Genomic DNA, 144,179 nt, shown 5'->3' with positions numbered 1-144,179 from the left:
TTCAATTGGATTTTTGAATTTGGATTTTGGAGCAAGCAAGGAATGGATTTAAGACCATGAGACCATAAGTCATAGGAGCAGAATTAGGCCACTCGACCCATCGAGTCGGCTCTGCCATTCAATCATGGCTGATATTTTTCTCATCCCCATTCTCCTGCCTTTTCCCCATAAGCCCTGATCCCCTTATTAATCAAGAACCTATCTATCTCTGTCTTAAAAACACTCAATGATCTGGCCTCCACAGCCTTCTGTGGCAAAGAGTTCCACAGATTCACCACTCTCTGGCTGAAGAAGTTCCTCCTCATCTCTGTTTTAAAGGATCGTCCCTTTAGTCTGAGGTTGTGCCCTCTGGTTCTAGTTTTTCCTACTAGTAGAAACATCCTCTCCATGTCCACTCTATCCAAGCCTCGCAGTATCCTGTAAGGTTCAAGAAGATCCCCCTTCATCCTTCTAAACTCCAACAAGTACAGACCCAGAGTCCTCAACCGTTCCTCATACGACAAGCTCTTCATTCCAGGGATCATTCTTGTGAACCTCCTCTGAACCCTTTCCAAGGCCAGCACATCCTTCCTTAGATATCGTGCCAAAACTGCTCACAATACTCCAAATGGGGTCTGACCAGAGCCTTATACAGCCTCCGAAGTACATCCCTGCTCTTGTATTCTAGTCCTCTCGACATGAATGCTAACGTTGTTAACATTTGGGTTTGCCTGATTCACTCTGGAGTAAAAATTTTTTTTAAAACCCGGTCTGGACTACATGTGACTCCAGACCCACAGCAATGTGGTCGGTACTTAAATGCCCCTCTGAAATGGCCGAGCCAGACACTCAGTTTTAAGGGCAATTAGGGATGGGCAACGAATGGTGGCCCAGCCAATAACGCCCACATCCCATGTTGGAATTTAAAAAATAATTCCTTGATTCTCTCTGAAACTGTATGAAAATGCACACTACCTTACCTTCTGCCTTACACTTTGCAAAATGCTGGCTATCTCCCACATTCCAAATCAATGGTTAGCACTGCTGCCTCACAGCGCCAGGGACCTGGGTTCGATTCCCGGCTTGGGTCACTGTCTGTGTGGATCTGCACGTTCTCCCCGCGTCTACGTGGGTTTCCTCCGGGTGCTCCGGCTCCCACAGCCCAAAGATGTGCAGGTTAGGTTATAGAGTCATTGAGATTTACAGCATGGAAACGGGCCCTTTGGCCCAACTTGTCCATGCCGCCATTTTTTTAAAACCCCGAAGCTAGTCCCAATTGCCCGCATTTGGCCCGTATCTCTCTACACCCACCTTACCCATGTAACTGTCCAAATGCTTTTTAAAAGACAACATTGTACCCGCCTCTACTACTAATTCTGGCAGCTTGTTCCAGCCACTCACCACCCTCTGTGTGCATTTTGTATCTCTCCCCTCTCACCTTAAACCTATGCCCTCTAGTTTTAGATTCCCCTACCTTTGGGAAAAGATATTGACTATCTAGCTGATCTATGCCCCTCATTATTTTATAGACCTCGATAAAATCACCCCTCAGACTCCTACGCTCCAGAGAAAAAAGTCCCAGTCTATCCAGCCTCTTCTCAAACCATCAAATCCCAGTAGCATTTTAGTAAATCTTTGCTGCATTCTTTCTAGTTTAATACTATCCTTTCTATAATAGGTGACCAGAACTGTACACAGTACACAGTACACAGTATTCCAAGTGTGGCCTTACCACACTTATTAGGTTGATTGGCCATGCTACACTAACAGTTCCCGCGTAAACACAAGCATTGGACTGGATCTAGGCTTCGTGAATTAGAGAATCTGCAACCTGGCAACCCTTTTCCGGAAAAGTATCATATTGCAGAAAGGTTTTTGCTCCATCATTAAAATATACTGCTATATAATATACAGATTTTCCAGGAGGCTCCTAGCCATAACTCTGGATTTTGTGTGGAAAAATGCTCATTATTCAAGGAACTGATAAACCCCAAAATGTTTGCCGGTGCATTGTTAGTTTATGGCTGGAAAAGTTTAAAACCATCTGGGACAATAAATGAAGTAAATGTTTCATGTCTTGGATCTATGTAGGATGACCGTTCTGCCTCACCAATCAGTGAGAGAGGCAGTTTTTCTTTTAGGTTCATTCTCGGGAGTCTATTAAAAACAGAAAAAAAGGATCATAGAATTCCTACAGTGCAGAAAGAGACCATTCAGCCCATCAAATCTGCACCGACCACAATCCCACCCAGACCCTATCCCCATAACCCCATGCATTTACCCTAGTTGGTCCCCCTGACACTAAAGGGAAATTTAGCATGGCCAATGCAGCTTGGTTACACAATGGTTAGCACTGCTGCTTCACAGCGCGATCTGGGTTCAATTCCTGACCTGGGTCATTGTCTGTGTGGAGTTTGCACGTTCTCCCCACGTCTGTGTGAGTTTCCTCCGGGTGCTCCGGTTTCCTCCCACAGTCAGAAAGATGTGCTGGTTAGGGTGCATTGGCCCAAACAGGCGCCGGACTGTGGCGACTAGAGGAATTTCACAGTAACTTCATTGCAGTGTTAACGTAAGCCTTACTTGTGACTGATAAATAAACTTCACTTTCCTTTTACCGAACCAGCACGTCTTTCAGACTGTGGGAGGAATCAAATCTGGGTCCCTGGCGCTGTGAGGCAGCAGTGCTAACAACTGTGCCACCAGTTGCCCCCTACTTAAGACAACAAAGTCTAATAATAACAACAAACTAGATCTACTTACTTCAGACTCCTTCAATGTTTCAGTACAGACTGCAGACCCTCACTACCAAAGCATTCTCAGAAAATTGCCACCAATGAATATGATTTCTCTTACTTGGCGTCCTGTCCTTTATAACACCACAGCCAGTTTAAATGGGCAGCTAAGTCTTGGATTCTAAACTGAAGGGGCAAACAATGAAAGTCCTGATCTTTTATAGTTGGATTTTTTTCTGATAGTGTCCATGTACCGCACTTCTCCATAGAGGCTTGTCCATTCTCAGGATATGGTTTAAAGTTTAAAGTTTATTTATTAGTGTCACAAGTAGGCTTAACACTGCAATGAAGTTACTGCGAAAATCCCCTAGGTACCACACTCCGGCTACACTGAGGGAGAATTTAGCATGGCTCAGTGTGCCTAACCAGCATGTCTTTAGGACTATAGAAACATAGAAACATAGAAAAACTACAGCACAAACAGGCTCTTCGGCCCACAAGTTGTGCCGAACACATCCCTACCTTCTAGACCTACCTATAACCCTCCATCCTATTAAGTTCCATGTACTCATCCAGGAGTTTCTTAAAAGACCCTATTGAGTTCGCCTCCACCACCCCTGATGGCAGCTGATTCCACTCGCCCACCACCCTCTGTGTGAAAAACTTCCCCCTAACATCTCCCCTGTACCTACCCCCCCAGCACCTTAAACCTGTGTCCTCTCGTAGCAGACATTTCCACCCTGGGAAAAAGCCTCTGAGAGTCCACCCGATCTATGCCTCTCAACATCTTATACACCTCTATTAGGTCTCCTCTCATCCTTCGTCTCTCCAAGGAGAAAAGACCGAGCTCCCTCAGCCTATCCTCATAAGGCATGCCACTCAATCCAGGCAACATCCTTGTAAATCTCCTCTGCATCCTTTCAATCTTTTCCACATCCTTCCTATAGTGAGGCAACCAGAACTGAGCACAATACTCCAAGTGGGGTCTGACGAGGGTCTTATATAGCTGCATCATTATCCCTGGACTCCTAAACTCAATCCCTCGATTGATAAAGGCCAGCACACCATACGCCTTCTTAACCACCTCCTCCACCTGCGGGGCCGATTTCAGAGTCCTATGGACCCGGACCCCAAGGTCCTTCTGATCCTCTACCGTACTAAGAGTCTTTCCCTTTATATTGTATTCCTTCATCCCATTTGACCTACCAAAATGGACCACGACGCATTTATCTGGGTTGAAGTCCATCTGCCACTTCTCCGCCCAGTCTTGCATCCTATCTATGTCCCTCTGTAACTTCTGACATCCCTCCAGACTATCCACAACCCCACCAACTTTCGTGTCGTCGGCAAACTTACCAACCCATCCCTCCGCTTCCTCATCCAGGTCATTTATGAAAATGACAAACAGCAAGGGTCCCAGAACAGATCCCTGGGGCACACCACTGGTGACCGACCTCCATTTAGAAAAAGACCCATCTATACACACTCTCTGCCTCCTTTGGGCAAGCCAGTTCTGGATCCGCTGGGCAGCAGCCCCTTGGATCCCATGCCCTCTCACTTTTTCTAGAAGCCTTGCATGGGGACCTTATCGAACGCCTTGCTAAAATCCATATAAACCACATCTACCGCCTTCCCTTCGTCAATGTGTTTAGTCACATTTTCGAAGAACTCCACCAGGCTCGTAAGGCACGATCTGCCCTTGACAAAGCCATGCTGAGTATTCTTGAGCATACTAAACTTCTCTAAATGCTCATATATCCTGTCCCTCAGGATCTTCTCCATCAGTTTACCAACCACTGAGGTTAGACTCACCGGTCGGTAATTACCTGGGCTATCCCTATTCCCCTTCTTGAAAATAGGAACCACATCCGCAATCCTCCAATCCTCCGGCACCTCTCCCGTCTCCATCGACGACGCAAAGATCATCGCCAGAGGCTCTGCAATCTCCTTCCTCGCCTCCCACAGTAACCTGGGGTACATCCCATCCGGACCCGGCGACTTATCCATCTTGATGCCATTCAAAGATTCCAGTACAACCTCTTTCTTAAAGTCCACATACTCAATCTTTTCAGTCCACCGCACGCCCGCAGTACATCCACCCAGGTCCTTCTCCTCTGTGAAAACCGAGGCAAAATACTCATTGAACACCTCTGCCATTTCTACTGGTTCCGTACAGACTTTCCCGCCTTCACCTTTTATAGGCCCTATTCTGTCACATCTCATCCTTTTACTCTTCACATATTTATAGAATGCCTTAGAGTTCTCCTTAATCCTACCTGCCAGGGCCTTCTCGTGACCCCTTCTGGCTCTCCTAATTTCCTTCTTTAGTCCCTTCCTACAAGCCGTATACTCTTCTAAATCCCTATCTTCGCCAAGCTCTCTGAGCCTTTTGTACACTTTCCTTTTCTTCTCGACTAGGTCCCACACAGCTTTCATGCACCACGGTTCCTTTCACCTACCAACTCCTCCCTGTCTGCTCGGAATGTTGTCCTGTAGAACTCTAGACAGACATTCCTTGAAAAATTGCCACCTCTCTTCAGTACATTTCCCCGAGAATACCTCCTTCCAATTTACTCCTCTAATTTGCTGTCTAATGTCTTCATATTTCCCCTTACTCCATATAAACACTTTCCTACCTTGCCTGATCCTCTCTTTTTCCAATGCAAGCTGAAAGGAGATAGAAATATGATCGCTATCCCCAAGATGCTCTCCCACTGAGAGAACTGACACGTGTCCAGGTTTATTGGTCAGTATCAGATCAAGTACAGCCTCTCCTCTTGTAGGCTTGTCCACATGCTGTGTCAGAAAACCCTCCTGAACACACCTAACGAATTCTTCCCCATCCAATCCCCTTACCCGAGGGATATTCCAATCTATGTGTGGGAAATTAAAGTCTCCCATCACAACAACTCTGCTATTACTGCATCTCTCCAGGATCTGTTTCCCTATCTGCTCCTCCACCTCCCTGTTACTATTGGGCGGCCTATAGAAAACTCCCAGCAAAGTGACCGGCCCCTTCCCACTCTGAACTTCCACCCACAGAGACTCGGTGGACAATCCCTCCACAGCATACACCTTCTCTACAGCTGTGACACTATCCCTGATCAGCAGTGCCACTCCACCCCCTCTCTTGCCTCCCTCCCTGTCCTTCCTGAAACATCTGAATCCCGGCACCTGGAGTATCCAGTCCTGTCCCTGAGACATCCAAGTCTCCGTAATGGCCACCACATCATACTTCCAGGCATCGATCTACGCTCTGAGCTAATCCCCTTTATTCACTATACTCCTGGCATTAAAGTAAACACATCTCAGTCCTTTGGTCTGAGCTCTCCCCTTCTCTATTCCCTGTCCATCCGCCCTCTTGCACCACCTATAACCCTTCTCTGTTTGCGAGCTACCTTCCTCACTCTCAGTCACCTCATTTTGATCCCCTCCCCCCAACCTATCTAGTTTAAACTCTCCCCAGTAGCCTGAGCCAACCTTCCTGCCAGGATATTGGTCCCCGTGGGATTCAAGTGCCACCCGTTTTTTGTGTACAGGTCTCACCTGCCCCTGAAGAGGTCCCAATGGTCCAGGAACCTGAATCCCTGCCCCCTGCACCAGTCCCTCAGCCACACATTCATCCTCCACCTCACTCCATTCCTGTCCTCACCTTCCCGTGGCACAGGCAGCAATCCTGAGATTACTACCTTTGCTTTCCTCCTTCTCAGCCGTCTCCCTAATTCCCTATACTCTCTTTTCATGACCCCTTCCCCCTTCCTACCCACATCAGCGGTACCAATATGTACCGCTACCTCCGGCTCCTCTCCCTCCCACCTCAGGATTTCCGGGAGCCGACCAGTGACATCCTGGATCCCGGCCCCAGGGAGGCAGACCACCATGCGAGACTCCCGCCTGCCTCCGCAAAATCGCCTGTCCGTCACCATAACTGTCGAGTCCCCGATTAATACTGCCTTCCTCCTCCTTTCCTTAGCCCTCTGAGTTACAGGGCCGGACTCCACTCCGGAGACACGGCCACTGCTGCTTCCCCCAGATGGGCTGTCCCCCCCAACAGTACTCAGGCAGGAGTACTTGTTGTGCAGGGGCACACCCACCGGGGTGCTCTCAATCACCCGAGCTTTACCCTTTATCCTGGCCGTCACCCACTTGGCCTCCTCCCGTGGCCCTGGTGTGACCACCTGATGATAGCTCTTGTCTATCACCTCCTCATTCTCCCTCATCAGCCTAAGATCCTCGAGCTGCTGTTCCAGCTCCCTAACACGGTCCCTCAGGAACCACAGCTCGACACACCCCTCACAGATGTGGATGTCCAGGAGGCCAGGTGCCTCCAGGACCTCCCACATACTGCACTGCAAACAATACACTGGCTTAACACTCATATTTCACCCTTTCTACCAAGGCACACAGAGAAAAGTAAATTAGAAAAGGAAAAAAAACTAACCCCTGCTCGCCCTTTCCCCCGAAGCCCTGTGAGCCAAAGCCCTTACAGCTCACACTCTACTCCCTGCTCACTCTGCTGCCTGCTCCCGACGCTGCCCGCTCAAAAGTGTGGCCTGCTTTTAATCCCTCCAAAAACCTTCCCAGGCTTCTCCTGGGCCTACTTCCTGTTTTGGATTTTAAAAAAACCTCCGATTTTTTTACACAAATTTAACTGAAAAATAAATAAATAATTCACATGTACAAACACACTGCCTTACCCTCAGCCTGCTCCTGTGGAACAATGAGCTATGGGAGGAAACCGGGGCACCCAGAGGAAACCCATTTGATTTGATTTATTATTGTCACATGTATTAACATACAGTGAAAAGTATTGTTTCTTGCGCGCTATACAGACAAAACATACCGTTCATAGAGAAGGAAATGAGAGAGTGCAGAATGTAGTGTTACAGTCATAGAAAAGAGTTAGAATGAAGTTTTAGAAGCATAGAACGAGAATAAAAAATAGAATTAGAAGGTATGCTGGGCACAGCTCGCAAGAAGTTACCTCGCTCCGGTGCCATCTTGGAGTCATGACCCAAGCAGAGAGAATGTGCAAACTCCACACAGGCAGTGACCCAAGCCAGGAACCAAACCCAGGTCCCTGGCATTGTGAGGCAGCAGTGCTAACCACTGTGCCACCGTGCCGCCCACATTGGAAACTGGATACATATTCCAGTTGAGATCCAAACAGTGTTTTATGAAGGTGAATTGTAACTTCCTTGTTGTTGTGGGGGAATGTTTCGCCACTCCCCCTCTCCCCACGGCATGCTTCCCGGCAGCGGAGGCAGCTCGCTATTGGCCGCCGGCAGGATCTTCCGGTCCCACCAGTGTCTATGCCATTTTGTGTGGCTCGCCAGTCCCACCGCCGGTGGAATGCACCGTGAGAGGTTGACTTCAGCGGGGCCGGAAAATCCCACCGGCGGGAACGGCTGGAAAATCCCACCCTATTCCCATCCCAACCTCCACGAGATTCGTAACAGGCAGGACTGGACCATTCAAAGGTCCATTGACCTTGGGTGGGATTTTCTGGTCTTGGGGTGAGCACGGCTGGAAAATCCCATCTTAAGTCTCTATTTATAAAGCCCAGAATTCCACATAGCTCGGTAACCATTTTCTAATCTGCCTCTTTCAATGATTTGTGCACATGTAGGTTTCCCTACTCGTTTTAGAATTGCCCTTTATTTTATATTGCCTCCCCAAAACGTAGTACTTCAAACTTCTCCCCATTAAGCTTAATCTACCACATGTCCAGCCACTCCACCAATCTGCCTCATTATCCTCCCCTCAGTTCACTGATGTGGTGGAATAAAGGGTTTATATGAGTTATAAGGTTATATTCTTGAAAGCTGTCTCCCTCAATGTATTTTATGATATTGTACCTTTGGCCTATAAATCTGCTATTGTTTTCCTCGGGAGATGGAGTCACTGTAGCCGATAATCCCGAGCTGTTTTCCAGTCGGATCTTGTTTTCCTGACGTCCTGTATTTTCCACTGAACAAAACTGCCTGGCCAACTGCGACTACTGCATATAAATGTATGTTCTTGTAACTGCTCTCATGGATGCTTTGGCTTCCTGTAACATCATCCTGCATGCACGTAATAAAGCCTCCCTATCCACTAATAACGCTGGACTCAAAGTGGCTCTTGTCCCACAGTATTCGCAATACTGTAGAGTCTTGTGTCATCTGCAAGTTTTGATATTGTGCCCTGTGCATCCAAGTCTAGATTATTAATATGTATCTGTACTAAAGCATTGAAGGAGTCTGTGGTAAATATGATAAGGCAGTGGTCTTATACAGACTGTTGGGCAGCCCCGATCCCAGGGAACGCTACTGTATAACTACCTCCAAACAAACAAGCATTCACCCCTCCTCTGTTTCCCTGTCCCTCAGCCAACATTGTATCCATGCTGCCACAGTCCCTTTTATTTCATGGGCTCTAACTTTGCTGACAAGCCTGTTATGTAATGCGGAGGCGATGGCCTAGTGGTATTATCGTGAGACTATTAATCCAACAAAATGTTCTGGTGACCTGGGTTCGAATCCCGCCGCGGCAGATGGTGGAATTTGAATTCACTAACAAATATCTAGAAGTAAGAGTTCTACTGATGACCATGAAACCATTGTCAATTGTTGTAAAAACTCATCTGGCTCGCTAATGCCCTTTAGGGAAGGAAATCTGCCGTCCTTACCTGGTCTGACCTACATGTGACTCCAGAGCCACAGCAATGTGGTTGACTTTTAACTGCCCTTGGGCAACGAGGGATAGAACAAAGGAAAGTACAGAACAGGAACCTCCAAGCCTATGCCGAACATGATGCCCTAACTAAACTAAAAAAAAAACCTTCTGCCCCTCACTCAGTCCATATCCCTCTATTCCCTCCCTATTCATGTACCCATCCAGATGCCTCTTAAATGTTGCTAAGGTGCCTGCTTCCACCACCTCCTCTGGCAGTGCGTTCCAGTCACCCATCACTCTCTGCATGAAAAACTTCCCCGCACATCTCCCTTAAACTTTCCCCCTCTCATCTTGAACCTGTGCCCCCTTGTAATTGACACTTCCACGCTGGGAAAAAGCCTCTGACTATCCACCCTGTCTATGCCTCTCATAATCGTGTAGACCTTTATCAAGCCTCCCCTCAGCCTCCGTCTTTCCAATGAAAACAATCCTAGTTTATGCAACCAGATTGTTTTCACTGTGATGGGCAATAAATGCTGGCCAACTAGTGATGCCCATGTCCCACGAATGAATAATAAAAAAGGAGGAAACCAGAGCACCCGGAGGAAATTCACACAGACACGGGGAGAACATGTAAACTCCTCACAGACAGTGACCCAAGCTGGGAATCGAACTCGGGTCCCTGGCGCTGTGAGGCAGCAGTGCTAACCACTGTGCCACCCTATTTTAAGGTTGACAGTTGTGCATTGAGATGGATTCACTGGGGGGGGTCTATCTACCATGACGATAATGATAATGCATGAAGCTGACTATGAGATCTCTTGCCCTTTGCTGTGTGACGTTATATTCACACATGTGAACCCCATCATTCTCAATGCTTTCTCACACAAAGCTAAGCGTTCATGCTAATGGAGTGAGAAGTGGCATCTGGAGGAGGTAAGAGTTTAATTTGCCAACATTATCCGTGTCTGAGATGATGTTGGGGTGAGGTTTCTTATGTGTATAGCAGGCAGTAAGTTGATGAATATCACATGTCTATTCTCAGTAAAGCTCTTGCGGAGCTGTTATTAAATGGATTGCAAAAAAAAAAATGACTGGATTCAAAAGTGGTGAACTCTCTGTTCAATAAAGAGGGATGAAGTAATGAGGAAAAAGTGAGAGCTTCCCAGTAAGAGAGGTGAAACCTCACAAAGAGCCCAGTGATCCCTCATGGGAAATATGCTGAAATCCCATCCTGGAAAATACGGCATCACAAAGGTGAGATCTCCCGGGAAGATGGGGATGAGATCTTCTGGAAAATGGGGTGAAATGACCCAGAAAATGGGGACAATGTACTGACTTCAATCAGGCCATTAAGGTTGGCCCATTGGAGTTTTGGTTGGACACAAAAAGACAAAAGGATGTCCCTGATTAAGGATCCAATTGATGGGTCAACCAGGGAGTCTTTGCCTTGTACTTAACCAGAAGTGTCAGTTCCTCTGTTAGAGTTGTAAACAAAGGAATTTTGGTGAACTTCTGCCTCCGGAAGACTTATTGCAGACAAGATTACCCAGAAAGTGGAGGTGAAATTATGCAGAAAATGGGGGTAGAATCACCCAGAAAATAGGGGTAAAATCACCCAGGAAATTGGGGGTGAAATGACCCAGAAAGGATGGGTTGGTGCCATTTTCCAGTCTCTTTCTGCTCATCACAAGCTGTGAGAACATGGGTGTTTGTATCCAGCCTGTTCTGCTCAATGGTGCACTGATGATGGTGGCCTGGTATTGCACACCATACGACCATAATAAATAGCAACAGGAGAAGGCCATTCTGCCCCTCGAGCCTGGCCCGCTATTCAATAGAATCACGGATGATCCAACATTCTTCACATCCACTTTCTAGCCATTTCCCCATAACCCTTGATTCCCTTACTGGTCAGAAATCTATCCACCTGAGTCTGAAAGACAGTAGCAATCGTTAGCGTCACTGGCAGTCATTGACAGCTTGGAGAAAACTGCCACCTTGTCAGTCGAGTGGTCAGATGCAGTTGGGTCGTTCAGAGACTGGGGAAGGCTGCGTTAGGCGGCCTGTAGTGTGTGCAGCAACCCTCACCCTCCCACTCCCATCCCACACATGAACTACGCACAGGTTTAGATGGAGAAATTAGCCTAAAAACTTTGGAGTTACTGTGAAAATCCCTCAGTCACCACGCTCCGGTGCCTGTTCGGGGACACTGAGGGAGAATTTAGCATGGTCAATGCACCACCTGTTGTTGCAATTATAGGAGCATGAAGGAGGCGGAAAGCATCATAGGTAGGAGCTTTAGAGATGTGGTCACACCGAAGGTGCAGGCAGATAGATGGGTGACCGCCAGAAGGGGCAGGCAGTCAGTGCAGGAATCCCCTATGGGCATCCCCCTCTCTAACAAGTATGCCGTTTTGGATACTGTTAGGGGAAATGGGCTATCAGGGGATACCAGCAGCAGCAGCCAAAGCAGTGGTACCATGGCTGGCTCTGTTGTTAAGCAGGGAGGGACAAAGAGGACTAGAGCAATAGTTATAGGGGATTCTATAGTTAGGGGTGAATTGGCATTTCTGTGGATGTGAAAGAGACTCCAGGATGGTCTGTTGCCTCCCTGGTGCCAGGGTCCAGGATGTCCCTGAACAGGCAGAAAGCATTCTGAAGGGAGAGGGTGAACAGCCAGAGGTCGTGGTACATATTGGTACTAACGACATAGGCAGGAAGAGTGATGAGGTCCTGCAGCAGCAGTTTAGGGAGTTAGGTAGAAAGTTAAAAAGCAGGACCTCTAGGGTTGTAATCTCAGGATTACTCCCTGTGCCACGTGCCAGTGAGGCTAGAAATAGGAAGATAATACAGCTCAACACGTAGCTAAACAGCTGGTGTAGGAGGGAGGGTTTCAGATATCTGGACCATTGGGATCTCTTCCAGGGCAGATGGGGTCTGTACAAGAAGGACGGGTTGCATCTAAACTGGAAGGGCACAAATATTCTGGCCGGGAGGTTTGCTAATGTCACATGGGAGGATTTAAATTAGTTTGGCAGGGGTTTGGCAGCAAAGGTGAATTAGCTGAAGGGGAACCAGAGTGGGGCCAGTAAGACTCAGAGAAAGAGCAGGCAGGGTGGGGTTGCTAATCAAAGAGGGTCTGGTGGACTGGAGTGCATTTGTTTCAATGCAAGAAGTGTAACAGGTAAGGCAGATGAACTTAGAGCTTGGATTAGTACTAGGAACTACGATGTGGTTGCCATTACAGAGACTTGGTTAAGGGAAGGACAGGATTGGCAGCTTAACATTCCAGGATACAGATGGTTCAGGCGGCATAGAGGGGGATGTAAAAGGGGTGGGGGAGTTGCACTACTGAAGGAGGTGGTGAAAGCAGGCACATTAGCAACATTTAAGAGGCATCTGGATGGGTACCTGAATAGGGAGGGAATAGAGGGATACGGAACAAGTAAGGGCAGAAGTTTTTTTTTAGTTTAGTTGGGGCATCATGGTTGGCAGAGGCTTGGAGGGCCGAAGGGCCTGTACCTGTGCTGTACTTAGTTCTTTGTTCTTTGTAGCAGACCGCTATTTCTGTTCTCAGCTGAATTTGAAGCCTCTGGGCACAGATGATGGAAAGTGAGTCTTAATTATTAATCAGCTACATACCACTGTTAATGGTGCAACAGGCATGTCAGACACTCCAGCAAGTAACACCATGTGTAATTGTTTGCTTACAGACAGTGACTATTACTGTTTCCAAGTGACTGCTCACAGGTTCAGGTGAAGGTCATGCACCAAGGAAAGCTCCAGCTGCCTTGGCCTCTTGCATATGGGCTCCGAGAGTAGCCTTGGTCACATCCCAGTGAACGGCCATCTCAAATGGCATGCTGGGAGGGCGGCATTGCAGTTGTGCCAATTCCCCACACCTTCAGCAACTTGCTTTCATAGAGCTCCTTTAGAAACCACCCATGGTGACTCACAGGAACGCTGAAAAAGATTTTTTAAAGTTTATTTATTAGTGTCACAAGTAGGCTTACACTAACACTGCAATGAAGTTACTGTGAAACTCCCCTAGTCGCCACACTCCGGCGTCTGTTCGGGTACACCCAGGGAGAATTTAGCATGGACAATGCACCTAACTAGCACGTCTTTCAGACTGTGGAAGGAAACCGGAGCACCCGGAGGAAACCCACGCAGACACGGGTAGAATGTGCAGACTCCGCAAAGGCAGTCACCCAAGCCGGGAATCAAACCCAGGATCTAAAACTAGTGGGCATAGGGGGTTTAAGGTGAGAGGGGAGAGATACAAAAGGGGCAATTTTTTCACACAGAGGGTAGTGAGTGTCTGGAACAAGCTGCCAGAGGCAGTGTAGAGGTGGATACAATTTTGTCCTTTAAAAAGTGTTTAGACAGTTACATGGGTAAGAAGGGTATTGAGGGATATGGGCTAAATGTGGGCAATTGGGACTAGCTTAGGGGTTAAAAAAGGGGTGGCATGGACAAGTTGGGCCAAAGGGCCTGTTTCCATGCTGTAAACCTCTATGACATAGAGTCATAGAGGTTTACAGCATGACTATGACTCTAACCCCGGGTCCCTGGCAGTGAGGCAGCAGTGCTAAAGAGGTATTAAGATAGGCAACCAAAAATGACTTAAAGGAAGAGGGAGGGGCAGAGAGGCTGAGGGGGGGAATTCCAAGGAAGCTAATTGTCGGGTGAGGCAGTGGTAAAGCTCTAGCCATGAACGAGGCTGACACATTCCACTGCAAACCTGTCCAGGGGCGAAACAGAGAATCATGTCCGTATCAAATGAGGGGCACTGAGGGACACAGTTCTAAAAGGGTTATACTCTCCGTCAGGCAATATAGGAATGAGATGAGGGGCTCTTTCTTCATTCCGAGGGTTGGAAATATTTGGAACTCTCTACTGCAGAGAGCTGGGGGTGTTTCTATTTTGAGCTTATAATCTTGTAAAAAATGATCTACTTCACTGATTAATGACCACCTCGTATGAGAACCAGATTGAATGAATCATTGCTTACCTTTACAGAGAGGGAACATTTCAGAACTGTCGAGGCAAACTGCTTCAATGCCCCAACAGGTTTGAAGCCACAAGGCTTTTAGGTTCAGCTGTTTATTCAGAATTCTCTGATTCAGCCGGGAGGAGTTTATATTTATTAAGTAGCTCTTACGACCTGAAATGTCCTGCATATTGACAATGGGGTGCGTTTGCAGTCGCTTTTATAATGTAGGATGGTCAATCCACGCACAGCAAGATCCCACAAACCGCAAAGCGGTAATAACCAGAGAGTCTGTTTCGGAGATGTTAATTGAGAACATTAGAACTCGAGATGCTGGAGCAGCAATAGGTCACTTAGTCCCTCAAGAACAAGAACAAAGAACAAGAACAAAGAACAATACAGCACAGGAACAGGCCCTTCGGCCCTCCAAGCCCGCGCCGCTCCCCGGTCCAGGATTGAATCCTGAATCCAGGATCCCCGCCCAATTTTCCAGCCTATCTACATCCTAATATCCTATCCACCGAGCTGTCCCTCACAGCTACGATGCTTTGTTCATCACAACCTATTAACTCACCCCCACCCCCCCAATCCAGACCATGTGATCTCCAGGGAGAGGCGAAAACCCAGAGTGAAAACCCCAGGGCCAATATGGGGAAAAGAAAATCTGGGAAATTCCTCTCCGACCCCCTGAGGCGATCGAAACGAGTCCAGGAGATCACACTGGCCCTGATCAGAAAATGCATCCCAACCCTATTCATTTCCACTTCTGCTTTACGAACACCATCTGAATTCCCTGCCCCCGAGACAGGTTCCCAACTATCCGCAGTCTCGCTCTGTACTGGCACCAGCAAGATGATCATAGAATGAAGCCTTGAAACGAGAAACAAGGAACAATTAGCCCGCGCCGCTCCCTGGTCCAAACTAGACCACTCTTTTGTATCCCTCCATTCCCACTCCGTTCATATAGCTGTCTAGATAAGTCTTAAACGTTCCCAGTGTGTCCGCCTCCACCACCTTGCCCGGCAACACATTCCAGGCCCCCACGACCCTCTGTGTAAAATATGTCCTTCTGATATCTGTGTTAAACCTCCCCCCCCTGCTCTGCCGACGAATCGGATCCTGGCTGAGTAAACTCCATTAACCAATGTCCTTGTTAAAGTTCTACGAGCTCGGTCTTGAGCAAACACAATGGCCGAAAGCCCCCCACCTCGCCTGTCCCGGAATCAGCGCAGGGCGAGGTTCCCAGGACAGAAATCTCCGCTGGCCCTGGGCGGGATTTTACGATCTCGCCCAACGACTGAGCTTCCAAAACCTTTCATGGTTCAGGATCCCAAAGAGTGAAGAAGTTACTTCTCCGGGGCCAATCTTTAGCCCGCGTTCTCTGAATGCAGGAGTGGCGGTGCGCACTCCAAATCCGGAGAGACTCGGAAAGCGCGACTCATGCCAGCGAGCTTCCGAGTTCCCACCTGCCATTTCCCTCGCTGACGGAATAGAGTGAAACACACTGCGGGACCCCAGGAAGCTCATTTTAATACATTAGCGTGTCATTAGCGAGCACTCTTTCTGGGATTCATCCCCTCACCAGATATTCAGCAGGCGCCGGTGTGACAACATGCCAGCGCCATTTACAACAAGCTCACCTGGACGTAAACCTGCCATGGGGTCTCCCCGGTGTGCAAGGCTGAGCATAGGACCTGGCAGAGAGGGACATGGCCATGCAACGGCCTGTCAACGTCCCCTGGCACTGCCCCTTGGCACAGATTTGGCTGTGGGCTGGGAGAGGATGGAGGGATCTAATTGAATCTTACAGAATACTGAGAGGCCTAGATAGAGTGGATGTGGAGAGGATGTTTCCACGATTGGGAGAGACTAGAACTCGAGGGCACAACCTCAGAGGGAAGGGGCGCTCCTTTAAAACTGAGATGAGGAGGAATTTCTTCAACAAGAGAGTAATGATTCTGTGGATCTCTTTGCCACAGAAGGCTGTGGAGGCCAGGTCACTGAGTATCTTTAAACAGAGATAGATAGGTTCTTGATCAATAAGGGGATCGAGGGTTATGGGGAGAAAGCAGGAGAATGGAGATGAGAAAAATATCAGCCATGATTGAATGACGGAGCAGACCCGATGGGCCGAATGGCCTAATCCTGCTCCGATATCTTATGGTCTCAGGAGCAGGGGACGTGGTGATGGCTTTGGGGGGGATGGTTGCATAGAGGCCCAATGGTCAGTGGAAAGGGGGGAAGGGGCCTATGATCGGGTGAGTAGTGTTGGGGAGAGAAGTGCCAACTCCAATCAAGGGTGGAGGGAGGAGCCCCTGAGACCTCCGTGATGGACTGGGGGAGGGGGGAGGTTTACTCAGGTTCTGATCATGGCACCCTATAAAGATAGCGCCCCGATCTCTGAGCAGTCGGGTTTTGCTGGCATGTTGAGGTCCCGCCGCTCTGTATGACGGTGTGAGACACGCCCCCTGGATTTTTCTAGGCTGAGTTTGGCAAGATCTGGAGAGAAAACTGGTGAGTTTCTCCAGAACAACATTTTGTGATAAGATTTCCCTCCCACCCCTCCGTGATCTAAATGGCCGACTGCTCATCCTGAGACTACTCTAAACTCCACAAACACAAGCCCCATTTGATCACGAAGGAAAACCCTCTCAACCCAGGAATCAACCCAGTGAACCTTCATTGCATCCTCTCTGAGGCAAGTGTATCCTTCCTCAAGTAAGGAGACCAAGTATGTTCACTTTGAGGGATAAGTGTTGGCCAGGGCAGCAGGGAGTATTATTCTGGGGATTTGGCAATGTAGGAGTAGGCCATTTGGCCCCTCAAATCTGCTCCAGATTCAATCAAAGCAGAGCCATTCATCTACCTCAATGCCATTTTCCCGTACTATCCACATCTCCCTCGATATCTATAATATCGGTAAACACCTCCAAGTCTGGATTTGAATCCAGTGATGAAGGTGCTCTGACATTTGGCACCACCCAATGACTTGCATCTGAGATTTTTGATTCACACCCACTCGACGTGAATCATTGCCCAAGCATCATTTCCAAACAGCTGCGTGTCTGACCTTTCACATGTGACAGCACCAGTTTTCTGTTCTGCTTTTCGACAGGTGTAAACAGCAACCACGCCCAGGATGAGGGAAGATCCATGTTTCGCTTTTGCTGTTTCTGGGCTGGTGCTGAGGGAAGGCCCGAGAACTTCCCCAAGTGCAATGAAGGAGACATTATATTTATATAACACTTCATCCTATCTGATTTGATTTGATTTATTATTGTCACATGTATTTGCATACAGTGAAAAGTATTGTTTCTTGCGCGCTATGCAGACAAAGCATACCGTTCATAGAGAAGGAAAGGAGAGAGTGCAGAATGTAGTGTTACAGTCATAGCTAGGGTGTAGAGAAAGATCAACTTAATGCAAGTTAAGTCCATTCAAAAGTCTGACAGCAGCAGGGAAGAAGCTGTTCTTGAGTCGGTTGTTACATGTCCTCAGACTTTTATATCTCTTTCCCGATGGAAGAAGGTGGAAGAGAGAATGTCCGGGGTGCTTGTGTCCTTAATTCTGCTGCTGCTTTTCCGAGGCACCAGGAAGTGTAGACAGAGTCAATGGATGGGAGGCTGGTTTAAGTGACTGGGGACTGGGCTTTGTTCACGACCCTTTGTAGTGTCTTGCGATCTTGGACAGAGCAGGAGCCATACCAAGCTGTGATACAACCAGAAAGAATGCTTTCTATGGTGCATCCGTGAAAGTTGGTGAGAGTCGTAGCGGGCATGCCAAATTTCCTTAGTCTTCTGAGAAAGTAGAGGTTGTCAGAGCCTCACAAATATGCTTAGTGCTTGTTGCAATGTGATCTAAGCAAGATACTTAGAATGAAAAAGTAATTTGCTGGGGTTGAGAGGGAGGATTTTAGCAGCTCTCGAAGGACAGGCGAGGAAGTGGGCAGTGGCCTGTGGGACGGTGAGGGAAGGTTCCGGCCAGACAATCCACTCTCCTCCTGATGTTTTGGCAGCTGGAAAATGTAACCGAGGACCCCACAATGATCGGGAATGGGAACATCCCAACCTCCAGGCCAGTTATTGGGATGTCAATACGTCAGTAGCATTTCAGCCACTCTTTCCTCTGCTGGGATATAAGGGAATTTGAACTGGGCCAGTCAAGTGTGAAATCTGGAAATGCTTTTGCCATTCCAAAGGGGAGTGAAATTCCGGAATTCTGGGCCTTCGGATTGTCATGCCATTCCTTTTCTCCTACCTCAGTCGGGAGCCGCACCTTTCCTACCTAGAGGTCTGACCGGGGCATCCTAGGAATTGTGCAGGAGGCCTTCCTGGACTTGGGAGCAGCTTCCGGGGGAAGTGAAGCCACAACCCCATTTTTTTATTTGCCGCACTAACTGCCGTAAAGTGGTATGATTGAAAGTCCCTGTCACTTGGAAAGAAGATAAGATGCTCTAACTGAACGATGGAAGAGATTCAAGGGGCTGAATGGCCTCCTCCTTTTCTGGTGTTGTTATGTCTCTATGTAGATGTGTCAAGGTAGGCCAGATGCCAGTGGTATTATAGACATGGAGGCAACCAATCTTTCCAGTGGAAAGGTTATGAGGGCAGCTGCTCACAGACAAACGTGAAAATAGTTACTAAATGGTGGCACAGTGGTTAGCACTGCTGCCTCACAGCGCCAGGGACCCGGGTTCGATTCCGGCCGCAGGTCGCTGTCTATGAGGAGTTTGCACATTCTCCCCGTGTCTGCATGGGTTTCCTTCCACACTCCAAAGATGTGCAGGTTAGGTTGACTGGCCATGCTAAGTTGACCCTAGTGTCAGGGGGATTAGCAGGGTAAGTAAGTGGATTACGGGAATAGGGCCTGGGTAGGATTGTGGTTGGTGCAGATCTGATGGGCCGAATGGCCTCCTTCTGCACTGTAGGGGTTCTATGATCCCAGGAGCACATTCTCCCCGTGTCTGCGTGGGTTTCCTCCGGGTGCTCCGGTTTCCTCCCAAGTAGACAGAAAAATGAGCCCTTAAGAGACAACAGTTCTGCTCTTTGGCATTCCTGTATCTGTTATTTGAAGAATGATTGGAACGATAGCAATGTTGACTGGGACAAGTCGGTACTACTGTAAAAATATTTATCTTCTTTGTACTGTAAATTCAAATAAAGAAATGAAAGTTTAGGGACTATGTTTACTCTACAAACAGCTCCCAATGAGATTCTTAATAACAGGTTACAGCACGGCCTTTGCCAGAGATGTAAAGTATTCAATTACTAATATATTTTTATGTTTCCAATTACTTACTCATGTTTCAAAACACGGCACATTCACACACACACACGTACACGCACATATGCATGCACACACACACACACACGTACACGCACATATGCATGCACACACACACACGTGAACATATACACGCGCACATATGCACATACATAAACACAAATACATGCACATACACAAACGCCCACACCCACCCACACACACACACGCACACACACACACATGCACATACACACACACATGCACATACACACGCATATGCACGCACACACACGTGAACATATACATGCGCACATATGCACACACACACAAATACATGCACACACGCCCACACCCACCCACACACACGCACACATGCACATACACACATGCACATACATACACACACATGCACATACACACATGCACACACACACGCTGCGCGCATACACATACACACACTGATAGTCACATAGACATTCTCATCCACACAGATATACTTACACAGAAACTGACGCTTCAACACACATCAACGCACCTATACATTCAGGCACGCACTGACACACATACTCTCACACTGACAGGCTGACACACACACGAACAAACACACATGCACACGCTCACACGCATGGACACATGCAACACTGGTGCACACAAGTATTGGCACACACACATGCACACTCACATACTGACAAACTAACATACAGATATTCATACACACACACAGACATACACATGCACTCTTGAACATATATGCTGACATACTGACACACATATTCACACATACAGACACTCATGACCACAATGAACATCCAAGAATGAAGTGATTGAAAGATTTGATTACACCCATCTCATATCCGGAAAGTCTTGGAAGAGAAACAAAAAATGCTGGAGATATTTGGAGTTCTGATGGAAGACCATCGACCTGAAACGTTAACTGTTTCTCTCGCTACAGACGCTGCCAAACCGGCTGAGTATTTCCAGCACTTTCTGTTTTTATTTCTGATTTCCAGAATCCACAGTATTTTGGATGAGTCCATAATGTCTGGAGTACTTTGAGATTAATCCAAAAGCCAAAATATTGCCGGTGCAAGGTTCGGGTTTATTTAATCCAGAATTGGAGTAAAGGAAAAGAAATGGAGTCAGGAGATGAGAACAAGGTGTGGTGAATTAAATATTGTCATGTGCTTGTGAAGCAGGAAGCAACTGATACAGCCCAGGGATTTGGGAATAGAAATCTGGAAGATTGGGTTTATTGGGTGGGATCGGATGGAGACATAGGGCGGAATTTTACTGGCACATCGTCCAAGGATCGTACGATCCCACCCGAGGCCAATGGAGAATGTCGTCCTCCGAGCCTTGCCCATCCCTGGAATCAGGGCAGGCGTGTTGGTAAAATTCCAGCCATTTGATTTGATTTGGTTTGATTTATTATTGTCACATGTATTAACATACAGTGAAAAGTATTGTTTCTTGCACGCTATACAGACAAAGCATATCGTTCATAGAGAAGGAAGGAGAGAGTGCAGAATGTAGTGTTACAGTCAAAGCTAGGGTGTAGAGAAAGATCAACTTAATGCAAGGTAAGTCCATTCAAAAGTCTGACAGCAGCAGGGAAGAAGCTGTTCTTGAGTCGGTTGGTACGTGACCTCAGACTTTTTTATCTTTTTCCCGGCGGAAGAAGGTGGAAGAGAGAATATCCGGGGTGCGTGGGGTCCTTAATTATGCTGGCTGCTTTGCCGAGGCAGCGGGAAGTGTAGACAGAGTCAATGGATGGGAGGCTGGTTTGCTTGATGGATTGGGCTGCATTCACGACCTTTTGTAGTTCCTTGCGGTCTTGGGCAGAGCAGGAGCCATACCAAGCTGTGATACAACCAGAAACAATGCTTTCTATGGTGCATCTGTATAGCCTCCCTCTTGGACACGGTATCAGAGGGAGGGCGTTGAAGGGATATCAATCGATTGGATCAGGGTGAAGCCAAGTGACTGATAGTTGAGAACAAGGTTCTCAGTCGCTCTGCCAGGACACACAGGATAACAGGAATATAAATTAACGTGGGCATGATATCATCATCGCGTTAAGAAATTCATTTGAGGCCAGTTTCTCCGGGCACTGAGTGCGAAGAGAGAATAGCCAAGTCCTGTCACTGAGGCAGTACCACTTCAGGCCATTAACTCTGCTTCCTCCCCCGTCTGATGATCGTTAAACAGATGATTTTTAAAATTCCTTCATAGGACATGGGCGTCACTGGCTGGCCAGCATTTATTGCCCATCCCTAGTTGCCCTTGTTCAGAGGGTGCTTGAGAGTCAACAACAGTGTTGTGGCTCTGGAGTCACATGTAGGCCAGACCAGGTAAGGACAGCAGATTTCCTTCCCTAAAGGACACTGGTGAACCAGATGGGTTTTTCCGACAATCGACAATGGTTTCGTGGTCATCAGTAGATTCTTAATTCCAGATATTTTTTATTGAATTCAAATTCCACCATCTGCCATGGCGGGATTTGAGAAATACGCAAGGCTTTTAAGTGTTATTCAGTAAGGTGGCCACAAACCAGCTTTGAGCATTGAATGTTCCCCGCCAGCCCCACCAATACCCACTGCTGCCCACACTCACGATAACCTAAAACCATTAGCTTTAACATTTGCTGTTCTCCCTGAGCTGACAGTCCTCTAGCTCAGCACACATGGTTCCGATATTCTCACCATGGATCAAAAATGCCTTCGCAAGGCACGGTGGCACAGAGGCAGCACGTTGGCACAGTGGTTAGCACTGCTGCCTCACAGTGCCAGGGGCCCGGATTCAATTCCGGCCTTGGGTGACTGTCTGTGTGGAGCTTGCACGTTCTCCCCGTGTCTGCATGGGTTTCCTCCGGGTGCTCCGGTTTCCTCCCACACTCCAAAGATGTGTGTGCGGGTTAGATGAATTGGCCACGCTAAATTGCCCCCTGGTGTCAGGGGGACTAGCTAGGGTAAATACGTGGGCTTATGGGATAGTGTGAAATTGCTGTCGGTGCAGGCTCGATGGGCAGAATGGCCTCCTCTGCATGGTAGGGTTTCCTTGATTCTAATATCTGTGTGCTTTGTGTTGACCTGGGTCACACTGAGTCAGGCCGTGGTACTACCAGCCCAATCTTTGGAGGAAAAACTAATTTCCTAAGGACATGTCACTCTGTTACAACAAACAGAAACCAAACAGTGGAATTGATTGATTCAATTCTTTTAAATAATTGTTCATTTTTTAAATTCTCTCATGGGATGTGGACATCGCTGGCAAGGCCAGCATTTATTGCCCATCCCTAATTGCCCTTGAACTGAGTGGCTTGGTCGGCCGTTTCAGAAAGCAATTAAGAGTTAACCCCTGCTGGGTGCCACATATCGGCCAGGTAAGTACAATAGGTTTCCTTCCCTAAAGGGCCCTTGGTGAACCAGATGAGTTTTTATGGAGATTGATGATAATTTTATGGTCGCCATTACCGAGACTAGCTTTCAATTCCAGGTCTACTGATTGAATTTAAATTCCACCAGTTGCCGTGCTGGGATTTGAACTCGTGTCCCCCAGAACATTAGTCTGGGCTTCCAGATTTTTAGCCCAGTGACATTACCAAGGCCTGGGAAAACTATTCAAAGAAGTGAAGGCTGTTCTTCTGGTGTTCTGACTATCACCCATCCAAAGAGTTCACAAAGTTCAAAGAACAGTATAGCACAGAAGCAGGCCCTTCGGCCCACCAAGTCTGTGCTGACACAGATGCCTCTCGAATCTCATATTTTCTTGCCTCTACATGGTCCATATCCCTCTATTCTCTGCCTATTCATGTATCTATCCAGATGCCTCTTGAACATTGTTATAGAATCCGCTTCCACCACCTCCTCCAGCAGCGCGTTCCAGGCATTCACCACCCTCTGTGTGAAAAACTTGCCCCTTACATCTCTTTTAAACTTTCCCCCTCTCATTTTCAACCCCGGGTAATTGACCCTTTGACCCTGGGAAAATGACTCTGACTGTCCACTCTATCTAAGCCTGTCATAATCTTGTAAACCTCTATCAGGTCCCCCCTCATCCTCCGACACTCCAATGAAAACAATCCAAGTTTGTTCAAATCCTTCAAACATCTCTGCAGTAAATTATTATTTGGCTATTATGTTGTCACACAGTGTGATAGCGCTGGAGTGCGACGACTAGGGGATTTTCACAGTAACGTCTTTGCAGTGTTAATGTAAGCCTACTCGTGATACTAATAAATAAACAAAAATGAGTCTCTTTGCAGCCATTTAGCACCATCATTCATATTGTAAAGACCCTGTAGGTGGGCTTCTTTATGGCCCTGACCCAAACTTGGAGGCTCTGAAAGAAAATAGTTGAAGCCTCATCTCCATTGAAGGTTCCTGCAGGTCATGGAGTTTTTTTCAAATTTGAAACTTTTTCTTTCTTCTGCTTTTCTTTCACTTGCTCTTCACCTTCCATTCACCTCATCATTCCAACTGACACACCAGTGCAGCACTGAGGGAGCACTGAGGGAGTGCTGCACTATCAGAGGTCAGATGTTAAATGTAGGCCTTGGCTGACTGCTCGGTGAATGTGAAAGATCCCAGGGTGGATTACGCAGGAGAAATGCATAAATAGTCGCTTGGTGGAGTGGAAGATGAGCATTGCTGAAAAGAGGGACTTCTTTTGATCAGGGCTTTTTCATCTGGACATTTACAAGAAAAATGTAAGGGAGACCCACATTTTATTCTTATACTGTATTCATACGAATGTCCTGCTGCGTGGAAAAAAGTATTTTTCAATGATAATCAAGAAATTGCCCAATTATCCTTGATGTCTTGGCCAACATTCATTCATCAAGCAACATCATAAAAACAGATTTGGTCACTATCACATGACTGTTTATTGGAGTTTCTATTCTGTTTTTATTCATTCATAGGACATGGGCTGGCCAGCATTTATTACCCATCCCCAGTTACCCGAGGGCAGTTGAGAGTCAACCGCATTGCTGTGGCCCTGGAGTCACATGTAGGCCAGACCAGGTAAGGACGGTAGATTTCTTTCCCTAAAGGACATCAGTGAATCAGATGGATTTCTCCAAAATAGCTTTATGATCATCAGTAGATTCTTAATTCCAGGTATTTTTTATTGAATTCAAATTTCACCATCTGCCGTGACGGGATTCGAACCCGGGTCCTCAGAACATTAGCTGAGTTTTTGGCTCAATAGACTAGCGATAGCACCACTGGGCCATCATCTCCCCATTGGCCGCTGTGTTTACTACATTGCAACTGAGAATACATTTCAAGAGTACTTCAGCAGCTATAAAGCATTTTGAGCTGGTCAGTAGTTATGGAGCACATTATATTCCTCTCTTTATTTCTCCATCTGTCTATAATTTGATCTTATTTCCTGCCTTTTCACTGGCTCTGTTTCTTTTTCTATCCTTGGAGCCCATGTGGGGAGGAGCTGGACTGTTTGGTCTTACCATTCTTCAGGGTCTCAGATGTCCTGCTGTGCTCGCTGGGTTAGTATCAGCTCACAACCCCAGGAAAGCTCACCGCAAAAGTAATTGGAGCTGGAAGATGAAGAACGACAATCAAATTCACAGACCTCACTTGTACCCGGTGAAGTTTAGAAGGATGAGGGGGGATCTGATTGACGTATATAAAATTTTTAAAGGGATTGATAAAATAAATGCAGACCAAGTGTTTTTCCCTTATGGGGCAATCTCGAACAAGCGGTCACAGGTATAGGTTGAGAGGCTATAGATTTAAAACTGAGATGAGGAGGAACTACTTCTCACAGAAGGTGGTGAATTTGTGGAACTTGCTGCCCCGTAGCGCGGTGGAGTCTGAATCATTGAATGGTTTCAAGAAGGAAATAGATATATTTCTAATTAAAAAAAGGAATAAGGGGATATGGGGAACAGGTGGGAAGGTGGATTTGAGACCAGGGAGAGATCAGCCATGATCTCATTGAATGGGGCGGCATGGTGGCACAGTGGTTAGCACTGTTGCTTCACAGCGCCAGGAACCCGGGTTCAATTCCCGGCTTGGGTCACTGTCTGTGTGGAGTTTGCATGTTCTCCCTATGTCTGCGTGGGTTTCCTCCGGGTGCTCCGGCTTCCTCCCACAATCCAAAGATGTGTGTGTTAGGTGGATTGGCCATGCTAAATTGCCCCTTAGTGTCTGGGGGGTTAGCTAGGGTAAATGCATGGGGTTATGGGGATAGGGCCTGGATGGGATTGTCGGTGCAGATCCAATGGGCCGAATGGCCTCCTTCTGCACTGTAGGATTTTATGAAACAAGTATCTATGAATGGCGGAGGATGCTGGAAGGGCTGAATTTGCCTACTTCTGCTCCTAATTCCTATGTTCCAATGAGAATCGTCACCCCAGCAAATTCCAGGTCACAGTGTCTGTGGGAACACCTGTAAACTCAGGTCCCAAGTATATAATTTGCGAAATATTCCAATTAAACTGTGAATTGTAATTGCGCATTTAATTCTCCCTTAAGAAACAGGAGGTTAAAATATTGAATCAACGCACGCACAAATTAAGAAAGCATTTTGACTTTTGCCAATAACAATCGCATTGTTACTTTGATTCAACCTCATTGACACAACGGCATTTTCTTGTTGCTAATTTAAATGGGTGCTTTGAATTCTTCAGATGAAATGAAATTATTGTTTTAATGTCTTGCCTCTTTCGCATTTGAGAGAGAGCTGCATTGCCAAGTGCGCACCTTGGAAATATTCATTAAATCTAACATTCCACCATCTCTTTGACCAGGGCCTGTCAAGGCACACCCACAGCGAAAACATTCTTAATTCAAACTAATTAATAATGCCGCATTTCTTTTGGCAAGCTAACAATCAAGCGGTGTCGTTTAAGTTCATATTAAAACCAATGTGGTTGTAGGAAGTCGTCTTTAAGGCTGCGTTGCTGCGGTAATGCCACCCACACTTGCCACCCATGGCACTGCACCTGACCCACAAGGCTGAAGGAAGTTATCTGTCCCATTTCTGGAACATCAAAAATCAATTTGGACTGCTGCTAATATTCTCATTTTTTGGAACTCTCCACAATCCAGGGCAGCACGGTGGCACAGTGGTTAGCACTGCTGCCTCACAACGCCAGGGACCCGGATTCGATTCCCAGCTGGGGTCACTGTCTGTGTGGAGTTTGCACGTTCTCCCCATGTGGGTTTCCTCCGGGTGCTCCGGTTTCCTCTCACAGTCCAAAAGATTTACTGGTTAGATGCATTGACCATGCTAAATTCTCCCTCAGTGTACAAAGAACAATACAGCACAGGAACAGGCCCTTCGGCCCTCCAAGCCCGCGCCACTCCCTGGTCCAAACTAGACCATTCTTTTGTATCCCTCCATTCCCACTCCGTTCATGTGGCTATCTAGATAAGTCTTAAACGTTCCCAGTGTGTCCGCCTCCACCACCTTGCTTGGCAGCGCATTCCAGGCCCCCACCACCCTCTGTGTAAAATATGTCCTTCTGATATCCGTGTTAAACCTCCCCCACCTCACCATGAACCTATGACCCCTCGTGAACGTCACCACCGACCTGGGGAAAAAGCTTCCCATCGTTCACCCTATCTATGCCTTTCATAATTTTATACACCTCTATTAGGTCACCCCTCATCCTCCGTCTTTCCAGTGAGAACAACCCCAGTTTACCCAATCTCTCCTCATAACTAAGCCCTTCCATACCAGGCAACATCCTGGTAAACCTCCTCTGCACTCTCTCTAAAGCCTCCACGTCCTTCTGGTAGTGTGGCGACCAGAACTGGGCGCAGTATTCCAAATGCGGCCGAACCAACGTTCTATACAACCGCAACATCAGACCCCAACTTTTATACTCTATGCCCCATCCTATAAAGGCAAGCACGCCATATGCCTTCTTCACTACCTTCTCCACCTGTGACGTCACCTTCAAGGATCTGTGGACTTGCACACCCAGGTCCCTCTGCCTATCTACACCCTTTATGGTTCTGCCATTTATCGTATAGCTCCCCCCTATGCACCTGTGTACCGAACAGGCGCCAGAGTGTGGCGACTTGGGGGATTTTCACAGTAACTTCATTGCAGTGTTAATGTAAGCCTACTTGTGACACTAATAATTGAACTTAAATTTTAATCTCGGCTCACTCCCTACACCTGTTTAACCCCCTTCAGCCCAGCAACCCCCCGAGGGCGGCACGGTGTCACAGTGGTGAGCACTGCTGCCAGGGACCCGGGTTTGATTCTGGCCTCGGTGACCGTCTGTGTGGAGTCTGTACATTCTCACCGTGTTTGTGTGGGTTTCATCTGGGTGCTCCAGTTTCCTCCCATAGTCCAAAGATGGGCAGATTAGGTGAATTGGCCATGGTAAATTGTCCCTTAGTGTCCCAAGATGCGTAGATTAGGGTGATTAGTGGGGTAAATATGTGGGTTGCAGGGAGAGGGCGTGGATAAGATAAAAAAAAGGTGCATTGGTGCAGACTCAATGGAGAAAATGTCCTCCTTCTGCACTGTAGGGATTCTATGAGATCTCTGTACTCCATCTAATTCTGGCCTCTGGCACATCCTATTGTTCCTTGTCTTCCTACAGTTGGTGAGTGTGCCTTTAATTCCTGGACCTACAACTCTGAAATTCTCTCACTAAATTTATCTACATCTCTCCCATAAGATGCTTCACACAATCGATTTTTAAAATTCTTGCAGGTGTCACTGGCTAGGCCAGCATTTATTGCCTATCCTTAATTTTGATTTGAATTCATTTGATTTGATTTGATTTATTATTGCCACATGTATTAACATACAGTGAAAAGTATTGTTTCTCGCGCCCTGTACAGACAAAACATACCGTTCATAGAGAAGGGAACGAGAGAGTGCAGAATGTAATGTTACAGTCATAGCCAGGGTGTAGAGAAAGATCAACTAAATGCGAGGTAGGTCCATTCAAAAGTCTGATGGCAGCAGGGAAGAAGCTGTTCTTGAGTCGGTTGGTACATGACCTCAGACTTTTGTATCCTTTTCCCGACGGAAGAAGGTGGAAGAGAGAATGTCCGGGGTGCGTGGGGTCTTAATTATGCTGGCTGCTTTGCCGAGGCAGCGGGAAGTGTAGACAGAGTCAATGGATGGGAGGCTGGTTTGTATGATGGATTGGGCTACATTCACAAACTTTTGTAGTTCTTTGCGGTCTTGGGCAGAGCAGGAGTCATACCAAGCTGTGATACAATCAGAAAGAATGCTTTCTATGGTGCATCTGTAAAAGTTGGTGAGAGTCGTAGCTGACATGCCAAATTTCTTTAGTCTTCTGAGAAAGTAGAGGTGTTGGTGGGCTTTCTTAACTATGGCGTCGGCATGGGGGACCAGGACAGATTGTTGGTGATCTGGACACCTAAAAACTTGAAACTCTCGACCCTTTCTACTTCATCCAGATTGATGTGGACAGGGGCATGTTCTCCATTACGTTTCCTGAAGTCGATGACAATCTCCTTCATTTTATTGACATTGAGGGAGAGATTATTGTTGCTGCACCAGTTCACCAGATTCTCTATCTCATTCCTGTACTCTGTCTCGTCATGGCAGATGGTAACCATCCAGATGGTGACCATAGCTCACCGTGTTCTCATGTTTGAGAACATGGTGAGCTACCTGGAGCCAATCTCATGAATCTTTTCAGAGCTCCCTTCTTTGCCTTCATGCCTTTCGGAACCCCAGAACTGGACACAATGTTCCAGTGAAGGCCCAACTAATGTTTCATAACCTCCTTGCTCTTGTACGCTATTATCGTGCCCTACCTGCCTGAGGGCAGCTAGCGTAGCTTATAGACCAAGCATCGAGAATGGGCCTACCACATCTGTACAACTCTTTATTACTTAACAACTGCAATTGGCAAACAAAATAGATGACTGGAAAATAAGCTGTCAATCCAATTTGACTATTTTAACATTATTATTCAAAAAGGAAAAAGATTATAATTCCACTATTGGAATTTTAAAAAAATTCTTTCATGGGATGTGGTCATCATTGGCTGGGCCAGAATTTATTGCCCATCCCTCATTGCCCTACTAGGCCATTCTTAATCAACCATGTTAAGCGGATTGGCCAATGCTAAATGGACTATAGTTGCAGAGGATTAGCAGGGTAAATATGTGGGGTTACGGGAAAAGGGCCTGCGTGGGATTGTGGTCGGTGCAGACTCGATGGGCCAAATGGCCTCCTTCTGCACTGTAGGGATTCTATGATTCTATGTTGCTGGAGTTACATGTGGGCCAGACTAGGTAAGGATGGCAGATTTATTTCGCGAAAGGGCTTTAGGCAACCAGCAATGATTTCATGTTCATCATTAGATTTTTAAAGCCAGATTTCTTTAGAATGAATTCAAATTTCCCCATCTGCCATGGTGGGATTTGAACTCCGGTTCCCCAGAGCACACAACCAGGGTTTCTGGATTACTTGCTGAGTGACAATACCACGCCACCACCTCCTCCAGGGAAGGAACTTTGTGTTTGTTGAGTTAGGGGAGCCACAGAAGGTGGTTGGGATTGTAGGTGAGTGGGGCTGGGCTGGGAGGTGGGGAGGAGGTGAGAGTGCGGTAGTGGAGGAGGGGTTGGTGGGAAAGGAGGGCAGGGGGGTGGGAGGTTGCAGGGGGACGGGCATGTGTTCCAGGGTAGGACAGTCAGTCATGGACTCTGGATGGACCGAGCATGATGGACAGGGTTACCAACACTGTTTGTGTATATTCCTGAAGCTTTCTTCCAATTCAACTCAACCAGCCTTCCCCCACCAACCCCAACCCCACCCACCCATCCACCCACCCCCACCCCCCCAACCGCCCCGGCCCCCAACTATTTGACTAATATCATTATGAAGTGCTTTGAAAAGTTAGTTATGGCACAATTAGTTCCAGCCTCCCCAGATTGCCTGGATCCACGACAGTTCATCTATTGCCGCAACAGGTCCACAGCAGCCACCATCTCCCTGGCCCTGCACCCAAACCTGGAACACCTAGACAACAAAGACACCTATGTCCGACTCCTATTTATTGACCACAGCTCAGCCTTCAACACCATTATTCCTACAAAACTCATCTCCAAACTCCATGGCCTGGGGCTCGGCTCCCACCTCTGTGACTGAATCCTAGACTTCCTAACTCACAGACCACCATCAATAAGGATAGGCAACAACACCTCCTCCACGATCATCCTCAACACTGGTGCCCCATACGGCTGTGTCCTCAGTCCCCTACTATACTTCTTATACACTTATGACTGTGTGGCCAAATTCCCCTCCAACTCGATTTTCAAGTTTGCTGATGACACCACCTTAGTGGGTCAGATCTCAAACAATGATGAGACAGAGTACAGGAAAGAGACAGAGAATCTGGTGACCTGGTGTGATGAGAATCATCTCTCCCTCAATGTCAACAAAACTAAGGAGATTGTCATCGACTTCAGGAAGCGTAGTGGAGAACATGTCCCTGTCTACATCAACAAGGATGAAGTGGAAATGGTCGAGAGCTTCAAGTTTTTTGGTGTCCAGATCACCGACAACCTGTCCTGGTCCCTCCATGCCGACACTATAGTTAAGAAAGCCCACCAACGCCTCTACTTTCTCAGGAGGCTAAAGAAATTTCACATGTCCGCTACGACTCTCACCAACTTTTACAGATGCACCATAGAAAGCATTCTTTCTGGTTGTATCACAGTTTGGTATGGCTCCTGCTCTGCCCAAGGCCACAAGAAACTAAAAAGATGCTTCCTGAGGGTTATGCATTGGCCAGAGCACCAGGAGAACTCCCAGTTCCTCTCTGAAATAGTGCTATCAGATATCCTACAATCACCTTCGGCAGCAGATAGATCTCAGCTGCAGGACAGCACCCCTGGCTGTGATATGCTCTGTCAATATCAATTGTAGTGGGGTGGGGTGGGGTGGAATCTTGTGCCCTGACAGGGTTGGTGATGGGGGAACATTATTCAGACAGGGATTAATAGCTGAGCACCTGACTATCTTCCTGCCTCCACCTCAATTATATCCACAATGAGGAGGCCTGTGGACAGCCTTCCCATTCTGCTGCCAATAGAAGCTTCTATTGGTTGAAGCACTGCAGAGCTGAAGGGGGCCATTCAGCCCATTGAGCCTGTACCGACCCTCCAACAGAGTATCTTCCCCAAGCCTACAACCCCGCCCTTTCCATGTAACCTCACACATTTACCCTGCTAATCCCCTAACCTACACATATTTGGATGTTCAGGAGCAATTTAGCATGGTCAGTCCGCCTAACCTGCACATCTTTGGGCTGTGGGAGGAAACCGGAGCACCCGGAGGAAACCCATGCAGACACAAAGAACAAAGAACAAAGAAACTTGCAGCACAGAAACAGGCCCTTCGACCCTCCAAGTCTGCACCGACCATGCTGCCTCACTGAACTAAAACCCCCTTTCCTTCCGGGGACCATGTCCCTCGATTCCCATCCTATTCATGTATTTGTCCAGACGCCCATTAAAACTCACGGGGAGAATGTACAAACTCCACACAGGCAAGCCGGATTTGAACCCGGGTCCCTGGTGCTGTGAGGCGGCAGTGTTAACCACTGTGCCACCCCGATGCCCTTCCTGAAAAAGGGGCTGTCGTTGGGAGATCCTCCCTCAACCACCTCCTTAGGATTCCATACCCGGAGTGGTACCTGAATCCAGAGTTATCCGACTCGATGTCAAAGGTGATCCACACTGATCCACAACGCCAATATTGGTAACCCGAGTAATGGGACCACAATGGTCTGGAGTGTCTTATCTTACCACACAGGACAGCCCACTCACAGGCTTCAACCATCAGAAAACATCCTCAGAGTTTGACCTGAATTGGTTGAGGGGGAAGAAAGCAAATTCAAGTGGAGTCTAACTGGGGAATTCCAACTCAAGTGGCAGGAATTTGACTGAGCCAAACGGAAAGGCTGTGGGAATAACACACAAACCTTTCAAAGCAAACGCACTTTGAAGTGAGGGCTTTCATCTCGTCACCTTAATATATTTCAAACCAAAAATTTCAAAGCAATTTTTGAAACATTTTTCGCTTCATCACCAAGAGGGGAAAAGCTTCCACCAACAAGAGCTAACAATAATGCAATAAAAGTGGCTTATTAGCAGCGGGAAAATTTGTCGAAAATCAGAGGTAAAGATTAAAGAAATCCTGCAGATCAGATGGATATATCTGTTCCTTGTCCCCGGGTATCAATTATTCATGCTGCGGTTTGAAGATCTGATAATGAGTTTTTTAGGAAGTGGGGAATTTAATATTGTACTTAGTTTCTTTCAGAACAAAATTCTGCTTGGCAACTGCTGCCAACGCTTGTGGCTGCCCTGTCGTGGGCGTTGCCAGGAATCAAATAGGGTCTGATTCTTCCCCGCGATTCCTTACTTGGCAGAGAGGAAGATACAGTAAGAAGTCTCACAACACCAGGTTAAAGTCCAACAGGTTTATTTGGTAGCAAATACCATAAGCTTTCGGAGCAATGTTCCTTCGTCAGATGGAGTGGTCTCTGTTCTCAAACAGGGCACAGACACAGAAATCAAATTACAGAATACTGATTAGAATGCAAATCTCCACAGCCAGCCAGGTCTCTTAACCTTGTCTTAACCTTGTCTTAACCTTAATTGCCCCTCAACTGGCTGGCTGTAGAGATTTGCATTCTAATCAGTATTCTGTAATTTGATTTCTGTGTCTGTGCCCTGTTTGAGAACAGAGACCACTCCATCTGATGAAGGAGCAATGCTCCGAAAGCTTATGGTATTTGCTACCAAATAAACCTGTTGGACTTTAACCTGGTGTTGTGAGACTTCTTACTGTGCTTACCCTAGTCCAACGCCGGCATCTCCACATCGAGAGGAAGATAGTCAGGATACGTCTGGTCATCGTTGTGGTCTGGAAGCTGCTGCCTGAAAGGGGCGGTGAAAGCAGGTTCACACGATGGTACAATGGTTAGCACTGCTGCCTCACAGCACCAGGTGCCCAGGTTCGATTATAGAGTCGTAGAGTCATAAAGGTTTACAGCATGGAAACAGGCCCTTTGGCCCAACTTGTCCATGCCACCCCTTTTTTTAACACCTAAGCTAGTCCCAATTGTCCGCATTTGGCCCATATCCCTCTATACCCATCTTACCCGTGTAACTGTCTAAACGCTTTTTAAAAGACAAAATTGTACCCACCTCTACAAATACCTCTGGCAGCTCGTTCCAGACACTCACCACTCTCTGTGTGAAAAAATTGCCCCTCTGGACCCTTTCATATTTCTCCCCTCTCACCTTAAACACACACCCTCTTCCCAGCTTGGGTCACTGTGCAGAGTGTGCACGTTCTCCCCGTGTCTGCATGGGTTTCCTCCGCGTGCTCCAGTTTCCTCCCACAGTCTGAAAGACTTGTTGGCTAAGTGCATTGGCCATACTAAATTCTCCCTCAGTGAACCCAAACAGGCGCCGGAGTGTGGCGACTAGGGGATTTTCACAGTAACTTCATTGCAGTGTTAATGTAAGCCTATTTGTGACACTAATAAATAAACTAAACAGCAAGAGGAACTTTCAGATGAGCAATGGGATGGATGAGCACTGCTTACAGCCGACAAGGTTAAGAGATTCCGCAGAAGTATTCCACATTATGAAAGGTTTTGATAGAGAAAATAGGGAGAATCTGTTTCCCAGGGGCAGGTCGGCAACAAGAGGGGCACAGATTTCAGATAATTGATGAAAGAATCAGGGAGGCGAAGGTGCATAGGTGAGTTGTTGTGATCCCTGATGCATTTCTTGAAAGGATGGTGGAAGCAGATTAAATTGGAACATGCTAAAGAGAATTCTAATAAGGTAAAAATTCTCCTTAACATCCTAGAATCATAGAATTCCTGGTTTGATTTGATTTGATTTATTATTGTCACATGTATTAACATACAGTGAAAATTATTGTTCCTTGCGCGCTATACAGACAAAACATACCGTTCATCGAGAAGGAAAGGAGAGAGTGCAGAATGTAGTGTTACAGTCACAGCTAGGGTGTAGAGAAAGATCAACTTAATGCGAGATAGATCCATTCACAAGTTTGATGGCAGCAGGGAAGAAGTTGTTCTTGAGTCGGTTGGTACGTGACCTCAGACTTTTGTATCTTTTTCCCGAAGGAAGAGAGAATGTCCTGGGTGCGTGGGGTCCTTAATTATGCTGGCTGCTTTGCTGAGGCAGTGGGAAGTGCAGACAGAGTCAATGGATGGGAGGCTGGTTTGCGTGATGGATTAGGCTACATTCATGACCTTTTGTAGTTCCTTGCGGTCCTGGGCAGAGCAGGAGCCATACCAAGCTGTGATACAACCAGAAGGAGTGTTTTCTATGGTGCATCTATAAAAGTTGGTGAGAGTCGTAGCTGACATGCCAAATTTCCTTAGTCTTCTGAGAAAGTAGAGACGTTGGTGGGCTTTCTTCATAGAATCATAGAATCCCTACAGTGCAGAAGGAGGCCATTCGGCCCATCGAGTCTGCACCGACCACAATCCCACCCAGGCCCTACCCCCACATATTTTACCCACTAATCCCTCTAACCTACGCATCTCAGGACTCTAAGGGGCAATTTTTAACCTGGCCAATCAACCTAACCCGCACATCTTTGGACTGTGGGAGGAAACCGGAGCACCCGGAGGAAACCCACGCAGACACGAGGAGAATGTGCAAACTCCACACAGACAGTGACCCGAGCCGGGAATCGAACCCGGGACCCTGGAGCTGTGAAGCTGCAGTGCTAACCACTGTGCTACCGTGTTCTTAACTCGAGTGTCAACATGATGGGGACCAGGGCAGGTTGTTGGTGATCTGGGTACCTAAAAACCTGAAGCTCTTGACCCTTTCTACTACATCCCCATTGATGTAGACAGACTGCAGAGAGAAGCCACTCGGCCCATCAAGTCTGCACTGACCACAATCCCACCCAGACCCTATCCCCATCTATTTACCCTGCTAGTCCCCCCTAACACTAAGGGGCAATTTAGCATGGTCAATGAACCTAAACTGCACATCTTCAGAATGTGGGAGGAAACTGCAACACCCGGAGTAAACCTGTGCAAGTACAGGGAGAACGTGCAGACTCCACACAGGCAGTGACCCAAGGCCGGAATTGAACCCGGGTCCCCTTTAACCCTCTGTTAAAATGGATTATCCATCTGCTCATCATCAAATTGCTGGTTATGGAATCTTGCTGTGTAAGTGTTGATGGTCACATGTTGGCAATGTCATTGGAGATTAGTAATCTAGAGGCGCAGGCGAATGCTCTGAGGACAGGGGTTCAAATCCCACCACGGCAGCTGGTGCAATTGAAATTCAAATCATAAATCTGGAATTGAAAACTCGTCTCAATAATGGTGACCATGAAACTATCATTGATTATTGTAAAAACCCACCTGGTTCACTAATGTCCTTTAGGGAAGGAAATCTGCCGTCCTTACCCAGTCTGGCCTACGTGGGACTCTAGAATCGCATCAATCTGATGAAAGGTCATCCAGACTCGAAATGGGAATTCAGCCAGTCACGCCTCTGCAAATGAGGTGCACAGTGGTTAGCGCTGCTGCCTCACAGCGCCAGGGACCCGGGTTCGATTCCCGGCTTGGGTCACTGTCTGTGTGGAGTTTGCACATTCTCCCCATGTCTGCGTGGGTTTCTTCCGGGTGCTCCGGTTTCCTCCCACAGTCCGAAAGACGTGCTGGTTAGGTGCATTGACCCGAAAAGGTGCCGGAGTGTGGTGACTAGGGGAATTTCACAGTAACTTCATTGCAGTGTTAATGTAAACCTTACTTGTGACTAATAAATACACTTTATTTTAAACACGGCCTCAGGGTGGCTTCCTCACCATTTTCTAGCATCTATTGCCCACAGTTTTCAGACCATTTAAACGTGTTGGACTGGTTTCACATGTAGCGCTGGCAATTCTGTGTTTTTGTGATTTATTCATGGGGTAAGGATGTCGCAGGCATTTGCTATCCACCCCAGTTGACCTTGAGAAGGTGGTGGTGAGCCACCCTTTAAGACTACAGGCCATGTGGTGGAGGTACACCCACGGTGGGGAGTCCCAGGGTTGTGTCCCAGTGAAGGAACAGCTACATTTATCTCCAACCGCATGTGCGGACTCTCTACGTTAGAAAGGTCGGGTCATTGTCTGGAGCCATGTCTTTCAGGTCAGATGTTCAGATGTTGTTTCGCTGGGCATTAAGGATTCTACAGCACAATTCTGAATGAACCGACCTTACATTAAACTGATCTTTCTCTACACCCGAGCTATGACTGTAACACTTCATTCTGCACCCTCTCCTTTCCTTCTCTCCTATGTACTTTCTCCTCCCACAGATGTGCTAGTTTGGGTGCATCAGCCGCGCTAAATTCTCCCTCAGAGTAACCGAGCAGGTGCCAGAGTGCGGCGATTAGGGGATTTTCACAGTAACTTAACGATCACGAGGGGTCACGGGCTCAAGCTGAGAGGGGCGAAGTATAACTCAGACATCAGAGGGATGTTTTTTACACAGAGGGTGGTGGGGGCCTGGAATGCGCTGCCAAGTAGGGTGGTGGAGGCAGGCACGCTGACATCGTTTAAGACTTACCTGGATAGTCACATGAGCAGCCTGGGAATGGAGGGATACAAACAATTGGTCTAGTTGGACCAAGGAGCGGCACAGGCTTGGAGGGCCAAAGGGCCTGTTTCCTGTGCTGTACTGTTCTTTGTTCTTTGTTTGTTCATTGCAGTGTTAATGTAAGCCTGCTTGTGATACTAATAAATAAACTTGAGATCTTAAAAAGTTAAAAGCTTATGAACAGTAAGTTTGGTCTGTATAGAGTGCAAGAAACAATACTTTCCACTGTATACCAATCCATGTGACAATAATAAATCAAATCAAATCAAAATTTGAAGGAACACACGAGGTTCTCGTCATAGCTTGGTCAGCCAACCACCTTCTAACAAACACAACCACGAGACAAAAGGCAGTAACTGGCTACTCATATCACTTGCTGTTGGGGGGATGGTGTTTTGATGTGGTGATGCCACAATCTGCAGATATTTAATATTCACAGCCACTTTTTCCTTTATGTATTCCCAGCACGATTGTCTGGCAAGTAAATGACATGATTTACCAGCAGCTGACAGTAAGCTGACACAGAGTTTGGGGCTGGTCGGCGTGGGCGTGGGCTTCTGAAATGTCTCACATCCTGGCCACAGAGTTTTGAGGGTGGCAATGACAGGAGAAATTGACAAGAAAGGACAGTGAATGGTTTGGTGCGACCACCCCAAGAGTTACCTTAGTCATGACAGACTGAGAGCAGCTGGTTAGGAATCGGTCACGTAAAAATAGAGGACTGCAGAAGTCGGAAACCTGAAATAAACCAGGAAACGCTGGCTAAACTCTGCAGGTCTGGCAGCACCTGTGGAGAGAGAAACAGAGTTAACAGGCAGGATTTTCCAACCGTCCTCGCCCCAAGGCCAGAAATTCCCGCCCGAGGTCAGCAGACCTTTGATTGGTCTTTTGCTTTTATGTAACAAATGTTGAATCCCGGACTTGTCAAATGGCCAATGATGATTGGCTGATTGAATCAAACAGCACAATCCTTCAGTTGTTCTCAAACAGCTCACGCTGGCGTAATCCAAAACAAAATGTCTACTGTTCAATGTGATACTGCAATCAGGCAGCACTTGTTGAATAATCTTAAGTGCATTAATAGCTACACTAACGACCAGGTTCAGATCATCAGTTGACTTGTAACGTGGCTCATTTACACTTGCTCACAGTGACATAGATTCATACACCTGTTCTCAGCCAGCAAAAGGAATATGTTCAAGGCTTGTGGCTTTTTTCAATTAACCCGAGGGCTTGGGAAGTCTTCAGCTAATTTGACAGCTGCCACAGACAACAAACTGACCATGTTGTCATGTTAGTTACCCGATAAATAGTATCCAGGACACTTCCCTTCTTCAGAGTAGTAGTTTGGGTTATTTTGTGTGCACCTGAGAGAGCAGGAAAGGTCTCACTACAACTATTCTTTCAAAAGGTAGCATGTCTGACAATGCAGCACTCCCTCAGGATAGACATTGACATGTACCACTCACACTATGCCCATTGCAACGAGGCAATGCAGTCAAAAGTTTTATCAAACTTTCCAAACATCAGAAATGTGCCACACATAGAGGCCAGAATTCTCCAACCTCGCCCGCGGCTGGGATTTTCCAGTCCCGCTGCAGTGAATGGAGATTCGGCTGAGTGTTCTCGCTGGCTATGGCAGCGGGGCGTGTGAGACTGGAGAATTCTGGCCGTAATTCGTTGATGTCTGCTATCTTCATAGTTTAATTAAAACACATGAAAGATATTGTTCGCTTTTAATTTTCAATAATGTTATTATTAACAATCTTTTCCTCTTCTCCTGAAGGTGCAGACTCTGACTGATTCTGGTTTTCCTCATCCTTGAACTTACCATGTCTTCATTCTTCATAAGTCGAGCTTAACAGCGAGAACCTATCTGTATTTGGGTGCCTGTTTACTGATGCCAACTTCAGCCCATCAAGAAAATGTTTTGAAAGATCAAAGGTTGCTAGGAGTCCTTCTTTTCTATGGCACCCCCTGTGTTCCAAGGTAGGCTGAGTTTATGACATGTGAGATTGATCCCCAACCAATTTTTCCAGATGGTGTAGACATCCTGGCCATGAATTGGCAGAGTTCCCTTCGATCTTGCGTGAGATTCAGGATCAATCAATGGGAGGGAGTTGTGGAAATAAAAATCGGAAATGGTTGGAGGGAGAGAGGGTTGCTGCCAAAACCAACATCTAATGAAAAGAGAAAACCCCCTCCAACTTCACACAAGCACAAGCATGAACCTTTGTCAATATCCAACCCCTGAACACTTAGATAACGCTGGTTTACAGACCCATGCAGGGTATAAAAGCCAGCAGAGACAAGTTGGGACAAAAGATCTGTTTCTGTGCTCTTTATTCCACGTCATTGGAAATTTGAGGTGAGAGTTTACAGCCTCACTCGTCCCGAATCCATAAAATCCCGCCCAAGGTCAACAGACTTTCCCATTGTCCACCCCTCGCCCGCTCCGATTCCCATGGTGGGCAGGGTGGTAAAATTCCGGCTTTGGTCTCGAGAACATCCAAACAGTTGGCTCATTGAAAGCTCTCCTGTCCGGTTAGAATTTAATGTCCTCTCCAATGGTGGGTTTTGTGGCAGGGTGCGCTTAATCGGGCGGGAGGGTGGCAGGTGGGGGCCTTTCCCCCTTCCTGCCTCCGCCTTCATTGCTTCTGGCAACTTCCTGCCCCACTGCCAATTAAGGCCCTTTTAATGGTCTTACCTCCCCTCTGCTGGTATTGGCCCAGGGAGTGGGCAGGGGGCTTTGCATGCAAGAATCATGACGATCAAACCCTGACATGTTTGTTGGCGGGGGGAGGGGGGGAAGGTCTCTCGTTCAAAGGCACGATGTGCCTGACCAAGTGGGTGACCTGGCAGTGGGGCAAACCCTGCCCTTGCTGCTGATACTCTGCCTCTCTCTCCCCTGTGGCCTCCACCCCATGGCACTCTCCCTCCCCCCCCACCACACCACAACTATCCGGTTAACCAGCAACGATACTAGACCTCGGTTCATACCAACAGCAGCCTGATTTGATTTGATTTGATTTGATTTATTATTGTCACATGTATTGGGATACAGTGAAAAGTATTGTTTCTTGCTCGCTATACAGACAAAGCATACCGTTCATAGAGAAGGAAAGGAGAGAGTGCAGAATGTAGTGTTACAGTCATAGCTAGGGTGTAGAGAAAGATCAACTTAATGCAAGGTAGGTCCGTTCAAAAGTCTGACAGCAGCAGGGAAGAAGCTGTTCTTGAGTCGCTGCCGTTCTGTGGAGCCGAGGCCTCAGGTGGACCAGCAGCTCTCAGTGGCTGGTCTTCCACCCCTCAGCCCCTCAACCCCGGAGCAGTTGCCTGGCTGTCCAGGAGAGAGTCTGAATGCCACAATATGCAGCGGGCCCGCATGTAAAGAGGCAGCACAGCCTCTCCGGCCAGTGGATTAGATCCCCACTGCCCAGCCAACACAACTAGTGCCTGATGAGGAAGCCTGGAGACTTTGAAAGGCTGCTGTCAGTAAGTGTAACCTGAAGGCCCAGAGAAGAGAGAAGAAGCTCTCCTATCATTGGGGTATAATGTGAGTTGGAGCAGTGCTCAGCAGGATGGTCAGAGTGCTGTTACGCCTGGTGAGGACATGGTCTTACTTCCTCAAAGGTATTAAATCAATCCCCATATTTACCCGTTTACATGCTGATTGCAAGGAACTCAGTCTAACAGGCTTTCTTGAGTTTAAACACAAAGGGATTAGTTTTTATTGAGCTAATAATCCACCCAGATAAAGTTTGAAAAGATAACACACCCCAACCTTCGTAACGTAGGCACACGCAGAAGCATTAAGAATGGCGAGTTTGTCATTTTTAAATGCACAAGGTGGCACGGTGGCACAGTGGTTAGCACTGTGGTCTCACAGTGCCAGGGACCCGGGCTTGATTCCGGCCTTGGGTCACTGTCTGTGTGGAATTTGCACGTTCTCCCTGTGTCTGTGTGGGTTTCCTTCGGGTGCTCCGGTTTCCTCCCACACTCCAAAGATGTGCGAGTCAGGTGGATTGATGCGTTAAATCGCCCCTTGGTGTCAGGGGGATTCACAGGGTAAATATGTGGGGTCACGGGGATAGGGCCTGGGTGGGATTGTTGTCGACGCAGGCTTGAGGGGCCGAATGGCCTCTTTCTGCATTGTAGAGATTCTATGACAAGTTGCACTGTGGGAGGTTATGTCTTACCCAACTTATGGTTCAATGACGAAGGGTCAAAAATAGGAAATTCACTGTTTATGAGGTATTCACCGATATTCACAGATGAGGCGGATTTTTTCCATGGTGATTTTGCGATTCCAGTAACGTTGAAGCTGATGTAAACTGTAATTTCTGAAAACATTTAAAATCGTGATTTACCTTTTCCAAAGAGTCGATGCAATTGTACCTGAGGTTCTTTTTGACTGAAATTCTCTATCACTGTGGTGGTTTCCAAAATGTATCATAGATAGGGTATTGAACTTGAAAGAGAAGGTGGGAGAGGGAGATGGTATGACTGTTTTATTGGCAGATTTCTTCCACACTATCTCTTTGCATTTGGGTACAGTAATAAAAGACATTTCAAAATGGTTTTTCTGTTCACATGATCTCTCACTCCATAATGATGAGTATTCCACAAAAGGTAATCGATTAGCTAATGTCTGGCCACTGTGCTAAGTAAGAGTTTTAACAACACCAGGTTAAAGTCCAACAGGTTTATTTGGTAACAAATACCATTAGCCTTCGGAGCGCTGCTCCTTCGTCAGATGGAGTGGAAATGTGCTCTCAAACAGGGCACAGAGACACAAAATCAAGTTACAGAATACAGAATTTCTCTTCCTGTGGGGGAGCATTTCAGCGGTCACGGGCATTCAGCCTTGGATCTTCAGGTAAGCGTTCTCCAAGGCGGCCTTCACGACACACGACAGTGCAGAGTCGCTGAGCAGAAACTGATAGCCAAGTTCCGCACACATGAGGACGGCCTAAACCGGGATGTTGGATTTATGTCACATTATCAGTAACCCCCACAGCTTGCCTCCTGGACTTGCGGGCTATTCTATCTGGAGACAATACACATCTCTTTAACCTGTGCTTAATGCTCCCTCCACCCACATTGTCTGTATCTTTAAGATCTGGTTGGCTGTAGGGATTCGCATTCTAATCAGTATTCTGTAACTTGATTTTGTGTCTCTGTGCCCTGTTTGAGAGCAGATATCCACTCCATCTGACGAAGGAGCAGCGCTCCGAAAGCTAATGGTATTTGCTACCAAATAAACCTGTTGGACTTTAACCTGGTGTTGTTAAAACTCTTACTGTATTTACCCCAGTCCAATGCCGGCATCTCCACATCACTGTGCTAAGGCCCAGCTGATTAGTTTCTGTAATAATCCAGAATCACTTCTGAATGGACCATTCATCCTTGTGATGGGTTCGGAAAGACGCCTTCCATATAACCATTATCCCAGTAGACTTTCTGTCTCTGTCTGAAAGATAGATTTATAGAAATGCAAATGGTGAGAGCCAGTACAATTTCAATCCATCTTTGAAATACTTTTACTACTAGAGGAATTTCACAGTAACTTCATTGCAGCATTAATGTAAGCCTTACTTGTGACTAGTGAATAAACGTTACTTTTACTTTACATTTGACATCAGCAAGTGCCAAGTTCCATAAAATGTTTGCCTTGGCTTGTCCTAATTGTAATTTACATTGGAAATGTCCAGACACTAGCCAAATTGGACTACCAGACATGCCATGTGACCTGTGGCAACCATCACAAGTCTGTGTCTTTGCTTGTTTTTAAAAAAAAAGTCCTTTTAAAGCAAGTCAATATATACTTGAGTAGCCGATGCATTAAAGACTAAGATTACGTATACACATATCACATCACATTGTTAACCAGGAATCTCTCCCACTCAACCTTAGCAGGTATTGGAAGGATTTTCAGGTTGATACTCAACCTGTTTGGTCACATTATGAACGCACCTTCCTTGGCCATCAAGTACAAGGGTGGGACTTGAACCCAGATCTCCTGGCTCAAAGGCCAGGACACTACCCACTACGCCACAAGACCTCCTAGACAAGGGGCAGAATTCTCCTGCCACACTGGTCTAAAAGCCGGAAATTTCCACCCGACTGTCAATGGGGTTTCACATTGTCCACAACCCGCCTGCTAAGATTCCAGTGGCGGGTGGGATAGGAGAATTCCAGCCAAGGTGTCCACCACCTCAAACAAAGAAACTCTACCACTTGTGGATTTCCCAATAGATTGGTTAGGATGCTCTTAAACATGAGGCTGGGTTTCTACTTGCCTCCACCTGGCAGTCTGCTGCTGTGCAGAGGGACCTGGGTGTCCTTGTGCATGAATCACAAAAAGTTGGTTTACAAGTGCAGCAGGTAATTAAGAAGGCGAATGAAATTTTGTCCTTCATTGCTAGAGGGATGGAGTTTAAAAACAGCAGTTGCATAAGATGCTGGTGAGGCCACACCTGGAGTACTGTGTACAGTTTTGGTCTCCTTACTTGAGAAAGGATATACTGGCACTGGAGGGCGTGCAGAGGAGATTCACTAGGTTGATTCCAGAGTTGAGAGGCCTGGCATATGAGGAGAGTCTGAATAGTCTGGGACTATACCCATTGGAATTTAAAAGAATGAGGCAAGATCTAATAGAAACATATAAGATTATGAAAGGAATAGATAAGATTCCTTATAGACAAGAAGTTGTTTCCACTGGCAGGTGAAACTAGAACTAGGCATGTCTTCAAAATAAGGGGAAGCAGATTTAGGACTGAGTTGAGGAAGAACTTCTTCACCCAAAGGGTTGTGAATCTGTGGAATTCCCTGCCCAGTGAAGCAATTGAGACTACCTCATTGAATGTTTTTAAGGCAAGGATAGGTAAATTTTTGAACAGTAAAGAAATTAAGGGTTATGGTGAGTGGGCGGGTAAGTGGAGCTGAGTCCACAAAAAGATCAACCATGATCTTATTCAATGACGGAGCAGGCTCGAGGGGCCAGATGGCCTACTCCTGCTCCTAGTTCTTATATTAAAGTAACAGGTTCTGAGGAAATTGGAACTGAGACCAATCCAATCCTTCTCCAATGTCTAGCCGGCCATGCTTTCAACCGGGAATCACCAAGAACCCTAACAGGAAGCGGGATAGAAATTTTATCCTTTCTAAACCATGGAAGTCAAGCCACTATCCATCACCTCAGGTACAAGTGCATCACCAACAAAACAACACATCAGGAAGGGCGTGGAAGGAGATAAGTAAAGAATGGAAAACACGGGAATATTATGATTTCTGTAAAGAAACCAGGCATTTACAATTTGCAATAAACAGGTCAATTTTGTGTCCTGTTCTTACAAGTTCAGGAAACAAATCTCCTCAGTTTCATGTTCAGGCAGTTTCAGTTCAGATGTCACTGCCAGGGAAGCTAAAGACAGGGACTGTAATTAGCAACCATTCTGCTGTCTGATCTCCCATGCGGGAAGGAGCAGGAGAGAACGAGCGAGAGAAAGAGTAAAAGAGTGGGTGGGACAGGCGGAGGTGGAAGGTTTCGAGCAGACTCCATCACAGCTTTCACGTCTTTCTGATCTGACGCCATGTGAAAGTTGCGGGGTTGTCAGAAGTCGCTCTTGTTTAGACTGCTGGTGTTCCTGCCCCTGGAGCTCGCCAGCCAGGTCTGATTAGTCAGAATCCCCGTTCCACTGACTCCTTGCTCACATGAAGACAATGGGTGGTCTAACAAACAAAACGAGGAACTCCACATCTCCTAACAAGCAGCTAATAGAGGTAGAATTAGAAGCCTTTCCTAATTAATTACAGCATTCCTCAAATTCTACACGGAGTTGGCTACATATGTAACACACCCAGTCCTAAAATACCAATTAACACACACCGACAGCTCACCCGTGTGCCTGATAGGCTAATAAACAACAACCTAAAGTATTTCTATTTGGAAAGGGAGGTGCATTATTGTGCTCGCATTTTCTCACCCCTGAGTTCCCAGTCTCTACAAGGGTTTAGAAAGACACTGAGAGAGGAAACACTGCTTTGCTCATGTTACATGGGCTAGTTTAATTGAGGCAAAGAGCTTTGCAGCGTAGAATGAGGCCATTTGGCCCATCCTGTCTGTTCCGGCCATCAAACACCGATCTATTCTAATCCCATTTTCCAGCACTTGGTCTGTATCCTTGTGTACTATCAGCCACCTAACAATATATGTCACCTTTTCCCCAGGTCGGTGGTGATGTTCACGAGGGGTCATAGGTTCAAGGTGAAGGACATATTTTACACAGTGGGTGGTGGGGGCCTGGAATGCGCTGCCAGGCAAGGTGGTGGAGGCGGACACACTGAGAACGTTTAAGACTTATCTAGATAGCCATATGAACGGAGTGGGAATGGAGGGATACAAAAGAATGGTCTAGTTTGGGCCAGGGAGCGGCACGGGCTTGGAGGGCCGAAGGGCCTGTTCCTGTGCTGTATTGTTCTTTGTTCTTTGTTTTTAAGCCTTCCCTTCCATCCCATTCTGAGGTTATGGTGCAGTGGCTTAGATCGCCACCAAAGTTCAAAGTTGACTGTACCTGTCCACCAGCCGATACCACACCCCTCATACTCCCTACCCTCCCCCCTCCCACCTACTTCTCCTGAAAGCCTCAGCTCATGCCCCCACTTCACTCGAATGCAATCCCACACTCAAGCAATGGTTGTCCATCAGTAAGCCTTGGATTTGTCAATCCTATCACACTGAGCTTCAGCCTCCAAGAACTGAATTTTGAACTCTAGGTCACTGCTAATCCCTCCCTAACAGCACTGGGGGCGTACCTTGATGCACTATCAATCGAGCCGAGACTAGTTGTGAGCAAGACAAATAGGCTTTTATTGACAAGAACTTGGAGCCATCCCTGTCGGTGATCGGGTCTGAACTGAGAGCAAGGGGAGAGGAGCCACCGCCTTTATACCCAGACCAGGGGAAGGAGACTTGGGCGGAACCGACAGGGATGTACCACATATACAGGTACTGAGAAATATTAACTACGGTGGTTAACCACTACAGATAACATATAACAGTGGTATACCACATACCTACTGCTGAGTAATGCAAATAATGTATCAACGGAAGTTACTTGCGGGAGATGCAAGACAGAATTCTCCGATCTCGTCCATGGCCACACTACTGAAGTGAGAATGGAGAATTTGACATTCCAGTCAAAATGCTGTTCACTTTTCCCAGAGAATCCCAGTCACAAAAGAGGTCGGAGATTTTCTGTGGTAGAATAAAGGGTTAATGTTAAATCTACGTCTTCAGTGATGTAAGGTCACAAGAACAGAGCATGGAGAAAGATCATAGAATCCCAATAGCACAGAAGGCCAATCAAGCCTGCACCAACAACAATCCCACCCAGGCCCTATCCCCGTGACCCCACATATTTACCCTGCTAATCCCCCTGACACTAAGGGACAATTTAGCATGGCCAATCCACCTAACCCGCACATCTTTGGAGTGTGGGAGGGAACCGGAGCAGCCGGAGGAAATCCACACAGACATGAGGGGAACGTGCAGACTCCGCACAGACAGTGACCCAAGGCTGGAATCGAACCTGGGTCTATGTAGATCCTCATGCTAAGTCTGTATTGTTGATATTGTTCAATAAAAAGTAGAAGTTACCAAAACCGTTGCCTCCAGCAGTTACTATAAGCCAAGATCATCAACAACCCCATACAAAACCCATAATCGGCACAGTAAGAAGCCTCACAACACCAGGTTAAAGTCTAATAGGTTTATTTGGAATCATGAGCTTTCAGAGTGCTGTTCCTTTATCAGATGAGTGGCATGGTGACTCTTCACTCACCTGATGAAGGAGCAGTGCTCTGAAAGCTCGTGATTGCAAATAAACCTGTTGGACTTTAACCTGGTGTTGTGAGACTTCTAACTGTGCCCACCCCAGTCCAACGCCGGCATCTCCACAGAAGAATGATGGTAACAGACCCACAGCACATGGACAGCAGTGAGTCAAGAAAGCAACTCACCACCACCTTCTCAAGGGCAATTAGAGTTGGGCACTGATACTCACATCCGAAGAACAAAAGCAATTTTTAAAAGCAGAAAAATGGGGGATTAAAAATAAATGGGCTTTTCATTAAAAAATAAACATGTTGGAGACGGAAAGCAGATTAATTCACTCAGGTATCAGAGATATTAGACTGAATTTTCCCTCAATTTGGCAATGGCCGGTGGTGGAAGGAAAAAGTGGTGCTGCAATGGCGGCTTCCTCCATTTTATAGTTCAGGACATAGAAACAAATCAGCAAGGCATAGCCAACAACTTAGAGTTTCAAGGATCGGGGCGCCACTTTTAAAGACCACCCCAGTGCACAATAGTTCACCAGGCAACCGTTTCCCCGCACACACCCTATCCCCCCATGTAACCCCCCTCCCCATGACAGGGGGCAATGCCCAAGTAGTGCCCGAAAAGTACCGATCTAGTGCCCAGGCGATGCCATGACTCTCGCCCACTTGAGTGATGCACTCACCTGAGCCCCTCTGGGATATCCGCTCATCAGGTGTACACCATAGAATTCAACATAGAAACGCTACAGTACAGAAAGAGGCCATTCGGCCCATCGAGTCTGCACCGACCACAATCCCACCCAGACCCTACCCCCATATCCCTACATATTTTACCTGCTAATCCCTCTAATCAACGCATCCCAGGACACTAAGGGGCAATTTTAGCATGGCCAATCAACCTAACCTGCACATCTTTGGACTGTGGGTGGAAACCGGAGCACCCGGAGGAAACCCACGCAGACACGAGGAGAATGTGCAAACTCCACACAGACAATGACCCGAGCCGGGAATCGAACCCAGGTCCCTGGAGCTGTGAAGCAGCAGTGCTAACCACTGAGCTACCGTGCCTCCCGATACACCTTGAGAAACCAGTCGGGTTTCCCGCTGGCCTGCCTTCACGCTGACTTTGAATGGGCTTTCTTACTGGTGTGGGTGGAGGGACTGATTCAGGCATAGAGGCCTGATAATTCTTTGTAAATATAGGGAAATAATGCTCCCAATGTTCAACATCGAGAAATGCGCTAAGTCACTGGAGGTTGCCAGGGACAATCATGTCATGCCTTTAAGTATCTTTGGGTCAGCATGGGCCAGATGGGCCAAATGGCCCCATTCTGTACTCATTCATTTCCGTGGTTCTATATGAGCATGAAACATGATTTGGGCTCCTCGCGAGATTTTTCCACTCCCGCCGCCGAACCCGCCCGGCGAAAGCGGGAGTGGAAAATCCTGGCCATTGTTCGCTCTTCAGTTGGTCATCGGAGACCATAGCTGGGATTCTTCGGTCTCATGCGAAAGGGAGGGACCCATTGCGAGGGAGAACGTCCAGCGACACCGGAAAATCCCAGCCACGACCGTGGACGGAAGATTTCAACCCACGTAACCGTACCTCCAGAAACAGTCTCAGGCAGAGGTGGCAACCCTCATGAAGTTTGGTATGTACCACTCGCCAGCAAACCGACTGGGTCAGAGGCAAAGATGGCAGCTTCAGACAAACATAAATAAATTCCATCACAACAGTGCCAAGGGACTGAGAGAAAGCTGCCAATGCCACATTTGTTACCCATCTGAGTGCTTGCAAGGTCACGGCAGAAGTCCAAAGATGTATGGGTTAGGTTGATTGGCCATGCTAAATTGACCCTAGTGTCAGGGGATTAGCAGGGTAAATAAGTGGGGTTACAGGAAGAGGGCCTGGGTGGGATTATGGTCAGTGCAGGCTCGGTGGGCCAAATGGCCTCCTTCTGCACTGTAGGGATTCAATGATTCTATGATAAGGCAAAAGTTTTTTTAAAAGTTTGTTTATTAATTAGTCACAAATAGGCTTACATTAACACTGCACTGAAGTTACTGTGAAAATCCCCTAGTTGCCACACTCCGGCGCCTGTTTGGATACACTGAGGGAGAATTTAGCACGGCCAATACACCTAACCATTACATGTTTCAGACTGTGGGAGGAAACCGGAGAACCCGGAGGAAACCCACGCAGACATGGGGAGAACATGCCGACTCCGCACAGACAGTGACCCAAGCCTGGAATTGAACCCAGGTCCCTGGCGCTTTGAGGCAGCAGCGCTTGCCGGTGTGAAGGAGTCGATGACAAAGTGTGAGACTGGGGTTACGTGTCACACTGATCAGGGAGGCACACCTTCTGAAGGAATTGTAATCCTTCCGTGTTTTCAAAGGCATTCCGGCAGCTTTCCTTACGGCTTTCAGGTGCTAGATATTTATTTTCAATTCCGTTTCATAACTTGCCATAAAAAGAATGAGTTACATTAATACAGAACCTTTAACAACCTCGCAACATGCAAAAACCTTTCACTGCTGATATAATATCTTCTGAGGTAGTCATCGGTTTAATATAGAAATGGCAGCAGCCAGTTTACACACAGCAAGATCCCACAAAAAAACCCACGCAGAAAGTGGTGGAGGTTTGGAACTCTCTTCCTTAAGCAACACTGGATGCTGGTTCAATTGTTGGGTTTAAGTCTGAGATAGACAAACTCTTACTGAGCAGGGGTTTCATGGGATATGGGCCTAGAGCAGCTACATGGAGTTAGGTAGGCCACAGATCAACCTTGATCTTACTGAATGGCAGAGTGGGCTTGAGGGGCTGAATGGCCCACTCCTGTTCCTACATTCCTATGATAATGACCAGGCTACCTGCTTTTTCTTTCGCAATTCTGGGGTTACTCCCCTGCTCTTGTTGAAGATGGTTCCATGATCAATTGGAGATGGCAAAGAGGGCGTCAGTTTAACATCTCCCTCAAACATCACCTCGGGCACTGCAGAGCTCCCTCAGTGCTGCATTTGAAAGTCAGTTTAGGTGACGTCATCGAGTCTTTACAGTGAATCATAGAATCCCTACAGTGCAGAAAGAGGCTATTCGGCCCAACGAGCCTGCACCGACTCTCTGACAGAGCATCATACCCAGATACACACCCCGTCCATGCATTTACCCCACTAATCTCCCTAACCTACACATCTTGGGACACTAACGAGCAATTTACCATGGTTAATCCCTAACCTGCACATCTTGGGACACAAAGGGGCAATTTAGCATGGCAAATCCACCTAACCTATACATCTTTGGACTGTGGGAGGAAATCGGAGCACCCGGAGGAAACCCGTGCAGACATGGGTAGAACATGCAAACTTCACACAGACAGTGACCCAAGCCAGGAATCGAACCCGGGTCCCTGGCGCTGTGAGATAGCAGTGTTAACCATTGTGCCACCGTGCTGCCCCTTGTGGGGCTTTGAACTTTGCAACTCAAGAGGCAACTCACTGATACTGCAGTAAGATACGAATTCACAACCTCTGGGTTGTTAATCGAGTCCTGTGACCTCTGCACGACCCTTTGTTAATAATTCACAGAATCATAGGAATGTTACAGCGCAGAAGAGGGCCATTCAGCCCATCGTGTCCACCCCAGCTCCCTGACAGAGCAATGCACCCCGTGCCATCCCCCCACCTTCTACCCGTAATCCTGCACATTCTTCCTTTTCAGGTGACAGGCTAATTCTCTTTTGAATGCTTCAGTTCTGCGGCTTACTCTTATTCCTATGACTTCTCGCCATCTAGTTTTGTATAAAGCATTCAAGCATGCAGGTGTAAAAGAGGGAATAGAGAATAACCAAATGTATAGCTGAACCAGTTGAAGCAATACTAATGATGTCAACAGTCAATTAGACCTTGGTAACAACTGCTCTGTTGTTGCCCAAAGCCATGTTGACAATGCCACACATCATCGCCAGTGTCAACATAATCCCATTTACAGACAATTATGGTTTAATAATCATTCCGCAGTGATCAAAACTATAATTAGGCAATATTTGCGTGTAAATTAGTTTTTGTAGACATGAGTGATGATGTCTCAAATTGTCAAAATGACTGTGGTTAGCACATTGTTCTATTGAAGGAACGCAACCTGAAATGAGTGAATGTCTTGTACTTGAGGCTTCTTTCTCTTTGACCCAGTTCACTCCTCTTTTTTCCCTCTTTCACTCTTTTCTCTGGTCTGTTGTCTCCAGGGTTGACCTGGCACAGTGGGTGTCCCAGAGGCCTCCGCTGCTTACCCACAGGAACAGTGACGGAGGAACCACAGAAGCCTCTGAGAGAAAAGGCTTACACAAATGAAAACGTTTAAAGACCACTCACGATTCTTCCCAGTTTAACTCATCAGCTGAAGGTGGGAAGGGAGAACGCTCAAGGTTCATCTAATTCCTCTTCTGCCCCCCCTGATTTGATTTGATTTATTATTGCCACATGTATTAACATACAGTGAAAAGTATTGTTTCTTGTGCGCTATATAGACAAAGCATGCCATTCATAGGGAAGGAAAGGGGAGGATGCAGAATGTAGTGTTACAGTCATAGCTAGGGTGTAGAGAAAGATCAACTTAGTGCGAGATAGGTCCATTTGAAAGTCTGATGGCAGCAGGGAAGAAGTTGTTCTTGAGTCGGTTGGTACGTGACCTCAGACTTTTGTATCTTTTTCCCAATGGAAGATGGAGGGTGGCACGGTGGCGCAATGGTTAACACTGCTGCCTCACAGCGCCAGGGACCCGGGTTCAATTCCAGGCTTGGGTCACTGTCTGTGAGGAGTCGGCACATTCTCCCCATGTCTGCGTGGGTTTCCTCCGGATGCTCCAGTTTCCTCCCACACTCCAAAGATGTGCGCATTAGGTGGATTGGCCATGCTAAATTCTCTCTCAGTGTACCCGAACAGGAGCCGGAGTGTGGCGGTTAGGGGATTTTCACAGTAACTTCATTGCAGTGTTAATGTAAGCTTACTTGTGACTAATAAACTTTACTTTGATGGTGGAAGAGAGAATGTCCAGAGTGCGTGGGGTCCTTAATTATGCTGGCTGCTCTTCTGAAGCAGCGGGAAGTGTAGTCAGTGTCAATGGATGGGAGGCTGGTTCAAGGACTGGGCTTCGTTCATGACCCTTTGTAGTTTCTTGGGGGCAGAACAGGAGCCATACCAAGCTTTGATACAACCAGAAAGAATGCTTTCTATGGGGCATCTGTAAAAGTTGGTGAGAGTAGTCACATGATATAATGACAATGAGAGTTTTTGACTAATCACAGTAACCAATCTCTATCGATTAATCTACAGACATGAGACAGCTTGTGGAGAGTTTTGGGAACTATCGGGTTCTAACTCCCTGTAATAAAAATCAAGGCGTTATTTTCTGAAAGAAATTGATCACATTTTCATTTGATTGAATACAAGGATGCTTCCGTCAGCTGGGATGCCCCTGCCCACCCCGCACCAACCCACCTCCCCCCACCTTTCAACCGCGGTGTGTCCTCCAGTGATAGAGGTGCCTTGCCATTGGCTGCCAGCAGGATCTTACAGTCCCGCCGATGTTGCAGCATTTTAGATAGCTTGCCTGCCCCACCGATGGGGAACTCGCTGCAGTGTGGGGGGGGCTGAAACCTATGGCGGGTCCAGAAGATCCTGCCGGTGGGAAGGGCCAGAAAACCCCACTCATCATCTCTCAGAAGGCCAACATCTTGCTCACTGAGTTCCGGAGAGGGAACACCCCTCTGGGATTCCTTGCATCTTACGCCCCCAGTCTTAGAAAGGTTCCCCCGACTCCACAATCATTTCATTTCCCTCAGCCGCTACTCTTGGGATCTACCTCAAAATGCGATCACCAATTTAGCTCCAATTCGTGACAAACTATCAGCATGGATTTCCTCTGGGTGCTCCACTTTCTTCCCATAGTCCAAAGATGTGCATTGGCCAAGCTAAATTGCCCTTTAGTGTCCCAGGATGTGCGGGTTAGAGGGATTAGTGGGATAAATACATGGGGTTACGGAGATAGAGCCTGGGTAAGATACCCTGTCGGAAGGTCAGTGCAGACTCGATGGGCCAAATGGCCTCCTTCTGCACTGTCAGGAGTCTGTGAAGTTGGCTCAAGGGAGTTAACTTCCCAAGTAAACTTCTCCAGTGCCTCAACTGAGGGAATATTGGGTGTGTTGTTCATCTGTTGATATTAGAAACCAAATCAGCGGCTTCAAGCCCCAAAGGGAACTGAGACACCCTGTGCAGTGCTGAGGGTGTACTGCAGGATTGTAGGCCCCATCCTGCAGACGATATGTTAAACTGAGGCCATGCCTCCTATTTCAGAGAAGTGTTCATGACCCAAGGTCACAACTAAAAGAAATGATATTTTATATTAATTTTTCCCACACTCGAATTAAAAAGTTTTAAAAGTTTTATTCATCACAAGTAGGCTTATATTAACACTGCAATGAAGTTACTGTGAAAATCCCCTGGTCGTCACACTCCGGAGCCTGTTTGGGTCAATGGACCTAATCAGCACATTTTGGAGACTGTGGGAGGAAACCCACGCAGACACGGGGAGAACGTGCAGACTCCACACAGACAGTGACCCAAACCAAGAATCGAACCCGGGTCCCTGGTGCTCTGAGGCAACAGTGCCAACCACTCTGCCACCGTTTCGTCCATTGCAGTGTCAATGTAGCCGACTTGAAACACTAATAAATAAACTTTAACAATTTTTAATGAAAAACTACAAACCGCAACACCATACCTACATTACTGATTCTCTTTATCTGGTATTAAGTGACTGTGAAAGAAGTTCTTATTCCTGATAGGTTCCTGTGCCATTTGTTTGACCTCAGTAAATGAATACAATCGTGCCAGTATTATCAGGATTAAACTTGTCGACATGGATACATTCGCACGCTTAAGCCGAGATTTGTTGTTTGTGAAAAAGTGCTTACACAATTTTTAAATTCAGTTTACATTCAGACTTGGAAACTGCTTTTCATAGAATCCTACAATGCAGAATGAGGCCATTCGGCCCATCGAGTCGACACCGGCCACAATCCCATCCAGGCCCTATCTCCATAGCTCCATGCATTTACTCCAGCTAGTCCCCCTGACACTAGGGGGCAATTTTAGCATTGCCAATCCACCCAACCCGCACATCTTTGGAATGTGGGAGGAAACCGGAGCACCGGAAGGAAACCCACGCAGACATGGGGGGAACATGCAAACTCCGCACAGACAGTGACCCAAGCCGGGAATCGACTTTTCTGACACCCACATGATGCAGTTAAAGTTTTATCCCTCAGGCAGGATGGCTCCTTATTTTTGACATTGAGAATAGAATAGAATCATAGAAACCCTACAGTGCAGAAGGAGGCCATTCAGCCCATCGAGTCTGTACCACACAGACACGGGGATACCACACAGACACGGGGAGAACATGCAAACTCCAGACAGAAAGTGACCCGAGGCTGGAATCGAACCTGGATCCCTGGCGCTGTGAGGCAGCAGTGCTCATCACTGTGCCACTGTGCCACCCACTTGTCCATGCTCATTTTTAAGCGCAATTTTACATTTCCCTCCTAGCTTCACGCATCAAGTATCCCACCAGCAACTCACTGTGGGTAACCTTCCTGCAACGGCCTGTTCCGATGGCCAGAAGGCTGGTGCCTGGATGAGTGTGGGTCTTCAGAGCATCAGAACATGTCGACTGCTTGGTGCCATCTTCTGGCAACCTGGCAACCTGCCTCTTTTTTGATATGTCATTCATCCGTTTGAGTTCTTTAATGTGTATTTAGGATCAGGACTTAGGGCCATTCAGCCACTTGAGCCTGTTCCCCCATTCCTGATTGGATAATGACTGATCAATACAGTGGGAGTCCGCCATTAGCAGGTGGGAGGTGTGGGTCTGCTTGACCAGGATAAGTATCGAAACCCCCTTCTGGGTGCAGTTTGTGGTTAGGGAGGATAAGGATGCTTACTGAACGTTGCGTGCTAAAATGTCAAGGACTCTATACATCTACGTGTAACATAGAAACATAGAAGATAGGAGCAGGAGGAGGCCATTTGGCCCTTTGAACCTGCTCCACCATTCACCACGATCATGGCTGATCATCCAACTCAATAGCCTAATCCTGCTTTCTCCCCATAACCTTTGATCCCATTATATTCAGCTGCCTCTTGAATACATTCAATGTTTTGGCATCAACTACTTCCTGTGGTAATGAATTCCACAGGCTCACCACTCTTTGGGTGAAGAAATGTCTCCTCACCTCCATCTGAAATGGTCCAACCTGAATCCCCAGACTGTGACCCCTGGTTCTGGACACCCCCACCATTGGGAACATCCTTCCTGCAGCTACCCTGTCTAGTCCTGTTAGAATTTTATCAATCTCTATGAGATCTCCCCTCATTCGTCTGAACTCCAGCAAAAACAATCCTAACCTGGTCAATCTCTCCTCATGCATCAGCCCCGCCATCCCTGGAATCAGCCTGGTAAATCTTCGCTGCACTCCCTCGAGAACAAGGGATATACATAGCAATAAATATGCAAACCAAGGATTGAAAAGATGTTGAACTGTATTTGTTGAAAGTGCACACCACGCTGTGATGCTATTGGTGTTTTAACTGACGTGCATTGGCTGCAAAATGTTATAATGGAAACTGTTTCACTGAATCTGGTCAGAACATCATAGTGAGACCCACTGTGTTGTTCTCCTTGTGCACAAGCAATAAAGATGTATTTTTTGAGTACTCACTGTGCATCGTCTGGTTAATTCTTGACACTAGGGCGGCACGGTGGCGCAGTGGCTAGTGCTGCTGCCTCATAGTGCCAGAGACCCGGGTTCGATTCCCGGCTTGGGTCACTGTCTGTGTGGAGTTTGCACGTTCTCCCCGTGTCTGCATGAGTTTACTCCGGGTGTTCCGGTTTCCTCCCACAATCCCAAGATGTGTGGGTTAGGTGGATTGGCCATGCTAAATTGTCCCGTAATGTCAGGGGGACTAGCAAAGGTAAATGCATGGGGTTATGGTGAAAGGGCCTGGGTGGGATTGTGGTTGGTGCAGACTCGATGGGCCGAATGGCCTCCTTCTGCACTGTAGGGATTCTATGATACTACCATGCCTCTATTAACCCATCATGATGTGGAACATGATGACAAAGAGGATTGGGCCAGGCTAGACTCAGGTTTCCTTCTCATTTTAGTTTCAGCACCTTGAAGGTTTGAGACTCAAGCATCAAGTTGATGTTCTCATCAATCCACACTCACAAACCTCAGAATGCAGATACCAGCAGCGTTTGATGCTGTGATTGCAGTGGAACAGAAAGTATGATGAATAGCCCTCTCCCAATCTCTCGGCTCATAAATTCCAACATGGTCGGTTGCCTAAAGGTCAAAGGGCAGATTGCTCAGGCCTCCACTCTGTGCTTTGGATATTTTCGGCTTCGATTCCTTTCTCCAGTCTGGCCAGGTGGGCGGAAATGTATCTGTGACCACAAGAGCTGTGCATGAAATCGCAACCATTTTCTAGCGGTTAAACCACATAATTGAAGCAATGGCGCCCACTCGAATGGATGGGGTATGGTCGGGTGTTATTAGGGATGGGAATTAGGGAAGTTCCTGCAGCTCTTCGCAACAGACTTTTTTTTCGTTTTCCACTGTACGTTCTCCTGATTGATAAGCTGAATGCTGATTGGGTAGGAAAGCACAAGGTCATAGCCTACCTGACAGCAGCAAGGTACAGCGAGGCATTGTGGGCGATGGAGGTACTTGGTAGTCAAGGGTCATTCGATTGTGAGTGGGGTTGAGGAGCAGGCAGATCATGGTGGGGGAGGCATTTAATCCTAAACTTTTAAGGATCTGGAAGAAACATCCTGTTCCTCCCAGCCCACAAGCAATGCTGGAAAAACAGTGGCCTCAGATATGCAGGCCTTCTTGTCAGGAGGACATGGACAACTGCAGACATTGGAAAGGTTTGAAAAGCAAGAAGAGAACTTTTAAATTGAGGCATTGGCAGGTTGGGAGCCAATGGAGGTATTTTCTTTTTAAAATTAATTCGTGGGACATGGGCGTCACTGGCTGGCCAGCATTTATTGCCCATCTGTGTTCAGCGAATGTTCATTTGCTTTATTCCTTCAAGCAAGAGGTGACTGTCTCTGACTTATTCACAAGGAAAGTAACCGTTGTATAACAGGAGAAGCGATGGCCTGGTGGCATTATCGCTGGACTATTAATCCAGAAACTCACTAATAGAGTCATAGAGTCAGAGAGTCATAGAGGTTTACAGCATGGAAACAGGCCCTTCGGCCCAACTTGTCCATGTTGCCCTTTTTCTTTAAAACCCGTAAGCTAATCCCAATTGCCCGCATTTGGCCCAGATCCCTCTATACCCATCGTACCCATGTAATGCTTTTTAAAAGACAAAATTGTATCCACCTTTACTCCTACCTCTGGCAGCTTGTTCCAGACACTCACCACCCTTTGTGTGAAAGAATTGCCCCTCTGAACACTTTTGTATCTCTCCCCTCCCACCTTAAACCTATGCCCTCTAGTTTTAGACTCCCCTACCTTTGGGAAAAGATATTGACTATCTAGCTGATTTGTGCCCCTCATTATTTTATAGACCTCTATAAGATCACCCCTCAGCCTTCTACGCTCCAGAGAAAAAAGTCCCAGTCTATCCAGCCTCTCCTTATAACTCAATCCATCAAGTCCCGGTAACATCCTAGTAAATCTTTTCTGCACTCTTTCCAGTTTAATAATATCCTTTCTGTAATAGGGTGACCAGAATTGCACACAGTATTCCAAGTGTGGCCTTACCAATGTCTTGTACAACTTCAACAAGACATTCCAACTCCTATGTTCAATGTTCTGACCGATGAAACCAAGCATGCCGAATGCCTTCTTCACCACTCTGTCCACCTGTGACTCCACCTTCAAGGAGCTATGAACATGTACCCCTAGATCTCTTTGTTCTGTAACTGTCCCCAACACCCTACCATTAACTGAGTAAGTCCTGCCCTGGTTCAATCTAGTAAAATGCATCACCTTGCATTTGTCTAAATTAAACTCCATCTGCCATTCGTCAGCCCACTGGGCCAATTGATCAATGTCCCGTTGCAATTGGAGATAACTTTCTTCACTGTCTACTATGCCACCAATCTTTGTGTCATCTGCAAACTTACTAACCATGCCCCCTATATTCTCATCCAAGTCATTAATATAAATGACAAATAACAGTGGACCCAGCACTGATCCCTGAGGCACACCGCTGGTCACAGGCCTCCAGTTTGAAAAACAACTCTCTACAACCACCCGCTGGCTTCTGTCAAGAAGCCAATTTTGTATCCATTTAGGTACCTCACCATGAATCCCGTGAGATTTAACCATATGCAACAACCTACCATGCGGTACCTTATCAAAGGCCTTGCTAAAGTCCAAGTAGACAACATCAACTGCACTGCCCTCATCTACCTTCTTGGTTATCCCTTCAAAAAACTCAATCAAATTTGTGAGACATGATTTTCCACTCACAAAGCCATGCTGACTGTCCCTAATCAGTCCTTGCGTCTCTAAATGCCTGTAAATCCTATCTCTCAAAATACCTTCCAACAATTTACCCACCACAGATGCGAGGCTCATTGGCCTGTAGTTCCCAGGCTTTTCCCTGCAGCCCTTTTTAAACAAAGGCACAACATTTGCCACTCTCCAATCTTCAGGCACCTCACCCATGACCATCGATGATTCAAATATCTCGGCTAGAGGACCCGCAATTTCCTCCCTAGCCTCCCACAATGTCCTGGGATACACTTCATCAGGTCCCAGGGATTTATCTATCTTGATGCGCTTTAAGACTTCCAGCACCTCCTTCTCTGTATGATGTACACTCCTCAAGACATCACTATTTATTTCCCCAAGTTCCCTAACATCCATGCTTTTCTCAACAGTAAATTCTGATGAGAAATATTCATTTAGGATCTCACCGATCTCTTGTTGATCCTTAAGAGGCCCTGCTCTCTCCCTTGTTGCTCTTTTGCCCTTTATGTATTTATGAACATAGAACATTACAGCGCAGTACAGGCCCTTCGGCCCTCGATGTTGCGCTGACCAGTGAAACCAATCTAAAGCCCATCTAACCTACACTATTCCAATATCATCCATATGTTTATCCAATGACCATTTAAATGCCCTTAATGTTGGCGAGTCCACTACTGCTGCAGGCAGGGCATTCCACGCCCTTACTACTCTCTGAGTGAAGAACCTACCTCTGACATCTGTCCTATATCTATCAGAAGCCCTTTGGTTCTCCTTTACCTCATCTGCCAAAACAATCTCATGTCCCCTTTTTGCCCTCCTGATTTCTCTCTTAACTCTACTCCTTCATCCTCAATACTCTTCAAAGGATTCGCTTGATCCCAGCTGCCTATGCATGTCATGTACCTCTTCCTTCTTGACCAGGGCCTCAATATCCTGAGTCATCCAGGGTTCCCTATTTCTGCCAGCCTTGCCCTTCACTCGAAGACGAATGTGTTTACCTTGAACCCTGGTTAACACACTTTTTTAATGTTCTCGGGACCTGTGTTCGAATCCCGCCACGGCAGCTGTTGGAATTTGAATTCAATTTTTAAAAATCAGGAATTGAGAACCTACTGATGACCAAGAAACCATTGTCAATTGTCAGAAAAATCCACCTGGTTCACTAATGTCCTTCAGGGAAGGAAATCTGCCATCCATACCTGGTCTGGCCGACATGTGACTCCACAGCCACAGCAATGTGGTTGACTCTCAGCTGCCCTCCGAGGACAACTAGGGATGGGCAATAAATGCTGGCCCAGCCAGCGACGCCCATGTCCCACAAATCAATGAAAAAATACTAGGACCCGTGAGATCCCTTAGACTAGTTTCAACTGCCTAAGGGAATCAGAGAGAATTATATTTTAGCTCCATTTTCCTCCCTAATCTGTTTTTTCACTTTTCCTTGGAGATTTGTATGGGTGGGAACTGGGAAGTGTATGCATCATGATGTGAGTTACTCTGGGCAGCACGGTGGCACAGTGGTTAGCACTTCTGCCTCACAGTGCCAGAGACCCGGATTCGATTCCCTGCTTGGGTCACTGTCTGTGTGGAGTCTGCACGTTCTCCCCGTGTCTGCGTGGATTTCCTCCGGGTGCTCCGGTTTCCTCCCACAGTCTGAAAGACGTGCTGGTTAGGGTGCATTGACCCGAACAAGCGCTGGAGTGTGGCAACTGGGGAAATTTCACAGTAACTTCGTTGCACTGATGACCATGAAACCATTGTCAATTGTCAAAAAAACCCATCTGGTTCACTAATATCCTTCAGGGAAGGAAGTCTGCCGTCCTTACCTGGTCTGGTCTACACAGTAAGCCTTACTTGTGACTAATAAATAAACTTTACTTTTTTTTACCTGTCTACGCTGAGAGGTGAATGGGTGATTTTGCAAAGTCATTGGGATATCCGACCCTTCAACCGCTTGCAATGTATAACTGTGCTCAACCAGCCTGCGCTTGCAAAACTCCAAACAGTGAGATTTTCCAGCCCTTCTTGCCAGTGGGATATTCCAGCCCAGCTGAAGGTGACCCCCGCGGTGGGTCTTCCGTCGCGCAGCCAGCGAGCCTGGAAAATGCCAGTGACTTTGGCAGAACCAGAATGCACTCCATGGGTGGAGGGAACGGAAAATCCCGGCCATTGTGTCCAACATTAGACGTGATTCTGCAATTGGACAGCACTTACTAAGTAATCCCAATTGCACTAAGAGTTACGCTAACAACCAATTCAAGATTATCAGCCAGGCTTGCAATGTGACTTACTTACGAATGCTAGAAACTGCATAGGTTCACACAGAGGCCTACCCTTTGCAAACAAAAAGATCACACCCATGCATTATGGCTTTTTTCAAATAAACAAAAGCTTGAGAGAAAGCCATTGCCCGGTTCATTTCCCATGCCAATTTGTTGACCAAACTTGTCTGGTTTGAATTTAAACTAAACCTTGGCAGTTAACTATTCCCTGGTGCATCTCCATGGCAATGTCTCTGCCAATCTGAATCCACTTGCCAATCAATCAATCAACACTCTATTCTCATGGGGTATAAATTTTAAAGTTTTAAAGTTTGTTTATTAGTGTCACAAGTAGGCTTATATTAACACTGCAATGATGTTACTGTGAAAATCCTCCAGTCACCACACTCTGGCGCCTGTTCAGGTACACTGAGGAAGAATTTAGCATGGCCAATGCACCTGACCAGCATGTCTTTCGGACCCTGGGAGAAAACCAGAGCACCCGGAGGGAGCCCACACAGACAGTGTTGCTCTCATTAAGATTTGGCATTGTTGTGAATCTGTCCTGATGAGTGCAAGACCAAAGCTTCAGCAGCATGTTTCTTTTTCAGCAGTAGACAAGTCTTACTCTTGTTTCTTTCTGCCTGGAGGAGTTAGAGATGAGAACATCAGAAACCCCTCAAAACTCTCAAAGATAAATTAACAAGCAATATACTGGTTAACACTGCTGTCACAGAGCGCTCGGGTTCAATTCCGGCCTTGGGTGACTGTCTGTGTTGAGTCTGCACATTCTACCCGTGTCTGTGTGTGTTTCCAATTTCCTTCCAAAGTCCAAAGATGTGCAGGTTAGGTGGATTGGCCATGCTAAATTGCCCCTTAGTGTCCAAAATGTCTAGGTTAGGGGGATTAGTGGAGTAAGTGGGTGGGGTTACAAGGATAGGGCATGGGTAACATGCTCTTTTGGAGGGTCTGTACAGACCTGATGGGCCGAATCGCCTCCTTCTGCACTGTAGTGATTCTATGGTTCTGTAAAGTCTACCCATTAAGCTTTATACCATTGGATAAAACCACTCAGCTGGTGAGGAATCCTAAGTTATTGAGGACCGGTCAGTACTGGTCTTTATAACTAATTGTGTCTGACTTTATCAAATTGAAAATAAAAATGAAGAAGTTAAATCAATGAAATTGCACAGAACTTACAGCACAGAAACAGGCCATTCGGCCCAGTACTTCCATACGGCTGTTAATGGCCCACATGAACCTCTCATAAAAGCCTTGATGGATATGCCTTTCCAAGAGTTAGCACTGGTGTAATGGGTAATGACGTCCTTCTGTAATCTTTTTCCAGAACATGGAATAAAGGACAATTGGGACAGATAGATACAGAAAGCCACAGGGAGCAGAAGTTATAATGAAATGAAAACTATGATCCAGATTGAACAACAGCAGGATGGGCGGTAGATGCAGTTCAGTTTCGGAACAACTTTGGAAGTAAGGGGAGAGAAAGCAAACCAACTTTAAAGAGGATTGAGGAGTTCAAGGGTTCCAATGGGCGCAGACACAGTTTATGACATCGAACACCTCCTCCACCTACTGTGAGAGAATTAGTGACCGTTGGATAGTTCCATGAGTCTGCTTGCCTTCCGGATTGAAGGAAACTCTCCGAGGAAGCTCCCCTCACTGCCAGCAGGTATATTGGAGGGATGTACAGAGTGGGACTTGAATCTGGAGATTCTGACCCAAAGGTAAGGGCATTACCCACTGCACCGTGAGACCTCCTCACGGTGGCACAGTGGTACAGTGGTTAGCGCTGCTGCCTCACAGCGCCGGTGACCTGGGTTCGATTCCCGGCTTGGGTCACTGTCTATGTGGAGTCTGCATGTTGTCCCTGTGTCTGCCTGGGTTTCCTCCGGGTGCTGCGGTTTCCTCCCATTGTCCGATAGACGCGTTGGTTAGGTGGATTGGCCATGCTAAATTCTCCCTCAGTGTACCCGATCAGGCGCCAGAGTGTGGCGACTAGGGGATTTTCAAAGTAACTTCATTGCGGTGTTAATGTAAGACTATTTGTGACACTAATAAATAAACTTAAATGCAGAACGCCACCATGTTAAAAATGGCCTCTCATTAAAGTTGCTAACCCTGCAGCATTGTGTTAGCATCTCTGTGAAATAATGAGTAATCTGCAGGGCCTCCTCTAAGCAATATGGGATAAAAACCAGAAAAAAATTAGTTTTGTTTAGAATTTTCCTTGTAAAATTTTCATTTTAGTGATAAAATATTGGAGATGTGAAAAAGAGCGATTTGATTAAGAGTCAAGAATCATTCAATCAATTTGATTGGAAAGTCTGTTCACCTAAAATTCGATGTACGGTGCCAGTTAATCACGCCAGAGTCACCATTTTGCATTCCTTATTTCTAAGGGGCAGCACGGTAGCACAGTGGTTAGCACTGCTGCCTCACAGCACCAAGGACCCGGGTTCGATTCCCAGCTTGGGTCACTGTCTGTGTGGAGTTTGCACATTCTCCCCGTGTCTGCGTGGGTTTTTCTCCGGGTGGTCCTGGTTCCTCCCACAGTCTTAAAGACCTGCTGGCTAGGTACATTTATCTGAACAGGCGTCAGAATGTGGCGACGAGGGGAATTTCACAGTAACTCCATTGCAGTGTTAATGTAAGCCTTACTTGTGGCTAATAAATAAACTTTAAACTTTGATTGCCTGAAAGGAAAGGAGTGAACTTGCTTTGTTTGACAGTCACTTAGTTGAGCTCTGTAGATAGTTTGCAGGAGCTGGAATTGTTCTCCTTATACAAGTGAAGGCTCCAGAGGAGATTTGATCGAGGTGTTCAAAATCTCGGGGGAGGCCTGAGCAAAGTAGAGAGGGAGGCCGGAATTTTACCAGCCCGCCCGCCCGGAAACGGAGCGAGTGAGGGGCAGACAATGGAATGGTCCGTTAACCAGGGACCTGAGTTCAATTCCAGCCTTGGGTCACTGTCTGTGCGGAGTTTTCACGTTCTCCCCGTGTCTGCGTGGGTTTCCTCCGGGTGCTCTGGTTTCCTCCCACACTTAAAAGATGTGCAGGTTCTGCACGTTAGATACATTGGCCATGCTAAATTGCCCCTTAATGACCTAAGGTGCGTAATATAGGGGTATTAGTGGGGTAAATGCATGGGGTTACGGAGATAGGGTAGGGAGCGGGCTTGGTGAGGATACTCTGTCATCAGTGCAGACTTGGTGGGCTGTAGTGATTCTATGATTCTATGTTGGCTGAATTGAGAACTGGAGGACACAGATTTAAGGTGATTGCAAAAGAAGCAAATACAACATAAAAATACTTTGATGCAGTGAGTAGTTAGGATCTGGAATGTACTGTCTGAGAGTGTGTTGGAGACAGATTCACACAGCGAGTGGTTAGGATCTGGAACGCACTGTCTGAGAGTGTGGTGGAGACAGATTCACACAGCGAGTGGTTAGGATGTGGAACGCGCTGTCTGGGAGTGTGTTGGAGACAGATTCACACAGCGAGTGGTTAGGATCTGGAATGCACTGTCTGAGAGTGTGGTGGAGACAGATTCACACAGCGAGTGGTTAGGATGTGGAACGCGCTGTCTGGGAGTGTGTTGGAGACAGATTCACACAGCGAGTGGTTAGGATCTGGAATGTACTGTCTGAGAGTGTGGTGGAGACAGATTCACACAGCGAGTGGTTAGGATGTGGAACGCGCTGTCTGGGAGTGTGTTGGAGACAGATTCACACAGCGAGTGGTTAGGATCTGGAACGCACTGTCTGAGAGCATGGTGGAGACAGATTCACTCAGCGAGTGGTTAGGATCTGGAATGTACTGTCTGAGAGTGTGGTGGGGGCTGAACATTGACTTCAAAAGGGAATTGGTGAACACTTGAAGAGAATAAAAATATTGCAGATCTGCGGGGAAATGGTGAGGGAGCAGGAATGGTTAAATTGCTCTTTCAGGGAACATGAAGGCACTGTGGTATAGTGGTTAGCACAGCTGCCTCACCACTCCAGGGACCTGGGTTCCAATCCGGGCTTGGGTCACTGTCTGTGTGGAGTCTACACATTCTCCCCATGTCTGAGTGGGTTTCCTCCGAGTGCTCCGGTTTCCTCCCACTATCCAAAGATATGTGAGTTAGCTGGATTGGTCATGTTAAATTGCCCCTTAGTCTCAGGGGGATTAGTAGGGTAAATGCATGGGGTTATGGGGATAGGGCCTAGGTGGGGTTGTGGTCGGTGCAGACGCGATATTCTACAACTCAAGAAGCTGTATGGCCTCCTGTGCTGTGACCATTCCGTGATTCTAACCTGGTGTCTTCAGCTGCCTAGGTCCTGGAATCCCATTCCCAAATCTATCTCTCCCTTTCCTCCTTTAAGACACTCCTTAAAATTTATCTCTGCCTGACTGAATAACGCTTTTGTCAAATTCTTGGGATAGTTTACTACATTAATGGTGCTATATAAATACAAGTTGTTGTTGTCCCTTTAGTGAACCAAGAGACGGCACGGTGGCACGGTGCCTGGCACTGCTACCTCACAGCGCCAAGGATCCAGGTACAGAGATAAGGAGGAATTTCTTCAGCCAGAGGGTGGTGAATCTGTGGAACGTTTTGCTGCAGAGGCCTGTGGAGGGCAGGTCCTTGAGTGTCTTTAAGACAGAGATAGATAGGTTCTTGATTAATAAGGAGATCAGCGGTTATGGGGCGAAGGCAGGAGAATGGGGATGAGAAAAATATCAGCCATGATTGAATGGTGGAGCAGACTCGATGGGCCAAGTGGCCTAATTCTGCTCCTATGTCTTACGGTCTTATGAGTTCAATTCTGACCTTGGGTCACTGTCTGTGCAGAGTCTGCACGATCTCTCCGTGTCTGCTTGGGTTTCCTCTGGGTGTTCCGGTTTCCTCCCATGCTCATAGATGTGCGGGTCAGGTGGAATAGCCGTGGTAAATTGTGCTTTGGTGTCCCAAAATGTACACATTAGATGGACTAGTCATGGATTAGTCATGTCTGGGTTTACAGGAACAAAGCAGGAAAAAGAGCTAGGTAATATACTCTGTCAGAGAGTCGGTGCAGACTCGATGGGCCGAATGGCTGCCTTCTGCACTGCAGGGATTCTATTCCATGGGATTCTATGATCCCGTAAAAGGAAACGCAGGGAAAAGTAATTATCTCACCCTCCAGTCAGAGACCCCAGGATGATTCTATTATTAACACCTCCTGCTATTTTGCTTTCAGACAGTGCTGACCTTTATTCTGCTATTAACACCAGTGCTGACCAAGCCTTGTGTTTTAATGCTGTCATTACTATTCCTCTTCTCTGTCTTCCATGACATCTTTCTCATTTTATCTCCTCACTCCCTAAACTATCTCTGACTTCTCTTGCTCCATCTGCCTGACTCCCGCCCACTTTAACAGCATAAAACCCATCACAAATACTGCCTCTATTCTTAGTTTAGTTTAAGTTTATTTATTAGTGTCACAAGTCGGCTCACATTAACACTGCAATGAAGTTACTGTGAAAACCCCCTGTTCGAATTTAGGGAGAATTTAGCACGGCCAATGCACCCTAACCAGCACATTTTTCGGACTGTGGGAGGAAACCGGAGCACCCGGAGGAAACCCACGCAGACACGGGGAGGATGTGCAGACTCCGCACAGACAGTGACCCAAGCCGGGGAATTGAACCCGAGTCCCTGGCGCTGTGAGGCAGCAGTGCTAACCACTGTGCCACCGTTCCAAAGCAGAATTTTATTGTACTCGAAAGGTGGGTTATCATAGAGTGCAGAAGGAGGCCATTCGGCCCATCGAGTCTGTACTGACAGCAATCCCACCAGGCCTGCTGAGTTTTTCCAGAACTTTCTGCTTTTCCCAGGATAGATCGGACCCCCTTGTGCTCTTAAACCCACCGTAGGTGCAGTTCCGTCCCTGATACTGACACACAGGCAATGATTGCAATAGCTCGTCACTTTGAGGTTCTGTTTAATATTAACACTAAACACAGCATTAACCGAATACTTTCCAAATGTACAAGTATCCGTTATATTAAAATAACTTATAATACATTAAACACCAGCAATAAGAAAAAAAAGTGAACACGCTATTACAGATAATTACACATTTCTTTTTTTTTGACCTCCCCTGTCTTTCTCTGGGTTGTTAAAAGTCTTTAAGGTAATTCCTGAGTCTCTAAGTTTTGCTGTGGCAGAGTGCGTCCTGTGAAATGTTCAAACCTCTTCCGTTGTAAAGGTGCAAAGAGAAAGGAAGCCGGGGTGGGGGTAGGTGGGGAAATCAATTCATTTGGCAGAAGTTTGCGGCCCTCATTCCAGAGAGTTCTGAGGAACGATTCAGCCTGGTTCGAGGAAAGGAAGGGGTGAGGTGGGGGTGGGTGGAAGTTTGTTCTGCCAGTCCTCCAAAGGCATGCTTCCAAATACAGCAGTGCAGAAATATAGGGCCCAACGTCTCTTTGGCTGAACTGTGTCCTTTTCCTTGGTTTGTGTTGGTCCCCAGCTTGATTTCCGTTCTTTCTGTTCTTTTTTACACTCCGCCGCTCCTTATTTACACACGCTGACCCACTCGGTCACTCTGCACTCCTCACACGCCACGTAGCAGCACCAGTGGAACTTGCAGTTGCACCTCTCTTGGCGCGTCTGCCGCAAGATGTTGTGGCCCCTGCCGCAGCACAGGCTCTCGCAGTTGTCCAGGCCGGGGCTGGTCTTGTTGCAGATCCGGCCCCGGGTCCCCGCCGAGTCCAGCTTGGGCTCGCTCTCGCAGAAGTTGGGCGACTCCTCGAAGAAGACCAGCTCGCCAGCGCTGGATTTCCTGCGGTGCGGGTGGTGGTGCGTGTGCTCCACCTGGCCCGTGTTGCGGTTGTGGGCCTTGATCAGCGTGGCGTTGTAGAACTTGTGCTTCAGCAGGGTGCCCACCATCCTGAAGTCCGGCGTCACCTGCCAGCAGGTCTTCAGCTGGCAGCTCCCAGACGTGCCATGGCACTTGCATTTCCTCTTCATGTGCTCTGCTATCATCTACAGAGAAAACGGGAGAAAAAAGGGAGAGTATTTAAAGTTTTAATCTTATTTATTAGTGGCACAAGTAGGCTTACATTAACACTGCAATGAAGTTACTGTGAAAGTCCCCTAGTCACCACACTCTGGTGCCTGTTCGGGTACACTGAGGGAGAATTTAGCATGGCCAATGCACCTAACCAGCACGTCTTTCGGACTGTGCGAGGAAACTAGAGCATCCAGAGGAAACCCACGCAGACACGGGGAGAATGTGCAGACTCTCCAATGCACCTAACCAGCATGGCTGCCTCGGCAAAACAGCTCGCATAATTAAAGACCCCACGCACCCCGGACATTCCCTCTTCCACCTTCTTCCATCGGGAAAAAGGTACAAAAGTCTGAGGTCACGTACCAACCGACTCAAGAACAGCTTCTTCCCTGTTGCTGTCAGACTATTGAATGGACCTACCTTGCATTAAGTTGATCTTTCTCTACACCCTAGCTATGACTGTAACACTACATTCTGCACTCTCTCGTTTCCTTCTCTATGAACGGTATGTTTTGGCTGTATAGCGCGCAAGAAACAATACTTTTCACTGTGTGTTAATACATGTGACAATAATAAATCAAATCAAATCAAAAGTCTTTCAGACTTTGGGAGGAAACCGGAGTGCCCGGAGGAAACCCACGCAGACATGGGGAGAATGTGCAGACTCCGCACAGACAGTGACCCAAGCTAGGAATCGAACCCTGGTCCCTGGTGCTGTGAGGCAGCAGCGCTGACCACTGTGCCACCGTGTTGTCCTACTAAGAAAGTATTAGATCAGGCACCATCCAACATCCCGGGATAAGTATCCAAATATCTCTTTAGATGTCAGAATTTGAATTTTTATTTATTCTCTCATGAGCTGTGGGTGTCACTGGCAAGGCCAGCATTTATTGCCCATCCCTAATTGCCTCTGAACTGAGTGTCTTGCTTGGCTATTTCAGAGGGCAGTTAAGAGTCAACCTCATTGTTGTGGCTCTGGAGTCACATGTAGGTCTGATTGGGGAAGGACGCAGATTTCCTCCCCTAAAGGGGACATCAATGAACCAGGTGGGTTTTTACAACAATCAATGATATTCCAGATTTGATTAATTGAATTTCAATTCCACCAGCTGCCATTGTGGGATTTGAACCCAGGTCCTCAGAACATTAGCCTGAGCCTCTGGATTACGAACCCAGTGATATTACCAATATGCTACTGTTCTCTCATTAAAGAACAAAGAGAGAACAAAGAAAAGTACAGCATAGGAACAGGCCCTTCGGCCCTCCAAACCTGTGCCAATCATGATGCCCTAACTAAACTAAAAACCTCCTACCCTTATTCAGTCCATATCCCTCTATTCCCTCCCTATTCACGTACCCATCCAGATGCCTCTTAAATGTTGCTAATGTGCCTGCTTCTACCACCTCCTCTGGCAGCACGTACCAGGCACCCACCATTCTCTGCGTGGAAAACTTCCCCGCACATCTCCCTTAACCTTACCCGCTCTCACCTTGAACCTGTGCCCCCTTGTGGATGTTTCTCTCTTGAGTGCTTTGACTGTGCTTTGAGACATTTTTGAATAGCTGTTTTGCATTTGTTATAAAGCTTTTCATAATCTCCAGATATCCCAAATTGCATCCAATTAAGTATTTGAGGTATGGTCATCATTGTGTGTTTTCCTATACAAAATGCATGAGTTAAATGAAAGTTTGCAGAGTGGATACAGCACAGAAGGAGACCATTAGGCCCATCATGTCTGTACCAGCTCTCTGAATGCCATTCAACTACCTTCTCCCCAGAACCATTCCTCTTCAGCTAATTATCAAATTCCCTCCTGAAAGCCTCGATTGAATCTGTCTCCACCACACTCTCAGACAGTGCATTCCAGATCCTAACCACTCACTGTGTGAATCTGTCTCCACCACACTCTCAGACAGTGCATTCCAGATCCTAACCACTCGCTGTGTGAATCTGTCTCCACCACACTCTCAGACAGTGCATTCCAGATCCTAACCACTCACGGTGTGAATCTGTCTCACATGGTAGGTGTTGAACTCATGTCTGGTTTACTCTGTCAGTAACTGTAATGACTTTAATGAGGCCCATGATGTGGATCTCTTAGAATACGAGCTCCCTGAGTAAGGAGTATAACGTTGACAAATGCGAGGTTATTCACTTTGGAGGAAATAATAGCAAATTGGATTATTATCTAAATGGAAAAAAATTACAACATGTTACTGTGCAAAGGGACCTGGGGGTCCTTGTGCATGAGACGCAAAAGACCAGTCTGCAGGTGCAACAGGTGATCAAGAAGGCAAATGGGATGTTGGCCTATATCGCAAGGGGGATAGAATATAAAAGCAGAGATGTCTTGCTGCATCTGTACAGGGCATTGGTGAGGCCGCAGCTGGAATACTGTGTGCAGTATTGGTCCTCTTATTTGCGGAAGGATATATTGGCCTTGGAGGGAGTGCAGAGAAGGTTCACCAGGTTGATACCAGAGATGAGGGGTGTTGATTATGAGGAGAGACTGAGCAGATTGGGTTTGTACTCGTTGGAATTTCGAAGGCTGAGGGGGGGTCTTATAGAGACCTATAAGATAATGAAGGGGCTGGATAGGGTAGAGGTGGAGAGATTCTTTCCACTTAGAAAGGAAACCAGAACTAGAGGGCACAGCCTCAAAATAAAGGGGGGGTGAGTTTAGGACAGAATTGAGGGGGAACTTCTTCTCTCAGAGGGTGGTGAATCTCTGGAATTCTCTGCCTACTGAAGTGGTGGAGGCTACCTCGTTGAATATGTTTAAATCACGGATAGATGGATTCCTGATCAGTAAGGGAATTAGGGGTTATATGGATCAGGCGGGTGAGTGGAACTGATCCACTTCAGATCAGCCATGATCTTATTGAATGGCGGGGCAGGCTCGAGGGGCTAGATGGCCTACTCCTGCTCCTATTTCTTATGTTCTTATGTTCTTATGTAAGGCAGTATTGGCTTGTCCAATCAGGGAGCCCTACATGTGTACATGATGTGGAGTGTCAGGGTTACTGGCACTCGGGGATTATACTCTGTACGAGGAAGTATCTGTCTGAGTGTTGCTGACTATGTAAATGTATCTACATTTGGTGAAGGGACATTGACCTCGGTGGAGTTATTTCAGTAACAACTCCAATGCTACCGTTCTGTCAAAGGCCACTCTATCCATTCAGATGCTATTTCAGGCTCTGGCAAACTGGAGTTGTCAGGGTCCCTAGATATTCTTAATACAAGTTACATCAGTAAAACTAAGTCATATGTGTGTGTGTCAGAAGGAGGAGGCAGTATCTTCAAAACGTTTTTCCTCATGTCGCTTTTGCTTCTTTCACCAATCACCTCAAATCCATGCCCTCTCATTCTCAATCCTTCCACCATTGGTGATAGTTTCTCCCTATCGTCTCTCTCCAGACTCCTCTATCAAACCCTCTCTCAGCCTTCTGTCCTCCAAGGTCCCCACTTCTCCAATCTATCCACGTAACTGAAGTCTCTCATTCCTGGAACCATTCACATCAATCCTTTCTGAACTCTCTCTCTCTCTCTCTCTCATTGCCCTCACATCTTCTTTCCTCAAGTGTAGCGCCCAGAGCGGGAAGCAATACTCCAAAGTTGTTGACAAGACGTTGAGAATGGGGAGTTCGTGGTGGATATTGTACAAGAGCCAAGTCCCATTGGCACTAGGCCACACACAAGAATGGAAGGGATAATGCAAAGCTCACACAAGGTTTGGCCGATTGTTGGGGAATATAAATTTGAATGCTTTGCTAATTATACCTTACGTCAATTTGGAAGCATGAGCTTGTCTACTAAATTACAGATGCCTTAATGAAGTAATGGTGTGGAATGCAAGAGGCAGGAATTGAGGGCAGTCACCAAAGAATGGATCGCAAACACCTGTGGTCAATTATAACTTGTGCTGTGGCTGCAAGTTCATCAAAGGCATTTTATTGGAACCAAGTATTTTTCCGGCATTCGTTTCAGTTTGTCTGGGGGTATCTCTGTGTGGGTAAAATGTAGCCACAGAGGATAGACCCCATCATCAAACGATGCATTGCGGCTTACTTGGGTTCCTGGGCTCACCACGTGAGTCCCTGAGGTCGAATGTAGTTCAGCTGGATTAAAGGTGGCCCAGTGGGGGACAGATTCTCGCAAACCAGCCTCCCATCCATTGACTCCGTCTACACTTCCCGCTGTCTCGGCAAAGCAGCCAGCATAATTAAGGACCCCACGCACCCCGGACATCTCTTCCACCTTCTTCCGTCGGGAAAAAATACAAAAGTCTGAGGTTACGTACCAACCGACTCAAGAACAGCTTCTTCCCTGCTGCTGTCAGACTTTTGAATGGACTTACCTTGCATTAAGTTGATCTTTCGCTACACCCTAGCTATGACTGTAACACTACATTTTTCACTCTCTCCTTTCCTTCTCCCCTACGTGCTCGATGAACGGTATGCTTTGTCTGTATAGCGCGCAAGAAACAATACTTTTCATTGTATACGAATACATATGACAATAATAAATCAAAATCAAATCAAAGACATAGCCCAGCTGGGGAGGTGGTGGGTGGGGAGAGAAAGTCAGAGTCAGAGGGGTCAGGATAAGTTCAGCAAGATTGAAGATAGTTCAGAATGGCGGTCAGTTGGTCAATAAGGTCAGAGGTGATGCCAATAGTTCAGAAACTGCTCTGTGAAGACAGTGGCAGCTCAGCTTGGTTTGAAACCTGGAGAAGCCACGGAGTAAATTGAGAGAAGTGTCATGTGAGCAAATCAAGGCCTGGTGAAAGATGTCAAAAACACCTTCCTAAAGTTTGAAGTAATTCTGTCAACTAATGTCCATTCTTTAGTACACACGTTTGGATAGAAAATCTGGCATGTAATAGCCATGCCACACAACTGACCAATGAGAAAGAGCCTAAGCACCACCCTATCACATTCTTGACATTACCAACGTCCAATCCCACTCTGGCATCATCATTGACTAGAAACTTAAACTGTAGCAGCCACAGAAATACTGGGGTTAAAAGGGCAGGTCAGAGGTTGGGAATTCCGCAATGAGTAACTCATGTCCTGACTCCCAAAACCTGTCTATCACCTCCAAGGCACAAGTCAGGAGTGTGAAGGAATACTCTCCATTCGCCTGGATGACTGCAGCTCCCACAATTCTCAATGTTCAACACCATCCAGGATAAAGTAGCCCACTTTAAAATAACAATATTCTATAAAGACTGCCAATGTTTGTAGCTTTAAATACATCTTGCTTCATCTTTCCACTCAAACGCCACTGACTTTTTGTTTCCATTTATGTGACTGCCTCTTAACTGCGTCACTCTAGCTCACAGTCTGGCACATTCCCCCAGCCCCACTCAGTCCCATAGCTGTAGACAGTATGATGGGACCATCACAAACAGCATCATGCAACTGGTATCTCGCCTCTCCAAATGCCAATCTGATCCAACCTCATTGTAGACAAAATGGAGGTCATAAAATAGTTTGAGTTTGTTACTAATCGTGTTTACTTCTGCATAGTATCAGATTATATATTGAAGGGGGAAAAGGGAACATCCAGTCCTTCTTGGTGACTGAGTGACTTTTCTCTCCAGTCCGTCCTCTCAGTGGCACGGTGGCACGGTGGCACGGTGGTTAGCACACTGCTGTCAGGGACTCAGGTTCGATACCCAGCTTGAGACACTGTGTGGAGTCTGTACATTCTCCCCGTGTCTGCGTGGGTTTCCTGCGGGCGCTCCGGTTTCCTCCCACACTCCAAAGATGTGCAGGTTAGGTTGATTGGCCATGCTAAATTGAGCCTAGTATCAGGGGGATTAGCAGGTTAAATATGTGGGATTACGGGAGTGGGGCCTGGGTGGGATTGTGGTCGGTGCAGACTCGATGGGCTGAATGACCTCCTTCTGTAGTGTAGGGATTTTATGATTCTATGATACATACCCCTTGTCCTGCCCCTTCTGAACACACTGACCTCTGCGAGAGATCAGCCTCATTGATGCTGAGAAAGTCTCCCTGCATCCTGTTGTTACAGAGTCATAGAGGTTCACTCCACAGACAGAGGCCCTTCGGCCCATCGTATCTGTGTCAGCTATCAAGCACCTATCTATTCTAATCCCATTTTGCAGCACTTGGTCTATAGCCTTGAATACTACGGTGTTTCAAGTGTTCATGGAAATGCTTCTTAAATGTTGTGAGGGTTCCTGCCTCTATCTCCCTTTCAAGTTTAAAGTGTATTTATTAATGTCACAAGTATGCTTACATTAACACTGCAATGAAGTTACTGTGAAAATCCCCCTAGTCGCCACACCCTGGTGCCTGTTCCGGTACACGGAGAGAGAATTTAGCATGGTCAGTGCACCTAACCAGCACATCTTTCAGACTGTGGGAGGAAACCGGAGCACCTGGAGGAAACCCACACAGGGGAACTTGCAAACTCCACACCGACAGTGACCCAAGCCAGGGATCGAAGCCAGGGATCGAACCCAGGCCCCTGGCACTGTGAGGCAGCAGTGCTAACCACTGTGCCACTGTGCTGCCCACACACTCTCTCTGGGCGAAAGGATTTCTCCTCAAATCCCCCTTAAATCTCTGCCCCCTGTTTATTGGCCCCTCGACTGAGGGTAAAAAATGCTTCCTACCTGCTCTATCTGTGCCCTTCATAATTTTGTACACCAAAGCCTTTTCTGCTCCGAGGAAAACAACCTCAGCCTCTCTTCATAGCCGGTTAGTGTTACAGCTCACTCAGGGAAAGTTTGAAAGTTTATTTATTAGTCACAAGTAAGGCTTACATTAACACTGCAATGAAATTCCCTTAGTCGCCACACTCTGGCGCCTGTTCGGGTCAATGCACCTAACCAGCAAGTCTTTCAGAATGTGGGAGGAAACTGGAGCCCCGGAGGAAACCCACGCAGACACGGGGAGAATGTGCAAACTCTACACAGACAGTGGCCCAAGCCAGGAATCAAACCCGGGTCCCTGGCGCTGTGAAGCAGCAGCGCTAACCACTGCGCCACCGTGCTGCCCCACTGTTTGAGTTGCTGCGGTAAAATGCCCTTTGACACACATGTCGCAGTCTGGAGCTCTGGGGGTTGACAGTAGAGGCTCCAACTTTCTCTCCGTTACTGAGCTCTCTTTGGAGTGAATCTGTGCTGTCCACCTCCATCCTGAATGGAGCGAGCTCCACATCCTAATCTCTCTGGGGGGGAAACAAGTGCTGACTCTGAAAATCATGACAGTTTCCAAGCAACTTGACCAGGGCTCCAATCTCTCCGTGTGCCATCACTCAGTGTTCCTCTGCCCTGCCCTGTCCCCCTCCTCCCCACCCCCTGTAATAGCAAGCATCTGTCAGCGACAGAACAAACGCTGCGTAACCAATTAATGCACAGGAACAAACAATGCCGAGGAGAACAGTCAGCTCTGAGCAAACAACAGCAGTCTATAAAACATTTCTAATCTGTCCACAAAGCCTGAGCACTCCAACCACTTTCATTTATATAGCTCCCCCTTTTGAGGCAGGAAATCAGCCCCAAAACACACAGGAGCTTAAGCGGACAAATAAATTGCCAACAGAAGCAAGAGTAAGGGGAGATGGTCTAAAACTTTGGTCAGGGAGGTGGGTTTTAGGGAATGTCTGAAAGGAAGTAAGTCAGGTGGAGAGGCCGAGAGATTTAGGGAGGGAATTCCGGAGCTTAGGATCCAGGTAACCGATGGCACGGCCGCCAACAGTGGAGCCAGAATTGGAGGTCTGCAGAGATTGCGATGAATTTAAAGCATAAAGTTTGTTTAGTGTCACAAGTAGGCTTACAGTAGCACTGCAATGAAGTTACTGTGAAAATCCCCCAGTTGCCACACTCCAGCGCCTGTTCGGGTACACTGAGGGAGAATTTAGCACGGCCAATGCACCTAACCAGCACATCTTTCAGACTGTGGGAGGAAACCGGAGCACCCGGAGGAAACCCACGCAGACACGGGGAGAACGTACAGACGCCGCACAGAAAGTGACCCAAGTCGGGAATCGAACCCGGTGGATGCACGTCAATTGAACTCAAGACACGAGGCTTCGGTAACTGAAGGCTTTTATTGCCTAACAATGGAACTACTAGAATGTAAGTACACCATCCCAGACTGACGAGGTCCCACCCGAGCAGGGGGTCTTATACCTCTCCCAGGAGGCGGAGCCCGACTGGGATGTGCCACAACAGTAACAACCACAGGTGTATTAATCCCACCCTAGCCCAACAACAACATTAGAACAATCCCACAGTGTGAACACCCTAGCCCAACAACAACATTAGAACAATCCCACAGTGTGAACACCCTAGCCCAACAACAACATTAGAACAACCCCACAGTGGGAACCAACGATGGTTCACCACACCCGGATCCCTGGCGCTGTGAGGCAGCAGTGCTAACCACTGTGCCACCATGCCGGCTGGTGGAGGCTCTCGCGGCAGAGGTGACAGGCCACGGAGGGAAGTGAAACATGAGGATGAGAATGTTTAAATCGACGCATTGCCGACCTTTGGGTAGGCAATCACAGGGAATGATGTGTAAAAGGGTACCCGGTTATCTTGCTTTTGTATAATTAATTGCTTATATATATGCAAAAATATCTAAGACGATTACAATTGGATTCAAAATTCCACTCATAAATGGTTTAACAACCATGCAATGTATATTAATCCCCGAGCCTTCGCATGCTGTGCCTGAATCTGTGTGTCTGCCTCACTGGTTCTGTCAGGCCAATCCTGCACACTCACAATGCCAGTGCGATGCTGACTGCAGCGGAGTCAGGGGGGAGAGTGTCGGAATCCGCTCTTTGAATTGCACAGGAACATGGCAGAGCAGGAGGAGGACACTTGGCCCTTCGAGACTGCTCCATCACTCAACAAAATCGTGGCTGATCTGGTTCTGGCCTCAACTCCACTTTACCCCTCATAACCCCGACTCCCTCACTCTGTCAAAAGCCTGCCTAACTCACCTTGAATAAATTCAACGAGCCAGCTTTGTGGGGTAGAGGATTCTGCACACCAACCACCCTTTGGGGGGGATAATATTTCTCCTCATCTCTGTCTTAAAAGGGAGACTTCTCACATTTAAACGATGGTCTCTCCCACATTCTCCCATTATCCACCCCATCAAGAACCCCTCAGGGTCTTAAGTGTTTCAATAAGACTTACACTCACACTGACTGAAACTCTGTTCATAGGATCATGGCATTACATCTTCGAGTTAGGTGTCACTTAGGCAGCACGGTGGCACAGTGGTTAGCACTGCCGCCTCACAGTGCCAAGGACTCAGTTCAAATCCAGCCTCAGATGACGGTTTGTCTGGTGTTTACACATTCTCCCCATGTCTGCGTGGGTTTCCTCTGGGTGCTCCAGTTTCCTCCCACAGTCCAAAGATGTGCAGGTTAGGTAGATTGACCATGCTAAATTGCCCCTTAGTGTCAGGGAGATGAGCAGAGTGGATACGTAAGATTATGGGGATAGGACCTGGGTGGGATTGTTGTCGGTGCAGGCTCGATGGGCTGAATGGCCGCTTTCTGGACTGCGGGAATTCTATGATTTCTGACTCGAGGGGTAACCCTCCCCCCTCCCAGTCAGAGGCACATGGGTTCAAGTCCCACTCCAGATACAAGCAAAATATCCAGGCAGATAATGCAGTGCTGAGGGAGTGCCACACTGTCAGAGGTGCCGTCTTTCAGATTAGACATTGACCCTAAGAATCGCCTGCCCTGTCAGCTGGATGTAAAAGATCCCTTGATGCTTTTCAAAAATGAGCAGGGCAGTTCACTCCTCATGGTGCCCTGGGCAGGATTTATCCTTCAACAAATTCACCAGAATGGATAATCAGGTGGTTATCACACAGCAGCTCGTGGGAGCTTGCTGTGCACAGGTGCATTCCCTGCACTTCGAAATCATTTCATTGGCTGTGAAGGCACCTGGGGATGTTGTAGGAATGAAAGCATTTTCTTTCTCTTCGGGCTAGTTTAAAACAATCACCTTTTACATCCACCTCAGAGGACAGGTGGGGCCTTGGTTGTAACAATTTACCTGGTTGGCAGTTCCTCAGACAGTGCAGCACTCCCTCAACGCTGGTCTGCAGTGCCAGCCTAGAATGAGGTACTTCAATTGGACTCAGCATCATGAGATCATTGACTCAGAGGCGTGGGTGCGGATTCTGTCAACTGAGTCGGGCTAGAGTGGGACTCGGCGAGTCAAGCAAGTTCCAGCCACTTCCTATTCTCTATACTTACCTGAGTTGTGAGGGAATGGGCAAACAATTGCTTCAAATCAAAGGGTCATAACTTGACCATCTTAGTCTGCCTTAATAGACTGTAAAACCATGCATTAATGTGGGCAGCGCTGCTTCTAAAAGCCTCGTCCCTACACTGTGATTTCTAACAAGCCGCAGATATAATTATAACCCAGAAGACTTCAAAGAGATCCGAGTACAAATGTTTACAGAATGAGTGCTTTATAGGGAAGGGAGGGAGGGAGGGAATGAGCAGGAGAGCATCTTGGAGTGAAATTACCCCTTTAAACCTGCTATCATCCTTCATTGTTGAATGTATATACCTGTGGAGCAACTGTCAGCTGGGATTAGTCCAATTACCGAAAGAAAATGGCAAGCTAGGACTAACTGGTAGTTGGGAGAGATGGCAGGAGGAAGTGTAGGTGTTAATAATTAGAAAGAAGTGCATTCTTTAAACATGCACTTAAACACATGATAGCGTGTTTGCTGTTTGTCAAAGATTCAAAAATGTAAAACAGTAAAGAATACACGGACATTTAACACCTTTCATGACCTTGGAATGTTCCCAAAGTACTTGGCATGGGTGGCACGGTGGCACGGTGGTTAGCACTGCTGCCTCACAGCACCAGGGACCCGGGTTCAATTCCCAGCTTGCGTCACTGTCTGTGTGGAGTCTGCACGTTCTCCCTGTGTCTGCGTGGGTTTCCCCTGGGTGCCCTGGTTTCCTCCCACAGTACGAAAGTGTGCTGGTTAGGTGCACTGGCCATGCTAAATTCTCTCTCAGTGTACCCGAACAGGCGCCGGAGTAGGGGATTTTCACAGTAACTTCACTGCAGTGTTAATGTAAGCCTACTTGTGACACTAATGCTAAAGTGCAAAGGGACTTGGGAGTCCTAGTCCAGGATTCTCTAAAGGTAAACTTGCAGGTTGAGTCCGTAATTAAGAAAGCAAATGTAATGTTGTCATTTATCTCAAGAGGCTTGGAATACAAAAGCAGGGATGTACTTCTGAGGCTTTATAAAGCACTGGTTAGGCCCCATTTGGAGTACTGTGAGCAATTTTGGGCCCCACACCTCAGGAAGGACATACTGGCACTGGAGCGGGTCCAGCGGAGATTCACACGGATGATCCCAGGAATGGTAGGCCTGACATACGATGAACGTCTGAGGATCGTGGGATTATATTCATTGGAGTTTAGGAGGTTGAGGGGAGATCTGATAGAAACTTACAAGATAATGAACGGCTTAGATAGGATGGACGTAGGGAAGTTGTTTCCATTAACAGGGGAGACTAGGACGCGGGGGCACAGCCTTAGAATAAAAGGGAGTCACTTTAGAACAGAGATGAGGAGAAATTTCTTCAGCCAGAGAGTGGTGGGTCTGTGGAATTCATTGCCACAGAGGGCTGTGGAGGCCGAGACGTTGAGCGTCTTCAAGACAGAAATTGATAAATTCTTGATTTCTCGAGGAATTAAGGGCTATGGGGAGAGAGCGGGTAAATGGAGTTGAAATCAACCATGATTGAATGGTGGAGTGGACTCGATGGGCCGAATGGCCTTACTTCCGCTCCTATGTCTTATGGTCTTAATAAATAAACTTAAATTGCTCTTTAGTGGCTGTTTAGGCAGATTGGTAAATACACTGGGCTACAGGGATAAGAAGGGAAAATGGGCCTGGGTAGAATGCTCTTTTGGAGTCGATGGAGACTCAATGGGTCGAATGGCCTCCCTCTGCACTGTAGGGATTCAATGACAGCCAATGACGTGTTTTTGATATGTGGTCACTGTTGTCGTGTCGGGACGGAATACATTATTTCCAATTCTGAAAAGTAACATAATTCCAGATTACCTGACAGAGTATCATTAAAAACAGGTCACTTTGATGTGCTAGTTGTTCTCTACACCTGTGTACAACAAACACTGTGTTTATTCAGGGGATGTGAGACGTGGTGAGAAAGGAGGGAGATGGTGCATGAACTGTGTATGTTTGAGGGAGGGCGGGGGGGGGGGGGGGCAGGAGATTCTGGGCTTCATTTTCTCTCTCTCTCTCTCTATATCACTCTCAGAGAAATCCACTGGGATCAAAATAGGAATGGAGAAAGAGGAAAAATGCAATTAAGAGAGAGAAAGAGAGAAAGAATAGAAACAAAGAAGGAAAGAAAGAGGGAAAGAAATAGGGAAAGAAAGAAAAGAGAGAGAGAAAAAGAAAGAGAGAAAGGGAGAGAGAGAGAGAGAAAGAGAGAGAGAAAGAAAAAGAGAAAGAAAGAAAGAAAGAAAGAATGAATGAATGATTGAATGAACAAAAGAACAAAGAACAAAGGACAATACAGCACAGGAACAGGCCCTTCGGCCCTCCAAGCCCGCGCCGCTCCCTGGTCCAAACTAGACCATTCTTTTGTATCCCTCCATTCCCACTCCGTTCATGTGGCTATCTAGGTAAGTCTTAAACGTTCCCAGCGTGTCCGCCTCCACCACCTTGCCCGGCAGCGCATTCCAGGCCCCCACCACCCTCTGTGTAAAATGCATCCTTCTGATATCCGTGTTAAAGCTCCCCCCCTCACCTTGAACCTATGACCCCTCGTAAACGTCACCACCAACCTGGGAAAAAGCTTCCCACCGTTCACCCTATCTATGCCTTTCATAATTTTATACACCTCTATGAATGAATGAATGAGTGATTTGGATTCCACTGGTTTCTGCCGGGTCTCCAGTGCAAAATGACGGCTTTATATCTGCCTGGAGGCCTTCTTGATCATTTCCTCCCTCCCTGATGCTCCCCCCTCCCCTCCCCTCCCAACCCCATACTACACTATCCCATAGCTCTACCGATGTACATCGCCATTTTGAGATGTTGCAGTGAGACCAGGCGCTCCCCCCACTTCTCACGATCCACTTTAACCCTTGAGTCAAATGTCCTGAGGATTGACAATTAGTGCCTCTCATCAGAGGATGGAGATTGGCTGACAAGAATGAACCTTCCACTGGGACCAGCGTAAAGTGTTTCTGGAAGGAGAAGTCTGTAATCATAGAATAATTTGGCATACATGGAGATCCTTCAGCCCATCATGACTATCCTGGTTCTTTCCCCATCAATCCATTCAAGTATGTATCTAATTCCCAGTTTAGTTAGTTACTATCGAATAACAGGCAATTATCCATCACCAGGTGTCAATGGCGTGTTAATGATATTGTTCGGATACACAGGTGAAAAACATTGGTCAATTAAGTGCTTGGAATACCGGTCTTACCTACCAACCCAGTGGCACTGGGTTGGTAGGTAAGAAGCAGACAGATGTAATGCTGCTTTCTGTCAAGTGGTTTCGATTGAAGCACAGAAACTTGAAACAGGAGTAGGCCATTCGGTCCTTCGAGCCTGCTCTGCCATTCATTTTGATCATGGCCGATCATCGAATTCAATATCCTGATCCCCCTCTTCCCCCCATATCCCTTGATCCCTTTAACCCCCAAGAGCTATATCTATTCCTTCTTGAAATCACACATTGTGGCCTCAACTACATTCTGTGATATTGAATTCCACGCATTCACCACCTTCTGGGTGAAGAAACTTCTCCTCACCTCAGTTCTAAAAGGTTTACTCCTTACCCTCAAACTGTGACCCCCTAGTTCTGGTCTCTCCCACCATTGGGAACATTCTTTCTGAATCTATCTGTCTAATCCTGTTAGAATTTTATAAGTTTCTATGAGATCCCCTCTCACTCTTCTAAACTCCAATGAATACAATCCTAACCAAATTAATCTCTCCTCATATGTCAATCCTGCCATCCCAGGAATCAGCCTGGTAAATCTTCGCTGCACTCCCTCTAGAACAAGAACATCCTCCCTTACATTGAATTAACATTAATATCCTGTCAAAGTGCCTCCGCCATGGGATGATACAGCAGGATGTCAGATATATGCTATGTACTCATTTTCGTTCTGTGATTGTGATTCTGTGATAAGGATGGCACAGTGACACAGTGGTTAGCACTGCTGCCTCACAGCACCAGAGACCTGGGTTTGATTCCCGGCTTGAGTCACTGTCTGTGTGGAGTTTGCACATTCTCCTCATCTCTGCGTGGGTTTCCTCCCGGTGCTCCGGTTTCCTCCTACAGTCCAAAGATTTGCGGGTTAGGTTGATTGGCTATGCTAAATTGACCCTAATGTCAGGGGGATTAGCAGGGTAAATGAGGGCTATGGGAATAGGGCCTGGATGGGATTGTGGTCGGTACAGACTTGATGGGCCAAATGGCCTCCTTCTGCACTGTAGGATTCTATGATTCTATGATCATGCTGAGGGGCTGCCTTTCTGAGGTTGCAAAATGGCCTTTCTTTGTCTCTTCTTTAAACAGATCCTTCATGTCCCCCTGAACAGGTGGATGGATAACACAGCACTCTGCAATTTCAGCACATTCACATGATCACAAACCAGAGAGCGGGGATTAAACCCACAAACCTCTGATTCAGCAGGTGAGAGACTGACCTCCGCTGACACATTATAAATTTGAATATTGATTTTCTGAAATGATCACTTCTTGAATGATCTCTGTTCATAATGATGCCTTGAGCTAGCTCTTTGGTGAGTCACAGAGGCAATACAACACAGAAGGAGGCCATGCAGCCCAACAAGTCCATGTCAGCTCTTTGTCAGGATCCCTTGATCTAGCCCCACGATCCAGCCAGCTTATTTCCTCCAAGCACCCCTTAGATTTTGTGAAATCATTCATTATCTCCACTCTAACAGGGAGGTGATGGCCCAGTGGTATTATCGCTAGATTATTAATCCAGAAACTCAGCTAATGTTCTGGGGACCCGGGTTCGAATCCCGCCACGGCAGGTGGTGGGATTTGTATACAATTAAAAATATCTGGCATTAAGAATCTACTGATGTACATGAAACCATTGTCGATTGTCGGAGTAACCCATCTGGTTCACTAACGTCCTTTAGGGAAGGAAATCTGCCATCCATACCTGGTCTGACCTACATATGACTCCAGAGCCGCAGCAATGTGGTTGACTCTCAACTGCCCTCCAAAGGGCAACTAGGGATGGGCAATAAATGCTGGCCAGCCAGTGACAACTATGTCCCACAAATGAATAAAAAAAGCTTCCACCACCCAGGTCCTTACCACTCACTGTGTAAAAAACTTCTCTCTCACATCCCTAGGGATCTCTTACCCAAAACTTAAACCTGTATCCCCAAGAACTTGTATAATCAGTGAATGGGAACTGCTTTTCTTTGTCTACCTTTTAATCTTGTATATCTCTATCAAATCTCCCCTCAACCTCCTTCACTCCAAGGTTCTCCAGCCTAATCTTGTAGCTAAAACCCCCTGATCCCTGGAACCATTCTGGTCAATCTCTCTGCGCACCCTCTCGAGGTCCCTCACATCCTTCCTAAAGTGTGGTGACCGAAACTGGACACAACTACAACACACTGGGGTCTAACCAGAGCTTTATGCAGGCTCAGCATAACTTCTCTGCCCTTGTACTGAATACCACTAGCCCTGGCCGGATGCATTGTTGGAGATCTGTTTTCGTGACCTCTGTCAGACAGTCCAGCGCTCTCTCGGTACCACACTGGGCCTAGGTTTTGCACTCATTTCCCTGAAATTGGGACTTGGGTTCACCATCCTCCGACTCAGGGGTGAGAGTGTTAGTTGACGGCCGACTAACAAAGAATAGCAGCATACCGACACAGAAATAGGATGGAGGCCATTCAGCCCCTTGAGCCTGTTCTAACATTCCATGAGGTCATAAGTGATTTGTATCCTTTCCCTGCTTTCCACATTTCTTGATGACAAAAGTCTGTCAAGTTTAGTGTTGAAAACTTTGATAGGTCCCCGGCATCCTCAGCCTTCTTTTCTTTAAAAAAGTAGAGAAATTAAACACCTCACTTTTTATTTTCTGGAGTAAGTATGTGTCTGGTCTACATACGACTCCAGATCCACAGCAATCTTAACCGCACTTAACTCCTGCCTGCCCTCTCAGCTCGAAGTAAAAACAAATACAAATACCATGGAGCTCTGTGAAGAATGAATTCTTCTTCAATGGTATTGCTGAATGTAGTGTTCAATTGTCCTGTGATTGATTGTGTGCGTCTGGTAACTGATCTATGTTCACTGTGCTCAATTGATTACGCCTGAACATTGACTCAGAGCTAAGGAAACAGAAGTTACAAGAAGCTGAGTGGTACTGCACTTCACCACACTTTAGGAAGGATGTGACGGTCCTCGAGAGGGTGTGGAGGGGGATTGAGCAGAATGTCTATGTGGGACCCTTAGGTGGCGAGAGATATCAATAAATGATCCACAAATCAGTATGGGAAATATACTAGTGTCACATCCTTGATCAAGGATTTGGAATGGGAATCTCTACAGCAGAGGAGGGAAAAAATACACAGCATGTTCTATAAAATATGGAATGCGCTGGTGGGCATTGATAGAAACAGTGGCCTGGTGCTCTCGACAGTGACAAAACACAAGGTAGCCATCCACACAAATTACAAAAACCTTTTGTTTCCAAGTCAGTGCATCAACAATCTGTCTTCCCAAGGACAATCCAATAAAGGAACAATCGGCCCAGGGAAATAGTTATAGCTCCATCATTTATTGCCCTTGTACTGAGTGGGCAGTTAAGATTGCTGTGGCTCTGGAGTCGCATGTAGGCCAGACAGAATAAGGACGGCAGATTTCCTTCCCTAAAGGACATCAATGAATCAGATGGGTTTTTATAACAATCGATGATATTCTAGATTTGATTAATTGAATTTAAATCCCACAAGCTCCCGTAGTGGGATTTGAACCCATGTCCCCAGAACATCAGGCTGGGCCTACGAGATTACTAGCACAGTGACATTACCACTATGCTACTGTTTAAAGTTTATTTATTAGTGTCACACATAGACTTGCATTAACATTGCAATGATGTTACTGTGAAAATCCCCTAGTTGCCACACTTGGGCGCCTGTTCGGGTACACTGAGGGAGAATTTAGCAAGGCCAGTGCACTTAACTAGCATGTCTTTCGGACTGTGGGAGGAAACCAGAGCACCGGATGGCAACCCACGCAGACGAGGGGAGAACATGCAGACTCCACACAGACAGTGACCCAAGCCAGGAATGGAACCTGGGTCCCTGACGCTGTGAGGCAGCAGTACTCACCACTGTGCCACCGTGCCGCCTAGTTAAAGACCAAAGAAAAGTATAGCACAGGAGCAGGCCCTTCAGCCTTCCAAACTCATGTCAATCATGATGCCCTAACTAAACTGCAAAAATAAACCTTCTGCCCTTACTTGGTCCAGATTCCCTCTCTATTCACATCCCCATCCAGACGCCTCTTAGATGTTGCTAATGTGCCTGTTTCCACCACCTCCAATCAATGGCAGTTTCATGGTCATGATGTGGAGATGCCGGCGTTGGGCTGGGGTAAACACAGTAAGAAGTCTAACAACACCAGGTTAAAGTCCAACAGGTTTATTTGGTAGCAAAAGCCACTAGCTTTCGGAGCTGTCCCGAAAGCTAGTGGCTTTTGCTACCAAATAAACCTGTTGGACTTTAACCTGGTGTTGTTAGACTTCTTACTGAGTTTCATGGTCACCATTACTGAGACTAGCTTTATATTCCCGATTTGTATCCATTTGAGTTCAGAGAGTAAGAGGTGATCAAATCATATAAGATGTTGAGGGGTGGATGTGGAGAGGATGGTTCCTCTTTTGGGAGGTTCTAGATCTAAGGGTCACTGTTTAACAATAAGGTCATCATTTAAGACAGCGAGTAGGAGAATTTGTTTTTCTCAGAGGGCAGTGAGTCTCTGGAACTCGCTCCCTCAAAAGGCAGTGGAAGCAGAGTCTTTGAATATTTTTAAAGACAAAGGTAGATAGATTCTAGATAAGCAAGGGTGGGTGAAGCAAGTGAAGGGTTATCGCGGGGGGGAGTGGGAATGTGGGGTTGAGGATCCAATCAGCTCAGTCATGATCTTATTGAATGACGGAGCAGGCTCGAGGGGCCAAGTAACCTACTCCTGCCCCAAATTTTTATGATCGTATGTCACCAACCTGTGACCTCGTCAAACACAGCCCCTCACTGGGAGTGACAGACTGAAAAAAGCTATCTCAAGTGGAAAAGATAAGGCAAATAAACATGTGGTCAGGTGACAGCGAAGCTGGGTGGCAGCTGTGGTTTCATGATAATCCTCTTGCCTCTGAGTCACAGAGGTTGGTGAGTTCAAATCCCACTTCAGGCAATCTGGGCTAACTCACACAGTGTACTGGCAGAGTGTTGCACTGTTGGAGCGAATGTCTTTGGGATGAGCTATTAAGCAGGATTCCTGCCTGCCCTCTCAGGTAGAAGTAAAAATATACAAATCCCATGGAGCTACTTGAAGAGTGAATTCTTCTCAATGGTATTGCTGAATATAGAGTTCAATTGTTCTGTGTTTGATTGTGTGGGTCTGGTAACTGATCCATGTTTCTGCGCTCGATTGATTAAGCCTGAACGTTGACTCAGAGCTAAGTAAACAGAAGTTACACTAAGCTGAGTTGTAAGCAGAGTGCAATCATTTTGTGATTGGAGAGATATTTTAAAATCCTTGTAAATAAACCTTTTGCACTCTTGGGAATTAATATCATCTCGACATTGCACTGAGGAAAATCAAATGTATAAAATACGCAACACTGAAAATAGATTAACTGCGCGATATCACATAATCAAATCGAGTACCAAGTAATCAAATGTACAGACTCCATCAACTTCCAGACTGTGTATTGACCTGTGTGTAACCCACCCCAGAATGTGTTAACCTGTGTGCAACCCACTCTGGACATGTATTAACTTGTGTATAATCCACACCAGACTGTGTACTGACCTGTGTGGAGCCCACTACAGACTGTGTATTAACCTATGAATAAATCACTCCAGACACAATCAATCTGTGTAAAACCCATCGCTTCTCGGCCTTTTGGCTAAGATCAAGTGTATGGACGGCAGCCCATGGTCGGCCGCACTTGGTTGAGGTCATTAGGTTGCGCTGAGGCTTCATATGTTTCATATGAAGCAATTTTTAAAAGCGGCATCTCGGCCTTTTGGCTAAGATGCAAATGAGCTCAAGTCTTGGAGGAGGAACCTCCCCCTTCTCCAATCAGCTTGGCTCATGTAGATCAGGCCCAGGACAGAGTGGTTTGGTCGCTCGCCCTGTCTTGTCAGCCTGGATCTGAAATGTCTCAACTTGTTGAGACTCTGAATTGGACTTGATTTGATTGAATTGGAAAAGTATAAAAAAAACCCACTCCAGACTCGGCCTTTTGGCTCAGATCAAGTGTAGTATGGATTGGATGCTGCACTTGGTTGAGATCATTGGGTCAGATTATAAGCTTCATATGTTTCATATGAAGCAATTTTTTAAAGCGGTATCTCGGCCTTTTGCTAAGATGCAAATGAGATCAAGTCTTGGAGGAGGTATTACTTTCCCTCCTCCAATCAGCTTGGCTCATGTAGATCAGGCCCAGGACAGGGTGGTTTGGTCGCTTGCCCTGTCTTGTCAGCTTGGATCGGAAATGTCTCAACTTGTTGAGACTCTGAATTGGACTTGATTTGATTGAATTGGAAAAGTATTTTTTTTAAAACCCACTCCAGACTATGTATTAACCTGTGTGTAACCCACTCCAGATTGTGCACTGACTTGTGTGTAACCCATTCCAGACTGTGTATTAACCTGTGTGTAACCCACTGCAGACTGTGAATTGACAGGTTGGATCAGTTACCCACTATCCAGAAGCTTTGTTTGTTTTTCTTTCTCATCATGTTTAAATGTATCTCGAGGATTTTCTAAACATTGAGATTAGAAAAGAGGAATTGAAAGCTCCTGGCTCGTGGGTAGCTGATCCAACCTGTCAATCAAAGGCAGAATGTTTATAAACATTGCGGCTAGGAACAAAGGCAGCATTGGAGATGCACGAAGCTATGAAGGGAAAGAAAAACAAACAAAGCTCCTGGCTAGTGGATCCAGCCTGTCAATCAAAGGCTAGCTAGAGGTAATAAAGCATTATATTGAAGGAACACAAAGCTTTTTGAGACTTTTGAGCTTTCCAGGAAGGTTCAGGGACCTGAAACAATGCAGTGTTGAAAGAATGGAGCTGAGGTCTGGTGGAATTCGGTGGTTCATGAGGTTTACTGGATTGTGTCTGCAATGAATTGTCTGATCTGCTATGCACCTGTCAACCAGAACAGATCAAAGTGGCCAGGTTGCACCTACTGCTCATTCAGGCTACAGAAGGGAATCCCCCAGTGAAACTGACATCTCCTGTCAGTCTGTGGACTTCAAAGGTATCTTCACACACCTGGGGCTTCTGAGAGAGAGAAAGGATAGAATGGAGCGCTGCTGTGATTGTAAATGCTTTCAGGTGTCCATGGGGTATGGATATCAAAGTGACCAGGGCACTTCAAAGGTTTCACAGTACACAGGAAGAATGAAGATTTTGAACTGAAATCTGTTTGAGATCACCATGATAAGACTGATCTCCACCTTTCCCAGGGCTAGAAGGGGCAATCCAGCCATGAAGCCCCCATCCTGGGGGAGAGTCCCGAGGTCAACCCTTTCCCCACAGCCTAAGCCCACCATACGTCCAGGTCCTCTGCTGCCCAGGAATGGCAGAGAGCCATTCATTCCAAGGTGCAAGGTTCAGGGTTGTCAGGACCTGCACCTACGTCTGCCCGGTGGACATCCCGCTGTGGGGGGGCAGGGTGGGTTAGGGTTGATGGGGAGGAGGGGGGGGGGGGATGGTGCAGCAGCAAACCAGGAGGATGGAGCATCCAGACTCAAATACAGTAATGATATTTCATGTGGGAAGCTTATCAGGGTTGGAGGAATGGGCCAGGAGAATCGCAGCGGGTCTCATGACCAATGTGATTTCTTAGTGTGATGTGATATTTTAGCCCTGACGCCCAATTCACCGGCCTTCAGGATTCCCGCCAGCGGCTAGTGGGACCAGTGAATCCCGCCGTGTATTAATCTGTGTGTAACTCTTTTTTTAAATTCATTTGTGGGACATGGGCGCCGCTGGCTGGCCAGCATTTATTGCCCATTCCTAGTTACCCAAGGGCAGTCGAGAGTCAACCACATTGGCTGTGGCTCTGGAGTCACATGTAAGCCAGACCGGGTAAGGACAGCAGATTTCCTTCCCTAACGGACATTAGTGAACTGCGAACTTGATGGGTTTTTCCGACAATCGACAATGGTTTCGTGGTCATCAGTAGATTCTCAATTCCAGATAATCTTTTATTGAACTCAAATTCCACCATCTGCCATGGCGGGATTCGAACCCAGGTCCCCAGAGCATTAGCTGATTTTCTGGACTAGCAATAATATCACTCGTCCATTGCCTCCCCCACTCACTGCAGACTGTGTGTTAACCAGTGTGTAACCCTCTCCAGACTGTGCTAAACTGTGGGTAACCCACAGCAAACTGTGTATAACCTGTGTATAACCCACTGCAGACTGTGCATTAACATGTGTGTAACCAGACCAAGACTGTTTATTAACCTGTGTGTAACCCACTCCAGACAGTGTGTTAATCTGTGTGTGTATTTCACGATGTGGAGATGCCGGCATTGGACTGGTGTAAACACAGTAAGAGTTTTAACAACACCAGGTTAAAGTCCAACAGGTTTATTTGGTAGCAAATGCCATTAGCTTTTGGAGCGCTGCTCCTTCGTCAGATGGAGTGTAAATCTGCTCTCAAACAGGGCACAGAGACACAAAATCAAGTTACAGAATACTGATTAGAATGCGAATCTCTACAACCAACCAGTTCTTAAAGATACAGACAATGTGAGTGGAGGGAGCATTAAGCACAGGTCAAAGAGATGTGTATTGTCTCCAGACAGGACAGCCAGTGAGATTCTGCAAGTCCAGGAGGCAAGCTGTGGGAGTTACTGATAGTGTGACATAAACCCAACATCCCGGTTTAGGCCGTCCTCATGTGTGCAGAACCTGGTTGTCCTGTCTGGAGACGATACATATCTCTTTAACCTGTGCTTAATGCTCCCTCCACTCACATTGTCTGTATCTTTAAGACCTGGTTGGCTGTAGAGATTCGCATTCTAATCAGTATTCTGTAACTTGATTTTGTGTCTCTGTGCCCTGTTTGAGAGCAGATTTCCACTCCATCTGACGAAGAAGCAGTGCTCCGAAAGCTAATGGCATTTGCTACCAAATAAACCTGTTGGACTATAACCTGGTGTTGTTAAAACTCTTACTGTGTGTATTTCGCTACAGACAGCATGTTAACTACGTGTATCCCATTGGAAGTTCTGTATTAACCTGTGTGTAACCAACTGAAGACTGTTTTTTGACAGGTTGGGCCTATACTCATTGAAGTTGAGAGGAATGAGAGATGATCTTATTGAAATGGATAAGATCCTGAGGGGACTCGATGGGGTGAATACCAGGAGGATGTTTCCCCTTGTGAGGGAGATTAGAACCTGGGTTTCAGAATAAATGGCCTCACATTTACGATGGAGTTGAAGAGAATGTTATTCTCTCAGAGGGTTGTCAGTCTGTGGAGTTCTCTGCCCCAGCGGGCCGTGGAGGCTGGCTATTGAGTTCGATAGAATTTCAACAGACGCAGGAGTCGAGGGTTATGGGAACAGACAGGAAAGTGGGCGAGGATTTTATGGTCCCGTCACAGTGTGCTTGGCCAATGCAATTGACCTTTACTTCAGTGGGTCCATGAACATCCTGCCAGGCCGGAGGGGCTGTACAATCCTGGCCACGTTTAGAATCATCACAGAATCCCTACAGTGCAGAAGGAGGCCACTCGGCCCACCAGGTCTGCACCTACTCTCGAGCAGAGCATCTTACCCAGGCCCTCTCCCCCATCCTACCGCTGTAACCTCACACATTTACCATGACTAATCCATTTCACCTGCACATCTTGGGACATTAAGAGGCAATTTAGCATGGCTTACATTAACACTGCAATGAAGTTGCTGTGAAAATCCCCCAGTCGTCACACTCTGGCACCTGTTTGGGTACACTGAGGGAAAATTTAGCACGACCAATGCACGTAACCAGCATGTCTTTCGGACTGTGGGAGGAAACCGGAGCACCCGGAGGAAACCCACGCAGACACAGGGAGAATGTGCAGACTCCACACAGTGACCCAAGCTGGGAATCGAACCCGGGTCCCTGGCGCTGTGAGACAGCAGTGCTAACCACTGCGCCACCGTGCCGCACTAATCGATTAATTATCGAATGGTGGTGCTGGCTCAAAGAGCTGGATGGCTCCTATCTTCTTAACCGGTGTGTGACCTGCTCCAACCTGTGTGTTAACCTACGTGAGGGTTGGTTGTTTGTTAACTTGTGTACAGTTCACTCCAGAACATGTGTGCACTGTGGGCGTATTTGTTGAAACAACTGGAATCCCCTCGGCAGATTTTTAAAGGATTGTGGAAGGACCTCAGCACAAGGTGAATCCACTTAGCTCCCAACACCTGGCTTTGATTCCAGTCCAGATGTTTGCAGCAAAGTCTTCGCTTGCTGCAGGAGGTCTAAGTGAAACAAGTTCAGGACAGTCTTAACACAACTCCTGTGGAGATCAGCTTCTGCACAGAAGCCTTCAGAGACCTGGCACACATTTGCAGCGAATTAGCAATCTCAGTCAGAAAGGTCACTCATTGCAAAACTTATTTTCATCTGAAGGGCTACACCCAAATCACTGAACTACCTGTTCACTTTCAGGTGCTGACAGATTAATTGACAGCAACGCTTTGTAATTCCAGCAAAAGTTTGCGGTTTCATTTCTTTTTTGGTCTTTGGCCATATGCGCCGGGGGTGGAGAGGAGAGACACAGGAATCCACGTTATGGATCCAGAGTCATGGATTCATAGACTGGTTGCAGCATTGATGGAGGCGATTTGTTCCGTTGTGTCTGTGTCAGCTCTCTGTCAGAGTAACTCAGCCAGTCGGCGGCACGGTAGCACAGTGGTTAGCACTGCTGCTTCACAGCTCCAGGGACCTGGGTTCGATTCCCGGCTTGGGTCACTGTCTGTGTGGAGTTTGCACATTCTCCTCATGTCTGCGTGGGTTTCCTCCGGGTGCTCCGGTTTCCTCCCACAGTCCAAAGATGTGCAGGTTAGGTTGATTGGTCATGCTAAAAATTGCCCCTTAGAGTCCTGAGATGTGCAGGTTTGAGGGATTAGCGGGTAAAATATGTAGGGATATGGGGGTAGGGTCTGGGTGGGATTGTGGTCGGTGCAGACTCGATGGGCCGAATGGCCTCCTTCTGCACTGTAGGGTTTCTATGATTCAGTCCCACTCTCTGGATAGAGGCTGGATAGACTGGGACTCTTTTCCCTGGAGCGTCGGAGACTCAGGGGAGAGGTCTATAAAATAATGAGGGGCATAGATCAGCTAGATAGTCAACATCTTCTCCCAAAGGTAGGGAAGTCTAAAACTAGACGTCATAGGTGAGAGGGGAGAGGTACAAAAGAGTCCAGAGGGGCAGTTTTTTCACACAGAGGGTGGTGAGTGTCTGAACGAGCTGCCAGAAGCAGTAGTAGAGGTGGGTACAATTTTGTCTTTTAAAAAGCATTTAGACAGTTATATGGGTAAGATGGGTATAGAGGGATATGGGCCAAACGCGAGCAATTGGGACTAGCTTAGTGGTTAAAAAAATAAGGGCAGCATGGACAAGTTGGGCCGAAGGGCCTGTTTCCATGCTGTAAACCTCTATGACTCTATGTCCCTATGACTCCAGTCATCGATTCATAGACTGGTTGCAGCATAGACAGAAGCCATTTGCCAGCTCTCTGTCAGAGTAACTCTGCCAGTCCCATGCTCTGCCTTTCTCCAATAGCCGTGCAACTTCTTTGTCTTCAATACCGGAAGATAAATAGCATTAGAGAAATTAATGAGACTGAAAGCTGATGAATCCCCAGGGCCTGATAATCTACCTCCCAAAGGAGATGTCCATGGAAATAGTGGATGCGTTGGTTATCATCATCCAAAATTCTGTAGATTCTGGAACAGTCCCGGCAGATTGGAGGGTGGAAAATGTAACTCCACTATTGAAAAAAGGAGGGAGGGACAAAACAGGGAATTACAGACTGGTTAGTCTAACATCAGTCGTAGGGAAAATGCCAGAGTCTATTATAAAGGATGTGATAACAGGACTCTTTGAAAATATCAATATTAGGCAAAGTCAACATGGATTTATGAAAGGGAAATCACGTTTGACAAACCTGCTGGAGTTTTTTGAGGATGTAGCCAGTAGAATAGATAAGGGTGAACCAGTGGATGTGGTGCATTTGGATTTTCATAAACCTTTCGATAAAGTCCCATTAGTCCCAAAGGTTAGTTTACAAAATTAAAGCAGATGGGATGGGGATAATATATTGGCATGGATTGAGAATTGGTCAGCAAACGGGAAACAGAGAGTTGGAATAAATGGGTCTTTTTCAGAGTGGAAGGCTCTGTGGGGTACTAGTGGGGTACTACAGAAGACTAGTGGGGTACTACAGGGATTAGTGTCTGGGCTCCAGCTATTTACAATACACATCAGCGATTTGGCCGAGAGAATCATATGCAATATTTCCAAGTTTGCCGATGATATGAAACTAGGGGAAATTGAGAGTGGTGAGGACGAAGAAAATAAGCTTCAAGATGACTTAGATGAGTTGAATGATTGGGAAAATACATGGCCGATGCAGTATAATCTGGATATATGTGAAGTTACCCACAGAAGGAAAAACAGAATGGGAAAGTATTATTTAAATTGTGATTAAATGGGAAATGTTGATGTACAAAGAGATCTGGGAGGCCTAATAACATCCAGGTACAGCAAGCAGTTAGGAAGGCAAATGGTATATTGGCCTTCATTGCAAGACTTGTGTGAGCAACAATACTGCAGCTGTACAGGGCCTTGGTGAGACTATGACTGGAGTACTGCGTGCAGCTTTGATCTCCTTACCCAAGAAAGGATCTACTTGCCATAGAGGGAGTGAAGGTTCATAGAAGCATAGAAAATAGGAGCAGGAGTAGACCATTCAGCCTGCTTCACTATCCATTATAACCAATGTGAATGTGACCCAACAACCATTTTAGGTGTTGATTGAGGGATAAGTATTTGCCAGGATATATGAAGGAAAGAATCCTGCCATCCTTACTCAGTCTGGGCTTTTATACGGCACCAGATCCAAGTCACTGTGGTTGACTCCTAACTGCCCTCTGAAGTGGCCGTACGATCCAAGCTGGTCAGTGAAGTTGATACCAAGACACTGAGCTTTTCTATGTTGAGAGAGTTTATTGATTTTGTTCAGTCTCACTACTCTCCTCCTGCATACCTCAGTGTCCCAACCATCCCCTAGTCATACATTTCTGAGTGTACCCAATAACAATAATAACCTAATTAACAAATTAACCAATTAACAGGGGGCACTGTAACTAAAAGACAACGCTTTGAAGGAAACTTCCGGGGCTGGTAATGCACTCCGGGATTGACAGCATCCACCGTTTATGGATGACCTCGAGAGAACCTGTAGATACTGCATTCTCCCTCTTCAGGCACAACACCAGCTGTGAACATAGCCACAGAATACGGGCAGCTAGTGGGTCAAACAACTCCTTCCGTGGCCCAATGCTTGGATCTCTTTATGGCCACTTTGGACAGGGCCAGGATCAGACCCATGAGGAGGTCCTCCAATCTACACCCACCCCTGCCCCACCCCTCCTCCACCTCACAACTCCCAGTAACTAGAGATCAGAGGCATGGAGCTAAAGTTTAACCAAAATTTGCAGAGCAGTTCATCATCCCTTATTTATATGTGCTCTATGTACTTAATCAGTTCCTTATTCCCGATTTATATGTACTCAATGCACTTAATCAGTTCCTTATCCCCTATTTATCCCCTAAGCTAGACAAGTCTCCAGGGCCTGATGGGATATACCCCAGAATACTGAGAGAGGCAAGAGAGGAAATTGCTGGGGCCCTGAGAGAAATCTTTGTATCCTCACTGGCTACAGGGGAGGTCCCAGAGAATTGGAGAATAGCCAATGTTGTTCCTTTGTTTAAGAAGGGTAGCAAGAATAATTCAGGTAATTACAGACCGGTGAGACTTACATCAGTGGTAGGGAAATTATTGGAGAGGATTCTTCGAGACAGGATTTATTCCCACTTAGAAATAAGTGGATGTGTTAGTGAGAGGCAACATGGTTTTGTGAAGGGGAGGTCGTGTCTCACGAACTTGATCGAGTTTTTCGAGGAAGTGACGAAGATGATTGATGAGGGTAGGACAGTGGATGTGGTCTGCATGGACTTCAGTAAGGCCTTTGACAAGGTCCCTCATGGCAGACTGGTGCAGAAGGTGAAGTCGCATGGGATCAGAGGTGAGCTGGCAAAGTGGATATAAAACTGGCTCGGTCAAAGAAGACAGAGGGTAGCAGTGGAAGGGTGCATTTCTTAATGGAAGGCTGTGACAAGTGGCGTTCCTCAGGGATCAGTGCTGGGACCTTTGCTGTTTGTAATATATATAAATGATTTGGAGGAAAATATAACTGGATTGATTAGTAAGTTTGCGGACGACACAAAGGTTGGTGGATTTGCGAATAGCGATGAGGACCATCAGAGGATACAGCAGGACATAGATCAGTTGGAGACTTGGGCGGAGAGATGGCAGATGGAGTTTAATCCAGACAAATGTGAGGTAATGCATTTTGGAAGGTCTAATACAGATAGGAAATATCCAGTAAATGGCAGAACCCTTAGGAGTATTGATAGGCAAAGGGATCTGGGTGTACAAGTACACAGGTCACTGAAAGTGGCAATGCAGGTGGAGAAGGTAGTCAAGAAGGCATACGGCATGCTTGCCTTCATCGGCCGGGGTATTGAGTTTAAAAATTGGCAAGTCATGTTGACGCTTTATAGAACCTTAATGAGGCCACACTTGGAATATAGTGTTCAATTCTGGTCGCCACACTACCAGAAGGATGTGGAGGCTTTGGAGAGGGTACAGAAAAAATTACCAGGATGTTGCCTGGTATGGAGGGCATTAGCTATGAGGAGAGGTTGGAGAAACTTGGTTTGTTCTCACCTGGAGCGACGGTGGTTGAGGGGAGACCTGATAGAAGTCTACAAAATTATGAGAGGCATGGACAGAGTGGATAGGCAGAAGCTTTTTCCCAGGGTGGAAGAGTCAATTACTAGGGGCCATAGGTTTAAGGTGCGAGGGGCAAGTTTTAAAAGAGATGTATGAGGCAGATGTTTTACACAGAGAATGGTGGGTGCCTGGACATCGTTGCCGGGGGAGGTAGTGGAAGCGGATAAGGTAGTGACTTTTAAGGGGTGTCTTGACAAGTACATGAATGAGATGGGAATAGAGGGATATGGTCCGTGGAAGCGTCGGGGGTTTTAGTTAAGTCAGGCAGCATGGTCGGTGCAGGTTGGAGGGCCAAAGGGCCTGTTCCTGTGCTGTAATTTTCTTTGTTCTTTATTTATATGTGCTCAATGCACTTATTCAGTTCCTTGCCTCCTATTTACCCATGCTCAATGTACTTAATCAGTTCCTTATTCACGATTTATATGTACTCAATGCACTGAATGAGTTCCTTATCCCCTATTTATATGTACTCAATGCATTTAATCAGTTCCTTGTCTCCTATTTATATGTGTTCAATGTACCCAATCAGCCACAGGGGCTGGCGTGTATTATCGACCCCGATAATCACCTTTTGGTTTGACGTTTTAAGTTTCCTTTCGACTTTGTTTTTGGTTCGGGCTGTTCCCCCCTTCCTTTTGGGGAGCCGCCCCTTTTAATTTGTCCCTAAGTTAGTTTGAGTTCGTTTACTTGGTTGGTATCAAAAGAAATACCCAATCAGTTCCTTATCCCCTATTTATATATGCTCAATGTACTTGATTAAACAATGCCTTTCACCTGTGTATCGTGACAATATAAGTAACAAACCATCAACATGAAGTGTCTTACGCCCACCTGCTCAGGGTGCCTGAGGATGGGTATTAAATGGCAGTGACACCTGCGTCCCAAGAATGTTTGTATTGAAAACAAAGTAAACAATTTTTTAACTAAAAGGTAGGGGTTAATGTTAATCATGGGAGAATGTATGAAAAGAATGATATTGTGTTGGGAGCTGATTATACACCCAGGCCAATAGTCTCCTTCCATTGACTTCAAAGTCAGAATGAGCAATCTGAAGCGATTCATTACCTGTGGAAGATTCCCAGGCATTTCTGTGAAATGTGATACAGTGCTGGATAAACCATTTAACCAGTTGAGAGGAGGCAGCTGGCTCAGCTTCCTCTTGGCTTTACATACGATTGCAAACTACAAAACTACTCCCCTGAAATCTCAGGCATGTCTTCAATACACAGGACATACATGTACGCATGTGTAAACCTTTCCTCAAAGTAAATGAATAAAGGGGAATTGGTACAATACAATAGAGGGTGGCACAGTGGTTAGCACTGCTGCCTCACAGCGCCAGGGACCCAGGTTTGATTCCGGCCTTGGTCACTGTCTGTGGTCTCCCCGTTTCTACGTGGGTTTTCTCCGGGCGCTCCGGTTTCCTCCCACAGGCCAAATTATCTTCTGGTTAGGTGCATCGGCCATGCTACAAATTCTCCGAAACAGGGGCCGGAGTGTGGTGACTGGGGGATTTTCATAGTGACGTCATTGCAATGTTGATGTAAGCCAACTTGTGACAATAATAAGTAAATAAATACAATGTAGATGGTGACAAATTGCTCCCACTAAGGAAAGGATTGAGAACGAGAGGACACATTTAAATTGGCAAAAGAAGCAAAAGTGATATGAGGAAAGACTTTTTCACACAGCCAATGGTTCAGGTGTGGAATGCACTGCCTGAGAGTTTGGTGGAGATGGGTCCAATCGAGGTATTCAGCAGGAAATTAGACTGTTATCTGAAAGGGGGCAATGTGTAGGGTTAGGGGGAGAAGGCACTGGGCAGGATTTCTCTTCCCTCCCCCTCCCCCTGTCCCGCGGTGTGTTATGCAGAGCGGAGGCTACCCGCCATTGGTTGATGGAGAGATCTTCCTGTCCCGCCACTGTCAATGGGGGATTCGCATTGTTGGCATCCTCTGCTGCTGGGGGCCTGAGGTTGGTGCTTACCACCAGTGGGACCGGATAATCCCCCTGGCGGGAACGCCTGGAAAATCATAGAATCCCTGCAGTGCCGAAGGAGGCCATTCGGCCCATTGAGCCTGCACTGACCACAATCCCACCCAGGCCCTATCCCCATAACCCACACATTTACCCACTAATCCCCCTGACACTATGTAAAGTAAAGGTTATTTATTCGTCACAAGTGAGGCTTACATTAACACTGCAATGAAGTTACTGTGAAATTCCCCTAGTCGCCACACTTCGGTGCCTGTTTGGGTCAATGCACCTAACCAGCACGCCTTTCAGACTGGAGCACCCGGAGGAAACCCACGCAGTCATGGGGAGAATGTGCAAACCCCGCACAGACAGTGACCCAAGCTGGGAACTGAAACTGGGTCCCTGGTGCTGTGAGGCAGCAGTGCTAACTATTGTGCCACCATGCTGCCCATATGCACTAAGGGGCAATTTAGTATGGCCAATCAACCTAACCCGCACATCTTTGGACTGTATCCTGTCCAAAAATTAAATTGTTTAGTTGGAGAGCCAGTGCAGACACGTCGACCAAATGGTCTCCTTCTGCAGTGCACCAATCCTGTGTTTCTGTGCTGTTGCTGTGTGACCAGGTACTGCCGCAATAAGAAAAGGAGCAGAAAGGGAATGAGACCCGACACCTGCCCAGCCGGAACAGGCCGGCTACAGTTATTATCATAGATGAGAAAGATATCAATATAGTTGAGGTCTCATCAGTCCAATCAGGTATCAAATATGTATTGAAATTCATGTTTTAAATATGTTTTGTCAATGGTGTGTGAATGCATCAGTGAGTAGGTCTGCAAGTTTATAAATGTGTTTGTATTTATCTGCATCTGTGTTTGTCTGAATGTTTGTCGGTGTGCATGTGTGTGTGTGTTTGTATCTATGTCTACGTGCATAGTAGTGTGTAAAGGAGCGTGTTTGTATGAGCGTGTGTGGGTGTTTGTGTGTGTGTGCATGCATGTCTGTGTACATGTGTGGGTGTGTGTGTGTATGTGCCTGTGTGCATGCCTGTGTATCTCTGTGTGTGCATGTCTATGAGTGTGTCTGTATCCTTGTTTGTCTGTGTAGCAATGTGTGTGTGAATACGTGTGTGTGCATGTGGTCTGTGTGTTGTGTTTATGTGTGCATCTTTGTGTGTCTGTGTGTGTGTGCCTGTGTGTGTGGGTGAGTGTATCTATCTGGGCATGCATGTTTGTTTGTGTGTCTGTGCATCTGTATGTGGGCGTATGTGTGTTTCTGTGTGTGTGTGTTTGTATATGTGTGCATGCTTGTGTGTCTGCGTGCTCATACGTGCGTGTCTGTATGTGGGCATCTGTTTTTGAGTGTATGTATGTGTGAGTGTGCTGCTTGCATGTGTGTCTGTGTGTGTGTCTGAGAGGGTGTGTGCGTTTGAGTGTGTGTGTCTGTCTGTATGTGTGTGTTTGTCTGTGTGTGTCTGTGTGTGTGTGTGTCTGTGCCTTTGCCTGTGTGTGTCTGTGTGAGTGTCTGTGTGAGTCTGTGTGTGTCTGTGTGAGTGTGTGTGGGTGTGTGTGTGTGTCTGAGTGTGTATGTGTGTGTGTCTGAGTGTGTATGTGTGTGTGTCTGAGTGTGTGCATGTGAGTATGAGTGTGTGTGTGTCTGTGTGTGTGTGTCTGTGTGTGTGTGTGTGTGTCTGTCTGTGTGTCTGTGTGTGAGTGTGTATGTGAGAGAGTGTGTGTGTGTGTGTGTATTTCTGTGTGTGTGTGTCTGTGTGTGAGAGAGTGTGTGTGTGTGTTTCTGTGTGTGAGAGAGTGTGTGTGTGTATGTGAGAGAGAGTGTGTGTGTGTTTCTGTGTGTGTGTCTGTGTGTGTGTGAGTGTGTCTGTGTGTGTGTATGTGAGAGAGAGTGTGTGTGTGTTTGTGTGTGTGTGTCTGTGTGTGTGTGAGTGTGTCTGTGTGTGTGTATGTGAGAGAGAGTGTGTGTGTGTTTCTGTGTGTGTGTCTGTGTGTGTGTGAGTGTGTCTGTGTGTGTGTATGTGAGAGAGTGTGTGTGTGTATTTCTGTGTGTGTGTGTGTTTCTGTGTGTCTGTGTGTGAGAGAGTGTGTGTATGAGTGTGTGTTTCTGTGTGTGTGAGAGAGAGTGTGTGTGTTTCTGTGTGTCTGTGTGTGTGTGTCTGTGTGTGAGCGAGAGTGTGTGTGTGAGTGTGTGTTTCTGTGTGTGTGAGTGTGTGTTTCTGTGTGTGTGTGTGTGAGTGTGAGTGTGTGTGTGATTTTCCAGCGGTGAGAATGAGTCTGTGAGTTTGGGATTTGGAAGGAAGGGGCAGAGCATTTCTCTGCTTCCCGTCTCTTTGAAGTTTCTAATGGTTTGCACACTCAACATCTGTTAGCGAGCAGCAGACAGCAGCTAATTACTGCTTTTAACAGGGCCGGGCAGCGTGAGAACCAGAGGGTGGGACTGAGGTCGATGGCAGAAACCTTTAAGACATAAAATGGAAAAGAAAATCAGCAGAAGAAGAGGAAGCCGGTGACAATGCGGGACAGAGACTGACTGGGACCCTCTGATTAATCTCAGGCAGGCAGAGGCTAAACATTCACCGGATTAAATACCTATCAGATCCAACCTTATGCTAATTATTACTCCGGACTAATTGTTCATGTAGAAATGTCACTGTGCGTCCTTTGATGCGACTCTACGGACAGCGCTGGGGAGGAGCAACTTCTGCAGATGCAAACTTAACGTATTTAAACGACATCCTCTGCACGCTAATTTAAAAGAAGCATTAAGAATTATTTGTAAATGAATGTGTTAATGTCAAGGCGGCTGGAATACAGAGAATCATAAAATATTTACACAGAAAGAGGCCACTCAGCCCATCGTGTCTGTGCTAGCTGGTGATGAGTCATCCAGCCTGATCCCACTTTCCAGCTCTCGGTCTGTGGCCCTGCAGGTTACAGCACATCAGAAGCCTCTCCAGGCTCCTTTATTTAAATGAGTTCTGGGTGTCTGCCTCTACTTCCCTCTCAGGCTCTGAGTTCCAAAGCCCTACCACCCTCTGGATGAAATATTTTTCCTCATTTCCCTTCCAATCTTTCTACCAATCACTTTAAAACAATGCCACCCCCCCCCCCCCCGCCCACTCCCCACCCCCCACCCCCCCACCCCCACCCCCCCACCACAGCCGTCATTGACCTCTCTGCTACAGTAAATCGGCCCCTGCCCATCCACTGTACCCACAAGACCATAAGATGTTGGAACAGAATTAGGCCATTCGGCCCATCGAGTCTGTCCACCATTCAATCATGGCTGATATGATTCTCATCCCCATTCTCCTGCCTTCTCTCCGTCGCCCTTGATGCCCTTATTGATCAAGAACCTATCTATTTCTGTCTAAAAGACACTCAGTGACCTCCATAGCCCTCTGTGGCAATGAGTTCCACAGATTCACCACCCTCTGGCTGAAGAAATTCCTCCTCATCTCAGTTTTAAAGGTTTCACTCTGAGGCTGTGCCCTCGAGTTCTAGTCTCTCCCATTAATGGAAACGTCCTCTCCATATCCACTCTATCCAGGCCTCTCAGTATTCTGTAAGTGCCCAGGCCCCTCTCAATTTTCTATATCTCATTCGATTCTCTTCTCAGCCTCCACTGTTCCAAGGAGAGCACCCCCATCCTTCAATCTGATCCATTGCATTCGCTGCTCCCAATGCGGTCTACTCTATATCGGAGAGACCAAACGCAGACTGGATGACCGCTTTGCTGAACACCTTTGGTCCGTCCGCAAGTAGGACCCAGACCTTCCTGTCGCTTCCCACTTCACCCACCCTGCTCTCCCATCCACATGTCCATCCTTAGCCTTTTGCAATGTCCCAGTGAACCCCAATGCAAACTGGAAGAATAGCACCTCATCTTCCGATTGGGCACTTTACAGCCTTTTGGACTGAACATTGAGTTCAACAACTTCAGGGCATCAACTCTCTCCTCCACCTTCACCCCAGTTCCATCATTTTATTTCATTTTGTTTCATCTCATTCATCCATTTTATCATCCTTCTTTCTCACTTCCATTCTTTTACCTCTCCATTCCAGCTCTCCTTCATGCCCCTCCCACCCCTCCCCGACCCCTTCCCCCTTCCCCCTCCCCCCTCAGGACAACTGCCATAATCCCCAGGTAGTCCCTTAATCATCTGTACCTCTGTTCTGCCATTCACACATTCTGATCACGGTGGCACAGTGGTTAGCACTGCTGCCTCACAGCGCCAGAGACCCGGGTACAATTCCGGCCTTGGGTCACTGTCTGTGTGGAGCTTGCACATTCTCCCCATGTCTGCGTGGGTTTCCTCTGGTGCTCCGGTTTCCTCCCACACTCCAAAGATGTGCGGGTTAGGTTGATTGGCCATGCTAAATTGTCCCTTAGTGTCAGGGGGATTAGCAGGGTAAATAAAGTGGGGGGAGGGAGGGTTACGGGAATCAGGCCTGGGTGGGATTGTGGTCAGTGCAGACTCGATGGGCTGAATGGCCTCCTTCTGCATTGTAGGGATTCTATGATCAATGATCACTTAATGGACACTTTTTGCACCTTCTCAGCCTTCTGTATCCTCATTTACATTCCTTTTGTCCCATTCCACCCCGCCCACCCTCACAGTATAAATCTCCGCTGAATCTCTTTGCTCTTAGCTCTGATGAAGGGTCAACTAGACTCGAAACGTTGGCTCTATTCCTTCACCACAGATGCTGTCAGACCTGCTGAGATTTTCAAGCATTTTCTGTTTTTGTCCCAGCCTATCCAATCATTCCTCATAGCTGCAACATCCTGGTAAATCTCCTCTCGACCCTCTCTAATGTAATTACAAAGTTGAGGAAGTGAAGTTTCAGTTGTACATTGATTGGATTCCATCTGGAGCAACTGCGTTCAGTTCTGGACACCACACCTCGGGAAGGATAAGTTGGCCTTGGATAGGATGCAATGCAGGTCCAACAGAATGATCCCAGGACTAAAAGGGTTAAATTATGATGACAGGCTGCAGAATCTTGTCTTCCATTCGATATTGAAAGCTCACCGAGGCTACTTCAACAGAACCTTACAAACCCGCGACCTCTAGGGCAGTAGATGGGAAAACCACGACCTGCAAGTCCGCCTCCAAATCATACAGCATCTTGACTTGGAAATATATCGGCCATTCCTTCACTGTCATTGGGTCAAAATATCAAAATTCCCACCCTAACAGCACTGTGGGTGTACCTACACCACATGGACTGTGGCGGTTCAAGAAGACAGCTCACCACCACCTTCCCAAGGACAATGAAGTTGAAGTTGTACAAGACATTGGTAAGGTCACACTTGGAACATTGTGTACAGTCCTGGTCACCCTATTATAGAAAGGATATTATTAAACTAGAAAGAGTGCAGAAAAGATTTACTAGGATGCTACCGGGACTTGATGATTTGAGTTTTAAGGAGGCTGGATAGATTGGGACTTTTTTACCTGGAGCGCAGGAGGCTGAGGGGTGATCTTATAGAGGTCTATAAAATAATGAGGGGCATTGGTAAGGTTCAACGTCTTTTCCCAAAGGTAAGGGAGTCTAAAACTAGAGGGCATAGGTTTAAGATACAAAAGGATCCAGAGGGGCAATATTTTCACACAGAGGGTGGTGAGTGTCTGGAACAAGCTGCCAGAGGTAGTAATAGAGGTGGGTACAATTTTGACTTTGAAAAGCATTTAGACAGTTACATGGGTAAGGTGGGTACAGAGGGATCTGGGCCAAACGCGGGCAATTGGGACTAGCTTAGTGGTTAAAAAAAGGGCGGCATGGACAAGTTGGGCCGAAGGGCCTGTTTCCATGCTGTAAACCTCAATGACTCTATGACTCTATGACTAATTAGAGATGGCCAATAAAAGTTGGCTAGCCAGCGGCACCTACATCCCAAGAAAGAATAAAAAATGTTGGACTGGATTTTCCGGCCACACTCGCCCCAAGACCGGAAAATCCCGCCCGAGGTTAACGGACCTTTGTGTGATTCATGTCCCGCCCGCTACAATTCCTGTGGCAGGCGGGGCGGGAAAATTCTGCCCATTGAGTTGATTGAGGTGCTTAAAATGTTCAAAGGATTAGATGAGATTCAGGGCAGAAGGGGCATGGAACAATGAGGGGATATAATCGGAAAGTTAGAACTAGGAATTTCTGGGATGAGATCAGGAAGCACGTCTTCACAGCTGGGACCCGCTCCCAAATAGGCCCCGGATGGTGGGGGTGGGGCGGTAATTTGAACTCATAAGACTGAGATCCATAGATTTTAGTTGGAAAACCGAATCAAGGGATATGAAGCAACGACTGGTGAATGGGGTTTAGATTCAAATTGAAAGGCTCAAGGGATTGAAGGATCCCATTCCCATGGTATCTGCATTTATATTATGGATACAGGAACTTCACACAGAGCATTCCATTGCTGACTTTGACAAAAGTGTTTGTGTAGTTATGAGCGCAATCTGAACCGGGTGCCGCATGTCATTGAGTTATTTATCTTTATGGCCATTATTCCACAGAAACATCCTTCAAGTCTTGGACTTTAATACTAAATGGGTTAATGCAGGTTTGAAATTCCTTCAACCAACCTGACTGAAAGGAGATGGACTCATTATAAAATCATAGAATCCTTACAGTGCAGAAGGAGGCCATTCATCCCATCGAGTCTGCACCGACAACGATTCCACCCAGGCCCTATCCCCGTAACCCCATATATTTGCCCTGTTAATCCCCCTGACACTAAGGGACAATTTATCATGGCCAATCCACCTAACCCGCACATCTTTGGACTGTGGGAGGAAACCGGAGCACCCAGAGGAAACCCACGCAGACACGGGGAGAATGTGCAATCTCCAAACAGACAACCCAGGAATCGAACCCGGGTCCCTGGTGCTGTGAGGCATTAATGAACAGAACTGGCAGGTTATCTATTCAGAGTGGCATTCTCACCTACACAGCAGGAGTTCTCCTTCTTTAAGGCAAGATGTAAATTGTTTACGATTTACATAGATGATTTGGTGTTGGGGACCAAGTGTAGTGTGTCAAGATTTGCAGATGACACTAAGATGAGTGGCAGAGCAAAGTGTGCAGAGGAAGCTGAAAGCCTGCAAAGGGATATAGATAGTCTAAGCGAGGGGCGAGGGGCTGGCAGATGGGGTACACTGTTGGTAAATGTGAGGTCATCCATTTTGATAGGAATAACAGCAAAATGGACTATTACTTAAATGGTAAAAAATTGCAGCATGCTGCTGTGCAGAGGGACCTGGGTGTCCTTGTGCAGGAATCTCAAGGAGTTGGTTTGCAGGTGCAGCAGGTAATTAAGAAGGCAAATGGAATTTTGTCCTTCATTGCTAGAGGGATGGAGTTTAAAAACAGCGAGATTATGTTGCAGCTGTATAAGGTGCTGGTGAGGCCACACCTGGAGTATTGTGTCCAGTTTTGGTCTCCTTACTTGAGAAAGGATATACTGGCACTGGAGGGGGTGCAGAGGAGGTTCACTAGGTTGATTCCGGAGTTGAGAGGGTTGGCATAAGATAGATAAGATAGAAGCAGGGAAGTTGTTTCCACTGGCGGGTAAAACTAGAACTAGGGGGCATAGCCTCAAAATAAGGGGAAGCAGATTTAGGACTGAGTTGAGGAGGAACTTCTTCACACAAAGGGTTGTGAATCTGTGGAATTCTCTGCCCAGTGAAGCAGTTGAGGCTACCTCATTGAATGTTTTTAAGGCAAGGATAGATAAATTTTTGATCAGTAAAGGAATTAAGGGTTATGGTGAGCGGGCGGGTAAGTGGAGCTGAGTCCACAAAAAGATCAGCCATGATCTTATTGAATGGCAGAGCAAGCTCGAGGGTCCAGATGGCCTACTCCTGCTCCTAGTTCTTATGTTCTTATTTATGTTTAAATGCATTAGGTTTACTAGGCCAACACCAGGATTGGGCGGGTTGTCTTATGAGGAAAGGTTGGAGAGGTTAGGTTTATATCCACCAGAGTTTCAAAAGAATAAGAAGTGACTTGATCAAAACCTCTAAAATCCTGAGGGGGTATGGACAGGGAGGATGTGGAGAGGATATTTCCTTTTGTGGGAGAACCTAGAACCCGGGGATCACTGCTTAAAAATAAGGGGTCGCTCATTTAAGGCAGAAACTAGGAGAATTTTGTCTCTTGAAGGTTTGTGAGTCTCTGGAACTCTCTTTCTCAAAAAGGCAATGGAAACAGAAGGTGGGATTTTCCGGTCTTGGGACGAGCTGCGGCTGGAAAATCCCGCCCGAGGTCAACGGGCCTTTGCAAGGTCCTGTCCCGCCCGCTACCATTTCCATGGTAGGCGGGACTGGAAAATTCCACCAAGAGTCTTTGAATATTTTCAAGACACAGCGGGATAGATTCTTCATTAACAAGGGGGTGAAAGGTTATCGGGGGTCGGTGGAATGTGGGGTTGAGGTCACAATCAGATCAGCCATGATTTTATTGAATGGTGGAGCAGGCTCGAGGGGTTGAGTGGTCTACTCTTGTCCCTAATTCATATGTTCGCATGTTTGTGTGTTCCTCTGCTGAGAATTTATGTTTGGGGAATAAACGGAGCTGGTGTGATTAACAGGCCTTTTAGTGAATCCCTGAATGTACAAGAAGCCAAGGAATGGGGATGGGGCGGGATTTCCCTCCCATTTCTTAGGAAGTCAGAAAGGCAAAGGGATACATGTAAAGTAATTCACATCATGTCAGACCTCAGGAACTTGCTCTCATTAAGAATAATTCACTTATTTTACTCTCAGACCCAGTCAGAATTAGGACGTTGACCAGGAGAAGTTAAGTCGCTAACGTGGGGTCTGGCACATAGGGAAATAGGAACAGGTGTAGGCCATTTGGCCCCTCGAGCCTGCTCTGCCATACAATCAGGAGGATACCAGAGCACCCAGGGGAAACCCACGCAGACACGGGGAGGACATGTAAACTCCACAGAGTCACCCGAGGCCAGAGTTGAACCCTGGTCCCTGGCGCTGTGAGGCAGCAATGCTAACCACTGTGCCACCGTGCCGACTTAGGTCTCCTTGTTGTTGAAAAGAAAAAAAAAAGAAAAAGCGGGAGGAAAATTCTGATCAAAGTTTGTAAACTACGAAAGGTCAAGTAAGGGTGAATGATGTAGGTTTCCACTTGTCAGGAAAGCGAAAGTAGAGATTTAATAGAATTCAGGAGAAACTGCTTTACCCAGATAGAGGAACTTGCTACCATAGGGTGTAGTCAAAGAAAATAGTATAGATATACTTTTGGGAAGTTAGATTATGAGGGGCTAGAGTGCAGCATTGTGAGCATGGATTGATTAAGCCCAAATGTTGTGTATTATATATTTTTTTAATTCATTTGTGGGACACGGGCGTCACTGGCTGGCCAGCATTTGTTGCCCATCCCTAGAGGGCAGGTGAGAGTCAACCACATGGCTATGGCTCTGGAGTCACATGTAGGCCAGACCAGGTAAGGACGGCAGATTTCCTTCCCTAAAGGACATTAGTGACCCAGATGGGTTTTTCTGACAATCAACAATGGCTTCATGGTCATCAGTAGATTCTTAATTCCAGATATTTTTTATTGAATTCAAATTCCACCATCTGCCATGGTGGGATTCGAACATTAGCTGAGTTTCTGGATTAATAGTCTAACGATAAAACAACTAGGCCATCGCCTCCCCAGAAGTATGTGTGTATATAGCATCTGTAGCAGGTTGGTGCGGTGCTGGCATTCATGTCTCTGTGGCACAAGGTTCTGGGTTCAAACCCCACTCTAGGGCTTGAGCACAAAAATAATCAAGGTTAACAGCACAGTGCAGCGCTGAGGGAGTGCTGCACTGACAGAGGCACTGGGGTGAATTTTCCCATTCTGCTCACCATGGAAAATCCTGTCTTTTGGATGAGATGTTAAAGTGAGGCCACCCTCAGGTGGATGTAAAGAATCCCACGTCACTATCTGGAAGAAGTGTAGGGGAGTTATCCCTGGTGTCCTGCCCATTACTTATCTGTCAATCAACATCACAAAAAACAGATTATCTGACTGTGGGATCTTGCTGTGCACAAAGTGGCTGCCATGTTTCCTACTTTACAACAATGACTGCACTTCAGAAGTACTTCATTGGCTAAAGTTTCTTGTGATGTCCAGCAATTAAGTACTATTTAAACCAAAATCTCAGAACTCCCTCCCTAACAGCACTGTGGGTGTACCTACACCTCAGGGACTGCATGAGTTTAAAAAGGCGGCTCACCACCACCACCTCAAGGGCAATTAAGGATGGGCAACAAACGCTGGCCTAGCAAGTGGTACCCAAGTCCCATGAATGAATAAAAAAAAGGAAATGCAAGTCTTTCTTTCGCATTCTCTGGACACTAACTGAGACTGAGGTATTCTAGGTTACCAGAGTAACAAGAGTTAGTGGTAATTCTAAATGCTGGGGTAAAGTTTACCACAGAATGTAGTTGAGGCCAAAACGTTTTCTGATTTCAAGAAGAAATTAGATACATCTCTTGGGGCTCAAGGGATATGGAGGAAATCAGGATATTGAATTCGATGATCAGCTATGATCGACATGAATGGTGGAGCAGGCTCGAAGGCCGAATGGCCTTCTCCTGCTTCTAGCTTCTATTCATAAAATCCCTACAGTGCAGAAGGAGGCCATTCCGCCTATTGAGCCTGCACCGACAACAATCCCACCCAGGCCCTATTCTCATATCTCCATGCATTTACCCTAGCTAATCTCCCTGACACTGAAGGGCAATTTAGCATGGCCAATCCCAGGTTCCTGTCTGTCTGGAGTTTGCACATTCTCCTCGTGTCTGCGTGGGTTTCCTCCGGGTGCTCCGGTTTCCTCCCACGGTCCAAAGATATGCGGGTTAGGTTGATTGGCCATGCTAAAATTGCCCCTTCGTGTCCTGAGATGCGTAGATTAGAGGGATTAGCGGGTAAATATGTAGGGATATGGGAGTAGGGCCTGGGTGGGATTGTGGTCGGTGCAGACTCGATGGGCCAAATGGCCTCTTTCTGCACTGTAGGGTTTCTATGATCTATGAATCCACCTTACCTGCATATCTTTGGACTGTGGGAGGAAACCGGAGCGCCCGGAAGAAACCCACGCAGACACAAGGAGAACGTGCAAACACCACACAGGCAGTGGCCCAAGCCGGGAATCGAACCCGGGTTCCTGGCGCTGTGAGGCAGCAGTGCTAACCACTGTGCCGCCTATGTTTCTATGTTAATTGAAATAATTGAACAGTTATGGTGCAGAAGGAAAACATCCAGCCCACTGTCTCTGCGCCAATCAATGCTATTTAGCCAAATCCCATTTGGAAGTCACATATTTGCTGTGCAAGAATAAGAGAATGATTTATTGACCTAATGTTACTGGAAGCGACATAGGCGATGTTGTGAAATCAAACATACTGGGCAACGTATAGGAGCAAGCAAAATCTGGCAAGGCCAGTTACAGCATGTGAGTCTCTCCAAAAGACAGAATGTTCCTGTTTACACAGAGGGAGATGAATCCAGTCCGCCTTCTTATTTCAAAGGGGAGGCAGATTGCAGTGTGTTGCACTGAGGAACCAACCTGCACTTACAACAGCACCTTTCATGTTGTGATACTTCCCAAGGAGCAAGCTTTGACAACATAAACATCCAAACAGATACAAGGACAGGTGGTCAACAGCTTGGTCAAAGACATAGTTTTTTAAAAAAAATATTTCAGGGGATGTGGGCATCGCTGACAAGGCCAGCATTTGTTGCCCATCCCTAATTGCCCCTGAGCTGAGTGTCTCACTCGGCCATTTCAGAGGGTAAGTTAAGAGTCAACCACATTGCTGTGGCTCTGGAGTCACATGTAGTAGGCCAGACCAGGTAAGGACAGCAGATTCCCTTCCCTAAAGGACATTAGTCAACCAAATGGGTTTTTCCGACAATTGCGGTCACCGTTACTGTAACCGGCTTTCAATGCCTACTTTTAAATTTATTGAATTTAAATTCCGCCAGCTGCTCTGGTAAGATTTGAACCCTTGCCCCGGATTAGCCTGGATTCCAGGATTACAGTCCTACATTCACCGTACTTAAGGAGTGTTTTAAGGGGGAAACAGAGAGTCACGGAGGTTTAGGAATTCCAGATGTTAGGGTAAAGGCAACTGGAGGGGCGACTGAAAAATAACTCAAATGGACAGCAGGCTCAATAATAGCTATTACAATAAGTAATTCCATAGATTCCCTACAGTGCAGAAGGAGGCCATTTGGCCCATCGATTCTGCATCAACCCTCTGAGAGAGCACTCTCCATTCCCCCCATTCATTGATCATGCCCAATCCACCTAACATCCTTATTTTTAGACACTAAGGGGTAATTTAGCACGGCCGATCCACCTAGCCTGCACATCTTCAGACTGTGGGGAGAAACGGGAGCACCCGGAGGAAACCCACACAGACAAGGGGGGAACACGCAAACTCCACACAGACAGTGACCCAAGCCGGGAATCGAACGTGGGGTCCCTGGCGTTGTGAGGCAGCAGTGCTAACCACTGTGCCACCGTGCCGCTTGTGGAATGATCTGAAAGCAGGAGCCAGGTACTTGCAATTGCAACCACTCTTTGGGATGGGGAAACCGTTATCACAGGATGTGGCTGAGGTAACTACTTTAGGTGTTTAGATGGAAACTGGGTGAGTACAGGAGAGAATGGGGAATAAAACATTCTGCTATAAAGCTGAGATAGGGTAGCTGGAATGGACAAGCACAAAGGCAACTGAGTCAGATGGCCTGTTTCTGTGCTGTATATTCTGTGTATATTCTGTGTATATTCCATGTAGTTGTATCTAAATTGATGGAGGATCAAAACTGGGACCTACTGGTTTGCCAGCCCTAATTCAGGTGTCCTTCTGCAGGAATCACACATAGTTGGTTTGCAGGTGCAGCAGGTAATTAAGAAGGCAAATGGAATTTTGTCCTTCATTGCGAGAGGGATGGAGTTTAAAAACAGCGAGGTTATGTTGCAGCTGTATAAGGTGCTGGTGAGGCCACACCTGGAGTACTGTGTACAGTTTTGGTCTCCTTACTTGAGAAAGGATATACTGGCACTGGAGGGGGTACAGAGGAGATTCGCTAGGTTGATTCTGGAGTTGAGAGGGTTGGCTTATGAGGAGAGGAGTGACACTCATTGGAATTTAGAAGAATGAGGGGGACCTTATAGAAACATATAAAAGTATGAAGGGAATAGATAAGATAGAAGCAGGGAAGTTGTTTCCACTGGTGGGTGAAACCAGAACGAGGGGACATGGCCTCAAAATAAAGGGGAGCAGATTTAGGACTGAGTTGAGGAGGAATTTCTTCACCCAAAGGGTTGTGAATCTGTGGAATTCCCTGCCCAGTGAAGCAGTCGAGGCTATCTCTTTGAATGTTTTTAAGGCAAGGATAGATAGATTTGTGAACAGTAGAGGAATTAAGGGTTATGGTGAGCGGGCGGGTAAGTGGAGCTGAGTCCACGAAAAGATCAGCCATGATCTTATTGAATGGTGGAGCAGGCTCGAGGGGCCAGATGGCCTACTCCTGCTCCTTGTTCTTATGTTCTTATATCTCACTGTTACCCGTTAGTCCTTTGCCATTTTCATAATGTGCAGGAGGAGTTTCCGAATCTAAGGAGAATGAGACTGAGAGAGATGGATAGAGGGAGAGAGAGAGAGCGAGAGAGAGCGAGAGGGTCTACAATACTGGTACTCACTTGCCGCCCCACGCGGTTGTTATGGAGCCTCATCCGCGAGTGAATGTCCTTGTAGGTTTCCCGGGAATCCAGAAAGTCCCTGGAGAACTTGTCGCCGTATTCCACGTCGGGACTGCAGCCACCCCATTCCCAGGAGTCCTGGGGTCCCGGCAGGTCGCCAGGCAGGGGCTCAAGTACCCCGTGCACCATGCCCTTGCCCCGGTTCAGGGCCTCCAGCTGGAGCCGGTTCAGTTTGAGTCGGAACGCTTCCTCGTCACCTCGGCGCTTGTCATCACAGCTGCAGGCTTTGAGCTTGCCCAAGCTGCAGGCATTGGAGACGGCGTGGACCACTCCCGCAGCTGCAATGGCGTACGCATACGCACTTTCCCTAAAACCTGCACACAGACCAAGGCAAAACAGATGGCTTAGAACAGCCTATACAGATCGTTACACAGAGAGAAAAGAACTTGCACTGATATTAATATCACAGCTTGGTATGGCTCCTGCTCTGCCCAAGATCGCAAGAAACTATAAAAAGTCGTGGAAGTAGCCCAGTCCATCACACAAACCAGCCTCCCAACAATTGACTCTGTCTACACTTCCCGCTGCCTTGGAAAAGCAGCCAGCATAATTAAGGACCCCACGCATCCTGGACAGTCTCTCTTCTAGCTTCTTCCATCAGGAAAAAGATACAAAAATCTGAGGACACGTACCAACCGACTCAAGAACAGCTTCTTCCCTGCTGCTGTCAGACTTTTGAATGGACCTACCTCGCTCTAGAGTGATCTTTCTCTACACCCTAGCTATGACTACATTCTGCACCCTCTCCTTTCCTTCTCCCTTACGTACTCTATGAACGGTATGCTTTGTCTGTATAGCGCGCAAGAAACAATACTTTTCACTGTATGTTAATACATGTGACAATAATAAATCAAATCAAATATAGACATTTCTGTGTTACCCAATAAAACATGATGGCCAGAATTTCACCGCCCCGCCTGCCACGGGAATCGGAACAGCCGAGGGGTGGAGCATGGAAAGGGTTGGAAAGGTCCGTTGACCCCGGGTGGAATTTTACGGTTTCAGGTCGAGCGAGGCTATAGAATCCCAATGGGTTTATGCAATTGAAAGGGACATGGGAAGTAGGAGAAAGGACAAAAGTGAAGGTCTGGGATAAGGTTAAGTGTTCACACTCACTCTGGGCCCAAAGCTTCATTTCTGCGCTACAAGCATGGACATTCCCTTTGCCTTTTACCCCATGACATCTTTGTCATTTAACCTCTGGGTGGCACGGTGGCACGGTGGTTAGCACTGCTGCCTCACGGTGCCAGGGACCCCGGTTCGATTTCCAGCTTGGGTCACTGTCTGTGCAGAGTCTGCACATTCTCCCCGTGTCTGCTTGGGTTTCCTCCGGGTGCTCCAGTTTCCTTCCACAGTCTGAACAACGTGCTGGTTAGGGTGCATTGGCCGTGCTAAATTCTCCCTCAGTTTGCCCGAACAGACGCCGGAGTGTGGCAACTAGGGGATTTTCACAGTAACTTCATTGCAGCGTTAATGTAAGCCTACTTCTGACTAATAAATAAACTTATAAAATCTCCAGCCCAAGACTCTCTCCCAGACCTTTCCTTTTGTCCAACTTTTCCCTTCCTCTTTCTGAGGCAGAGATCCTGTCATCTTTCCACCTCACGTCAGTTCTGAAGAAGGGTTTAAACATTAACTCTGTTTCTCTCTCCGCAGATGCTGCCAGACCAGCTGAGTTTTTCTGTTTTTAGTTTTGATATCTCCTTATGTGGTCAACTCTGGAATATACATGAATGGTTTATCCAGTAACGCACTGGGTTACTTTATAACACACATAAATGTGATAGTCAGTAACCTAGTGGGTTACTATAGAACGTGCCAGAGTGCTAAACCCAATCACGCGTTAAATTACTCAAAATATACAGGAATGTTAGACCCCATGAAAATAACAGTGGGTGGGACATATAACAGTGGTGTTTATGCTCTACCCGAGACACATTCTATCTTTCCTCATCTAAATCTATCATCGTAACCTTCTCTTCCCTTCACCCTCATATACTTCACCGGCTTCCTGCGAAATACATCTCTGCTAGTTACTTCAACCACTCTCTGTGGGAGCGAGTTCCACGTTCTTTGGTTGAGGAAGTTATTCCTGAATTCCTAACTGGATTCCTTGGTGACTATCTTACATCGATGCTCTCTGGCCATCCTCTTATCATGGACGTCGCAATCTGTGAAACTGCCGCCAGCTCAAACAAGTTTCAGATGGAAGCCCGCACCAACTGAGGGGGAGGTTGTCATGGGAGTGCTCATAATGGATTTGAGGCTTATTTAAAATTCAATGGTGGGAGATGGGTGTCGCTGGCTGGCCGGCATTTATTGCCCATCCCTAGTTGCATTCTACATTGATGGTCCCTGCTCTCCTCATCACCCTCCCTGCCTTCCCATCACTGTCTCCTCAACCGGATAGGGATGAGAGAGTCTTTTCCCAATCACCTGATAAAATTGCAACATTATGTTAAAACTCACTATTAAATCTATCCTCTGCCCTCTTTGCTGCAGTCAAAACGGTTCCCATGCCTCTCTGTATAATGACAGTTTCCCACCAGCTTGTTTTCTGAATGAATCTTAGTGATGTTCTCTGTAACAAGCTTTGGTCTTTCACCCAGACTCCTCACCAGAAGAAAACAATCATTACAGCAACTGCTTGTGTGGGATGTGAAAGGAACATTCCCGGAATTGATACAGACAGGTAACTACAAGGAAAATGGCCATTCTGCCCAACCAGATTGTGCTCGCCCTCCAAGCGATCAAATAGTCTGAATCACACTTTACACATCATAGAATCCCTACAGTGCAGAAGGAGGCCATTCAGCCCATCAAATCTGCACTGACCACAATCCCACCCAGGCCCTATCCTCAAATATTTGCCCTGCTAATCCTGACACTAGGGTCAATTTAGCATGGCCAATCAACCTAACCCGCACATCTTTGGGCTGTGGGAGGAAACCGGAGCATCCGGAGGAAACCCACGCAGACACGGAGAGAACGTGCAGACTCCACACAGACAGTGACCTGAGCCAAGAATTGAACCCGGGTCCCTGGCGCTGTGAGGCAGCAGCACTAACCACTTTGCCACTGCCCAAACATCCTGTTCCCATGTCCTTTAATCCATTTCTCTTCATCTTCAACGTTGAAATTGTCCCGACCCGGTTTCCTCCGGGTGCTCCGGTTTCCTCCCACAGTCCGAAAGACGTGCTGGTTAGGGTGCATTGGCCGTGCTAAATTCTACCTCAGTGTACCTGAACAGGCGCCAAAGTGTGGCGACTAGGGGATTTTCACAGTAATTTCATTGCAGCGTTAATGTAAACCTTACTTGTAACACTAATAAATAAACTTTAAAAAACTTTACACCAACCACTGACACCGTGCACCATTGCACCAAATTTGCAATCATTCAAATAATGGTGAATTAGTCCAAGTGTACAGTAAATGACCAGAGGCTAACACACAAATATATGAATTAGAATAGAATCCTACAGTGCAGAAGGAGGCCGTTCGGCCCATCGAGTCTGCACCGACGACAATCTCACCCATGCCCTATCCCCATAACCCCTTGCATTTACCCTATCTAGTCCCCCTGACACAAAGGGGCAATTTAGCATGGCCAATCCACCTAACCCGCACATCTTTGGAGGAAACCGGAGCACCCGGAGGGAACCCACACAGGTATGTGGAGAGCGTGCAAACTCCACACAGGTAGTCACCCAAGGCTGAAATCGAAGCCGGGTCCCTGGTGCAGTTAGGCAGCCGTGCTAACCACTGTGCCACCATGCCACCCAATGATGAAGTTATTTCCTTCAATGCCTGTGTGTCGATGCAAATACCTGGAGGTGAGGAGAGATTGAATAAACTGGGGTTGTTCTCCCTGGAAAGACAGAGGCTGAGGGGCGACCTGATAGAAGTTTATAAAATTGTGAGGGGTATGGATAGGGTGAACAGTTAGAAGCTTTTTCCCAGCGCAAAAATGACAATTACAAAGGGGGCACAAGTTCAAAGTAAGGGGGGAAAGGTTCAGTGGAGGTGTGTGGGGGACGTTTTTTACACAGAGGGTGGTGGGGGTCTGGAATGCACTGCCCAGTGAGGTAGTTGAGGCAGATTCATCAGCGACATTTAAGACTTATCTGGATAAACACATGAACAGACGGGGAATAGAGGGATTCAAGCAGTTGGTCTTGGTAGGACAATGTGACCAGCACAGGCTTGGAGGGCCAAAGGGCCTGTTCTTAGTTCCTGTGCTGTGCTGTTCTTTGCTCTTTGAGCTTCAGGGCGACAGGGAAAGTGTGGGGCTGTGGGATTTGTTTTCGATTGCTGGAGTCAGCAGGCAGCACGGACCGGATGGCTGAGTGGGCCTGTCCCATACTGTGCTGTACGCCTGCACAGTTCCACAGGTCTGTGCTACTGTGAGACATGTTCCACTGATGGTGATGGGTGCATATCAAAGGCAATAATCTGACTCATGCTTTCCCAGGTTTGTGAATCTGATGCCTGCTCGGCACTTTCTGGCAGTTACATCTTTTATTTATTCGATCTCAGACAACTACATTCACATTGAACCAGAAAGCTTGAAATAAAGTTTGAAAGAGGAGAACAAATAAAGAGGCAAATAGACACAGACCCATTACAGGAAGACACAAAAATTAAAAGAAAGATAAGCATAGGGACTTAGGAGAACAGACAGAAAGACAGATAGATAAGTGCAAACATGTAAATCATACAATCCCTACAGTGCAGAAGGAGGCCATTCGGTCCATCGAGTGCACCGACTATCATAGAGTCATAGAGGTTTACAGCATGGAATCAGGCCCTTTGGCCCAATTTGTCCATGCCCTCAGTTTTTACCACGAAGCTATTCCCAATTGCCCGCGTTTGGCCCATATCATTCTTAACCCATGTTACCCATGGAACTGTCTGATGCTCTTTAAAAGACAAAATTGTACCCACCTCTATTACTACCACTGGCAGCTCATTCCAGATACTCACCACCCTCTGTGTGAAAGAATTGCCCCTCGGGACCCTTTTGTATCTTTCCCCTCTCACCTTAAACCTATGCCCTCTGGTTTTAGACTCCCCTACCTTTGGGAAAAGATATTGAGTATCTACCTTAACTATATCCCCATTATTTTATAGACCTCTGTAAGATCACCCCTGAAGCTCCTACGCTCCAGGAAAAAGTCCCAGTCTATCCAGCCTCTCCTTATAACTCAAATTATCAAGTCCTGGTAGCACTCTTTCTAGTTTAATAATATCCTTTCTATAATAGGGTGACCTGGACTGTACACAGTATTCCAAGTGTGGCCTTACCAATGTCTTGTACGACTTCAACAAGACATCCCAACTCCTGTATTCAATGTTTTGACCAATGAAACCAAGCATGCGAATGCCTTCTTCATCACTCAGTCCACCTGTGACTCCACTTTCAAGGATCTATGAACCTATATCCCTAGATTTCTTTGTTCTATAACTCTCCCCAATGCCCTACCAGTAACTGAGTAAGTCCTGCCCTGGTTCAATCTACCAAAATGCATCACCTCACATTTATCTAAATTAAACTCCATTTGCCATTCATCAGCCCGCTGGCCCAATTGATCAAGATCCCAATCTTGGTGTCATCTACAAACTTACTAACCATGCCTCCTAAACTTTCATCCAAATCATTAACATAAATGACAAATAACAATGGACTCAGCACCGATCCCTGAGGCACACCGCTGGTCACAGGCCTCCAGTTTGAAAAACAACCCTCGACAGCCACCCTCTGTCTTCTGTCATCAAGCCAATTTTATATCCAATTGGCTACCTCACCCTGGATCCGGTGAGATTAAACCGTATGCAACAACCTGCCTTATCAAAGGCCTTGCTAAAGTCCATGTAGACAACATAGAATCATAGAATCATAGAATCCCTACAGTGCAGAAGAAGGCAATTTGGCCCATCGAGTCTGCACCGACCACAATACCACCCAGGCCCTATCCCCGTAACCCCACATATTTACCCTGCTAACCCCCTGACACTAAGGGGCAATTAAGCATGGCCAATGCACCTAACCCGCACATCTTTGGACTGTGGGAGGAAACTGGAGCACCCGGAGGAAACCCACGCAGACATGGGGAGAACATGCAAACTCCACACAGACAGTGACCCAAGCCGGAATCGAACCCAGGTTCCTGGAGCTGTGAGGCAGCAGTGTTAACTAAGAAACTTCTACTAAACTCATCTTCAAACTCCTTGGCCTGGGGCTCGGCTCCTCCCTCTGCAACTGGATCCTGAACTTCCTAACCCACAGACCACAATCAGTAAGGATAGGCAACAACACCTCCTCCACAATCATCCTCAACACTGGTGCCCCACAAGGCTGTGTTCTCAGCCCCTTACTATACTCCTTATACACCTATGACTGTGTGGCCAAATTCCCCTTGATTTTCAAGTTTGCTGATGACACCACGGTAATGGGTGAGATCTCAAACAATGCCAAGATGGAGTACAGGAAAGAGATAGAGAATCTGGTGAGCTGGTGCAACGACAATAATCTCTCCCTCAATGTTAACAAAACGAAGGAGATAGTCATCGACTTCAGGAAGCGTAGTGGAGGGCATGCATCAATGGGGACGAAGTAGAAAGGGTCAAGAACTTCAGGTTTTTAGGTGTCCAGATCATCAACAACCTGTCCTGGTCCCCCCATGCCGACATTATAGTTAAGAAAACTCACCAATGCCTCTACTTTCTCAGAAGAGTAAGGAAATTTGACATGTCCACTATGACTCTCACTAACTTTTACAGATGCACTATAGAAAGCATTCTTTCTGGTTGTATCACAGCTTGGTATGGCTCCTGCTCTGCCCAAGGCCACAAGGAACTACAAAAGGTCATGAACGAAGCCCAGTTCCCAGTCACTCAAACCAGCCTCCCATCCATTGACACTGTTTACGCTTCCCATTGCCTCGGCAAAGCAGCCAGCATAATTAAGGACCCCACGCACCCCAGTTATACTCTCTTCCACCTTCTTCCGCTGGGAAAAAGATACAAAAGTTTGAGGTTACGTACCAACCAACTCAAGAACAGCTTCTTCCCTGCTGCCATCAGACTTTTGAATGGACCTACCTTGCATTAAGTCGATCTTTCTCTGCACCCTAGCTATGACTGTAACACTACATTCTGCACTCTCTCTTTCCTTCCCTATGAACGGTATGCTTTGTCTGTATAGCGCGCAAGAAACAATACTTTTTACTGTATACTAATACATGTGACAATAATAAATCAAATCAAATCAAAAAGAAGGAGGCCATTCAACCCATCATGCCTGCACCAGCTCTCCAAATGAGCATAAAAGCAAATCACTGCGGATGCTGGAATCTGAAACCAAAAGAAAAAATGCTGGAAAATCTCAGCAGGTCTGGCAGCATCTGTAAGGAAAGAAAAGAGTTGACGTTTTGAGTCCAGATGACCCTTTGGCAAAGCAGCTTTGACAAAGGGACACCTGGACTCAAAACGTCAGTTCTTTTCTCTCCTTACAGATGCTGCCAGACCTGCTGAGATTTTCCAGCGTTTCCTCTTTTTGGCTCCAAATGAGCACCAGGGTTGAGTGCCATTGTCCTGCCTTTTCCTCCTTAACCCTGATAAGGTGATATCCGGACAGGGAAAAGACATGTTTTCAGGGATGTCTTAGCCACGGAAAGAAGGTAGAGAGATTCAGGGAGGGAATTCCAGAGCTTGGAGCCTCAACCACCAAAGGTGGGGCAAATAAAATTGTCCTTTCCTCGTCACCTCCCACGCCCTCAGAGAGTTCTGAGTTCCTCCAATTCTGCCTTTTTCTTTCCTGATGTGGAGATGCCGGCATTGGACTGGGGTGAACACAGTAAGAGTTTTAACAACACCAGGTTAAAGTCCAACAGGTTTATTTGGTAGCAAATACCATAAGCTTTTGGAGCGCTGCTCCTTCGTCAGATGGAGTGGAAATGTGCTCTCAAACAGGGCACAGAGACACAAAATCAAGTTACAGAATACTAATTAGAATGCGAATCCCTACAACCAGCCAGGTCTTAAAGATACAGACAATGTGGGTGGAGGGAGCATCAAGCACAGGTTAAAGAGATGTGTATTGTCTCCAGACAGCACAGTCTGCAAGTCCAGGAGGCAAGCTGTGGGGGTTACTGATAATGTGACATAAATCCGACACCCCGGTCTAGGCCGTCCTCATGTATGCGGAACTTGGCTATCAGTTTCTGCTCAGCGACTCCGCGCCGCCGCGTGTCGTGAAGGCCGCCCTGGAGAACGCTTACCTGAAGATCAGAGGCTGAACGCCCATGACTGCTGAAGTGCTCCCCCACAGGAAGAGAACAGCCTTTTTCTTTCCTCCCAGTTTTCATCACTTCACCATTGGTGGGTGTACCTCCGGCTACCTGCCTCTCTAAACCTCTCGACCCTTCTCCTCTCCTTCAACCCTCCTTGAAAACCGACCACTCTCTGACCAAGCTTTTGATCACCTGTTCTGACATCACAGCGCCAGCATGCCAGGTTCGATTCCCAGCTTGGGTCACTATCTGTGTGGAATTTGTACGTTCTCCTCTGCCACCGCCACCAGCTGCCCCCCCCCCCCCCCCCCAACCCCCCCGCAGCCCCGTGTCTGCATTGGTTTCCTCTGGGTGCTCTGGTTTCCTCCCACAGTCCGAAAGATGTGCTGGTTAAGTGGATTGGCCATGCTAAATTGCCCGTTAGTGTCAGGGGGATTAGCAGGGTAAATACATGGGGTTATGGGGAAAGGGTCTGGGTGGGATTGTTGTCAGCGCAGGCTCAATGGGCTGAATGGCCTCCTTTTGCATTGTAGGGATTCAATCTCTTTATGAGGCTGACATTTACCCGATGAAGCAGCTTTGGCTATTTTACTGTTTGAAAGGTGCTAGCAAATGCAGCTTGTTGTTGTATACTTTGCTGCAGCTATGTGAATAGACAGGTCCCAGGAGCCCAGAGCAGATCACAACCGCACCCGCTGGGTCCTAGTGCTACCTGTCCTGACAAGCCCTGGCACTTTAATTTGCAAGTAATAATTTCGCAGCCAGCCTGGTGTCCATCAGCATTTGGCAACACTCCAAACAACTGCTGCTGCGAATTGGAACTTGCTCAGTTCAGCTTCAAGACTGAGGGAAATGTAATAAATAAACCCAACGCTGCGTGATTCCGCGCTTTAACAAGAAAATGGCAACGCAGTCAGAGCTGTGCTGGAAATATGTCAGCTTTTGGTGCGGAGAAATGGGATGGAGTTTGTCACTGGGTGTGTGTGCTTTTTACACATTAGAGTGAGCGAGTTCAGCACACATGACAATGAACCTCTCCGCTTCTCCCTCATCCTCCTCTAAGACTTTATCTCACTAAACTTTCAGTCACTTGAGCTAAAATCTCCTCATGTCTGGGTGCTAATTATTAAAAATTCAAATTTAAAAATTTATTTATTAGTGTCACAAGTTAGGCTTACATTAACACTGCAATGAAGTTACTGTGAAAATCCTCTAGTCGCCACACTCCGGCGCCTGTTCGGGGACACTGAGGGAGAATTTAGCATGGCCGATCCACCTAACCAGCACATTGAAGGGGATGGAGAGTGTGGAAAGTCAGAAGCTTTTTCCCAGGGTGGAAGAGTCAATTACTAGGGGCACAGGTTTAAGGTGCGCGGGGCAAGGTTTAAAGGAGATGTACGAGGCAAGTTTTTAACACAGAGGGTGGTGGTTGCCTGGAACCCGCTGCCGGGGGAGATAGTGGAAGCAGATACGATAGTAACTTTTAAGGGGCATCTTGACAAATACACGAATAGGATGGGAATAGAGAGATATGGTCCCCGGGAAGGTTTTAGTTCAGTCGGGCAGCACGGTCGGTGCAGGCTTGGAGGGCGGAAGGGCCTGTTCCTGTGCTGTAATTTTCTTTGTTCTTTGTCTTTCGGACTGTGGAAGGAAACCAGAACACCCGGAGGAAACCCACACAGACACGGGTAGAACACGCAAACTCCGCACCGACAGTGACCCAAGCCGGGAATCAAACTGGGGTCCCTGGCGCTGTGAGGCAGCAGTGCTAACCGCAATGCCATCGTGCTGCCCAACCATCAAGCATCTAACTATTCTAATCCCATTTAGCAACACTTGGTCTATAGCCTTGTACGCTGTGGTGTTTCAAGTGTTCATCTAAATACTTCTCAAATGTTGTGAGGGTTCCTGCCTCTACCACTCTTTTAAGTTTAAAGTTTATTTATTAGTGTCACAAGTAGGCTTACATTAACACTGCAATGAAGTTACTGTGAAAACCCCCTAGTCGCCACACTCCCGCGCCTGTTCAGGTACACTGAGGGAGAATTTAACGTGGCCAATGCACCTAACCAGCACGTCTTTCGGACTGTGGGAGGAAACCTGAGCACCCAGAGGCACGGAGAGGAACATGCAAACTCCACACAGACAGTGACCTAAGCCAGGAATCGAACTGGGGTGCCTAGCGCGGTGAGGCAGCAGTGATAACCACCGTACCGTCCTTGCGGCCATGTGAAGCACCATTGGGCTTGTTTTCCTGTACGCTATATAAATGCAAGTCCTCAGAATCATTCAGTAAAGATGGAGTCCATTCAGCCCATCATGATCGCTGGATCTTCGTGCTATCCGGTTAGCTCCACTCACCTATTCTTTCCCCATAACTCTTCAGATATCTCCTTTTCAAGAGTACCTCCTCACTCTGTTTCGAAAGAGAAAAACAGGATCTGCTTCCACCACACTTACAGGCATTGCACTCCAGATTGTAACAACTTGCTGCTTTAAGAATATCTCGCACCCCTGCCCTCCATGATCCACCCCCCCATCCCCCCAGCCCCCAAAAAGTGTTTGACCAATGGTCCTAAATCTTCGTCCTGTGATGTCCCAAATTTCCTGTCAGTGGAAACAGTTTCTGTTGCTGTTGTTATTGAGTCATTCCTGTGTTCTGCCCGTTTTCCCGATGATGTTTTATCTTGCAACATCCTTCTCTTCCCCCGACTCTGGGTCAATGTCCCAGGCTCAGAGTTTGGTCTGGGGGGCCGGGGGGAGAGGGGGCACTTTTTTGTGTTGGAAGGGTGGGGTGGGGTGGGAAGGGGGGGGGGGGGGTTGTAAATGTAGGAGGGAGGGAGAATGCAGCCTAACAAATAATTCAAACAGGCAGGCACGCACGGATGCACTGACAACAGCAGAAAGTGGGAAAATGCATTAAACATTTAAGGAATCTGTCACTTCTGGTTAAGAGGAACAGGAAACATGTGCAGTAAAGAGAACAGAATCACTTAGTGCCAAATGGGAATGTGCTGAATGCAGCAGGCAGTTGGAACAGTGTTCCTACTCTACGACACTCTGTGTTTATGATATATAGACAAAGGGAGAGAGGGAGAGAGAGAAAGAAATAGAGACAGCAGGAGAGGGAGAGGCAACAGGCAAAAACTAGGTGGAGAATGTTCAGTAAAAAAGTATCTCAAGAAAGTATTGATTTAACTTGGATGTGGACACAGACGCCAAACCCAGTGTTTAGCCTGAAGTGAAATTCAAGTACAGTACATGTTTATGTTGTCTCTTTTAATTGGATCTAACTGGGAAAATTGCAGTGCAGGTACATATAGGATTTCACACCAAACCGTACTTGTGAGTGGCATTGAGAGCCACTGCTCCTTCTCTGTGCCGATGGTACTTGACGTCGGTGTCGGTATGCGCGATCTTCTTGGAGATCCTCTCCACTTGGAACCGGCAGTTTGCGGTGTCGATGGTACCTTCTCCGTGCGCCAGGGGTACATTTCCACTTGTACTTGGAATCTGGTCTCTTGTGCATCCTTCACCCGCATCACTCCACTAATGATAGCCACGGCACTGGCCCTCAACTGTGGAATTTCCTCTCTGTATGTCTAACTCTCTCTCTCCTGAAGTGATTTGATTTGATTAATTGTTGTCACATGTATTAACATACAGTGAAAAGTAATGTTTCTTGCGTGCTATACAGAAAAGCATACCATTCATCGAGAAGGAAAGGAGGGAGTGCAGAAAGTAGTGTTACAGTTACAGTTACTAGGGTGCAGAGAAAGATCAACTTAATGCAAGGTAAGTTCATTCAAAAGTCTGATGGCAGCAGGGAAGAAGCTGTTCTTGAGTCGGTTGGTACGTGACCTCAGACTTTTGTATCTTTTTCCTGACAGAAAAAGGTGGAAGAGCGAATGTCCGGGGCACGTGGGATCCTTAATTATGCTGGCTGCTTTGCCGAGGCAGCAGGAAGTGTAGGCAGAGTCAATGGATGGGAGGCTGGTTTGCGTGATGGATTGGGCTTCATTCATGACCTTTTGTAGTTTCTTGTGGTCTTGGGCAGAGCAGGAGCCATTCCAAGCTGTGATACAACCAGAAAGAATGCTTTCTATGGTGCATCTGTAGAAGTTGGTGAGAGTTGTAGCGGACATGCCAAATTTCCTTAGTCTTCTGAGAAAGTAGAGGTGTTGGTGGGCTTTCTTAACTATAGTGTCGGCATGAGGGGACCAGGACAGGTTGTTGGTGATCTGGACACCTAAAAACTTGAGGATTTCGACCATTTCCACTTTATCCCCATTGATGTAGATAGGGACATGTTCTCCACTACGCTTCCTGAAGTTGATGACTATCTCCTTCGTTTTGCTGACATTGAGGAAGAGATTACTGTCATTGCACCAGTTCACTAGATTCTCTGTCTCTTTCCTGTACGCCGTCTCATCATTGCTTGAAATTCTCCTCCTCTGAGACACTCTGTGAACCTCCCTTTTTGACCAGCTTTTTGTAAACCTGGCCTCATATCTCCTTATCTGCCTTGGTGACAAATTTGGTTCAAAAACCAAAGAACATGTGAAATGCCTTGGGTTGTTTTACACCAGTAAAACACTTTATTAACACAGGCTCCTGTCGATTTCCTTTTGAGGAAATGTCTAATGGTGGGAAATCATTTGTAGGTCATTTGCATTTCACACAGGAAAGAAAGAGATTGAAATATACTTTCAAATTCAAGCAGAGATGTGGCAAAAGTTGTAACCACATCCATTGACTCTGTCTATACTTCCCACGGCCTCGGAAAAGCAGCCAGCATAATTAAGGACCCCACGCACCCCGGACATTCTCTCTTCCACTTTCTTCCATCAGGAAAAAGATACAAAAGTCTGAGGTCACGTAACTACCGACTCAAGAACAGCTTCTTCCCTGCTGCTGTCAGACTTTTGAATGGACCTACCTCGCACTAAGTTGATCTTTCTCTACACCCTAGCTATGACTGTAACACTACATTCTGCACCCTCTCCTTTCTTTCTCTATGAACGGTATGCTTTGGTCTGTATAGCGCGCAAGAAACAATACTTTTCACTGCATACTAATACATGTGACAATAATAAATCAAATCAAATCAAATCAAAGTCAATTGTTAAAACAGATAGCACAATCAGAATAATCCCAAACACCAAGCATGCATATATCAGACACTGCTTGTGTGAATATATATCAGACACAAGTGTGATAGAATATTCTCCACTTGCCTGGATGAGTGCGGCGCCAACAACATTCAAGAAGCTCGACACCATCCAGGGCAAAGCAGCCCTGCTTGATTGGCACTCCCCCCTCCACCGACGCAGGGAGGCAGCCGTGTGTACCATCTATAAGATACACTGCAGCAACTCATCAAGGCTCCTTCGACAACACCTTCCAAACCTGCAATCTCTACCACCTTGAAGGCCAAGGGCAGCAGATGCATGGGAAAGCCACCATCTGCAAGTCCCCCCCACTCCACCTCCCCCCCCCCGCCCCCCCAACCACCCCCCACCCACCCACCACCCCCCACCCCACCCCCACCCCCACCCACGCACCATCCTGACTTTGAAATATATCGCCACTCCTTCATTGTCACTCGGGGAGTATTCGAGAACTCTCTCCCTAACAGCACCGTGTGCGGACCTTCACCACAGGGACGACAGAGGTTCACCATCACCTTCTCAGGGCAATTAGCAATGGGAAATAAATGCTGACCTAGCCAGCAATGCCCTCATCATGTGAACGGACCCAAAAGAAGTTGTGTGGGTCTGGATATAAAGCATGACACAGGAGCAAATACGTGTTTGCGTGTACATTCGCTGTTGCATATCTACATATCACAAAGTGGGGTGCCAATAAGTGGGGCTGCTTTGTTCTGGATGTTGAGTGTTGGCTCTATTGTCAACTCCTTGAGTGTTGTTGGAGCTGCCCTCATCCAGACAAGTGGAGAGTATTCCATCACATCTCTGTCTGACATATTATATATATATATGTGTTAGTTTTAACGTCATTGGTAGCACTGCAAGAAACTGCAAAAGGTCGTGAATGAAGCCCAATCCATCACACAAACCAGCCTCCCATCCATTGACTCTGCCTACACTTCCTGCTGCCTCGAAAAAGCAGCCAGCATAATTAAGGACCCCACGCACCCTGGACATTCTTTCTTCCACCTTCTTCCGTCGGGAAAAAGATACAAAGGTCTGAGGTCACATACCAACCGACTCAAGAACAGCTTCTTCCCTGCTGCCATCAGACTTTTGAATGGACCTACCTCGCATTAAGTTGATCTTTCTCTACACACTAGCTACGACTGAAACTCTACATTTTGCACTCTCTCCTTTCCTTCGCTATGAATGGTATGCTTTGTTTGTATATTTATTATAATTGTAATTTTACTCTCGACTAATATCACAGGATGATTGCTAAAAGATAGTTCACTAGCCAACATACTGCAACATGCGTTTCCCAATCCAGCAGCAAAGGTAAGTATGTGAACTACTGTCTCATTGACATTTATAATGATCTTGTTAAGTCCCTGCTACTTATCCATGACGCAGTGTTGAGAAAGTGTGTTTTCATGGACAAGTGGAATTGGAATGCTGCCAGATGTTCTCCTCCACTGCGCACATTTACCCTTTCATTCAACACATTTTCTGATTAATATTTAATGCTCATTAGGGTGAGGAGCATTGGTCCCTGGAAGTGAAGCATGTCTTCTTGTCAGATGCTGAGCCTCACTGCCAGGCTGCAGAGTGAAGCTCCGTCCCCGCAGAGTGCCATCATTCGAGCTACCCAGAATAGCATCAGCACATCCCCATTTTCCAGTTCCCGCTCACTCCATGGGTTTGTTGATTGGGATTGCCAGTTTGTTCCGGGTTAGTGCGTGTTAGACTCCTGTCTAGTGAGAACTGGATGGTACGGCTGGCAACGGGAAGGAGAGAGAGAGAGAAGGAGATGGAGAGAATTGGAGACAGATAGAGTGAATGGATCAAGAGAGAGAGAAGAGAAGAGAGAGGGGAAGAGAGAGAGAGAGAGAAGAGAAGAGAGAGGGGAAGAGAGAGAGAGAGAGAGAGAGGAGAGGAAGAGAGGAAAGAGGGAGAGAGAGGGAGATGGAGAGAATTGGAGAAAGATAGAGCGAGTGGATCAAGAGAGAGAGGAGAGAAGAGAGAGGGGAAGAGACAGAGAGGGAGAGGAGGGAGGAGTGAGGGAGAGAGAGTAGGGAGAGTGAGAAGGTCAAGAGGGAGAGGAGAGAGCAAGAGAGAGAGAGGGCAGAGGGAGAAAGACAGAGAGAGTGAAGAGAGGAAGAGGGAGAGAGAGAAGGGAGAGAGAGGAGGGAGAGAGAGGAGGGAGAGACAGAGAGAGAGAGAGGGGGAGGAAGTGAGGGAGGGAGATTAGGGAGAGTGAGAGGGTCACAAGAGAGAGAAGAGGAGAGAGGAAGAGAGAGAGGAGAAAGGGACAGAGAGAGTGGAGGGGGGAGTGAGTGAGAGAGAATAGAGCGAGAGAGAGTGAGAGGGTTAAGAGAGAAAGGAGAGAAGAGAGAGGGAGTGAGAAAGAGAGGAGAGGAAGAGAGAAGGGAAGGGAGAGAGTGGAGTGAAGGAGAGAGCAGAGAGAGAGTGAGAGGGTCAAGAAAGAAAGGAAAGGACAGAAAGGGTGGGAGACAGAGAGAGGGAGAGAGAGGGAAGGAGAGGGAAACTGACAGAGAGAGGGGGAGAGAAAAAGAGAGAGGGGGGAGGGAGAGAGAGAGGAGAAGGAGAGAGCAAGGAGAGAGAGAAAGGGAGAGAGGAAGAGATAGAGAGCGCAAATTGCCATTCCAGCAAGATAGGCAATACTTAAGCTCACATCAACTAATCCCCTTCCCTGTTCCCAGGTCTTTGAAATCACTGCCAGCCCTTCATCCTAATTAAATTGTGAATGCTGATATGTCTGCTATGATGTGATCTTGTGATCATAAGCGTAAGTTTTTTGAGTCTCTGCATAACTTGTCTGTACAACAGCATGCAGCTTAAGAGCAGTTTTCTCCCATGATGACTGTCGTTGTCAGCCTGGCTCAGTGTAGTATTTTCACCTCCGTATCTGGGTTCATGTCCTACTCCAGGAATGATCTCCATGTCCAGGCTGACACTGCATGGTACTGAGCTATCAGCTGGAATTCTCCAGCCATTCACTCCGGTGGGAACTTCTGGTACGCCGGCAGGTTTCCCGCCAGCGTGGGTTTCCTGCCAACGTGGGGTGACGTCAATGGGAATTCCCATTGACAGCAGCAGGACCAGAGAATCCCGCCGCTAGCAAACAACGCGCCACCTCCCGCCGGCGGGAAACACGAGGCTCGCAGGCCGCAGAACCTCTCCCACCGTGTCAGAGAGTTCTCCTGATATCCTGGCCCATATTTATGCCTCGACCGATTCACGGGTTATTTGTTTTATTGCTTACAGTGTGTACACAGTGATTATACTTCAAAATTAATTAATTGGTTGTAAAGCACTTTGTGGTGTCTTGATAAGACCATAAGAAATCGGAGGAGGCCATTCGGCCGCTTGAGCCTGCTCCACCATTCAATAAAATCGTAACTAATCTGACAGTCCTCATGTCCATTTTCCTGCCCTCTGAGATCTTGAGGTTGTGAAAAGCTAAGGTGTAATGTAAGCACAAACCTTTTATGTTGACAGTTTAAAGTGCGTGGGGAAGAGTTTAGAGGAGATGTGCAAGGCAGGGGGTGGTGAATGTCTGGAACGCGCTGCCCGGGGAGGTGGTGGGGGCAGGTACGACAGCAGCATTTAAGGGGCAACTAGACGAATACATGAATAGGATGGGAATGGAAGGATACGGACTCTATAAGTGCAGACGGTTTTAGTTTAGGCAGGCATCATGATCGGCGCAAGCTTGGAGAGCCAAAGGCCTGTTCCTGTGTTGCACTGTCCTTTGTTCTAGAATCATCGAATCCTACAGTGCAGAAGGAGGCCATTTGGCCCATCAAGTCTGCACCGACCACAATCCCACCCCATAACCCCATGCATTTACCCTAGCTAGTCCCCCGATACTAAGCAACAATTTAGTATGGCCAATCAACCTGACCCGCACATCTCTGGACGGTGTATAACTACATAATAAAAATCTGCTGCACCACTCAATTAGACTTCTCAATGACTGTTTTTAAGTCATTTTATTGCACTGTTCAATTCTATCTCACCTAGATTGGTACGGTTCAGTGAGCAATTGTGTCAGTGTGAATTGTCACTCAAAGTGCTAATTACAGGACCAGAATTTTGATTGCATTTTATCAAAGCAATGTCTGATATATTATTTTTCATTTTGGCATGATACTGTCAGGATTATAAAACAACTCTCTGAGCAGTAATTGGGAATGATCTCAATTGCTTATTGCAGGGAAGGGGAGACGGTGGAAATGGATGGAGACCAGAGATTCCCAGATTCCTAATGTTGAAGCAACTAATAAAATGTTTGGGAGGCAGAGTACCAGGCAGTTATAACAAACATAAAAGACACTATTTTGGCTGCAGCTGTGGCATTGTATCCAGTGCTGGGCATGGTGCATTAGGGCGACTTCGGAGAAATTCACTCGACCATAAGACATAGGAGCAGAAGTAGGCCATTCGGCCCATCGAGTCTGCCCCGCTCTTCAATTAGATCATGACTGAACTGATGTGAGGCGGCCCGGTGGCACAGTGGTTAGCACTGCTGCTTCACAGTGCCAAGGACCCGGGTTCGATTCCCAGGTCACTGCCTGTGTGGAGTTTGCACATTCTTCCCGTGCCTGCGTGGGTTTCCTCCGGGTGCTCCGGTTTCCTCCTTCAGTCTGAAAGACGTGCTGGTTAGGTGCATTGACCCGAACAGGCACCAGACTGTGACGACGAGGAGATTTTCACAGTAACTTCATTACAGTGTTAATGTAAGCCTTACTTGTGACGAATAAATAAACTTTACTTTTTACTTTGTGTGATAATCTTCATCTCCACTTTCCCGCCTGATCCCCATAACACTTGATTCCCTGACTGATTAAAAATCTGTCTACCTCACTCCACCTGGAAGTTCCCCTCCAAGCCACCCTCACCATCCGGGATTTGGAAATCTATCGCCATTCCTTCCGTGTCGCTGGGTCAAAATCTTGGAACTCCCTGGAATGTTATTAGGGATGAGGGACTTCAGTTACATGGTGAGACTGGAGAAGCTCGGGGTGTTTTCCAGTCCGGTGCCTCTTACAGGGGTCATGAGGAGATTGATGCAGGTGTTTAAATTGTAAAGCAATCTCTCCAATGATTCACGATGAAAATCCAGCCTGACAATTCTGATGCGGACCGAGAGAGTGCTGCACTGTTGGAGCTGTGTCACCATTTGGGTGAGACATTACACTGCCTCCGTGGAGGATGTAACTGAACCCATGGCACTATCTTGAAGAGCAAAGAAGCTCTCCCCTGGTGTCCCGGCCAGTATTTATCCACATCTTAAAAAGCAGATTAATCTGGTCGTCATCATATTGGTGTTAGTGGGATCTGACTGTGCGCAGATTGGCTGCTGCATCTCCTACATTACAACGGTGGCTACGCTTCGAAAGTACTTCATTGGCTGCAAGGAGGTTTGCTGTCTGGAGAGGTCGTGAAAGGTACTATATAAATGCAAATCTTTCTTTATATAAAAAAGAATATTATACAACAGGGAAGATTGATTTAATGAAAAGCTGACTTCAAAGGGAAAGCAATCCTGCAATGGAGAAGTTTAAAAGTAATTGCAGCAAGTTTTTGAATCGGAAGCGAAGGGAAGTCAATCTAAGGACGGGACAGCTGATAAGGAGGGGATCAAACATAATGGATCATATATCATAGAATCCTACAGTGCAGAAGGAGGCCATTCGGCCCATCGAGTCTGCACCAACCACAATTCCATCCAGGCCCTATCACCATAACCCTATGCATTTACCCTAGCTAGTCCCCCTGACACTAAGGGGCAATTTAGCATGACCAATGCACCTAACCCGCACATCTTTGGAGTGTGGAAGGAAACCGGAGCACCCGGAGGAAACCCACGCAGACACGGGAAGAATGTGCAAACTCCACACAGACGGTCACCCAAGCCGGGAATCAAACCCGGGTCCCTTGCTCTGTGAGGCAGCAATGCTAAACACTGTGCCACCGTGCCGCCCAATGGATCTCACGTCATCTCACTTTTGCCAGTTGCAGCTGCAATTGAATGACCCTGACTATCCTGAAAGGTGGTTATTTATTTGTTGATGGGATGTGGGTGTCAGCAGCTGGCTGCCCATCACGGAGGGCTTTTAAGAGTCAACCCCATTGCTGTGGGTCTGGAGTGAGATGTAGGCCAGACCAGGTAAGGATGGCAGATTTCCTTCCCTAAAAGACATTAGTGAACCAGATGGGTTTTTATAAACAGTGGACAATGATTTCATAGTCCTCATGTTTAATTCCAGATTTTTTATTGAATTCAAATCTTGTTCTTGGTCTCCAGTCTGGAACAATTCCACCTGGGGTTACAGAACTGGTGCTGACATTCCAGATTTTTTATTGAATTTAAATTTCACCATCTACCATGGTGGGATTCAAACCCAGGTCCTTTGGGATGGCACGGTGGCACAGCGGTTAGCACTGCTGCCTCACAGCGCCAGGGATCCAGATTCGATTCCAGCCTCAGGTCACTGTCTGGGTGGAGTCTGCACATTCTCCCCGTGTCTGCGTGGGTTTCCTCTGAGTGCTCCGGTTTCCTCCCACAGTCCAAAGATGTGCGGGTTAGGTTAGGTTGACGGGCTAAATTGATCCTAGTGTCAGGGGGATTAGCAGGGTAAATGAGGGTTATGGAAATAAGGCCTGGGTGGGATTGTGGTCAGTACAGACCCGGCAGGCCGAATGGCCTCCTTCTATATTGGAGGGATTCCATGATGATTCCCTGGGTCTCTGGATTACTAGTCCAGTGACAATACCCAGTTTGGAATGGCCCCTGCTCTGCCCAAGACCGCAAGAAACTACAAAAGGTCATGAATGTAGCCCAATCCATCACGCAAACCAGCCTCCCATCCACTGACTCTGTCTACACTTCCCGCTGCCTCGGCAAAGCAGCCAGCATAATTAAGGACCCCACGCACCCTGGACATTCTCTCTTCCACCTTCTTCCATCGGGAAAAAGATACAAAAGTCTGAGGTCACGTACCAACCGACTCAAGAACAGCTTCTTCCCTGCTGCTGTCAGTCTTTTGAATGGACCCACCTCTCTCTACACCCAAGCTATGACTGTAACACTACATTCTGCACTCTCTCGTTTCCTTCTCTATGAACGGTATGTTTTGTCTGTACAGCGCGCAAGAAACAACACTTTTCACTGTATGTTAATACATGTGACAATAGTAAATCAAATCAAACCAAATTAAATACCGTCATGCTACTGCCTCCCCAGGTGATGGTCATGGGAGGTTACTGCACTTAGAATGGAATAAGAGGCCCTGCCCTTTAAGGAGATGAGATCAGTTCATGATGCAGAATAAAATGGGGGATAAAGCTGCCTAGACACACAAACACTCTGCAGAAATGGTGTACCTCTGCTGAAGATCACGCTGTCATAGGGGATCTTGTTCTTGGTCTCCAGACTGGAACAATTCCACCTGTGATCCCGGAATTGGTGCTGACATTCATGGATAGCGATCTGGATTCCCTGGATGGCGGACGCTGTCACATCGGGGCTCCTCATACAAACTTCGAGTTGACGGCGAGTCAGGCTGGAAAGTGTCAGGCACACCGTGTTGGCCGTTAGCACGGGGTCCACTGGGATCTTTAACCCCAGGATTTCGTTACTGCGAGTCCTGTCAGCAAAAATAGAGAGGGAGAAATCAACATTAACATCCTTCACCCCGCCATGCTGCCAGCCCAGAGAGTACAGAACTCCCAGAGCTAGTCTTTTTTATTATTCATTTGTGGGACATGGGCGTTGCTGACTGGGCCAGCATTTATTGCCCATCCCTAGCTGCCCTTGGAAGGCAATTGAGAGTCAACCACATTGCTGTGGCTCTGGAGTCACATGTAGGCCAGACCAGGTAAGGACGACAGATTTCCTTCCCTGAAGGGCATTAGTGAACCAGATGGGTTTTTCGACAATGGTTTTATGGTCATCAGCAGATTCTTAATTCCAGATATTTTTTATTGAATTCAAATTCCACCATCTGCCGTGGCGGGATTCGAACCCGGGTCCCCAGAACAGAGGACTCAAAAAGAGAGAAAATCCAAAGTTTTGAAATCATGATGCTCTCTCCTTGCAACCTTAATAGAGAGGTGGAAATAAAATGTAACGAATTATTTAAACAAAAGAATGCAGTTTATGCAGTGCTGCATTAAATCCTAAAACACTTAACGATGTACCTAAAATTGTTTATGAAGTGTAATCGCTGCTGTGATGTAGAGAAAGGCAACTGCCAATTCCAACCACCCATTAATACGAAATGAGACCACAGTCAATTGCATTTATATAGCGTCTTTCATGGCCACTGGGTGCCTCAACATGCGTTCCAGCCAATAAAGTATCTTTCTTGAAATGCAGTCACTGTTGTAAATGTAGGAAACACGGCAGCCAATTTGCATACAGCAAGATCCCACAAACAGCAAGGAGACAATAAAGTTTAAAGTTCATTTATTAGTGTCACAAGCAGACTTACATTAATACTGCAATGAAGTTACTGTGAAAATCCCCTCGTCGCCACACTCCGGCGCCTGTTCGGGTACACTGAGGGAGAATTTAGCACGGCCAATGCACCTAACTAGCCCATCTGTCGAACTGTGGGAGGAAACCGGAGCACCTGGAGGAAACCCACGCAGACATGGGGAGAACATACAGATTCTGCACAGACAGTGACTCAAGCTGGGAACTGAACCTGAGTCCCTGGTGCTGTGAGGCAGCAGTGCTAACCACTGTGCCACCGTGTTGCCCCTTTTCACTGAATCTTTCACTGAAAGGTGGAGAATTTCCATCTCCAATCCCCATGATCCCAAACCTCCATGCAGCAAAGTGCAGAATTCGACTCATTCAGTCATGGGCCTGGCATTGGAGAAGAAAGGGAGAAAATAATCCCCAACCTGAGCACAGGGACAGAGAGAGAGAAAGCGAAAGGACAGAGAGTTAGAGAGATGACAGGATTAAAACTGTTCTAATCCTGGTGACCTTGCTTGAGGTGGAAGAGGGGCTGCTAATTGTTTGCATTCGCCTGCTGGGATCTTTAATCCCGGAATTCTAATGACAGGGACAGGCAGTAGATGATTAAACACATTAAAATAACATTGCAATCATCAATGATATAATACAGCCTCTGCACATAATACCATGTCCTTTGAGCGTCAGAATTATATAACCGTGGCTTTATACTGATTAGAATTCACATCATGACTCTCTCTCTCACTGGCAATACCACAGGAAAAGGTATCACATCTTATCCAATTGTTTTCACCACTTTGGGATTCATTCCGAGCTGTTTGAACGGGAATTCTTGCTCTAACGGGACCCGAAGGCCATTCCTTAACCTGCTCCAGTTACTTATTCCAGGCTCAGTACTCGGAAGATTCTTCCCCAACACTGAGGAACCACTCTGCTTCCTCCTGCACGCCCTCCTCCAAGTTACACATCTTCCCTCCATCCACTGGCCGCCCTCCCTTCCCTCCATCCCTGTATTTCTCCATGGGATCCCTCCCTCTCGCCACTGCCTGGCAGTTTGTTTGTGTATCTGACTGCCGACCTGTCCACTACCTGCTCTCCTCTGTCTTAATCTTCTCTGTGCATCAGATAACCCACCGATCACACTCCCTCACTCCCTCCCACTCAGGGTGAGCGAAGGAGGGAGGAGAATGGGGGGAGGAAAGAGGGGGGGGGGGAGGTGAGTGGAGGGAGGGGAGGAACGAAGGGGGTGGGGAGGAACGGAGGGGGAGTGGGGGGGAAGTAGCGGGGGAGTGGAGGGAAGGGAGGAAGGGAGGGGTTGGGAGGGAGTGGGGGAGGGAGGGTGTAGTGGAAAGAGGGGAAGGGAGGGAGGGAGATGAGTTGGGGGAGGGAGGGAGAGAGGGGGAGGGAGGGAGGGAAGTGGGGGGAGGGAGGGAGGGAAGTGGGGGGAGGGAGGGAGGGGAGTGGGGGAGAGAGGGGGAGGGGGAGGGAGGGAGGGAGGGGGAGTGGGGGAGGGAGGGTGTAGTGGAAAGAGGGGAAGGGAGGGAGGGAGGTGAGTGGGAGAGGGAGGGAGGGAAGAGGGGGAGGGAGAGAGGGGGAGGGAGGGAGGGAAGTGGGGGGAGGGTGGTGAGTGAGGGCGGGGGGGGGGGGGAAGGAGGGAGGAGAGAAGAGTTATTCCGCGAATGGGTTTCCTGGTGAGGAATTTGCTGTGTGTAAAACGGGAAAACAGCGGGAAGAAGGAATGAATGGAGAGGGGGATTGGGACACTGAACTGTAAAATCAGGATGTTCTCATTTCAGACGGACATAATGAAGGAATTGTAATTACTGGGAGAATTCAGGATTGTAAAGGGGTCTGGGGGAGAGATCAACAGGTAAAAGAAACCGCTACCAACGGAGAGATTGGAGAGAAAGTCAACAGAAACTTCAGCCAGTGAGCTGGGAGTCAGTCACCCCAAGATTTCGTTATGTGGAGGAGGGAGATTCAATAAAGACCATCCTGGAGGGAGAGGCGAGAGGTTCCATTCAATTGGGAAAACCTCCAGGGAGAGCCACATCTGGAATAGATGGCTGGAAAGGGGCGGTGAAAACAGATTCAATTATAACTTTCAGAAGGAGGTACAGAGAGAGGAACATGCAATGGGGGAAAGGCGGGCGATTAATTGAATAACTCTTTCAAAAGGGCTGGTACGGGGAGGATGGGCCGAATGCTTTCCTTCACGCGTAGCGTGAACACTCCAGCCCAATATCGGAAGAGTTCAGGGATTCTAGATTGCCAAGAAAACCTCTTGTCCGGTTTCCAGGCTCGGAGAGCCTGACTGCGAAAGAAATGTCGATTAATCCACAAAATAATCCATTTAACGAGATCATTGGACGCCAATGTGAATATTAACTTCACTCTTTGAAACTAAACCTGATGCGGAATATGTTAGTAAAATAACACTGAGCATCGTTGGCAAATTTACTTGACTAGAAGATGCCTGAATTGAATTGTAAGAAGTCTCACAACACCAGCTTAAAATAATTGAATTGATTTGTAGAGTACCGGGGCTACATCAAACTATAGAAAATATGGGACAGATCCAAATAATAATATTAGATATCTGGGGCTGCTTTTTAAAAAAGAAGTCAGCTCAAAAAAAGAATTACGAGACACCAAATTCAAATAACTCGGAAAATCATGAAATGGAGTGAAAAGCGAAATTGCGTTAGTTATAGAATGGGACACTGACATGTTAAAAAATAAACTGATTAAAATTGGACAGCGTTAGATTTTGAATATTAATATCATTAAAATCAAACAACATTAATTGTTGAAAATTAACATCAGAATTCTGAAAATTGGGCAACATTAGATGTTGAATAGTAACATTATTAGACCGCTAAAGATTGACCTTGCAATTATAAGAACTGGACAATATTACATGTTGAATATTAGAATTAAACAACAGCTAAATGTTGGATGTTTGCATAAAATTGTTTAAGCGTTAGATGTTGAATAATAAGATTATTACTATTAGACGTCTAAATGTTGAATATTTAACTTACAACTATTAGAATTGGACAATATTACACGTTGAATAATAAAATTAAACAACTAAATGTTGAATGTTAACACTAAATTATTTCAAATTAGACAGCGTTAGATATTGAATAATAAGATTGTTACAATTAGACATCTAAATGTTGAATATTAAACTTGCAACTATTAGAATTGGACAATATTACACGTTGAATAATAAAATTAAACAGCTAAATGCTGAATGTGAATACTAAATTAATTAAAATTAGACAGTGTTAGATATTGATTAATAAGGTTATTACAATTAGACATCTAAATGTTGTATATTAAACTTACAATTTCAATTAATAAAATTGTACAACAATAAAGGTTAGATATTAAGATTACAATTCTTAAAAGTGAATAGCATTAAATGTTGAATATTAAATACTCGTAAACTATGAAGAAGCGATGCTATTTAAATTATGGGAGATTCAGTTCGGGATGGTTGCAATGACAGTTCAAAGGAGCGGCTCCGGAGTGCAGGGCAGGATGAAATGCATCGCTTACCTATGCATCAGAAAGATTACGGAGAGCAGAACGATTGTACACGGAGCGGCAAACAGTCCCATCTTCAGCACCCGACCTGTGAACACGCCTCACGTTTCCAGGCGAATCCAAGGTGGTCTTTGCCCTCCCTTCCCTACTCTTCGCATGCAGCTCTCTCCAAACGGAGCCAAGCGCAAGTGGGCATCTCCTACACCGTTTGAGAGTTCCCTTTGAACCTCTGGTGGACTGTTATGTGACCGCTCTGCACCGAAACCTCTCCAGATTTGTCCCCTTCCAAGCTGTTCCCTATTAGTGAATTTCAATCAGATCTATGTCTGTTTTTTTTAAATCCTGCCCTGTTCTCTCCCTCTTTCTCCCCCTCTCTCTCTCTCACTGCTGTAGCATTCTCTTCTGAGTGTCTGCCGTTTCCACCAAATCTGCCTCCTCTTGTTGGTCCCTTTGCAATCAGTCTCAGTGCTTGTTGTAAGTAGGGAAGTGGCTGCGTTCGCCTTTAACTGGAACACAGTGGAGCACAAAGTGAGCACTTCAACACCGGCCCACTTTGAGACGTCACTGATTAAGTTGCAAGATAGAAACCGCCCCAAAAAAAACCCCTTAGCGGAGCACACACACACACACACACACACAGAGCAAGAGTTGCTCACACTGGGAGAGACAGTCAGAGAGAGTCATAAAGGAAGAGTCAGACACACAGGGAAAGAGAGAAAGCCACAGCGTGAGTCAGGCACAGGGGAGAGACAAGGGAGAGAAAGTCACACACATACGCGAAAAGAATCACACAGGGGAGGAGGGAGGGAGGAAGAGAAAGTCTCTCAAACGGAGGTGGAGAGGGTCACACCCACAGTGGCAGAGGGAGAGAGAGAGAGAGAGTCACAGGTACGCAGAGAAAAAGAGGGACAAGACACTGACAGGAGAGAGAGGGTGGCGGGGATTGTCAGACACACAGGCTGAATGGTGCAGAGAGGAGACTGTGAGCAAGGTTCTGAGACTGAGAGGAACACGTCCACAGAGACCTGCGTCCACAGAGAGGAGCGGCACACAGCAAGGGGCAGGGATGGGAGCAGAGAGAGTGTAAAATCCAGACAGTCACACAGAACATGAGAGTGACACATGGACCTGGCGTCAAGTCTCTCTCTCCTTTACTCACTCTGAAACAAACAAGACCTCCACACGCCCACACAAAGAGTGAGAGAGGAAGACACAGGCACATGTAGAAACAAAGGGTTAGTGACCCTACACACACAGGCACACACAAACATACACGCAGTAAAGCACAGATCCACACTGGCACACACACAAACATGCACACAGAACAACACAGACACACACCAACATACATATGCAAACATACACACAGAAAAACACAGACACACAGACACAGAAAGAATAGCATAGATACACACACAAACACACACAAATATACAGATAGACACACAGACACATGCAAACATGCACACAGAAAACACAGATACATAGACACACACAAAGAATAACAGATACACACGCAAACATAAAAACACAGAAAAACAGACACAAATACACACAAAAATACAGATAAACACACAGGCATACACACAGAAAAGTACAGATACACACAGACACACAAATATGCACAAAAATGCAGACAGACACATCCAGAGACACAGGCATACACGCAGACACAGATACAGATGCACACAGGCACACACATGCACACAGAAACACACACACATACAGATATACAGAGACATACACATATAAATTCACACACACATATTCAGGTGCACACACACACATGTCCATATAGTCAGCCTGACAGCAAAAAGACAAGATTACACAGTACAATAAAATCACTGAAAGATTGCAGCAAGGAGTCAAACTGACTATATGATAATAAATATACCATAAGGTTACTGTATGGTAATGGCTATACAATAAAGTTACTGTTTGAAAATGAATATACCTAACATTACAGTGTGATCATTAATATACAACAATGATACTGCGTGATAATGAATATACAGTAAAATAACTGTGTGAAAATGAATATACTACAAAGTTACTGTGATAATGAATATATAATAAAGTTAGTGTGATAATGAACATACCAAAATAGTTACTCTCTGATAATAAATATGCAATAAAGTTACTGTGTGATAATAAATATGCAATAAAGTTCCTGTGTGATAATGAATATACAGTAACAGAGGGGGAGGAAAGTATAAAGAATGAAGGCAGAACTGAGTGGTAAGAGAGAGATGGGAAAGATGTGCAGTGGCAGAAATCATGCAAATGTGAGTGGATGAGGAAAGCTCGAGAATCCCATGGGAATCTGAGTCAGAATGTAAGGAAGATCTGGGTATAATTTACAGATCACACAGTCAGGACCGAGGGGCTGGAGACCCCTTCAACAACTTACGCGATAACAGAGCTCCATCTATACATTTCCCAACATGTATATAGTCATGTGAGCAAGTCATACATGAGTATAGTACATGCTAACTGCATGCAAAAGCATGATGTGGACTGGCACCTAGATTGTACAGATCCAGCAATATCTACTTCCAACTGTGATGAGAAGGTCACTGCCCTCCTTCCCTCTTCATCGATACTGCCAGAGCTGCAGAATATTCCCAGCATTTTCCTGTTTTTATGCCAGATATTTGGCTTCTGTAACTGCATTGGCCCGGGTGTTATTGAGAATGGTAATACCCTATAGGTCTCTGCAGGTGAGATAGAGAAAAGGAGCAGCGCAAAATGCCCATTTAATACAAACATTATCCACATCGACCCATATCTATCTATCTACCTATCCAGCTATCTGTCTATTTATCTATCTATCTATCTATCTGTCTGTCTGTCTGCCTATCTCTATCTATCTATCTATCTATCTATCTATCTATCTATCTATCTATCTATCTATCTATCTATCTATCTATCTATCTATCTATCTATCTGCCTATCTCTATCTATCTATCTATCTATCTATCTATCTATCTATCTATCTATCTATCTATCTATCTATCTATCTATCTATCTATTTGCCTATATCTATCTATTTATCTATCTATCTATCTATCTATCTCTATCTATCTATCTATCTATCTATCTATCTATCTATCTATCTATCTATCTATCTATCTATCTATTTGCCTATATCTATCCATCTATCTATCTATCTATCTATCTATCTATCTATCTATCTATCTCTATCTATTTATCTATCTATCTATCTATCTATCTATCTATCTATCTATCTATCTATCTATCTATCTATCTATCTATCTATCTATCTATCTGTCTATCTATCTATCTGTCTGTCTATCTAAATAAAACCTATCGCTGACTTAAAGAAGCTCCTCAAGACAAACCTTTTATTTTGTATTTAAGCAATTTCCAACATCAGATATGTTGATGAAGGGAAGACAGGGCTGGGGCAAGAGTTACAGGAGAAACACTTAACAGCATTAATGGATGGTGTTTGAGGGCAAGAGAGATTCCAAATGAGGATTGTGCAGGTTCTGCCCCCAGCCCGGGAGCCCCGAGCCGGGAGACTAAACCACTGTTTGGGAACGCTTCAAACCATAGATGCTGGACAGCGAAATAATGTCCAGTTCTTCAGTGCTTCACGGGGTAGGGTTTCCATGAATATGGGTGCTCTGAATTTTGTTTATAATGTCGCCAAGGCTGCTCCTCCAGTACGAGAAGTGTGGGAGTGACACATTCGACAGATTGCTGATATTTTGACATTGGTAATTTACACCCACACCAGCCGTGGATACCAAAACTGACCAGGAACTAGTGAGACATTGCTCTAAGAATACCAAATAAAAGCCCAATTCACCAAAAAAAGCCTGATTCACCAAAACAGCCCAATTAACCAAAACAGCCCAAATAACTAAAACAGTCCAATTCACCAAAAACAGCCCAATTAACCAAAACAGCCCAATTAACCAAAAACAGCCCAATTAACCAAAAACAGCCGATTCTCCAAACAACTGTGGCTGTGGAGGGGTCTTTCTCTGCATGGAGGTCAGTGACCAGTGGAGTGCCCCAGGGATCTGTTCTGGGACCCTTGCTGTTTGTCATTTTCATAAATGACCTGGATGAGGAAGTGGAGGGATGGGTTGGTAAGTTTGCTGACGACACCAAGGTAGGTGGTGTTGTGGATAGTTTGGAGGGATGTCAGAAGTTGCAGCGAGACATAGATAGAATGCAAGACTGGCCGGAGAAGTGGCAGATGGACTTCAACCCGGATAAGTGTGTAGTGATCCATTTTGGCAGATCCAATGGGATGAAGCAGCAGTATAATATGAAGGGTACCATTCTTAGCAGTGTAGAGGATCAGAAGGACCTTGGGGTCCGGGTCCATAGGACTCTTAAATCGGCCTCGCAGGTGGAGGATGCGGTCAAGAAGGCGTACGGCGTACTAGCCTTCATTAATCGAGGGATTGAGTTTAGGAGTCGGGAGATAATGCTGCAGCTTTATAGGACCCTGGTTAGACCCCACTTGGAGTACTGCGCGCAGTTCTGGTCACCTCATTACAGGAAAGATGTTGAAGCCATTGAAAGGGTGCAGAGGAGATTTACAAGGATGTTGCCTGGATTGGGGGGCATGCCTTATGAGGATAGGTTGAGGGAGCTTGGTCTCTTCTCCCTGGAGAGACGCAGGATGAGAGGTGACCTGATAGAGGTTTACAAGATGTTGAGAGGTCTGGATAGGGTAGACTCTCAGAGGCTATTTCCAAGGGCTGAAATGGTTGCTACGAGAGGACACAGGTTTAAGGTGCTGGGGGGTAGGTACAGAGGAGATGTCAGGGGTAAGTTTTTCACTCAGAGGGTGGTGGGTGAGTGGAATCGGCTGACGTCGGTGGTGGTGGAGGCAAACTCGTTGGGGTCTTTTAAGAGACTTCTGGATGAGTACATGGGATTTAATGGGATTGAGGGCTATAGATAGGCCTAGAGGTAGGGATATGATCAGCGCAACTTGTGGGCCGAAGGGCCTGTTTGTGCTGTGGCTTTCTATGTTCTATGTTCTAACTCAAACAAAAATGGCTGGAGACATAAAAACATCCCAATTAACCCAATGCAATCAGATTCATGAATACATCCCTATTAATGAAACAAAGCCCCTTTACCAGGTTGGTTGTGAAGTAGATTGGAATATTCTGGCATTTTGTGTGGAGCTAGAAATGTTAATTCTTTCTTTCCTTTCGAAGCTAATTTGAGAAGATCTATTAATCACTCCTACAGTGATGTCTGCCACTGTGGAAGAATGTCCATTTGTCTGGCTCCAATTCCAGTCAATGGATCTGATGTTGCTTTAAAAAATAACAACATGCGAGCAATGCCCGCTCTTGTTAAAGTGTGAATTGTCCAGCAACTTGGACTAAGTGAGAAGCAGATTTTTAAAAAATACTTTTCCAATTCAATCAAATCAAATCCAATTCAGAGTCTCAACAAGTTGAGACATTTCAGATCCAGGCTGACAAGACAGGGCAAGCGACCAAACCACCCTGTCCTGGGCCTGATCTACATGAGCCAAGCTGATTGGAGAAGGGGGAGGTTCCTCCTCCAAGACTTGAGCTCATTTGCATCTTAGCCAAAAGGCCGAGATGCCGCTTTTAAAAATTGCTTCATATGAAACATATGAAGCCTCAGCGTAACCCAATGACCTCAACCAAGTGCGGCCGACAATGGGGTGCCGACCATACACTTGATCTTAGCCAAAAGGCCGAGATGCAATCTCACCCCAGCGAGGTGAGAAGCAGATACCCCAAAAAATGCCAATCACCATAATTTGCTGCCTGATTTCTGTTTTTTTCACCATTAGCTTGTGAAAACAGCATCCTCTTTAACCTCAGCATGAATTTCCTGGTTTTATTCATTTGCATTTAATTTGCTCATTGACTCACTACAGAAAGTTAAGGCACCCGCAGTGTAAGTATCATTTTGTAATGATTATTCTTACTGACTGCCAATCAACCTCTCTAGCCCTGAAAGTAAGTAGAAACGAGGGGCGGAATTTGATGAGAATGATTCTAAGTGTCCAGCTAACGTGAAATGGGAGAGTGACAGATCCATTTTGTGGGCAAACTTTCACACCCAATCTTGTGCAAAGAGTGCATGGAAAAATTGTCTAGACCATTTTTGAAGCAATTTTTAAAAGCGGCATCTCGGCCTTTTGGCTAAGATGCAAATGAGCTCAAGTCTTGGAGGAGGAACCTCCCCCTTCTCCAATCAGCTTGGCTCATGTAGATCAGGCCCAGGACAGGGTGGTTTGGTCGCTCGCCCTGTCTTGTCAGCCTGGATCTGAAATGTCTCAACTTGTTGAGACTCTGAATTGGATTTGATTTGATTGAATTGGAAAAGTATATTAAAAAAAACTGCAGAGGGAGCTATTGCACATGTGCAATAGCAGAAGCAGAGGTCTGACAGACAGAGAGAGAGAGCTGTCAGGCCTCTGCTGCTGCAGGAAGCCTCAACAAACACCCCTGCC

The 144,179-nt window shown here is 46.7% G+C and overlaps 1 protein-coding gene across 1 annotated transcript; it reads right to left on the bottom strand.

The window, feature by feature from the left end:
* Positions 1-66,893: 66,893 nt before the first annotated feature.
* On the bottom strand, positions 66,894-138,165 carry wnt10a (wingless-type MMTV integration site family, member 10a). Its single transcript, XM_078229144.1, has 4 exons — positions 137,702-138,165; positions 133,033-133,295; positions 112,116-112,489; positions 66,894-67,952 (listed from the first exon to the last, which is right to left on the bottom strand). Exons 1-4 carry the CDS (start codon positions 137,761-137,763, stop codon positions 67,482-67,484), a joined length of 1,170 nt encoding a protein of 389 aa, XP_078085270.1. The 5' UTR covers positions 137,764-138,165; the 3' UTR covers positions 66,894-67,481.
* Between the last annotated feature and the right edge of the window lie 6,014 nt (positions 138,166-144,179).

The sequence above is a fragment of the Mustelus asterias genome, chromosome 14 (assembly GCF_964213995.1).
Source record: "Mustelus asterias chromosome 14, sMusAst1.hap1.1, whole genome shotgun sequence".
Classification (NCBI taxonomy): domain Eukaryota; kingdom Metazoa; phylum Chordata; class Chondrichthyes; order Carcharhiniformes; family Triakidae; genus Mustelus; species Mustelus asterias.
This window is presented reverse-complemented; position numbering and strand designations above follow the sequence as displayed.

Excerpts from the sequence above, each read along its gene's own strand:
- wnt10a (XM_078229144.1), bottom strand. The coding sequence starts at position 137,763 with ATGGGACTGTTTGCCGCTCCGTGTACAATCGTTCTGCTCTCCGTAATC. Across the intron at positions 133,296-137,701 it reads GTAATCTTTCTGATGCATAG|GACTCGCAGTAACGAAATCC; the intron begins GTAAGCGATGCA and ends TTTTGCTGACAG. Across the intron at positions 112,490-133,032 it reads CAGCGTGATCTTCAGCAGAG|GTTTTAGGGAAAGTGCGTAT; the intron begins GTACACCATTTC and ends GTCTGTGTGCAG.